The sequence below is a fragment of the Ptychodera flava genome, chromosome 12 (assembly GCF_041260155.1).
Source record: "Ptychodera flava strain L36383 chromosome 12, AS_Pfla_20210202, whole genome shotgun sequence".
Lineage (NCBI taxonomy): Eukaryota > Metazoa > Hemichordata > Enteropneusta > Ptychoderidae > Ptychodera > Ptychodera flava.
The window spans coordinates 24,202,923-24,347,101 of record NC_091939.1 but is presented as its reverse complement, the minus strand read 5'-3'; the positions used below and the strand labels follow the sequence as shown (position 1 = coordinate 24,347,101).

General features: G+C 38.1%; 6 protein-coding genes across 7 annotated transcripts in view; all 6 read left to right on the top strand.

The window, feature by feature from the left end:
• LOC139145467 (neuronal acetylcholine receptor subunit alpha-10-like) overlaps nucleotides 1–20,320 on the top strand; it is a 49,372-nt gene extending 29,052 nt beyond the window's left edge. Inside the window, exons 2-6 of the mRNA XM_070716665.1 lie at nucleotides 12,750–12,910; nucleotides 13,452–13,496; nucleotides 15,745–15,854; nucleotides 16,265–16,797; nucleotides 18,046–20,320. Of these exons, the coding sequence (XP_070572766.1) occupies nucleotides 12,750–12,910; nucleotides 13,452–13,496; nucleotides 15,745–15,854; nucleotides 16,265–16,797; nucleotides 18,046–18,638 (1,442 nt within the window). The 3' untranslated portion in view covers nucleotides 18,639–20,320. The remainder of the gene's footprint in view (nucleotides 1–12,749; nucleotides 12,911–13,451; nucleotides 13,497–15,744; nucleotides 15,855–16,264; nucleotides 16,798–18,045) is intronic.
• Nucleotides 20,321–30,972: 10,652 nt separating this feature from the next.
• On the top strand, nucleotides 30,973–42,605 carry LOC139146113 (neuronal acetylcholine receptor subunit alpha-10-like). The gene is made up of 6 exons (XM_070717547.1): nucleotides 30,973–31,087; nucleotides 32,976–33,118; nucleotides 33,424–33,468; nucleotides 33,855–33,964; nucleotides 39,867–40,399; nucleotides 41,625–42,605. The coding sequence occupies exons 1-6, from the start codon at nucleotides 31,021–31,023 to the stop codon at nucleotides 42,167–42,169; spliced, it is 1,443 nt and encodes a 480-aa protein (XP_070573648.1). The 5' UTR covers nucleotides 30,973–31,020; the 3' UTR covers nucleotides 42,170–42,605.
• A 9,978-nt stretch (nucleotides 42,606–52,583) lies between these two features.
• Nucleotides 52,584–80,456, top strand: LOC139146202 (uncharacterized). Its single transcript, XM_070717610.1, has 11 exons — nucleotides 52,584–52,652; nucleotides 54,058–54,145; nucleotides 55,416–55,608; nucleotides 56,376–56,549; nucleotides 58,431–58,622; nucleotides 59,009–59,226; nucleotides 62,113–62,196; nucleotides 65,927–66,119; nucleotides 67,361–67,537; nucleotides 68,022–68,213; nucleotides 79,458–80,456. Exons 2-11 carry the CDS (start codon nucleotides 54,080–54,082, stop codon nucleotides 79,709–79,711), a joined length of 1,743 nt encoding a protein of 580 aa, XP_070573711.1. The 5' UTR covers nucleotides 52,584–52,652; nucleotides 54,058–54,079; the 3' UTR covers nucleotides 79,712–80,456.
• Nucleotides 80,457–80,852: 396 nt separating this feature from the next.
• Nucleotides 80,853–93,457, top strand: LOC139145465 (ganglioside-induced differentiation-associated protein 1-like). Its single transcript, XM_070716664.1, has 6 exons — nucleotides 80,853–80,946; nucleotides 87,960–88,063; nucleotides 89,507–89,699; nucleotides 90,457–90,636; nucleotides 91,293–91,484; nucleotides 92,694–93,457. The coding sequence occupies exons 2-6, from the start codon at nucleotides 87,995–87,997 to the stop codon at nucleotides 92,933–92,935; spliced, it is 876 nt and encodes a 291-aa protein (XP_070572765.1). The 5' UTR covers nucleotides 80,853–80,946; nucleotides 87,960–87,994; the 3' UTR covers nucleotides 92,936–93,457.
• Nucleotides 93,458–109,389: 15,932 nt separating this feature from the next.
• Nucleotides 109,390–135,284, top strand: LOC139145464 (neuronal acetylcholine receptor subunit alpha-9-like). 2 transcript variants are annotated; one of them, XM_070716662.1, is made up of 8 exons: nucleotides 109,447–109,546; nucleotides 119,083–119,177; nucleotides 119,845–120,045; nucleotides 123,122–123,264; nucleotides 125,164–125,208; nucleotides 126,098–126,207; nucleotides 127,025–127,557; nucleotides 132,424–134,067. In XM_070716662.1, exons 3-8 carry the CDS (start codon nucleotides 119,988–119,990, stop codon nucleotides 132,948–132,950), a joined length of 1,416 nt encoding a protein of 471 aa, XP_070572763.1. In that variant the 5' UTR covers nucleotides 109,447–109,546; nucleotides 119,083–119,177; nucleotides 119,845–119,987; the 3' UTR covers nucleotides 132,951–134,067. The 2 variants fall into 2 exon arrangements, with proteins under 2 accessions (XP_070572764.1, XP_070572763.1); XM_070716663.1 differs by lacking the exon at nucleotides 119,083–119,177 and having other exon boundaries at nucleotides 109,390–109,546; nucleotides 132,424–135,284.
• A 1,357-nt stretch (nucleotides 135,285–136,641) lies between these two features.
• LOC139146112 (sialate:O-sulfotransferase 1-like) overlaps nucleotides 136,642–144,179 on the top strand; it is a 9,165-nt gene continuing 1,627 nt past the window's right edge. Inside the window, exons 1-3 of the mRNA XM_070717546.1 lie at nucleotides 136,642–137,090; nucleotides 141,355–141,549; nucleotides 142,074–142,277. Of these exons, the coding sequence (XP_070573647.1) occupies nucleotides 136,874–137,090; nucleotides 141,355–141,549; nucleotides 142,074–142,277 (616 nt within the window). The 5' untranslated portion in view covers nucleotides 136,642–136,873. The remainder of the gene's footprint in view (nucleotides 137,091–141,354; nucleotides 141,550–142,073; nucleotides 142,278–144,179) is intronic.

Here is a 144,179-nt window from a genome sequence, read left to right as displayed (position 1 = left end):
CTCATACTTCGCTGACGTTTAGGGACATTTCAGGGTGAAGAAACAGTTAAACCACTATTTAGATATAGAACCTCCCAGAGTATATGTACGCAAGCAATATCATTGCATAGGGTGACGATGATCTCGTGAACTCTCGCAAAATATCATTGCCAAAGTGGAAAGACCTGTATTTTCGGAAATTGAATTAGGATATCGCGTGTAATTGCCTTAATTTTTAGCCTATATTGACATGAAAATCGATAAACCGGGATTATGGATCGTCACGGGCATAATTGAATCATTTCACGCTTATTAAGCAATTTCATGCTGCGGTTTTCTCGTCAAATCTTGACTTTGAAGGCTTACGCAAAAGGACGTCGACCTGTAGATTGAACGATGAACAAAAATTATAAATAAAACAAAATGACGTAATTTAGCACGTGTCGTAGTCCTCACAATGTAAGCATATTGAAAAAAATATCTGAACTTCCCCTCAATCGTGCCTGTGTGCATATATAAGACAAATATGGATCACACAAGTCGCTCAAAATAATTTTCATTTGTAAGAGTCATATTTGACTATTCTCTTCTTCCATATTCCCCGGGGTATTCCTAAATAATTGAATATGCGAAGCAGGATACCCAGACCGATCGTCATACTTTGATCACTGCTACATTAATACAGAGAAATATAACACTATGATGCATTTCATAGGGGAAAACTGTGTGCGCTGGAAATAAATTAAAACCGTAAATCGTACTCAAAATAAAAAGAAAAATACTTGACCTTTTGATGGCCCCAAATTGCACGCTCTCCGGTGTTGCTAACTTTTCAAACATGAAAATTCACCTGTGAACACTCACACACACACACACACACACAACTTTCCTTGACATTCGAGGTCCTTGTCTTGTTTAATTATGTTGAATGCGGGTCCATTTTGATTCTATCAGCGCGAGTTTTCGTAAGATATTTACAGTGATAATTAACATGAGCAATTCCTGGCCACCGCCTTTGACCAGTTTGATGCATTCCACGTCATCTGATTTCTCTCGAATTGGTGCCCAGCAATCAGAATAACTTCGGTGTGGCCTAAAAATGGAGGAAGGGATTTTCAGAACACGAATTTTGCTGTGACGTATTTCCTTGCGTACACCATCTTGGTTTCATAAGTTTGTGGCATGCACGGAGTTGTTTGCACCGAAAACAGGCGTACTGTAGGCATCGGAAAATGTCTGCCATATCGACAATTTTCCTTAACCGACATTCTTGCATGATTTGAAGATAAAGTTAACTCTCTTCTCAGTTATAAAACTAGGATCCTTGTACGGTAAACTGGTTGAATCTTGTTTTCCGAACTACCGGGTGTTTTGTTTTGCCATTATATTGCTCTGGAAAAAAGATGCGCATGCACAGCCAGAGCCTCACGTAATATTCAAATTAAAACGACTGCCGTTTCCTAGTTCGCTCTGATGGAAAAATGTATAATCAGTTAGTTTTCTTCGCCCAACAAGATGGTTGCCAAACGATTCAATAAAATCCTTTACATCACAACAAATTGACGGATCTAATTCGAGGTAATTACACATTTTCTTCTGGCAATTGGAAGTAAACGTTTGCAGCCAGAGGCCAAATTAAAAAGCCAGAAAAAATGAGCTCATTTATTCATTAACTCGAAGTGTTGCTTAATGACTTGTTATTTTCGCTGATTACTAAAATGGCATTGTCCAGGCAATCAAGAGATCACAAAAAAAATCGACCATTTTGCTAACGACTTTTCCGACAGTCTGTAATTGCGTGAGTGAGATCTAATCGAAGGAAGTATGGTCAGTCTTGTTTAAAAAGTCATTAAATATGGCAACGGAACACAATGTGTACATGCATTCATTGTGCGCACTCAGTAGTTTTGACTACAGAAAAAACCGGAACACAATGAATTTAGTCCGGTCATTGTACTATTCTGCCTATGCAAATGTGAACAAATTTTATTCAAAATGTCAACAGCGACATTACGTAAGTCTATATTAACCCTTGACATATATTTCAATAGCAAGGCAACCGTCAGATGTGAGTTTAATTTACGCAATTAAAGCATTTGCCTTTCCCTCGCCCGATATACATCGATTGGAATTGCATGGAAATGCAAATTAAATTAGTCTAATATCCACAGTGGGCTTGACGCTGCATTATCGATATTTGTTCAGATATAACATAAAGGCCAACGCCCAGCTCATTAATATTCGTAGATGGCCAGGGTGAGGTCAAGAGAGGAAGTAGTTCTTTAAATAATACTAGTATTCCAGTGCGACTCAGGAATGGTTCTCTAAGCAACGGCATCGGTAGTATTTCTGCGTGTGTGGAGTCCACGACAGGTCATCACATTCAAAGTGATATGGAGTTTCCAATTCTCCGCTTGTGGATAGCTTTCCCCTTCCAACATCGGTGTTTTCCTTACATCAACTCAGTGCCCTTACAATCCTGGATTAATTATCTGTCATTTTAACATATAATAACAGCGTATTTCTAGCATTGAGTATGTGTTTATCGACGAATTATGATTATCGTCTTTGTCGTTTTTTAAAAATACACGGAACATATCGAAAAGTAAGTCAATATTTATAAAAGTATCTGTTTCCGGTATTATGAGTCCAAAAATTTGAGTAGGTATAGGTCGGAGGAAGTTTTTATTTATTTTCCTTGTTGTTTGCTTACATCCATAAAATACGGTAAAATTTAGGAAATTCACTCAAAATTCTTTGAAAATGCGAAAAATATGTTTAGGGTGGACGGGCTTTTCTAGGATAGTTCGGATTGCCGAAAATATATTTTTATTTGGCCTTACAACAGGAGAGATTGTTGAAGTAAGAAAAAAAAAGATTTTCACGTGTTCTTCTCCTATCTTGTGTTCTAAAATTATGTGTCTTTTGTAGATTACCCTTTGAAACTACACAACAATACATTTTTTCTATTGAGCTCTTCGCACATTTATTGACAGTATTTTACTGACAGAAGGGGTCAGATTTAACCGTTTATGGTGCCAGTACAAAGGGAGGTCGGTGAACCATATGGCATTGAGGGAAATATCTGTTCCGTCTCGTTTGAAAGGAAGATGTTTAGGTCGTCCATAAAAGCAGGGAGGTCGATGTTCTTTATGAAACATATGCAACCCTTAATCCGATTAAAAGGTTTGGACAGTGATGTTTCACGAGCAATGAGACTTAGAATCCCACTGTACACTTTCTCAGAAAATTGTCAATTCGGAATGTCGTGGGCATCGGTATTAAGACATGTTTGGTTGCTCTACGTTTCTTGTATGGAATTACCAGTAGTAGTTGTCGCAAGTTCGTAAAATATAAACGCTACCTAAGCGCAATTCAAGTTGTGCGCCCCGCTCTTCAGAATAAGTTTTCCGGCCTAGCGTGACATACTTCAAGGTACTTGAATTCACGATTGCATAGAACTGATCACGTGTTCAAATATTTCCCTAAGATACGCGGCAACAATAGTAAACGTCAACGTCTTTTTCGAGCTGAATGTGATGCATATTTGATTGTATTTTAAGTGTTTGCTTTACAAAGGGTGTATTTGAAGGGAAGAAGTTAGTACAAAGCTATCTGATGTATGTCGTGAAAAAGGTCACTTAAACAAATTGTATCACCAGGATAAAAAGCCAATTCATCAATCGGAGCTTTTCCATCAAACCACCTTTATCATTCCACAAAGTTTTGATTTTATTTGATCACGAATGGCCTTATCTCGACATAACGAGGTCACCGGAGACAGTGTAATGTATGACAATACCACATATGGTAAAGAGTAGTTTTTTTTTTTCAAAATCTGCACATACCCATCGCTTCACACTGTTGAATTTACAAGAACAGACCATTTAGAAGGCTTTTATTACAGTTGACTATTCTGAGTGTAATATATGTTTGTTGATGTGAAGATTTCGACATTTTAAAATGGGCAAATAAATCTGTCATTCAACTGGAACATATTTATACTTTTGAATAACTAGCTTTGTATAATGACAGGAATATAAACGCCGACGCAATAGAACATCGTGATCGCAATCTGAAAAATGTCAAAAAGGAACATGTACATTTTTTAAACTATAATAATTAATTGACAAAGCTTATTGTTTAGCTTGCGAAAACTTGCAAGACTGATGGAAAAGATGTTCAAAAATCTAATAACCAGAGCGAATATGTTTTCGGCGACAGATTATGAAAATGGTGCCGTTGGTTAAACAGAACGGGGCACGTTGGAAGCACAGAAAAATAGAATTTGGCATAATCATGATGGCTGTTAATTTGCATAAACTAGTCTGGATTTGGCTGAATCGAAGTGAATGTGGACCATTGCAAGATAGTAAGCACCTCGAAAGTGAAAAGACTTTACTCAAACTTTCCTGGATGAAACTTTTCCTCATTCTCTTACCAAATCATGAATAAAAATCAGGGATCACTGTGCAATTTTTGGTACGGGAAAAACAATTAACTAACATTTAGCAATAATTCTCATTCAAAACTGGCCACCATTCTTGTGTTAACTATATGGGGAAAAATAATTTTTTTGATTTTCGAAAAACTAAGACTCTAAACGTTTTTCTTACTCCAAAAGCTTTAAAATGAGCCCCCACAAGTGGTATATCAGAGAAAAATTAAATTTGATAGTCCGAATATCTGTCTCATAGGCGCATTGACAAGATGCATCCTTTGTATTATTATAACACTATTCTCATTATATCAAGCCGAAATGACATGTTGATGCAAATTTACATCTGATGTGGGCGGCTAGGAAATAAATGCAGGTAGTGGAGACAGTGGTGCTCTCAAAAAGCATTCAATGATGACCTTTGTCCTTTAGAGATATCACTGAGTAAAAAAAAAGACGAAAACATTGATTTTCTCGAATTGTTGAAAAAAAATGATCATAAACATGAAAGTTGCCACTTTGCTCGTAATTGTATGTAATTGTTGCTCTTCAAACAAATCCGACGGAATCTTTCATCACAAGCTTTTTCCATGGGTGTCATAATGCCAAAAAAAATAATTAGCACGTGACGTCACTGATGATCGTTTGCAAATCCTTGTCAAACTTCACCCCGAATTAAACTCTGGGGTTTAATAAAAATGCTAGATAGGAAGGCGAACGGTGTACTTACTGTCGTAAATCGAGCTAAAGTGGAATTTCTCTTTCGTGACTGAAAACAAATCTTAATGGAGGATATGTACCGTTAAAATCAACTGCTGGAAATTAAGACAGGCAGATAGTGGGCAATTTACGACTGCCTGAACACTTTCAGGGTTAGAGAGTTAATTGGGGCACTTCTTTCATTAGGAAACTTCACCAATATGGTTGTCCATCTATGTTGAGAAAATAGGTTCCTACCATCAACACGCACAACGATATATATATATATATATATATATATTATATATATATATATATATATATATATATATATATATATATATATTTATATATATAACAATCTGAATGTGAGTTCACGATCAGCTGGTATCTCTGCCCGATTGTAGAGTATCAAAGGCTACACTGGAAGCAATATAGCACAACCATCTGCGAGACAATTCATCCGTTTTGGCGGTGGAGTATTCACGAACAACTGAATATTCAAAATGTATTGTATTAGCACGGTATCTAATAAAAAGGAACGAGGTTTTTGAAATCTCCTTCTCATGTGAGAGACCATCCATGACAAAGATTGTCGTGTGCGACTTTACTTTCACGTGCCAAACAAAGTGTCAAGGTGACGCGAAATATCAATACCTTCTATACTGCTAAAGTGTACCATAGGCTTTGCGCGTAACTGCTTACAAAACACATATTATCTAGTCATAAGAGCTTGAGCGCGCATTTATTATCCCCGAGAGGCAGTGCGTTACCAGAAACACATTGTTATTGCCCGAGGCCGTAGGCCAAGAGGTAGCGATGCGTTTCTGGTAACACACGGCTACGAGGGTAATAAACGGGCGCTGTAGCCGGAATAAAGATCAGAGTTTAGGTGTTTTATGACACGCTACACGCCCATGTTGTATTATATTATAGCGTTTAATATGTTTTGATATAAATGCACCGCACCAATCCATGACTGTGACAAGTTTACTTGGCGATTTCTCCACAGCAGTAACAGTAGTACCACTGTCTTCCAAAAAAAATATTCTAACGTACCTAGCAACATCCTTGGTTGCACTTGAATCTTTTTTATCGTTAATGAACGCTAGAGTTCAAGTCCTACGCTGTTGGAATGGAAAATCTTGCTGTTTTAGGGAGAGGCTCTTCTCAATCGCTCATCCCCGGTGCTCAAAACCCGCCACTGTTTCAGAGCTGCAGACGACACTACGGTCACGTGAGCGGGCACTTGTCCAAATTTGGTCAAAAACTTTTCCCGAGGGAAATTGTGTTTCAAAAATACCATCTGACGTCACTTTTGTCGATTGTTTGAGGACTAGGTATATCTATTTCCCCGTCACATGACGTGATGAGCACCTGGCGTGTTATAATGTATTATGTCTGATGAACACACCTGAGCGCATACGCACCAATTCATGATTTTGTATTCCATTTCACTTTTGATGAAAAAAAACCCCCAAGCAACAGCAACATTCATGTGGATCAAACAATTATTCAGCAGTTAAAGTAAACTTTAAAACCTTCAATTTGTGAAAGTACGACAATGCGTGTAATTATAGGTAATTAGGGTAGTGCTCCAACACGACCGTGCGTGCGTAATATAGTGAGTGTGCATTAAAGGCTATTAAAAGGGGATTATCAAGGATATATATATATATATATATATATATATATATATATATATATATATATATATATATATATATATATATATATGACTATATATATATATATATATACATACATACATACATAGATAGATAGATAGATAGATAGATAGATAGATAGATAGATAGATAGATAGATAGATAGATAGTTAGAGAGACACAAGAATGATAACTCGCAACAAACGTGAAAGGTTATGATCTTCAGACATGCTAAATACTGATAAATTTAATTGGGTGGTGTACTTATGTCTTGATTTTGCCTTCGCTTTTATTTGTAGAAAAAAAGCGATTATTGTTTCGAGTCTCAGAGTGAAAGAAAGAAAGAAAGAAAGGAAGGAACAAAGAGACAAAAAACAGATTAGTTGTTCAGGGAAGAATGCGATGTGCAGTGATAATGCGCATGTCAAGGAAAAGGCGAGGAGCAGTTCTCAGCCTCGTGAATGACTAAATTCATCCACCTTTCGATGACAGTGATGTTAACGTGATATTAATTATCTTTTTTAATTAAAGGTATAAAACCTCTATAGATACCTATTTCGTTTCCTTTTCTTTGTAAATTCGTGAAAAGAAATGACACGGTTATTGGCTCGGTATTGTCAAATGCCTTAGTGTGCAACTTTGCATCTGGAATATAATCGCAAAATTGATTTCATTAAAGCGCTTGCAACGACAATAAAAAACATCAGATAAATTGTTTTTCGGCGACTTGAGATAATAAGATGGAAATGTCACCTGATATACATTTGAAAGGCTAATGATCTTATTTGAAAGCAAAGCTGGCGTGTCCATAAATCATTGTATATTAATCATGTTCATTTCACTATCAGTAGTAGCTACTAGAACCTGATGATAGCTTCATGGTTCAGTGTGCATAAACACCATCGCATGCTCATCTTAAAGGGACAAAGTCGCCCATTTTTTCATGAATTTTGTTTGATACAGATACTACTTATATTGTTTGACATGTTGAAAGATACTGAATGAATGGGTGACCATTCATATATTCGACCCCCGATTTAGACACGATACATGAAACCGTGAAGAAAATGAATTAATGGTCATGACCAATAATTCATTTAGCCATGGTTTCATTTAATTTGTCGAAAATTGGGGTCGAATATATGCATGGTCACCCATTCATTCAGTATCTTTAAACATGTCAAACGATATAAGAAGTATCTCGTATCAAACAAACTTCATGAAAAAATGGGCGACTTTGTCCCTTTAAGTATTGCAATGGTACAACGTTGGCACAAGTTATAAGTGTACACTATAATGAGGAGTTTGAAAGGTTCATTCATGTACTGTGACGCTGCGATGAAACTTCAATTTTTCTAAGCGTGAAACTAATTTGGCAAATGTGAATATATTTAAAGCGTATTTAATTTATTTAATTTTCATTCGCTATAAAATTGAAACTTATATTATAGTTTTCTTTGAAATAATGACGGCACTGTGTGGCTAAAAAGTCTCTGACTTGCACATTTAAGGCAAGTATTGATCATGCATAAAAACCCCGAAAGGATGGAGGTTTAGTGTGTGTTTGATTTCCGTTTGTTGAGGTTAGGAAAGGAGGATAAGCACGTTTGTATGTTCAATCAATGGCATCAAGGTCACCTTCACGAGACCACTGTCCTTGAGCACTGCTCTGAATCTTATATGCTCTTTCCCGGGAGTTCTGATCGACTTGTTCCTTCTGCGCTCTGAGGAGGATGAACTTGTGAAATCCAAGACTAACATTTTTAATGCCGATACTTAATCACCAAACAAAGATATTCTCAAATAATCATTGAGAATGAATCTACATGTCTGCTTCTTGTTTGCTAAGCAATACCGAAAGTATGAAATGATATAAAATATGAAAAAATTGATATTTTTATTCATGTATTGCCATGACACGCAGTTCGCGATAGCCTTACCTTCAATTCATTTGTAACAGTATCATAATATATAGGGTCAGGGGAATTGGTAAATTTTAAATTGCTGTAATATGAACTGTATTCGCCTTTTTTTAACTCTGTTTAAAAATACATAAGTTTCTTGTTTTGTTAGGTTATCCTAACGTAGGACGAGATACACACGGAAGAACAGTAGCCATTTCAACCTCGTTCCTATTAAGTATTCGTTGTGAACATATTAATCTTTGCAATGCATATAATTCCAGTAAAAGGTCGCCTTGACATTGTTACATGTATAAGAAACAAAGAAGAAACAAATACTCGTTTGTATATTCTTTGGATTCCTGAAATTTCACACTGACCTTCGTAACAAACGTATTTGTCGCTAACTTACACCATGGAGTTGACAAGAAAGAACAGAAATGAGAGTCTGTTACTGAAGATCCCGACAAAACAAACGGGTGCTTGGACTGACACGTTGTCCTTTGGCAGTAAGACCGATGCTCATTTACGGCTTCGCGATGATTTGCATCGTGTTTTAAAGTTAGATTTTGTATTTATTCTTTAAATTTTCATAATCGTCAGGCAAACCAAAAGAAACAACAAAAAATGACCAAAAAGACCAACACCAACAAATGCAGAAGCATACGGTACATGTGGGAAATTTGTATTGTAAGTAAAGGCGCTGTGACCCCAAATTTTATAATTGATTTGGTAAGATAACGGTGGAAAATGTTATTAAGGAAAGTTCGAGCAAACGTTTAAACCTTTCACTTTCGAGGCGCAAACTACCTTAATGAGCGGAAACTTCGAGATATGGATGAAACATGCTACGGTTCCAAAATTTGATCAGAGTTGCCAGTTTAAAGGGCAATATCTTTAAACTTTTGAGTGGATTTTCATAATTTTTATATTAGAAAAAAGTGCATTTTCTTATTTTTGCTAAACGTGTGAGGATTTTGACATACAGAGCATTACCACGGTAACACCCTGGCACTGAGTAAAATGTGCAATGTTGACAATTGAATTCCAGTTCGCACTAAAATTCAGCTGTTAACGATAACTGACGTTATGGAGAAACAGTTTTTTATAGAACATTGGGTTAGTCGACATTATTGTATGAGTAGATCAAGAGACTGTATTTTGTGGACAGAACAAAAATAACAAAAACTACATTAAAAATTAACGGTTAATGGAGCTTTAATATGATTTTACCAAATAGTACACTATGGTCGAAGCTTTGAGGGAAATTGGCAATCAATACAAAACTTGTGACCCATTTTGATTCAATTCTACGCGGATCACTCTGTGCATGAAAGGCATACATGGAGAGTTTGTTATAGACGATTTATCAAACAGACAATTTGTTTTCGCTTTGACTTTGATTGTGTTTCTTAATGGGATTACTTTTGTCGAGGCAAAAGGGACCAATTGTAAAGAAAAAAAGAAAAACATGCTCATCGATTGTATCACTGTCGGTTTCCATGGAAACTATTATGAATAAATTTCAATACGGTTAAACGCGCACAGGGGAAATGTTGCAATGCGAAACAAAAGAGGTATAGTTGAAAACGTTTGCGGCGAGCTGGTATAATTGGTGACTCTACGACCTCCGCGTTCCGCCGTTCTGTCGCAAAGCAGGTCACGGGAAATTGACAATTTCGATTTTTCCCTCCAAAAGTATTTGATAATAGTATAAATGTTGTAAAATAGTGAATGAAATTTACGAGTGGCATTAGTGTTATTGATAGCACTGTTTGTTTCGCGACCGGGTTTCGCGACTATGGTCGCTTTATGTAATTACCTTGACGGAAGTGTGTTCATTTCAATTGACAACTGTATATGTATAACGACTAATTCAATGTACCAACCATAAAGCAAAAACGTCCGAATGCTATGAAATGAATTATCAATTTCAACACCGAAGCGCCATTGTCCGGCCGTGAGTCAGAGCTATACGGAAAGTGAGCTATCGCTGAACAGATTTGACAGGCCGTAACAACCGTGAAACGAGCGAATGTCGTCGAGATTGCGTTTCCTCCACAGTTTGCTGAACACTTAATCTTCATTGACTGTCCCATATTGCCAGAAGTGATTTGTGTGATCGGTAATAATTCTACATATGGCAGGGTGAGTCAGAAACAGGGATTTTTTTTAAAAAGGGGGCAAAATCAATACCCCCTCAACACGTCATAACCATTAAACAGAGAAAGCTGCGTTGCCTTCCTATTGAAATTGGACACATTCATCATAGCGGCACCATCTGCTTCGCCACCATGCTGGAACGAGGTCATTGAGATCGTTGTAGGCGAGCAGGTAGACAGACTGTTCCGAGCGATGCTTCGCGTTCTATATGGTGTTCAAAACCAGTCTAAAGAAACTGATCGATCGATGACCTGATGACTGCTACAATCTTCCCGCCTAGCAAAATATTTTGACAAAGTTTGTTTTTATTTTCAAGCTCTATCAGTAAAGAGGGAATAAATAAATAAATAAATAAATAAATAAATAAATAAATGAATAAATAAATAAATAAATAAATAAATGAAGTATATTCTTCATTGGCAGTGGGAGTGATGTAAGCGACAACAAAGATATAGACATACATTCTCGTTTGACTCATACTGAATGCGCCTAACACTCATTACGGCCTATTCATTAGCCACCAAATCCTTTATTTATAACAATGGTAGCAACTGTGGGCTATACATTAATAAACAATTCCAGTTCTCTGAAATTATTTCATGAGTAATCGCTGATTTACAACAGAACTGCCAGCACTGACGTCACTGTGAAACATTTGACGGCTTTGTTTGCTTTTTGATGTTGTTAGACATTTAATAGGCACAGTGCTTCTGTGTTCAATATATTGAAACAGGGTCTGCTAAATCAGCGCATTCCCTGTATCTTATAGAAGGGTATAGGGTTTATATCGCCCTGTCGTTATGCAAACCTTATGCCCCCCCCGAATACCTGTTAACATGTCCACATTCGCCATTGATAACAATGGATCTGGGCCAAACCATATTGGTGACATGGTTGAACAGGTTGGCATTAGTAGCCTAACAACGTGCAATCGATGTAAAATTATAGATCTTTTATATCGGTACCGTCGAGAGGCAATTTTCGTTTCTGAAATTATCCAGCCATTCTACACGATTCTTGGTTGTCCAAAGTTCAGTTTAGCTGTAATCACGTGATAGAGGGACCATGCTGTTATGTTTCATCAAGTTTTTCTGATTTGTGTGTGTTTTGTTTGTATATGACAGTTTCCTGTTTAAATCATGTCGAAATGACTGGGTGTATGACAGTAGAACTTATATTTGCATGATTTCCAATTTTATTTTTAGCAGGCTTATCCAGCCATAAAACAGATATGAAACAGATATGTTATCAGTGTCGTTTAATAAGTCGGTGATAATTCATGTTGATTCTGACCGTCACTGCTTGACCGCCATCTTCGCGTGCGGACGAGAAACAGAAATTAGGTAGTGCCATGCGGCCCCGCGATTCGATCACCTTCCCGCCATGCATCTTGGGGCACGATGACAGCGCCGAGAATAATTCTACATTTTCTCGTTGAGGGCGTATCTCACCGCACAGTTGCGAAACGTATTAGAGACTCGACAATGTTGAAAAAAAAACACACCTGAAGGCTGCTTAAACTTTATTTTGAGGAAAAGTATTTTGATATTTAGAAAAAAAGTAGTAACAGACATTGCGGGCGAAATGATACCGACATTTGGTCTTTTTGTGTGCCAGCTGGTCGCCAGTTTGGCGCCATTATATGAGTGAACAGCTTTCTTCATAAGGTCATCTCTTTCAACAGATGGATTTATCAGTGAAAAATTGCCCCGAACAATAGATGAAAACGATGATAAATATCATTTTTAATTACTATATATATACAAAAGTCGCTATAATTTATTGTTTTCTTTTTTTGAGAATTGCATTTCTTTTACCAATTCAGTTTGTTCACTCCTTCTTGCAGGAAGCGGGTTCTTTGAATATACGATAAATCTTTGAACGAACTGATCTTTCTTGCAGCTGACGCTCAGAGCAACCGAACGAAATCTGACCTAACGTCTCAGCTTGTCAAGGACCTGTTCCAGGACCATGAACACCGGAGGTACATTAGACCGCTGCTGAACGATTCGAAAACGGTAACGGTGCTACACAGAATGACGCCCATACAGATTCTGAATATAGTAAGTATTCTTGAAAGATTCGCCGCCTCATTATGAGAGACACATCCTGCAGGAAAGCGCCCTTAAGCGACGAATCTTTCAGTCTGAGAAAATGGGCCGTATAGTAATAATATCGAGTGGCGAAGTTTCTACCCCGTGACAATCTAACAAATACGTTGTCTATCTCGACAAAGAGTTTTGTGTTTCACGACGGAAAGGCTAGAGAAGCCCTCTTTTTCACCGCTATATTCTTTGGTTAAATAAAGTAGACAAATGTTTTTCACTCTTTTAACTTTTCACTGTTTTAGTTTTTAAGGCAAAATTTATTTGATACTGGTTTCAATGGTTTTACAAAAAAGCCGATTACCATAAGATAGTATAAAGATGGACACAATTCGCAACCAGTATCATCAGAACTTACTTTCAAACTGGAACATGTTCTGTGACAGTAGTGCAGTAACGATATTGCAGTTAATGATATGTTAATCGCCTTCGCGATGACGCCATCGATTCAAAATATGTGACAAAACAGAGTAACGTCATGCATTTTTCCATTTCTCAGGACGAACAAGACCAGGCTATCTACATGAAAGTATGGATGAGTCAGGTGAGTGGTAACCGATAAGATGACGTTCACATCCGGGTACCTGTGGCAACATGGCATTTTGATTTCGCTTTAAGGTAGTATGCGCCTCGAAAGTGAAAGACTGAAACTTTTGCCCAAACTTTCTTTAAGGAATCTTTCAACCATTCTCTTTCAAAATCAAGAATAATAATCGGGGGGTCACCGTGCTAATTTTGGTACTAGAAAAACAAATAACCCAAGATTTACCGATATTTGAAATATCTTTTAATATAATTCAATATGGAGTTGTCAGTGTTTTGAGCGCTAATGTGTTCAGTTGAACCATCTCAATTTTCATGTAAGCGAATAACTGGGAGACGAAAGATGGTCAACACTCAGGTATACAGCAAGTCCATCGCGTCATCGCTTGAGACGGGGCTGTATCCTTTGTCTGACCATGGAGCTAGAAACGGACTCTGCCTCGGGAGACGGATCTGTGTGAATCGTTAAGATTTCAAAATGCAGTATTACAACCCTTTTCAGAATTAGAGCGCGAAGCCACTGCAGTGAACTGCAATAAACTGCTCACACTAATTAGTTTCAGCTGTAGCCAGCCGGCAAAGTCGACAATATTGTATGTCCCATGCAGACAGTTTGTCTGGGGAAGTTGAAATAAAAAAGATTTGTACATGGACCAGTGCATGGTAATGTTACATTGTATCTTAATCTTGAACACAGGGTGCCAATCGTAAACTCTCATTTCAAACTCGAGCCTCAGACAGAGCTAGTTTGCCTTTGTACAAGCAGACTTTTGGTCTTTATCAAGTAGCCTTGTTCAACACCAAAGTGGCCACGGCTACAGCTGAAACTAATTAGTGTAAGCAGTTTTATTGCAGTTCACTGCAGTGGCTTCGCGCTCTAATTCTGAAAATGCAGTATTAGTAGCAAGACTTGAATAGAAAGATCTTAAACCCGCCGAAGAGGAACAGAAAATACAATTTAATTTCGCATTTTAAGTGTACTGACATGACGTCAAGTTCACGTTTTATTCTCTAGTTTTTACTCTACCGTCACGTGACAAAATGTACTTATGTTTTGTCCCTTACCAACTGTTTGAGAAAATTGGATTTAAAATGAATCATATTCTAATGAAATTGAACTTCTCAAATATTAGCATGTTTTATCTAATTATGTCGCGCTGAGGGCCAACAAATGCGATCGCAAGCGGCTCACTGATACGAATGCATCACAGGACGATAAAGCTTTGTGACACACATAGTCACCCCTATTAATTATAACCTAAAAGACACCCATAATTTTGTCTGGGATGAAATATATAATATTGTTCGACTGCAGCCGTCAGGACTTTGTGTTAAAGGGATACAGTCGTCGGAACTGCGCTCAAAGGTCGAATCTGAACCATACGACCAACGTAAACACTGTGTCCAAGGTACGAAAACATGTCTGTCATAATCTGCATCGTATAATATGAACGTTGCAGCTATGATGATGAGGTGCATCTAGATATCGTGCACGAAATACATTGTTTGTAAACGATAAACTCGCACAAGCGCAGTTCCGACGATGGTTTCCCTTTCAGGGTCGCTATCCTGGCGCGAACGTTGATGAAGTTGTAGCTCTCACGTGTGAAATTGAGTCGATGGTAATAACACTTCTAATCTTCCTGGACTCGGCCATACAATGATATTGTATCGTAAAATCAAATCTTAATAAGTCTAGACATATTAAAATCGTATTTAATCACCCAAGAAGCCGGCCATTCTGTTTCATGTGAACACATTTTAAAATTCCCCGGAACTGCGCTCAGAGGTCATATGGGACCCATGCGACCAATGTAAACACTGTATCCAAGGTACGATGGTGATTGATGAAAGTTAAAACATATATGTCAAAATCTACTTCAATGTTACAGCTATGATGATGAGGTGCATCTAGATATCGTGTACGAAATACATTGTTTGTAAACAAGAAAGTCGCACATGCGCAGTTAAGACGACGGGTTCTCCTTAATCATGTTTCATCAGGTTTAATCATGTCTGTTTTGATAGGTAAAATTTAACTCCAGCCGCGTTTTTTTCATGTTTAAAAGGTACCCCGCGTATTGACATGTCGAGACAACGGCAAGGGTAACCATCACTTAAAGCTTTAAGTGCACGCGCAGGGCGCCACCAACGCTCATCAGTGAACCCCAGCTGTCACTAGGTTTGCCTTGACTTTGTCGACAGGAAGAACGTTTATTTACAAAATTCTGATTTGACTAAAATTTCAGATCTGGACAGACGAATTCATGCTGTGGGATCCAAGCAATTACGGCGGCATTGATGAAATAAGAGTACCGATATCGAATTTGTGGCAACCAGATATCACCCTTGTCAACGGGTAAGTGAGCGCGCAACCAATTAGGTGTTCTGGTACACAGGGTAATGATCTGAGTCGTCGTATTTCATTGACAGTATAAAGGCAGTGGAGATTGACATTGCCAGTAACATTTATCACATAACACAACTGAATTTGTAGAGAAAAGTACTCGGCAGGCGGTGGCCATATTGGCGCTAGCCACAACTTTCTTTAGGGTCAGCGAACGTTTGACTCAGAGGTCGAAACGTGCAGCTGCAGTTCGATCTCCCTATTAAACGAACTTCACCCCTAAAGATTACTGACAAATTCCAGAAGTCGAAATTTGGAGATGGTTATTACATTAAAAAAATGGAAAGACTACAAAATATAGAAATATTTAAAATAGAGCAATCCTATCATCAAATATCGAAATTCGTTTTCTTTTGCTACAGCGTAACGCCTGGCTTTTTGAGACACTACGACACTGATGCCATCATATCGAGCGACGGTAAGGTGACAGCTCTACAACCGGACGTGTTGCAGGCCACCTGCAAAGTCGACGCCAGGTACTTTCCCTTCGACCAGCAGCGTTGCCACTTCACCTTCGCCTCGTGGTCGTATCCCCTGGACAAGATCGACCTGGTCCTCGACCCGGGCTCCAACACCAAACTGTTCGTCAGCAACGGCGAATGGATCCTACTGGGCATGCCGAAGATCCGAGAGTCGGTCCTGGATCCCTGCTGCCCGGTACCGTTCCCCAAGCTCACCTACACGATGCATCTCCAACGAAGATCAACGTTCTACATATTCAACATCGTGTTCCCGTCCTACCTCGCGAGTGCGCTGGTTGCCGTCGCCTTTTACTTACCGTCAGACTCCGGCGAGAGGGTGACGCTGTGGGTGACTAGTATGCTATCACAGTTTGTCTTCCTCAACGTACTCTCCGAGTTCATGCCACCGAATTCAGAACATCTTCCCTACTTGCGTAAGTAATTCAACGCCGTGAGTGTTCTGAGCTTTTCTTGCAATGACTTCTTGTGTAAGGAAATAGTTCACGATTGAGGGACGTGTACATGTACAGCCTGCAACGCCTAAGGTCTAAAGCATTAAAGGAACAGAGGCAAAGATGAAACTTAAACCTCTTCATCCCCCAATGCCCTGTATTCAGATCCACAATCACCATTCATAACAATAGGTTTGGGTGAATCCATGGTGGTGAAAGGGTTAAATCATATCATTGGCACAATAATTCTGTAAGAAAAGTTTTTAATTCTCTTTGTAAGCTGTCTCGGGTTATACGTTGTGTTTCCTGATCGGTAGTCAAAGGTATACAGTCACCTGTAATCTAAATATGCCCATATATGGTCAAAGGGACGTTCCTTGGTATTCGAAATGCCCGTGTGGGGGCGCTGTTTTTAAAAAGCGGCCACCCGCTTAAAATCTGTGATTGGTTAGATTTTCTCTTTCCATGGTAACTGTGGCAAAATTGGAACAGTTGACAGTATACCTTTAATACTTAAAGTTTCCCAACAAGTGTGCTTTATTGTAGAGCATCTCTGCAACATGTTTGCTAGAAAACTATTATTTCCAGCTTTTGGAAAAGTACAATCAACTGACCATGGTTCATTTACTTAATTCGGTAACCAGCGCAACAATATCTCACGTCAACCAGTCTTCGAGGATCTCTGATGTGCTTTTGCTTGTTTCCCTACAAACGTTTAATTCTTAATTTTTCATCATCCGAATGCATCAAATCACGAACTACAACTCGCGCTCTGTTCTCGAAAGATTATACTTGCATCTCTCTCTCTCTCTCTCTCTCTCTCTCTCTCTCTCTCTCTCTCTCTCTCTCTCTCTCTCTCTCTCTCTCTCTCTCTCTTTCTTTCTCTCTCAACGCGAATAATTATAGATAATGAATATGACCCACACCTACCCAATGGATGTTGTATATACTAGTTAATTCATACATTTCATGGGTAAGGAGACGGGTATAAATTGCAGTTTTTTCTTTCAACTAATTGCAAAGTTCTCTTAAATAAATAAAAACAAATACAAAAGTCTTTAGAAACAGTGTAGTTTGTGCCTGCGATGTAACATAGCTGGAAAAGCTCCCCAAGAATAATTTGTATTGCAAAGTCAAAATACAAAGATTGACAATGTTACCTTTGACTCTTGATCCCATGACGTCAGAAAAAATTTTGATCTAATCAGAGTGTTTTCTTTAATCTTTCAGAGCGTTACTTTTTCTCTTCCATCGGATTGGTTGCAATATCCTCGCTTGTGATTGGACTGACACTAAGCATGCATTTCAAAGGACCGCACTGTCAGAGAGTACCGAGATGGCTCAGAACGCTGGTATTCAAATACATGGCACCACTGGTGTGCCAGAAAGAGCGAGCCAAACGCTACGTCCTACAATTGAAAGAGAAAGAAAGGAGAAAGAGAGAGCGGCGAAACAGCAGGAAAAACTTCGAAACCTATAACCACGGTTACGTTCATGAGGTCAAACCGGGAGAAGTCGACCCTCACCGAACTCCGAACGGCGTCTTCATCGTTGATGGCGGCATTCACATCGCCAAAATGAACTCGCACGATGGCGCCGATGTGGGAAGAAGCTCCAGCGACGACGAAGACGATTGTGATCGAGTGAGCGATATCTCCCTCTACGAGGAGCGAAAGAGAATGAACGAATGGCGAGCAGTCGCCAGGATTATCGATCGAGTGTACTTGATCATATATCTCATATCACTTACTGGGTTACTTGTTGGATACTTGACATTCCTTTACGTGCAAAGTTTGGATGTGCCCGTGTACGAGGAAGAATAATTAGCATTTACTTAGAGACAACCACAGACCCTGTGTGTGTGGAGAGACTTCGATAAAACACATTTTACAGGAGCAAGAGCCGTTTTCATGAAAATTTTATATACTCAGAACAGAAGAAAAATGGCTACTTTTGTTGTCGTCACGTGTGGTGGCAAAGGTCACTCTGCCGAGATTTTTTTCCATGTGCTCTGAACATGGCGGGAAAAATACCCCGAAGAGTTCAGAAGTTTTTTGTCCCGTCGCTATAAGACAAATTTGAACCTACAAAGAATACCGTTTATTTGTACATACTATTTCATCGTAAATATAATATTTTGCCGCACAACCATTCAATGCAGTATTAAGTACTGCGATTCTATGACTTAGAGACTGGTCAGTTTCTTCGGTCGGCGGGAATAAAAGGCTGATAATCGCCATTGGAAAAAAGAACAACGCTGTTACCCCACCGATGCCAACTATAGAAAACAGGGTGACTCCCTACGGTACCAAAGGTCACAAAAAAGTTGAAATTATAAAACAGTCTAGGATCAGATTTTTTACATGCTTTGTATAGGCATTGCAGATTTCACCATAATGAGTATACAAACTTTCAGTTTAAAAGACATCCGCATATCTCTGATATACCTGATTTATTAAAATTAGATGCTCGAAGGGCGCGCCAAAATTTGAGACTGAATAGTGCGATTCATGGCTGGTACGTTGCATTAAACACACTGAACCCCACAGTATGTTGAACATTTACAAAACATGATGACCCCCTATCACCAAACTCGAAAACCTGGTGACCCATCCCCACAAATCCACCGCCCCAAAGCCCCCCAAAACTGACCAGTATCTTAATTACTAACTAAAATAGACGGGTGCCGTACAGTATAATTTGCGTTAGTGGGCAGTGTGCTTGGAGCTTATTTCTGTCGTCATAAGTTACATTTCCCTTCATCCTTCACAATATAAAAGTTAAGTGCACGGCAAACATGTATTATGTGACAATTATCCAACAAGTCTACAACTTAAAGATGATATGGTGCGACTTCCAGGAATTCTTTATGATAATAATAAGAATGTTCGGTCATACACTCAACTAAACTTCATGGTTTTTTTTTGTTTCTTTCATAGATGCAAAGAATCACAATTTTTATCGCATGTACATATCAACTAATGTATATTAATAAATGTCATGTAAATACACCAGTCATCTATCCCCTAAATGATGACAGACCAAGTAGCGGTAGTTTCATACGTGCGTCAGTACCATACAAAAATTGGCAAATACCAAAAATTCGCTGACAAAAGCAAACCATGAATTGTTCCACATCTTTTGCTGTGTTATGTTTTCTCGAAGTCTGATGATCATCGCTGCCAAACAAGTCACGATTAGTTGTCAAAGATCATTCATCTTAACGCCGTTTTTTAATACGGTATGCCCATTCTTTATTTATTTGTCTTTCTGGGTGAATGACACCCCTTCCTGCAAGGAAAGTCTCTACATTAAGTATATCTGAAGTGTACATATAGGAAGCTCAGTACTGAGACTGTTATTTGAAGTGAACTCAACTCATTTCTTGCCTCATTATCTATTTCAATGTCGTAGCGCCCTCAATACCAGACAATGTATTTCGATAAGGTACATTTACGTTTTGTAAGAGTTATAGAGACAAATAAAGTTACACCAGGAATTTTAATGGAAAGGGGTTAAGCGGACTTAATTACGGTCAGGTGACAGCGCCTGCGCTGCTGAGGTGGCGTATAACGGAATTGGAAGGAGACCAAAGAAATAAACATTGAAAAAGTGAAAAAATGCTATAAAACCTTTTTATACCTTTTCAGGGAATAGTTACTTGTAAAGAGAATGCGTACAGTCGTGACTGATTCGTCAAGATTGTATTGTATGCGAGTCATCGGTCGCTCAAACGTAACTGAACACATCTTTAAAATTATGACGTTAAGATCGGCTGGCTCATGACCATCCTTTATTCGTTTTTGGAATACTGAAGATCACAAAAATGTTCACATTTTTCGTATACCTTGTCATGACGTTTAATATATGAGTAATACTAAAAACATAATTTTCAATATGATATTATCTGACACTAGCTATGGTCCAAGTTTCACTCTTTGTCGTTAAAATGTTGCTTCAGGAAGCGTTGCACATAACACGGCGTATTTTGCCCCCAAATCACTTTTTGTGCAAAAATTCATTCAATTTTCATGAATTTGTTAACCCAAAATTGAAATGTTTGTTTGGCTCACATGTTAGCATGACAAACGGTCGTAAGGTGGATGAGAAAGAGCACTAGTGTAAATTGATCCAAATTTATGCAAATCACACGATTTCCTGGCTCTTTTTTCCCCTTTGTCAATGTCGTAAAAAAGTAATCTACTCTGGCTGGGTCAAATTTTGTGAAAATTCACGCATCATACTATATTAGAAAACGACAATTTTCTTTGGCGATAAAATTCCTACATTTTGAATAATTGTATGTTCAGTTTTGTTACTTATAATTTTAATCTCTTTTATTGAGTATAAGTCTACCAACGTCTGTCATATAATACTGAGAAATGATAACGCAAAACAAAATTGTCGTTTTTTTCTACATATACTCTGGGTCAAATGATATGTTAAATTTCATAAAGTTCTAAATTAATTAAAACCCCACTAGCTGTATCTTTTTGCATTATTTTTATGATTTCACTTTCAAGCTAAAACAAGTTTGTGAGAATGTACTAATTTAAGTGTGTGTGCACACTTATTAGCAACACTCAGGGACTATAGGAAGGTTTTTATATCATCTTTGATAAGAAATAATTTCTTTGAAAAAAGGAGTGCAACGCCACCTTCAGGTTCCAAGACAAGAAATCGACCTTTTTAATCTAACAATTCTCTTCACGTAAGCTCAGAACCCCCATAAATTATATATTTTCTGAAAGCCTAGATATAGGGAAACATTTTGGTAACCACAGTATTACCATTGTTTACATAAATATCACGTGACAGGTAATTTGCATAACCTTTCAAAAATCGGTTTTCCCTATGTTTTGTCTCATTACTTAAAAATATCTTACTCAAACTCGCTGGAATGCAAGCTGTCATAACGGTCCTCCAAAATGTGTCTCAGATTTTTTATATCTTGCTTAGGTTTTTTTAAGCACAATTTTAAAGAAATCAACTAGGGTGAAATTCACCGCTCTGCCAGTTTAACTGGCATAAAAATTGTTCAAGAAGGTTTAAAAAAATTCTGAGACATATTTTGGAAGATCCTTAGGACAGCTTGCACTCACACGAATTTCAGCCACATACCTCAAAGCATTGTAACAAAACATAAGGAAAACCCATTTTTTGAAAGGTTATGCAAATTACCTGTCACGTGATAGTTATGTAAACAATGGTGAAACTATGGTACCCTAAATGTTCCCCTATATCTAGGCTTTCCGAATATATATAATTACGGGGGTTCTGAGCTTATTAACTACTAGAGAATAGTTTATTTATTTATTTATTTATTTATTTATTTATTTATTTATTTACACTTTTACTGAGCGGCCGAGTTACTGAAATAGTAATTTTCATCGGGGCTCATACAATTTTCGAAAAAGGAAAAAATACATCTGTCAATACAAGAAAACAAAAGTATATTAAAGCTAGTTTAAAAAGGTCAATTTCTTGTCTTTGAACCTTAAATCCCATAGTGCTATTTTCATGACTTTGCCTGATTGGTTCACAGATGGGATGGATGTGAGTCGATAGTCAGTCCTATGTGATCCAAGAAAGAGTTTACCTGAAGAATGTCGTTAGAAATGTAGACTGTACGATCAACCACTTAGGTGCTTTTGGCGATTTCTCTCACACAAACGCAATCGCCCTTGGGAATAGACTTCAACAGCAGATGACGAAAATGATTTTATTTGCGCCAAACAAAACGTGTCGTTTAAGTGGAAGACTACTGGATATCCAAATGTTTGTGCTCTAAAACAATTTCTATGACATAGGTTGTCTTTCGGAGCTAGACAACATAATTAATTTTCGGAAAACAAAATTTCATATACGTAGCTTTGAATCACACTTTGTTGGTTTGTTGGGACAATAGGATATGTTACCCACATAGTCTTGTGAAAATTTTCACCCCGATTCTGCTTCATCATGGATCTGTATGGAACGTATACGTCTAAAAACAGCATACTGCAGCTAGAAATTCGAAGGATTTTGCTCAGTGCATTTTGTTGAGTCCACGAACTGCTGTTCACGCCGTTTTCATTATTCTACACTGCAAGAAAATAAAGCGAAACGAGAGAAAGGAAATTACATTGAGGTAAATGACATTATACACGCTCGCTTCAATCAAAATACCAAATTGTCTGGGAATTGTTTGTGCTAAAACTGTCGTTCGGGTCAAAGGTTTATTAGGTTATAAGTAATATAGCTCAGATGTGTGATGATGTGATGATTGTTGTATTAGCTTGCGCTGTTGTGTCACAACTAATTTACAGTAGTGACGAGCTCATCAGTTTTGTCTTTTGTAGCTTTTGTTTTTCTGAACCATGTCTGAGAAATGACAGGAATATTTGTTTTGCTCACGGCTTTATAAGGCCCCATTAGCTGCATCTTTTGTGCATTTGAAATCAAATGCAACTTATGCATGATCGCCTACCGAGTGTGACCACTGGACTGTTTTCAAAAATTGTAATGAACGCACAACTTTGATTTTATCAACTAAATTATTTTCGAGTCGCAACTTAAATATGGACGCCGCATATATACGTCTGTTAAGAGCCCTGAATTTTATCGACCAAATCCATCACTAAGGATTGGAATTGTAACATTTGCAAGAGAAATATGGCTAAATAACAGGAACTAAAATATCTCCCTTAAGATGGGATGGTATTTTGGGGGTAGGCAAAATGAAAAATCATACTGCTGCTCGGGCTTTAATACAAACGAAAATTTAGCAGAGCGACTGTAGATTTGTTACTAAATATAGTGCCGCTCATGCGCCACTAACAACGCCCACTAAATTCCCTAACAAATTAGATATTATTTCGATTGTGTTCACAGCTTTAGGTGATGGTTGAATACCTTGTTAACATGTAATTTTTATAATTTTGACTTCATCACGACAGTTATTGGCAATATTCATGATAAACGTTCTTGCACGCAGAACTTTAGGACGGTCTTGTCAAAACATTCAGCCAAGCATTTAGTTTTGTGGATATTAACATTTGGGACGATTGAAACCAACTGCAATAGATTATGAAAGAAATGATAATATGAATATAATTGTTGTTCACACTGTCATAAATTTTTGATATTGTTGTTTTTAAAACAATTGCACCACCTTTCTTAACACACCCACTTATTACTTTTTAGGCGATATATTCCTCCGCTTGCAATTATTGAGCCGTTTTATTTTTATATCCTTCTCAAATTGGATTAACCACCAATTCTACCTTTGATTGATAATGACTCAATAATTATGATTAGTTTGTTTAGTACGGAACACCTCCGTAGTACATTGACTCCTTTTACTTGAAAAATAGATGCAAACATTTGGCGTAACAAGTATCGCAACTGTGAAGGCAGGTAAGGCAATGTTTCAAACGCTTATACTAGTCCACTTGAAGCCGTCTTCGATAAAAATGACACGGCTCTAACGCTGGTAGCGAACAAAATTTTGCCCTCCTGTATACCCACCATCGACAGACGTTTTCGTTCACGACAAGCGTTGGAACTAAAATAGTTGTTGAAAGATGACGTGATAGCAATTACTATAGTCATGCGTAATACATTGACTGACGTTAAAGAGTGACGTGGAAGAAATACAATTTTTGCTGGTTTTTGTTGCTCTATATTCAGCATGATTCATCATGTCGTGAGAAAACCTTGTCTTGCTCGGAGGTACATCCCCTGTGCGACCTGTAGTCCCGTGTATAGCCCGACTCCCGTGAAGAGTACTGCCTCTGGCGGAGGCACCTTTGATCGTTCTGAGACGCAAACAACATGTAAGAAAGCCAAGATAAAGTAACCATATACCGAGACGGCGAAACGTATTTCCAAGATGGCCGCGGTTTGTTTTGACTGAGGTCAGAGCCAAGATGGCCGCCATGACAATGGTGTGTGATGTACTGTCTACATCCCGTTGCAAGTAATATAAGCTGTAACATGCATGGACACTATACTGTCTCTACATTATATGTGCTTGGAAATATTTAATGTTAGTTCTAATAAAATCGATGTCTCACCCATTTGGTTTATGTTACTACGAACAATAATTTCTGGCGTTGAGATATACCTCTGGGTTCTGGGGTTGAGATAAACCAAGTAACCTCCGCTTAAATCTCCAAACTTCTACTGACTAATCATTGAACCCATCTATGGAAAGAATGAAATTTCTGACAATTTTGTAACTAAAGCCATTTAAATTCTTGATGTTGAATTCGGGAGTTCATTGATTTCACTTTAAACGAAATGGACTATTTTGAGATAGGCCTGTGTTCCAGAACGGAGAGTTGTTTTATTATTAAAATTTGTACTGCGATTTGTCGGCGTCTCTATCAGCATCACCATCCTCCTGCTACCCCTGCTCGTGCTTCTCCTCCTCCTCCTCCTCCTCCTCCGCCTCATCATCATCATCTTCAGCTTCATCTTCAGCTTCATGACGTGATATTTCAAAACAGCTCACAATAAAATATACTACTCTCACTATTCAATAGACTAAATTATCCTCATAGTGTTTAATAAATCCTTTACATCTGGCTCGTTGTCAATGTTGTTTTTTACGACCACCAAAGTCTTAACCGAAATATAGAGAATAGAATGGGGAAGAGCTACAGTACCTCTGCAGCTATAGAATTTCGTCAGGGCTTGGATTTTGATGGGACGCGCAGTAGGTAATGGCGTTTTCTCGACCCCTGATGTTGAGTTTTCTGTCTGTCTCTGGCCCATTATCTGAAACTTATGACAATTTTTTTTATCAGTTTTGATATCGTTTCAGTTAACAACTCGTGTTCTCCCTCGGGTACCTTGAAACACCCATATAGTATAATACTTGGAGCAGCTATTACGCATAAGTTATTGTTAAAAATTAATTCAGCAAAAACCCACGACACAGGCTGGTATACACGAGATTTTGGTACAATGCACGACATATAGCGGCTCATGTTTTCTATAAGGAGCGAGTTATACCCAAATCGAATGTATATCCGCCTACCGTTATAGCGTTATTGCTCATATGTTATACAAACTTTGTCTATCTGGAGTCGAAAAGTTGTTTTTCTCCTTTGTCTGAACACCAAAAAACAAGAGAATGTAGATTCTGAATACAAAATTAGCAACAGTTGTCGAAGGTAAATTAAGGTTCGCTTTGGCACTGCTAAATCCGTTTTTACCACTGCTGGGGTGAGCTCTTGTCCAATCAGAACGACGCATTGGCGTGACTGACATTTCATATGATACGTAATTTCAGATTGTAATCAAAATTTGTTTGTTGAGGATACTAAAAAACATAATGGGAAACGTTTTCCTCGTTTTATTTTCAAAAAATGTGTTGTTGTTGAGAGTAAGTGATAATGAGACGTCTTTGTTATATGAAAACACATGACGTTTTTTATAAATGACATGTCAATGCACGCTATGATATTCGTTGACGTGCCTGCACGTTACCCATGCTAAAATGCCAGTGAAATTCCAACCTATGACGCAGTCATACAACGATACTTTATCTTAAAGATGAGGATAAAACCGAATGGTCTTTAACATGACTTATTTCCTAGGTTCGAACAGTGAGAATTCGGTAAAATAATTACTGCTGTTATTTCAATTTTTGATAGGGAAAGCAGTGTATGCAATCAGCACTAGTTATTTAAATGTCATGGAATAAGTTACGGCTGCACCTGCAGTCATTGCTAGATCTGTCATACAATGCATCAAAGCATTGCTCTGGTCATGCCTTAAGCAAAGCATATATCAAATTTAACTGTTGATGATCTACTTGTTTACGCGGTGAATAGTATTCAATCTTTGGATCACATTCCCCAAATGCTTTGTTTTGATAAAAACCCTGAGATGATTCAACAGCCCAACAATAAGTGGTAAGAAAACAAGTTTATGAGACCTCTATACTGAAAATGCAATATTCAAAAATTTGTGAGGAGAGGGATGAAGCGATGTGCGAAGAGGCTGCGCATGTCTATGATACTCACTTTCGTGAGAACCCCAACAGGCCTTTTAAGATGACGCAGTTTCTAATTTTGCGATACTAAAGACAAAAGTAGGCCTAAAGACATGCTGTGAAAATCAATTACCGAAAAAACATAGCACACATATCATTTCTGTCCATTGCAAGCAGAAGGCAACGTGTTAACAGAAAGAGAGGGTTGAATAAAGAGTTAGTGGCATGGTTTACCGGTAATGTGCAGAGACTTTGAGAAAGGATGACCAGGAAAACACTAAGGTGGTTTGAAATCTTCGGAGAATGGTAATTTATCGCCATTGTATTGATTGATGGTGTCCTTCATCACCGGCAGAATCTATCGCAAAGACAGTACGGTTGCCAACGTTTAATTGTTCTCTAAGAAAATCTGCTGACTGTCTGTATTCTCGCGTTATGTTTTGCACTGAATAATCCTGCCGAACACATAATAGGTAATGTCCGATCAAAACATCAAAATGAAATAATTTTAAACGTGTCTGTACATCGCGATATCAAACGAGCAGGCCAACGCCTTCAGAAGTACATGTTTATGACCCAGTATTAACATCGACAATGCTTCACAACTCATCCATTCGATGAAAACTGATATAATGATCTGTTTTAATAGCGTAATACAGTGACGTCATCATACTTGAATATAAGATGATCACTACTTTGTCTTTATTTTCGCGAAAATGTCATTGTAGCATTTGCAATAAATTTATTCTTCATGTAATAAGCGATACTGAAGTTGCGTACCACCTTTGAAGTCGTTACAAAACCCTTTCGTTTTGTACTGATATTTGTTGTCTGTGTAGTCACTGTGTTTCATTTTAAATTTACAGAAATGGTTTCACTGAGTCATCTCTAAAAACCTACACACCATAATCATATTGATTTTGCATAACAATGATCACTTAGATCACGACTGGTGATTGCTTCAGATATTGCCTTAAAGGCCAGGGCCGGGTATAAATAGCTAGCTGCCCCCGTTGGAGTTAGTTCATGCAAAGCGTGGCTTGGGTGGCGTCACACTCGATCGCTCCGTAAAAACCATGCCAAAATGGTCACAGGCGAAGAAATTTAGGCGTCCATGCACCTATACCTAACTATGAATGTCTAGTGATTGAATGTATCGATAAAATTTTATGATTTGAGCATAAATAAGGCTGATTTTGATCGATGAAGGTATTTCTCTTTGTCTTCAACTAGCGTGGCAAGCGGCCATAACAAAGGTCTGCAAGCTGTCACTCAAAAAAGGACGCGATACAGGTGTGAAGCGGTAAACGTTTGCGATGTCAACATGTTAGATACGGCAGCATTGTAATTAGATGGAGCGACCGCAGTGCAGACCCGCAAGCACAGGCGCTCTGTAGCTTGGGAGTCTGCTAATAGATCGATTTTCGGCTCGATCTATCGTTCCCGTGGTCGATATGCCCACGACTGCAACCTAAACACTCATTTAGGTTGCAGTGCGGGCATGTCGTCTACGGGATCGATAGACCGAGCCGAAAAGCGATCTATTTAGCAGACTACCCAGCTCGAGCGCCTGTGCCCGCTAGTATGTCACTCAAGCCATAGCGCGTTCTGGCGTAGACGCCGTACCACGACACGCCGCTATTTCCAATCGTTTCTTCCACAGAACTGTCATGTAAAGTTCAGATTCAAGTTCTTTTAGATTTTGTTGTCGTGAAAAGTATTATTATTATCGTCTTGCCGTTTTAAAAGATTTTTGAGGACCTAAACGACATCGTGTGTTGCTCCATTGCCATGGAATCCGATGTCAAGGAAAAGCGGTGACTTTTTTCAAGTTGAATAAAATTTCCTTTCTGTTTGCATTAGTCAATTCATCGAAATACTTTTGTTCACAATTGAGTAAACTATAGACAGTGGACTGTCTCGATTCTCCCGTCTATGATTCGATATTCACTGACTCATTCTTTCTCTAATTTCATCTTCAATACTCTGTCCTAATTTGACAGATGTAATATCCAAACCTATATTGTCATTTATTTTTGACCAACGTACAAAAACTTGGTCCGTTCGCCAAGCACATATCTGACGAGATGTTTTGCGAAACAGTGAATAAATATATTGGATGAACAGCCGTACTCTATGCATTAGGGGATATTCATGTTGCAGTCTCTCCGAAAAACCGGGGATGTTTAGGCGATAACAAAGGCGATGACTCAGTATATAGTTGAATAAAAAAAAATTCGGACATCATATTTTTATCTAAGCGTACACTTGTCGGTTTGATGTGCGACCGTACGCAGATCGCCCATATTCTCCTAAAACCAGTCAAAACAATTCTGCGACAATGATGGTGTCTCTTCGTGAACGTCCTTGAACCCGTACCCGCGACCATTGTTTTTTATGTGTTCCGTGGTTGATGACGGGTAGAATTCATGTATCAAATTTGAAGACACACGTGATTGAATCCTATGAATGTTAGGCAACTGACGGTGTGTAGGGACGGCAACAGTCCACGGACCATGGGAGTATCAGCAGTACGCAGTACATTGCATGCTTTCTGAGAATGAACAGCGTGTTTCCATAGCTACCATGCGAAATCCGGCTTTGACCAATGTTCCTGTCCTGTCGTAGGATAACTTTCGAGCTGCGTAGCTACTGTTGAGGTTCAGATATCCGAATCTTTCGTGTTCGAAAGGCTTATCGATTTACAGAAAATACTAAACTTTTGTTATTAGTTTACATGTACATAACCCAGCACACGGGGCATAGCTAAATACTTACCAGGTTGGAAAATTTCTGCGAGTCGCTCTCACCAGCGGTCGCGAGGAAAAAATACGTCGATATCATTGATCCGCCATGTTTATTGTTGTTTGTACGACTTAGTTTGAAAGTCATAGACTTTCTCAACGGTGAAATTTATATTGCAATTCAATATTTACCCACGAAGTCACCTGTGCATTTAAATACGTCCATTCGGGAGCAGAAACGTTTACAGACTTTCGATGGTTATAACTAGCTCCATGTACGTCGTGACATGTCTCCAGTTACGAAGTTTATCCGGCAAACTTCGTAACGATCGTGAAGCGTTAAATAAATGTCGGCAAAATAAAACATCAAATGGCTAGACTTGAGAGAGAGAGAGAGAGAGAGAGAGAGAGAGAGAGAGAGAGAGAGAGAGAGAGAGAGAGAGAGAGAGAGAGAGAGAGAGAGAGAGAGAGGTGGTTTCGCGAAACGATCATGGTATATAGTGTGGATGGATGCTGTGTCGGTTTACACATTTGCGCTGCACAGATATCGAAAATGTACAGATACTTTCCCGAAATTTGACTTAGTTTATAACAAGAGTAGAACAAAACCAAAAGTGTTGAAGATACTCTTCAGATGCTTGATTCGCAAGTTTGCTAAAGTTATATTATACTTACAGAAAATAGTCGCTATAGTCTTCTGTTCAAAGAAATATGTTCTTCAACACCACGTTTCTTATGATCGGTGATGTTACATTTTATTATTTCTGTTAATAATCTTTTATAGATTAATGCACCACGGTGTTAATTTCGGATTAATTCAACGATTTCAAACCGTAATTATTTTTTTAGTGAGAGGGCTTTTAGTAGTTCTGTAGACGAAACGATCGGAAATAGCAGAGTATCTCGGCAATGGCACGACGTCTACGCTATCGTTTAGCTGCAGCGATTGTACAGTTGCAGCCCGCGCCCCGGGTAGGCCTAATTCGGAACGTAATAAAGCCGTCAGTTGCAGCGGCGTCGTGCTGTACCTTTGTCATTACTGTTGAAGTACACCTGTTATTGCTACCAGCATCGCGGGCCGCTTCATGAAACGTTTCTCAGTCTGCTCAGTGTACTGGTCTCGCCGTTATATTCAGTTACGTATAATCTGTTGTTTGCATGTCAACACATTGGCCTGTTTACAACCTCCTGTGCACACTAATGGTGACCGTAATTTACAAAGACATAAACATTCGATCCCGCCCGTGAATGTCAAAGGTGAACGGGATTAACTTGATCCCGGGTATCAAGTCCCTGAGATATTGCCTTAAGGGATTCCGAAGAACTCATGAATATTACAATGCTGTTAAATTATCATTCAATAAGTTAATGTACATGTTATCACTTCGAAATTGCCTTCATAGGATTCTAGTCGGGCAGTACCGTTGAGTAAGGCACTGCATAGGTGTAACCAGCTTACAACATTTTAAGTGGACGATGGGTCTGCTGTCTGTGTCGAAGAGTGTAGTGTTGTTGGTAATGGCTCCCGCCCTGCTAACAATAGGTACGTAAGTGACATCTGAACCTTCTGGGCAGGATCAGATTTCCACATGGCAGATTGTTATACGATTTGAGTGTACACTTTAACTATTGTTTTTACAATCATTCCGTCGAGTATTTCCTTTTATTCTTATTTTGCGCTTCTTAAGAAATGTTCAACGCAGGAATAAGTAAAAACATACTGTGGAAACATATGCCAACTTTATGAAAGCAGTAACGTCGTTGGAATTAGGAAAGAAGATACAACTACCAGACCCCACACCAAAAAAACTACCTTGTCGTTTTGTTCAAAGAGAAAGTGCCTCGTATTTAGATGTTAGGCTTTCCCTAGTCAGGCGTGACCGTAAAGGTTTGCATTGATGTTCTCATGCCAATAACGTATCCGACGATAATTGTTTTTGATCGTTTCCGGTCACAAATGAAGGACACAGTCGTTAAAATCAGCTTCGATGTCACATATTTCCAATGCCTTGTAAGATCTTCTATACTTAAATTCTCTTTGTAAGTGTTCTTAATATAGGCATAGGCTGTAACAGTTGCTTTGGCTGAGTTTTTACGCGCTTCAATGATGGCATATCTGATTTGATTTATCTCGAAGCATCTTAAAGCGCCTACTAATTTATCGGCTAGACTCATTTAGCCGAAAAATCGTAATTCCATTTCGCTTTCCATTGAGACTTTGTGATAAATTGAGCTTATCTTCGGAATTGAAAATCGTATACCCTTGTCAGATTATCATTTTATGGAAAAGTAAAGGTTACAAGATATTTGATGTTATATGCAGAAATGATTGCACTTGCGCATGGTGATTCATCACTTGATTTATGGTCGTCTACATAGGCTACAAATTAACAAAATGTAATTCTTTTGAATTACGACACGGTTTCTTCATTGCACCCACGTGGCTTGCATACACATCACCAAAGAGTTGCGTGGAACTCTAGAGAAAGCCTATTAATTATATGAGCATGATGACACCGTGCTCTGTGCAAGTTATCTGTAACAACCAAAAATCACTTGTTTTTATATGTACAGTGTGTAAATTATTTATTTTTTATAAAAAAACGAAGGCTGCCCTTCTATTATAGCGATTAAAGAAGATTTCCGGTATGGTTAATTACAAATTAATGTAACAATCAAGAATAAATAGGAATACCCTATTCTTATCGTTTCGATGTCTTTTTACTCCTTACTTGGCAACACTGCAAAGTACATATATCATTTTGCAACTTTCGTGGACATCTAAATTTCCTTAGATGGATAAAATGGTGGCCGTAATTTTCTAGGCTTTTCCTTTTAATGAAAACCAGCGTGCTTGAATAATAGAATTAGAAGGCTTATATATATATATATATATATATATATATATATATATATATATATATATATATATATATATATATATATATATATATATATATATATATATATATAAGTTTGCACCCGTCTACTGATCTAGTAGTATATTTTCTGTTTATTCTGTTAGTAATTTCGACACAACGTTTCATCCTAAAAGTAGGACTTCATTATGTAATATCGCACAGAATGACGCCATATACAGTGTAAATTTAACATCTTAAGAGAGCGGTTCGCTTGCATGATACATACAGATTATAAAATAAGTAGATGATAAAAAGGTAGATGGTGATTAAGGATATAAAGGATTGATCTATTCACATCATATAGGATTATCAATATCTACTTGACCTTGCCACTTTATTCAGAGCCATGAATCAGAATATAGTACATGTAGCTGAACATGTTATTCCAAGCAAGCGATAAAGAAGTACAGTATTTGAAAGCAAAAACATATAAAGGTGTTTTATACTTTGCCACGTGACGTACTCTTGTCAATTAAGACACGAGCTATCCATGTGTTTTTTTACCCACAGCGAACAGAGTCCACTGTAAGAGCGTATCGGAGCTCGTAAAGCGTCTGACAGCGGACTACCCGGGGCGTCTACGCCCCGTGAGAAACTGCTCGGACGGTGTTGTAATATCCCACAGAATGACGCCAAGACAAATTATCGAAATGGTGAGAAATTTTCATGAATTCAAGAAGGTACTCGCTGTTTATTTTACCGTGGATTAGGAACTAGAGTGTTATCTCTTTCGAGTCTACATGTAAAATGCATAATTATCTGCACAAGCTCGCTATCTTTAATTGTAAAAGGTTGTTTCAGTATTCATAAAAATACAAAGCTTGTCTTATCCTGGAATCTTTGGTCAGCTGTTATACTTATTCTACGTATTAAAGTATTTCGCACATTTAAATTTAAATTTATTATAAATAATTCAGCATTGTGATAGCTTGCACAAATGTCTCTTCTTCATTTTCAGGACGAAAAGAACCAAATTATTGTGTTGAAGGCTTGGCTCAGCGAGGTGAGCATCAAAACCGTAAACACTTTCTCATAAATTGTCATCCAAGGAGAGTGTATTCACGTGACACGATGAGATGATTACTTTTGAAAACACGTTGACATTGCACACTAAAACTAAACAAGATGTAATGATGAAAAGAGAAGTGACACATCGTTAAAATTTCATTCTGCTATCATTTCAGTCGCTCAATACAATCAGGTGAACTCACACTCTTGTAATGAAGTTTAAAAAATAGTAATAAAGGCATCAATTTTCTCCATTTCTGTTTTTAAACAAAAACCCCACTAGGCGTAATTTTCCTTTCAAAACTCTTCCCGGGGACTATAACGTCATTTGTTTCAATCCGTCAAAGTAATTTCTCGCACTAATTTTGTTTATTTCAACAGAAATGGATTGATGAATACATGACGTGGGAGCCGGCGGATTACGGGAACGTAAAAGACATTCGCATTCAGGCCGACAAGATCTGGTTACCAGACGTAGTTCTCGTAAACAGGTCGGTTTCCAATGATGTTCGTATGCAAATAGAGTGCAAGTCGTTAATTGGAAGGAATTTGCTGCTGTGTCTGCTTTTAGACAGGAATTTCGTTCGTTTGTTAAAGTTGTTCTGCTGTACAGTCTAAATATATTATGTGGAGCTTTTCCATCATGCATAGATTACGACATCTTGTTTTTGTTGAATAGGACAAGGCTCTGTCCATGATGGTATCGCCGTACACAAATGCATCGTGAACATACATAGCCTGAATTAAGACAACAAACGCGTTTCGTGTGCATATATATATATATATATATATATATATATATATATATATATATATATATATATATATATATATATATATATATATATATATATTACGAGGCGCCAAATGTAAAAAAATAATTTAACACGATCAAGCTCTTTTTAGAGATAGAAGAGATGGAAAATGTATATTAGAGAGGAATTATGTATATATATATATATATATATATATATATATGTAGAATACATACATACATACACATATACACACATATACACATACATACATACATACATACATACATACATACATACATACATACATACATACATACATACATACATACGTACGTACGTACGCACGTACGTACGTATACGTACATCGGACTTTGATACAGCTCGAAGATTTTACATTAAGCCTCGTTTTCGAGGCTGCTGCTGCTGACTTAGTACAGTATCTGACAGCGCTGAGAACGAGGTTCTATATGTAAGAAACTTACTCAGCTCAGCACAGCTGCAAAAAGTTTATATATATCAGCACCATGTTTTTTGAAATGCCCAATAAGGGGGGGGGGGGTCAGTGTGTTTTTCAAGTTCAACAAGGGCTCATACTTGCATAAAATGCATTGTGCCAGCCACAAATTTCAGCATTGAGTTGCACTTACGGGCGCCCTTCGGGCGCGTTACTTTAATAATAATAAGACATATTTTTAGAGCCCTGTCCTAGTGCAAAACTTTATATATTTGACATATATATATTTGCGATATCTGTATGTTTAAAATTTTTCGGCGCGCCCTTGGGCGCATTTCTTTAAAATATCAAATATATTTTTCAGCATGCCCTTCATATGAAAAGCATGGCAAGTTCTTGATACTTTCTGTTTTCTCTATAAGAAGCAACATGCACTAATATTTCAATCACATTTTCCTTACAATAGTTTGTGGACATCTGCTTATGCATAAAGAGAGTTGGAATACATACAGCTCATTCAAATACTGTACTCAAACTTTAGAATTGACACTTTTAAGTTCCTATCTTACAACTGACATGACACCAATTTCATTAAAACACAGAATGACTGATTGTTGAAAATATACCCCAAAATTATATATAGGCCATCTATATATATATATATTATATATATATATATATATATATATATATATATAATATATATATATATATATATATAATATATATATATATATATATATACTGAATTATTCAATTTATATTCCACCTTTTGTTACCTTTGTTTCACACAGGGGGGTCACCCTGTTTTTGAAAGTTGGAATGTGTGGTCACCCTGTTTTTGAAAGTTGGAATGGGGGGTTCAGCCACTTTTTGACATCGGCAAAAATAATCTACCGCCCCCTAGGCCGAAGACACTGACCAGTCCCTAATACAACGGTTGTGTTTACGAGAATTAGAAATGATCAAACACTCAAAACACAGTAAATCAGCGACGCTCAACCGACAGAGTATATGAGATTCATTGAAGACGGCATGGAGGTCGCAAGAGATCTCTTTCTACCTCCATGCCATGTTCAATGAATCTCATATACTCTATCGGCTGAGTGTCGCTGATTGACTGGTGAATTGGAATATCTGATCATTTCTAATTCTCGTATTAAACACAACCAAGCACCATGCTCTGTGTAGGCCCTACCGCCACTCTCCTTGCTTCGAATGCCCCGAGGAAAGTCCAAGACCAAGAATTGCTGTCTTGTTGCACAAATTTGCCTTCATCCATCATAGTGCATGGGTTTATTGCACCAAAATTTCCGAATTAAATTTTTGTCTTTATTCTCTTAACTCTGTAGACCGCGAAAGTAGGTTGCACAGCCGACTGCAGTGACCTGCAGTGAACGAGCACTGTGTGGTCGACGCCTAGCGCATGTCCTTTCTTCTAGGAACAGCCCAGATCAGTGGTGATCTCTCGTGATAGCAATACCACGGTCATTGTTGTCGCTGGCACAAAATAAACCGGAAAGTTCAAATGCACTTGAATAGCATAAGCGCTAGCACTATGCTAGCTCTTCATGGCAGGGCTGTGTGTTACCGGCGTTATACGGCCTCCCATAGTGGCTCTTGTGGTGGGAGGCCGTATAACGCCGGTACACACAGCCCTGCCATGCAGAGCTAGCTCTAGCCGCGTACGATACCGGGCAGAGTTCAATCACGCTTTCTGAGCACAAGCATCACCAGGTATTACACTCAATCCAAGACGAGTCTGTATGTAAAAGTGTCCCATGGAGTCTGTGTATAAAACTTCCCAGCTAGCTGTATGTAAAATTTTCCCGCCGAGTCTGTGTATAAAACTTCCTAGCTGGCTGTATGTAAAATTTTCCAACCGAGTCTGTGTATAAAACTTCCCAGCTAGCTGTATGTAAAATTTTCCCACCGAGTCTGTGTATAAAACTTCCCAGCTAGCTGTATGTAAAATTTTCCCACCGAGTCTGTGTATAAAACTTCCAAGCTGGCTGTATGTAAAATTTTCCCACCGAGTCTGTGTATAAAACTTCCCAGCTGGCTGTATGTAAAATTTTCCCACCGAGTCTGTGTATAAAACTTCCCAGCTGGCTGTATGTAAAATTTTCCAACCGAGTCTGTGTATAAAACTTCCCAGCTAGCTGTATGTAAAATTTTCCCAACCGAGTCTGTGTATAAAACTTCCCAGCTAGCTGTATGTAAAATTTTCCCACCGAGTTTGTGTATAAAACTTCCCAGCTGGCTGTATGTAAAATTTTCCAACCGAGTCTGTGTATAAGACTTCCCAGCGTGGTGTGTCTTCAGAGCGAGTTTGTATATGTAAAATTTTTTCACCTAGTCTGTGTATAAAAATTTCCAGCGTGCTGTGTCTTCAGAACGAGTTTGTATGTAAAATTTTCCCACCGAATCTGTGTATAAAACTTCTCAGCTATAGCTCTCTTCAGAACGAGTCTGTATGTAAAATTTACCCACCGAGTCTGTGTATAAAACTTCCCAGCTATAGCTGTGCCCTCAGAACGAGGTTGTATGTAAACTTTGCTGTGTGTAGTTGTATTATCAGATCGAGGCTGATATATATAAACTTTTTGCAGCTGTGCTGAGCTGAGTAAGTTTCTTACATATAGAACCTCGTTCTGATACAGCGATACTTCATCAGACCGAGGCTGATATAAGATTTTGCAGCGCTGTCAGATACTGTACTAAGTCAGCAGCAGCCTCGAAAACGAGGCTTAATGTAAAATCTTCGAGCTGTATCAAGTCCGATGTACGTATACGTACGTACGTGCGTACGTACGTACGTATGTATGTATGTATGTATGTATGTATGTATGTATGTATGTATGTATGTATGTATGTATGTATGTATTCTACATGTATATATATACATAATTCCTCTCTATATATACATTTTCCACCTCTTCTATCTCTAAAAAGAGCTTGATTGTGTAAATTAATTTTTTAACATTTCGCGCCTCGTATATATATATATATATATATATATATATATATATATATATATATATAATAACATAAATTACTTCAAGTACAAAGTATTAACATCTGTTACTTAAATTAGATGCATCATGCAATTATCAGACAGAAATGAAAGGATTCGTAGCAACACTCTCATTTATATGTATTGGACGTACCATTCTATTTGTAGGTGGTGTTAAAATTTGGTAAATAATATTTGTTTTGGTAGCAACAAAACAAAACAAATATTATTCATTCTTGGTGTACTCAAAAATATCACGGCCAGCAAGGCGGATAAGATCAGAAAGGAAATCACAAAGATATTTGGTGACATTGGCCTGAAAATCACGATCGAGACAAACCAGAAGATTACAAACTTCTTGGATGTGACATTTAATCTGAACGACGGCAAGTTCTACCCGTATCGTAAACCAAACGACCAAACAATGTATATCCATAAGCAGTCTAATCACCCGCCAACCATTATTAATCACATACCTGACGCAATAAGCAAACGCATCTCAACAATATCTAGTGATAATGGCATTTTTGATAAATATAAAGGGCAATACAATACGGCGCTAAAGGCAAGCGGTTACACCGAGCAAATTGAATTCACCGAGACCAACCAATCAGCGAGGAGAAGCAAGAACAGGAAGCGTCATATCACGTGGTTCAACCCCTCTTTCAGCAAGAACGTGGAAAGTAAAATCGGCAGGAAATTTCTCCAGCTTGTCAATAAATATTTCCCAAAGGGGTCTAAACTTCTCAAGATCTTCAACAGAAATACAATTAAAGTGAGTTATAGCTGTATGAAGAATATGGCAAGTATAATCAAATCGCACAATAAGAGGGTTATCTCCGGAGAACAGCGTAAGGAACAACCAGCTGATTGTAATTGCAGGGTTAAGTCGGCATGCCCCTTGTAGGGTAACTGTCAAGTCAAAGGCGTGGTGTACAAAGCCAAAGTATCAACGGAGGACAACGGAGAGAGGGTTTATATCGGCCTCACTGATAACACCTTCAAGACGCGCTACTAATCACATGAAATCGTTCCGTAACGAGAGATACAAAAACGACACCGAGTTGTCAAAATTTGTATGGAACTTAAGAAATAAGGGCCAAGACTTTGACATTTCATGGTCAATCATTGATAAAGCATTGAGTTACTCTAACATGAACAAGCGATGTAATCTTTGTATATCAGAAAAGCTGCACATTATCAATGCTGACAAATCTACACTGTTAAACAAACGCTCTGAGTTGGTTTCAAAATGTCGCCACCAAAACAAATATTAGGCCCTATTTATCGAATTTTAACACCACCTACAAATAGAATGGTTCGTCCCAATCATATATGTAAGAATGTCGAGCTAGTAATCCTTTCACTCTATCTGAGGATTGCAAGATGCATGAAGCTTAAGTAATAGATTTCATTACTTTGTACTTGAAGTAATCTATTTATTTATAACGCTCTGCTTTAAAAAGAGCACTGTAATTTCCCACGATGACATCTGTATACATCGATATATATATATATATATATATATATATATAATTCCCCGTTTTTTAGTTTCTTTAATAGTTGTTTTTATTTGTGTTCAACAATGGTAATGGCTCGTTTAAGAAAGAACGAGAACGATTTTTATTGAGGGGCTATCAGTAAGATGGCTTGAGCGGACCAGCGGGTAGAACTTCAACCTCTAATTAATTCCTAGGCTTCTATTAAATACGGGAGTATTGAAAGATTGTCTCATTTTTAAAAGAGATATTTTTATGCCCAATGGAATTATAAAATATTATGCCTGGCAAAAGCCATGTCGATTCCTCCCCGGTGATATCTATAAAACAGTCTCGTCATCAGTCAACAGAACGGGGCAGAGATGTAGAACATGCGTTGTGTTCTCTTGTGGTTATGTTGCGATGTACTCTCGTGGCAATTTGCACTTTGGCTCTCAAAGCCACGCCTTGTGCGCGTGGCAAATAGACTCATAATGTACATTTTCAACGATAGGCCTACTTATCAATTTAGTCATTATAGGTTAAATTAATGGTCATTTTTTGCGTTGAAATTCTTTTCTTAGTCCCAAGCAGAAATTTCGTGTGGACATGTTATTGTATCTTTTACCTAGTATAGTTCGCATCAGGCCATTAGCCAAATAAACTTTTCATGTGTTTTGTACACAGTGCTAGCCAAGTCTACCAGCAACAAATCATCCCAGATGTTATCATCACTCATAAAGGTTTAGTCACCCGAATGGCGCCGATGCTGTTTCGTGCGACATGCCCCATCGATCCAGCTTACTTCCCGTTTGACGACCAGATATGCAACATGACCTTCATGTCGTGGAGCTACCACGGTGGTCTCCTGGACCTCGCCATCGATCAGAACACGAACATCGACAGCTTCAAGTCCAACAGTGAATGGGAACTGACGGGACTCCAAGTCGTGAAAGAATGGATGTACCCACCGTGTTGCCCCGAGCATTACCCGCTTATCATATACAAGCTTCACCTGGAGCGCCGCTCGACTTTTTATGTCTTCAACATCGTCTTCCCGTCATTCCTAGCGTGCATTCTGGTGGCTGTAGGCTTCATCTTGCCATCCGACTCCGGGGAGAGGGTGACACTGTGCATAACGAGTGTGCTAGTCGAGTTCGTTTTCCTGGAAACTACATCCGATTACATGCCACCAAATGCCGAAAATCTCCCAATCATTCGTAAGTACACAGCTATCGAATTTTTCAACCTTCTTAGAATTGAGCATGACTTTTGTTTGTGACTGAACGTCTTGAAAAGACCTCATGCATGACGAAATAGAGACTGGACTTTGTTCTCACAAATTTGGCCCTCGTTAGTTGCCTTTCAATCCATTGTGTTCATAATAAGTTAAATAAGTGCTTTGACGCTTAGTAATCGACCAGCACACCTTTTCAAAAGCTTTTTGTGTTTATTTTCTTAAAGACCATGGACCCCCGTTTTTCTCGAGCGTCTATAAAAAGATGCACGAATTAAAACCCCACTACAGCTGTATCTTTTTGCACTTTACGTACAAAAAAAATACCATCAAATCTTTGTAGAAAGTCTTAAGATTATCATCGTCAGATCATAATGCCTTTCTAAATATCAATATTTCAATTCTTGGTGACGGATTTGGTGGATTAAATTCAGGTACTTACACGTATATTTGGGGCTAAGTGCACCATCCCGGAAACTGTTATCCAGTTGGTTGGCTGAATCTTAGCGTTATCATTGAATTATACAGCTGCACATCAACAATAGATTTGCGGCGGCCATAATTGAGTTGCAACTGGAAATCCAAATTGTGAGTTCATCGCCAAAGTTCTGCGGCCACACTTCCATTTGTATTTGTTATATAGGATGCCTTTGGTTTCACACCGTATTAGCTAAAACTGCAAAAAGATACAGGTAATAGGGCTTAACAATGATATATATCGCCAAAGGAGAGAAGAATTCACATACTGTATACACTCCTTAGTGTACTGTACTGAATAGCCGTGAGCATTGTACTTTTTTCAAGAACGCGCCTCGGGGGCAAAAATTTGGACTCTAAAACTTTTCCAATTCTTTTTTGATATACCACTTGTGGGGGTTCGTTTTAAAGCTCTTAGTATAAGAAAACTTTTAACCTACTTAGTTTTTCGAAACTCGAAAATTATATTTTTGTCCATAGAGTTGCACACAGGAATGGTGGCCATTTTGAATTTTAAATATTGGTAAATCTTGAGTTATTTGTTTCCCTAGTACCAAAATTTGCAAATTTTATTCTTTATTTTGAAAGAGAATGTTTGAAAGATTTCTCAAGGAAAGTTTTAGCAAAAGTTTAAGTCTTTCACTTTCGGGACGCATAGCCTACTACCTTAAAACATGGCTTTAGTCCCTTGAAACCGAACTGCAAATCAATTTCCACTCTCTTTATTTCAGAGTTGTACCTGTTAAGCACTATCGGTATCGTGGTTTTCTCAGTCCTGATGACGGCTGTTTCACTGAGGTTTCATTTCAAGGGACCCCTGTGCAAGCCAGTGCCGCCATGGCTGCACCAGATCATCTTCAAGTTCATCGCACCCCTCGTGTGCGTGCAGACGGAGTTCCCCCGTCGCAGACCGGAGGGAACCCAACATCAGCAGACGCAGCCCCTGAGGCGCAAGAATGCCGTCCGGGCGGTCAAGTTCCGGATGGTCGGACCGCGCATTCCGAAGTTCCAGAACAACCCATCCCGTCTGATATGGCTGGTAGGTGACAGTGCCTACGATCAGGACACCGCTGATAAACTGGAAGCAGGCGAGCTCACCGACTCTCAGCAATGGCAAGAGATGGCCAAGATCATCGACAGATTCTATTTTGTCATCTACTTGCTGACCGTCGCAATTTTGATAATCAAATTCGTCGTTACTATCATTGTCGAAGGCGGAAGGGAAAGACACGGATTTTTAAATTCGACTGACAGTTTAGACATACGCAGATCTTAGCGTTTCCGCTGTAATTCGCGAAATTTCAATGTGAGTCCCAAGGCGTCAGTGTGCAGGTTGATAAATGACTTACAGACGGTCTTCGATAACTTAATGATTCGCAGGGAGAACAATTAGCATTAAGGTAGAACGCGCCCCGGGGACAGATATTCGGACTCTCAAACTTTTACAATTGTTTTCTGATATACCACTTGTGGGGGTGTTGGGTTATTTGTTTCTCGAGTACCACAATTTGCACGTTGACCCCCGATTTTTATTCTTGATTTAGTAAGAGAATGGCTGAAAGTTTCATTAGGGAAAGTTTGAGCAAAAGTTTAAGTATGTCACTTTTGAGATGCATACCATCTTAAGCTACGTTGCGCAAGGAAGATATAACATCCATTCAATCGACTGTCACTTTAGGAATTTTGATGAGAGAAGTAAAATAAGCGACTGTTTCCGGATAATTTTGATATATATATATATATATATATATATATATATATATATATATATATATATATATATATATATATATATATATATATATATATATATATATATATATATATACACACAAAATGTATACAATGTGCCCTCCCGGTTATCACCATAATGGCTTTATGGCAACCTCTGAACTTGGGCACAGAGTATATATATATATATATATATATATTATATATATATATATATATATATATATATATATATATATATATATATATATATATATATATATATATATATATATATATATATATATAAAGATGTCATCATAGGAAATTGCAGTGCTTGATGCTAAAGTAGAGCGTTATAATAATAATACAAATGACTTCAAGTATACAAAGTAACAATATAGGTTCCTTACGTTTTATGGATCCTGCAGTCTTAAGACATGCATTCAGAACTGAAATATCCTTACCTCTACACTCTCATTTATATGATTTATGTGGTTGGGTCGTACCATTATATTGCGTTACTAGGTGAGGTGGTATTGAGATATCAAATGTATGGTAAATAATATTTATTTTGTTCGCGACATTTTAAAACTAACTCCGAGGGACCTTATTTATCTAAAATTCTTCTTTGAGCTGTTAGAAAAATTTGCCGCTCCTCATAGTATCTGTTGTTTAGTCCCTAATGACACCTGTACGCCTCAACATTGGTAACATAATGTGCAAGGGTACAAACAAGACTGAGTACATCTTCAATTTTATACTTCATAATCCTCAAGTTTCAACATATATTATTAAAATGTTGTACTCAAAAATACATTTTCATAAAACGTTATCAAGATTTTATAGACACAAAACCCTTTTCTCTAATGTTAGTATGACATTATATTAGCACACTTCAACACCGTCCTGTTTATTGTAGATAAAAATTGTACGAATCATGGGCAGCCAAACAAATGTTTATTATTGTTTAGGTAAACTTTGCGGACGGTTCCCTTCCTTTCTCATTAGTGGCCGGGAAAACTTTTGCCTTTCCGTTCTAGAAGTAACTCAACCAAGTCTAGGTAGTGTGTAGGAGATATGATCCGATTATTTTATGGCAGTTGCCGATTGGGAGTGTAAAACCATGTCGGAAGATGAGTGGAGCTGGAAGAGGGAGTACGCTTGAGAGGGCACTTGTGATTATTTTAGCGAGGAGAGGAGAAAAGGGGAGGTTCCTGGTAGGGATTTGAAAGGAAAAAAGAAGACAAATTGGGGAGATTTCCAGATTGTAGTGCGTAGCGGCAGTTGCGGACAACTTTCACTTTGCTCTCAAAATATATTTTTTTCCGCGACTCGTGACAATAGTGCTGTACATCAACTCGTAAAACACCTCCAATTAACATTTCTCGAATTTTGCTGAGTGGCTGCCCTTGACTCGTATATTGGACATTTTACAGCAAGCACCATAACCTTTGCACGTCACACTTACATTTCATAGATTGTCATTTTTAGATTAACGAAATAGATGTTCTGTTTCTCATAATTACATTTCGCAACAGCGGAATAGGCGCACCTTCCCACAATGATCATCTGATACTGTATATAAGAGTTAAACGTTATAACATTTTGGTAAAAGTACCTTCAACCTGTCCATTTACATATTCAATTTTGTTGGCCAGTGGAAAAGTCGCAATGAAAGCTGAAGTCACGAAAAATAGGTGAAGCGTGAAGCTTAACATTCACGTAGTCATGCATATTTATCCTATTTATAAACACATCTAAACTATTATTTTGAAATGCAGTCATTTCTGCTGTAACTGTTATCGTGCAGAGTAATAGATGAACTAGTTTTGACGTCGTTATAGTATTGTAGTGACATTATTAATTTTACGAAGTGGCATACATTTACGCGAGAGAATATTCATGTTGGGGTTTTGCGAAACGTAAGATAATTGAACTAAAGATGGCTAAAAATTGTGATATATTCAAGTGTTGGTTAAGCGTCTTCCTTTCCTAAGTGTTGAGAATATGAGACTTAGAGGGACAAGAAATATAATATTCCCGATAGTTTTTCATGTTTTTGTCATTCCTTTCCCTGAGGTATTTGGAAGTACAAGTTACACGTTGTCGTTACTATGCGATGAATGCCATATTACTTTTGGTATGTAAATTCTAATCTGGACTAAATTCAGGCGTCATCAGCAACATTGGACATGTATAACTGTATAGACAAGTTCGCCATTACGCGTGTGTACATGATTTTTAGTTTTAAACAGTAATTGTACACCAAAAATACATAGTCTTTCTTTTAAAATTCACGGGAATGAGTCTAGTTCGCTGAAGTACTATGCAAAATGAATACAAATTCTATTTACTGAATAAAGTCTACGTGGATTCGGTTAAAAGTCCGCACAGATGTTGCACTGATCGCTAAACATCGTGCAACTTCGGAATAAAGGAACTCAACGTGGACAACGTAACATCATTTTAGGGCTGGGGATCAAGCAAGGCGTGGCCTAGATTTGTGTTTGTTTCATCGACAGATATTTACACATAAGGCAATTATCATTTGCGAAATGGCATTCTGGTGTCGAAGTTGGCGATCATGTCGCGGGAACGAAAGATTCATGAAACCTTGCCAGGCAATCAATCAAACAATCAACCAATCAATAAATCATTCAATCTATCGGTCAACCAACATACCAACCGATCGATCGATCAATCAATAATATATTCATTAAATTGATTATCTTGTTTTGTCCATATATCTATATGATTCACGGCAGCCAGAATGCCATTTAGATAACATCCAAGTGTTAGTGCATTCTCTGTCACAATCAAGAATAAAATTCAAAGGATATTTTATAAAGTAAGAAATTAGACGAGCAAATTACCTAAAATTCACACATTATTTCAAAATTAAAATTGCAACTTTACCGAGTCTTGACTCCGTGGGGCAACATTGTGAACAGTGAAAACTTCATTTACTCTGGTGTCTTCGGGATGAGTCCACGCAAGGAGCAGACAAGCAAAATGTTCAAATCGTTCGAGTGTCCAAAAATATGTTCCCGATCCGCATTAAACCTGTCGCGAAGCATCTATACAGGATGAATCATAAAATGTCATATGTCCATTAAACCGTATAAATACTCACATTGTCATTAGGATTGCAGCCAAAATGTTAATAAACAAGCTTTAAGAAAATGTGACTTTGAAAGCTACCAAGTTAACGTAAACGTTATGTTGAAATTTACACGTGCGAAAGTTGCAATCGCGAGGAGTAGGTCCTACGGAGGCTAACTTTCGAAGTCCTTCCTCGGTCAAACGTGCCCGCGATCGAGCAGTCGACCCCTCTCCGGGTTACGTATCACCCTATGTGAAATCTTTATTTTCTGCTACCACCTCCCTCTGCTGTGTACCAGGGTTTATAAAATATTTCAATATAAAGAATGTCCACAAAATACAAAAAACCTTTAATTACAAATGAAAAGATAAAATCTTAAGACATTAATGTAGGAATTATCATATGATTGTCTAACATTATAGATATTATTTGATAGTGTGATTTGACATCACCATTTTGTCAATTTCATTCATTTTCACCCACGAAACCTCAGACTAGATCAATTTCGAAATGTTTGTGTGGTTTCGTACTGCCATTTTCAGACCTTGTCGCTTGGTATACGTCTCATCGACATTCTGCATTATTTAATGTTTATTTTTAATTTGTGCCAAACTGTTTACATTATTCTTTCACTGTCATATTTCAGCTGGTATGAATCTTATGCTATCTTGGCTTACAGCCAGCTCCTTTTTTGCGCTAATGATTGTGTAAGAATGTGGGGGTCCTATTTTTGAAACATTGCTTTGTTTAGCGATCCACATCCGTGCACGTACACACGAGACCTCCACAGGTGATACATCTTTGAAAGTCGCACAGAGAAACCCTGGTAACGTTCACTCCGTTATGATAAAAACACTTATGTCTAGACAATTGTGACTGCCATCATGAATAATACAGACATATGCACAAAACACGATAATTAAATTGATTGATTGAATGATTCATTGATTGATTTTATTTGTTTTAACTCATCCTGTTAATATAATACTTCATCTAGTGGTTTCACAATACTAGGCATGCGCAATATATCATTTTTACATAAGTGTCTATCATGAGAACATGTTCAATGTACAGTTTTTCTCCATGCTGTTAATAAACGTATCATTCTTTATTGTCAACACCACACTTGTTTCTTCCTTCATCTGAAAGCAATTATTACCCTTTTCAGTAATAGAGCGCGAAGCCACTGCAGTGAACTGCAATAAAACTGCATGCTCACACTAATTAGTTTCAGCTGTAGCCAGCTGGCATAGTCGACAACTTTGTTGTCCCATGCAGACAGTTTGTCTGGGGAAGTTGAAATAAAAAGATTTGTACATGGTAATGTTACATTGTATCTTAATCTTGAACACAGGGTGCCAATCGTAAACTCTCATTTACAACTCAGCCTCAGACAGAGCTAGTTTTGCCTTCGTACAAGCAGACTTTTTGGTCTTTATCAAGTAGCCTTGTTCAACACCAAAGTGGCCACGGCTACAGCTGAAACTAATTAGTGTAAGCAGTTTTATTGCAGTTCACTGCAGTGCCTTCGCGCTCTATTACTGCAAATGGTTGTATTTGTAGAGGAATATTTTTTGAAATATATACTGTAAGGTATTAACACATGCATCAGTCTCAATCAGGTGAAATCTGTCTCAGGGAAATGCATGATATCCATGCAAGGTGTAATGTGTTTCTACAAGCGGTATCTCTCAAAGAAAATTATTGGAACACCCATGAAGTTTTTAATATCATTCCGCTATGTTTTATCGCTTGTCTACTTACTATTACCAGCAACATACATGATTATATAGCAATATTTCTACCTTTGGGCAGTCACTCATCTTAAGTGAACTCGTACAATATTTGTGATCCTGTCTTTTGCTCCTGTAATGTAATAACCAATAAATGATCCCGTTGTTTCTTTTCTTTTCTGTTTCTTTTCATGAGCATTAGTTTTTTTCTTTCAAATTCTTTGAACTCTGGGCGTTGTTACTGTTTCCGCTCATCAATGGAGAATCTTCAAGCAGTTGTAGAAGAGGGGTGAAATCACAATGGTGGCTGCCAGGCAGGCCCCCTAGCACTACATTAGAATGTCATTCCCCCGGAGCTTCGACTACTTCAAAAAGTTTCTTCTGTGTTGTAAAGATAACGAAAAACAAACAAATAAACAAACGAACAAACACACAAACAAACAAACAAATCTACCACACAACTGGAAATATATATACTGCAAATATAAATATATGTACATCACAAGTGGGACAATTCTTTGACATATAAACACTTTGATAACATTTCGGAATAGCAAATATATAATATGGCCTATAATTCACACATTATATCAAAATTAATGTGGCAACTCTACCGTGTCCTGACTCCATGGGGCAACATTATGAACGGTGAAACTTTATTTGCTCCACAGTGTCTTCGGGATCAGTACACGCAAGGAGCAGACAAGCAAAACATTCAAATTGTTTGAGTGTCCAAAAAACTGTTCCCAATCTGCATTAAATCTATCAAAAAGCATCTATACATGTAGGGTGAACCATAATTTCTCATTTCTATAAAGTCGAAGAAAAAGTCATCCTATAATCAAGATTGCAGACAAAAAATGTTTCTAAACAAGAATATTTGACTTTGAATGCCACCAAATTAACGTGAACACGGTGTTGACTTGACTAGAAAATGTGCGAAAGGTGTACATGAATCGTGAAGACGCTCACTTCCTCGGTCAACTGTGCCCATGATCCCGAAGTCGACCTATCTGAGTTCCGTGTCACCGTATGCGACATTTTTATTTTCCACTACAACCTTGCCCTGTGTGCTAACAGGCTCGATATTATATATCAGGATTTATAATTGCAATATAAAAATGTCCACAAAAGACAAATAGCCTTTAATTATGAGTGAAAAGGTAATATCATAAGATATTAATGTAGGAATAATCATATGATTGTCTAATATTTGATAATGTGATTTGACATCACCGTTATGTCAATTTCATGTATTTTCATCCGCAAAGCTTTAGGCGAGACCAATTTCGAAATACTTGTGTGTTTTTTGTCACCTTCTCCCTGGGTACGTCTCATTGCCATTCGGCATTATTTAATGTTTATTTTTAATTTGTGTCAAACTGTTTATATTATTCTTTCACTCTCATATTTCAGCTGGTATGAATCTTATGCTATCTTGGCTTAGAGCCAGCCCTTTTTTGCGCTAATGATTGTGTAATAATGCGGGTTCCTATTTTTGAAACATTGCTTTGTTTACCGATCGAAGTCCGCGCACGCACACACCGAAGATATATATTTGGAAACGTAACATAAAAGATCCCTAGTAAGGTTCGCTCCGTTTCGATAAAAACATATCTCTGGATGTTATCTAAATGGTATTCTGGCTGCCATGGATAATAAAGACATAAGCTTATGGACAAAACACGATAATTAATTGCATTGAATGATTGATTGATTGATTAATTGATTGATTGATTGGTTTTATTTATTTTAACTCATCCAGTTAATAGAATACTTCACCCAGTGATTCCATCATGCTAGACTTCAAGATGATGGCAAAACTATCATTTGTTCACATTAGAGTCGATCATGATATAATATTGAATCTACAGTTTTTCTCCATGCTGTTAATAAACATCTCATTCCGTATCTTCGTTGATTTGGTCAACAACGCCCTTGTTTCTTCCTACATCTGAAAGTAATTTTTTGTAATAAAATGTTTTGGAACTATACACTGTTAGGAATAAACAAACGCATCAGTCTCAATCAGGTGAAATCTGTTATGGGGAAATGCATGATACCCAAGGTGTAATGTATCTCCCAAAACAAAATTATTGGAACACCCATGAGGAATTTATCTCATCCCCCTATGGTTTATCGCTTATCTACTCACTATTACCAACAACATTCATGATTATATAGCAATATTTCTGCCTTTGGGCAGTTGCCCATCTTAAGTTCCTACTATATGAGCCTGTCTTTTACTCCTTTATTTATTGTAATAACCAATAAATGACCCCACCATTTCTTTTATTTTCTGTTTCTTTTCATGAGCATTGGCTTTTGTCTGATTTGTTTTGTCTTTAAATTCTTTAAACTCTGGTCGTGGTTACTGTTTCAGGTTATCAATGGAGAATCTTCATTCAGTTGTAGAAGAGGGGTTAAGTCACAATGATGGCTACCAGGCCCCCTTTGTTGGTATACTGTATTAGGATGTCATTCCCTCCGAGCTTCGACCACTTCAAAAATGTTTCTTCTGTGCTGGAAAGATCAATCTATTAAAACGACAAACAAATAAACAGACAAATCTGCCACACAACTGGAAATATATATATATATATATATATATATATATATATATATATATATATATATATATATATATATAACGGGTTCCGTTTTGGGGACATTGTCGCAAGGGTGCGTCCTGGCTGCAACACTGATATATATATATATATATATATATATATATATATATATATATATATATATATATATATATATATATATATATATATATATATATATATATATATATATATATATATATATATATATATATATATATATATATATATCAGTGTTGCAGCCAGGACGCACCCTTGCGACAATGTCCCCAAAACGGAACCCGTTGTTCCCCATTCTAGCGCACTGCGGGTCACACAGGGCGCAAACATGACTCGACTGTGTCACAGACATTCTCCTTGTCCGTGACTGTGTTCAATGGGTGTAGTCTGCAAGTAATATGAGTAGCTGACGATGGCCTCTGTTTTGCATATTTACTTTGAGGCTTATATTTACCTACTTTCGAAGCTGTGATTAAAAGTAACTATGACACGTACAGCACTTGATTGTAGTCCGACTGAACTCTGATTGAAGACAGATACGGTTTATACTATTTTTGCCCCAAATTATAAAGCATAGCAACGTGGTCCCGATAGCTTGAATTTTGTTTTGTGAAACTGATTCATAATAAAATAATACAAAATTTGATTGACGACTTAAGCATGTTGTCCCGAAATTGTGCAAAATGTCCCCAAAAGTACTGAGAATCTAGGAACTTGTAGTTGTCACTCTGCAGGCTGTTTCATGCGCTAAGCAATCATCAGGAGTGAAGGTTTGGCGGCAATAGAACTGTTTATACTGTGTTGCAGGTGGGCATGCATATTCAAATAAGCGGTTGTGGCCAATGGCAAGTCAGTTATTACAGAGGAGGAATTTGCTGCGGTGTCTGCATTTTGAGAGGAATTCAGCACGTTTGTTGAGGGTTGATTTGCTATCTGAATAAATTATATGGAGTTTTTCTGTTATGCAAAGGTTGCAGCGTTTGGTTTTATTTGAATAGGGGGGAACTCTGTCGATGATTGACCATTTGATGTCGTAGTTTATGTTGTTGCCTTTGAGCTTCCATATGAATTTTGAGAGCTCTGTGCTATTTCTGTGCTTGGGAGTTTTGAAAGTGTACTTGTGATACGTGTATCTTTGTTTGAAGGTTGAGTCCGTGAGTCCAATGTAGTGTTTCTGATCGTTGCTTGTGGTGACAGTGGCTTTGTATATTACTGAAGAGGTGAGGCAGTTTCCTGAAAGTGGACAGCAGCTTTCAGCCAATTGGTTGCACTATAGTGACCACTGACCAATCAGATACAGCCTTCTGAGCCGCTGCACTTTGTCAGGCAGATTTAGATAAGTTGTAAGTTTCTGAATACAGCAAACAGCTGTGCGAAAGTCACATTGAGGTCTTCTCGCATTAGGTGCGTGTACAGTACTCTTTGAGTCTTAGACTAGGAGATGAAATCAGAAAGTTGTCTAACCTCGGATTTCGCTTCTATCATTATGCAATTTTTAAGAACTCGGCGAGAAAGGATGAGAAAATGTCAAGACAACTTTGTTTCAAAGCAGGGTATCGTAGTTAAAATATCTCCGGGCCTCAAAGAAACGATTGGTGTTAACCTGTCACGTTGAAGATTCAATTCGCGAAAATTACAAAACGCCGACATCCAAGCGCCTGTAATATTATATATGATTTTACAGAAACAATGAGAGAGAGAGAGAGAGAGAGAGAGAGAGAGAGAGAGAGAGAGAGAGAGAGAGAGAGAGAGAGAGAGAGAGAGAGAGAGAGAGAGAGAGAGAGAGAGAGCACCTTAAGTTGAGGACTGACTCTGAGAGCAGGCACGAAGTTTGATTGTGTCCGTAGGTTGGAACGGCTCTTGGTCTCCCTCTAAAGGTTTATGATTTGAATACTAGTATACATTTTAAAGTCTAGCTAGAGTCATCGTGTTTTCTGACAATACACGGGCTATTTAGGGAGCCGTCAGTAATTACAGGGGGTTGGCAGAGGGAAATTAGGTTAGGGTCACTCTTATAAAACTGCCAAAGGGGAGGGTCACTTCTTATAAACCTATCTTTGAGGGTCGGTCACTTTTAAAAGAAGTGATTTTACGACCAAACCTTTGATAGTCCATGTGATATTTCCTAAATAGGAAATCACCGACGAAATACACAGATTCTTTTAAATACATACACATTATCAACAGTTTAACAAGCAAAGAAGATGCAGTGGTATCCTATATTCAACACCTTGAACAATTAAAACTGATGAGAGACAAAAGACACAAACATATGGGACAGGTCCCAAAGTTTATATCAATTATCAAAAGTCCATAAAGGCACAGATACTGTTAGTTGTATATTGGAAAAAAGTTCATAGTTCTCGTACCTAAAATCAAAGAGCAGGCTGCAACTTATACATAAGGAAAAACGTAGAGTCAACGATTAGTTCTCAAGCTCGGTAAAGCGAATACAGATGTAGGTTATATACTGACCCCTCACTGCAGCCCACGTGATTTTCGAAATAAAGCAAGATAGCTTTATAGGTTTTTGGGAAGAACTTCCGGGCCGCGTCAGCCGGTAAGGTTACCGCTTTTCCATGCCGTCAGCTGTGGCGTCAGGTAAGTCTGAGGTATCACCAGTTTCCCCATTATGCACTCTTATAGGTATAAAAAATGTAGGGAGTTAGCAACGCTTTTTATCGTGCTTACCATGCTGTAATATGTTATCTTGACGACAGGTCACCGACAGACAACTGTCTATATGTTAAACTGTGTCCATGCACCAGGACCGACTTTTTTACAGTTCTGTCAGCTCCAACGTTATATTTGTGCGCCGCTTTAGATTGTCTCTCGTTCTACTCCCCAAACGGTTTCTCTATGTACACCCCACGAACTTGTCAACATAGACTGTATGCTGGTATCGTCTAATTATTGTTGACTTGAATTCCAGCCTTAGAATAACTGCATTGATTCAGCACCTGAATCGAACCGTGCTATTTTCGCGAAATAGCACGGTTCGAATACGCGCGAGCTCTCGGCTAGAGAAAAAAATCCGTTTTGTCGTTTCACGCCAGAATTTCAATAATACTGCTTTGATGTTAAAGCAACAAACAACCTCACTCCTTATATGTACTCGCCATCGTCCGTGCATATATGTCGTGAAATGGTCAAAATCTCGTGGTATACAGTCGCTGAGGGTGGTTTACTGCTTAAATATACACAATGCAAGGTTTATGCATAGACCTTAAAAAGACTCCTTTAATTCATAGCAGTGTTTGTTTTATCGACCAAATTAGTGAAAATTCCATCAACGTTTTTGCTATTTTCCCTTCAATGAGTTCACTTGTTTATGTTGATTGACGAGTAAATTCATATCTAGATTTCATGCCATGGTGAAGTTTTTAGGAATTGAGGATATTAGCCCACATGCAGATTATCGCTCTTTGCAGCATGCAAGGTGCATTGCAATGTTACAGTAAATTGCCTGCGTGACAACTCACAGCAGTCTCGTGCTCACTATTTGAGAGAGACCAAGTATAGGTCAAATTGAAGTGCCAATAAATCACGCTATTCATATATACTGTCGTCGTGTTCGACCTTCTGATGCTTGAACAATGGCCATGGGTTTGAATACTATGACTGGGTGAAAGGTCATATAGCTTAAAGGGTCAGTATCTGTAATTTTTGATGACTTTCTCCCACTGAATTTGTTCTGTATGTCCATTGCAAGTTCTTGTTTCTTCTCCCAAAGGCATCATGTTGAAACATCACCTGTTTAGCTTGTCAACACAGCGTATATACGTGTGAAAGACACTCTTTCAAAGTTTGATAACAGCAGTAATGACGCAGGGGCAGACACAAATTTGGGAACGTTTTTTGAGATCAAAGCTGTCACTATACCGTAAGCAAGCAATGGCAACAACGAACCTTTTAGACACAGATGTAGCCGAGGAAATCATCTAAATTTACCACTTAGTATAACCGAAGAACAGTAATTACATGTTATCTTTTGATTTTCTAACAGGCAGCACATCAACTTGGAACTCATGGACATGGATGAGAACAAGCCAATAAATCTATACACAAACCCTATAGGATACTATGGAGTTAGGGTAAGAACTTTTCCCCGCACGTTTTCCCTGCATTGACTTACTGTATAGCTTGATTGTTAATTTCCCCTGGAAGTAAACAAAGTCAATAAATGTTTTCCAGGAAAAAAGTATTCATCAGGTTTGAAAGGTTATCTGTGACATACTACTATCCGAGTCGATATAGTAGCCTACTTTGAGTAAATTCTGGCTTTAAAGAGGCACTCCCACTTGGAAACATTTTTAAAACACATTTTTTAATGCCAACGGTCGATATTTGACATGGCGACTGCGCGCGGATCGCGAGATATCGATAAAAACATATGTCCTCAAAAAAGTTAAAGTTTGAATTCCGGTGGCCCACCTGAATTCAGCTTCCGAACATAGAACGTTCGGCACTGGGGCCATTGTCAACTAAGCTATGGAGTACGAGTCTACGCTGACGCTGCTGTACGCCACAGCAGTACCACTCGCGTCGGTGAGCGGTCATGTTCCATGGGAGAAAGCCGAGTCCTACTGACCCGGCAAAAAAACGAAAAACAAAGTTTGCTGATTCCACCACAATTCGCATAGGTGACTAGCACAGATAGTTGCGGTTGATACATAGTACGCATAGTGGCCGCCGCGTGGTATGCGCGCATACCACACGCGGCGGCGGCCGCTATGTATCGAACCACGCGTAACCGTGTGGCAGACGACAAAATATAGTCATCAGAGGCAACTAATATTTTACACGTAAAAACTGATATCTATGTGGTATTGTTTGAAAATTTAATACAACTGATTGAGAATAATGAAAACGACAAAAACTAAGGAGAAGTTTTAAAAAAGAATTACCAGAGGTAAAGGCATTGATAATGATGAATATGAAGTCATCGCAGTAGGAGGTAAATTAATTGCGTCATTCGAACGTTTTTGGACTCCTTAGAATGTCGTCAATCAGCACAACAACACACTTTTGGGGATTCCGGGTCATAACCAGAAACGATCGTAAAACTTCGGGATGTGAAAAATACGCTCGGGAAATGACATGTTTTTATCGATATCTCGCGATCCGCGCGGAGTCGCCACGCCAAATATCGACCGTTGGCATTACAAAAATGTGTTTTTAAAATGTTACCAAGTGGGAGTGCCCCTTTAAATAAGAAGGTGAATATTTTGCATTCTTATACAGGAGTTATGTTACTAAATATATTTGCCCTGCGTAACTTTGTTTTTGTCTTTATCGAGCTGGGCTCATTTAAGAAAGTTGTGCATTTTTATCGTATTTCAAACTCTACTTTTATCTTTGAAGGTGATCTTAGCACTTGAATTTAAAGAGATCCCGTACGGTGTACAAATTCTGCGGGTGACCCATTGTGAGCACCTGGAGCCGTGGTGTATGAAGTTAAACCCGAGTGGAAAATTACCGTTCTTGCAGCATAGAGCCAAGGTCATATCCGGCTCGAGTCAGATTTTGGAATATCTGGACTCTGTAGTTCTTGACCGTAGGTATCAGACTCGTTTCACGTGACGTACTTATTGTTAAATGCTTTAAAATGGAAAAAATTAAATGTTTGACTTAAGACTGAAACATATTTTTAATATCTTCCCAACATAACTTCAGGTTTGTTTGCTTTGCTTCCGCCAGTCACGTGTGTGGCATCGATTATCGGAAGTGGTCGACCGTTTGTCAGAGAAGAGAAATCAACATCGTGTTGTGTAGACCCATAGACCCTAAAAATGGTAGATCACAGTCCCTCCACACACGTGTGTGGAGGGAGTGTGTGCAGACAAATTAAAATCGTACATACTCACTCTAATGATTACCTTAGACCCAAAGAGGCGAAACTCCTTAGGTGCGTTCCTGAAAGCCAGAAGGCAGGAATCACATATATAACAAAACATGAATATTTCCTCCTTCTTCTTTGTTTCATAATCGTTTAAATCTGTCAAAAAAGTACAAGCGTTTTCTATGACATAGTATCTTTTTATACGTTTGCTTGTAATTCTATTCTTAATCGGACATTTAAATTAAGGAGGACCCTAGTATTCGTCAAGCTCATTCCATTCTGAAATGATTTCTTTCTCATACCTTGAAAACTACACCACTGAGATTAGTATCTGATTGATGCATGTGCATATAACATTGTGAAATTGATCTCTTGACAAAAGAGAGGGTAAGATATGCATTCCTTTGCACTTTTAATGACCGATTGTTATCACGAAGACCTTTTACTTTATCACGCCTCATCGTCCTTTTTATAAAAATCAGATAGAGTACTTCATCCGGACAAGCTTTCACCTGCATGGCAACGATTGCGTCATTTCCAAAATCTTGTTGACAGTTTCTACATTGGTGATCTGGTTGGCGGCTGCTACATGTACCCCTCTTATGTTCCTGAGCCCAGCCTTATGGATCGTGGTGTCTGTAAAATGATCCGTGACTGTAAGAGCACCAGTCTGTCTGTCTCTAGAATGCATGAGCTAAGTCCATTGAAAGAAATTTAAGATAGTATAACGTTGTCCTGACGGATGTAGCATGCTAGTAGGGTACGCTTATTCGTTCTGGAAACTCGGTATCCAAGTACATTGGTTTAAGATGACCCTATACTGTTATTGTCGTTTTCTATTTGTTCATCGGACCTGGTAAATTACGTATTAACCTTGAATAATCCTGATAATTGGACCTGTTATAGAGTCAAATTGCTTAGTAATTTGCTGTTATTAGAATCGAAGGTGATGATGTAGGAATTCAAAGAGTCTGCTTCTAACATCAGACACAAATGTAATCATCGAGGTACCTTTAAAATATGGAAACGAGGTACATCCTTTGTACATCCCTTCCTTATTTCACTCGAAAATACAGTGTAATTAGTTTACTTTTCACTTGCTTTATGTTAAGGTAGTATTGGCCCCGAATATGAAAGCTTTAAACTTTAAATTTGCTTAAACTTTCCTCAATGAAACTTTTAACCAGTCTCTTACCAAATCAAGAACAAAATCAAAATCGTCGTGAAAAGTATGCTGCTAGAGAAGCCAATAACCTAACATTTACCGATATTTGAAATTCAAAATGGCCGCCATTGCTGTGTTAACTCTATGAGGACAATTGAAATTTTCGAATTTCAAAAAAAAATTATACGGTAAAAAATTCCTTATTACACGAGCTTTAAAATGAGCACCCATAATCGGTAGATTAGAAAAGAATTGTAAAAGTTTGAGAGTCCGAATATCTGTCCCCGAGGCGCATTCTACCTGAAGACACAAAGTCAGTAGTGAAGAAAATAGCGCTTTACAAAGATGATAGCTGTAACGTTAATGTTTAAAGATGATTCCGTTATTTTTGTTCAATGAAATGAATGCGTATGTTTCTTCTAACCACTACATGCATATTACAATGTACTATAGCTATCTGTCGCATTTTAATTGGTCGAGCTTAACCATGTGACTGACCACAAATACACAGTAATGATTTGTTTACATGCCCGTGAATATGAATAATGATGGTAACATCGTAACTTTACAGTTTTAAAACGTGTAAATTGTGATTTGTACAATGTCACAATCAATCACACTACAAAATGAAGCATTTGTGGGCTAAGTTTAGACACTCCCCCCCCCCCCCAAAAAAATTCCCGATTTGCAAAGTTTTAAAAGAGAGTGACATGGCGTCGCGTATTGCACAAGTTCTGGGGCCCCGTTGTTTTTCGTGTGGAAATTTTTTGTAAATTTTGACGGTTTTCTTGATGATATAACGGAAAGTTAGTAACAGACTCCACACTGACCATCAACGTTTATGCTCATGGGCGCGGGCGAGAGAAAATTCAAAATTAACGGGCTCGGCAAGCCTCGCCTATTAATTTTTGGCTTTCCTCTCGCTTGCCCAGAAATAAACGTGAATGGCCAGGGCATCGCCCATAATTTCTATATTATATTTAATGTTGTTGTTGGCATATAAGGTGTCTTAGCGACCAACATTAATTTGTCAGCAATAAATTTTGACATCCATACCAATCGAATGTTGTGACTGATTGAAAAACAAGTCCATTGGACGTGTTTTCGGGGGTGGGAGTTAGAACTTTAAGGGAACCATATTCTATACAGACAGTGTCAGTATCAATATTTAGGCGAAGGGAGTTTTAAAGCCATTTTTAGACGAATAATGCTACAGTAATTCTGAAAGCATTTGTTGCTTATCTCATTTTAGACGAAAATGTTAGATAATAACTCAATACACACATAAACTATCGTGATTTGAAGCCATCTCGAGTCTTGCGTTGGTTAGCAAAACATAATTCTCTCTTACACTCAATTCTTTTGTTTCCAGCCTATGACACTATGGCCGCTCGCACCAAAGAACTGGCGGGAAAACACCCTGAAATGAAACAGATTTACGAAACGAGACTTGTGAAGCCAGTGTTGTGTAAGCCGACAGAAGAGGAATTTCAAAGCATTCTAAGTCGACTTCAAAGCATTTGTGACCTCGCTGAAAATGAATTACGGGGATCAGAGGAGTGCGGTTAGTACTCATTGAGGGGAGATGAGGTTTTCGTTATTTGAGGCACTGTAGAAGTTGACGATATGGCAAATTCACAGATCTAAGCCACACAATATTGACTTAATTATTGAAGGTGAATGCAGGAAGAACGATATGAATGCCATATTGATAACTCAGCAAGAGTCTACTTACGACGTTTCTCAAACGGTTCAAAGGTCAAGGAAGATAACATTCCACCATGTGCTTCATTTCCAACGATCCCAATTCAAGGCATCTGCATACAAAACAAAAAGCTCGTGAAAGTAACACATTTTCTCTTGACGACAACAAAATGAAAACCTCAGTATTTATTGACGTTTTCCCTCTCAGTATTTATTGATGTTTTTCCTCTTTTCTTTTTACCCAAGGTCAAATCTACTTGTTCGGTAACGAGTTTTCGGCGGGTGACATCTACCTCTTAGTATTCCTGAAGAAGTTGACCTTTCTCGGATTGCGTTCGCACTGGCAAAGTGGCCACCACCCTCTTCTTGTGCGTTACTTCGAGAAAATGCTGGACATTCCTTCTTGTACAAAGGCACTTGGTGATTATGAAGATCGCTTGGTTAAGCTGAAAAGCCAGCTTACTTAGGCTAAAAAAGTGACTTTCAAACTCCGATGAATGCAATGAATTGACTGAAGCACTAGTCGGCATTGGAGGTAACAAATGCACCACCAAACTCTTAAATCAACCGGACAATATCACTTCGAACTTGTAGCTGATGTACTTTCAGGGCACAGTGAAGTTATCGAATATGATTTCAAAATACTAGAAAATACAGACTTGTAAAGTGTGAATTAAAGTATTTATATGGGTACACATACACACATAAAATATGTGTACGACGTGAACTTGAAGGAATGAGTCTTTCACAAGTTTTGTTTTGCTTGTCAGTTGAAGATTCTTGTTCTACTCCCCCAGCATGTTAAAACACCTAGTATTTAGCTTGTCAACGCATCGTCTACATGTAGAATGAACTGTAATTGTTTACATTTGAATTGTAGTCCGGACCAGAATTCACTTGTCAACAATAACAATGCGGTCACTGTTTACACATATACAGGCTGAGCTCTGATAAGCTGAATAATATGTATCACAACGTGCTTTTGGGAGTAGAACAAGATGTGACTATAGTGGAAAAAAACTGCCGAAAATATTATTAACCAGTACAGCTACAGGCCCATTAAATGTTTGACCTTTGTGAATTTTTCAACGTTGTAGACGACCTGTCATTAATGCTTTGTCCCTTCGAGTTAATGCCCTGATATCACGCGAGATCTCGTAGTCTGTCGCAGTAAGGTACGTTGTCTAAATTCTATATAATCTATGTATGAATTATCACACCTGACGATAGGTGATCATCTCGAATTTCATGTGTCAGTATCTATAAAGCTTGCCACATGAATATAATATGATAATAAGTAGAAATTACGAGATAAATTATGCATATTTGCAGATTACATTGTTTTCTTGGTGTGACCTTAGACTGTCTCTACTGTCTATAGAGTGACATTACTTTTTTCAAGGATCGGGAAATATCCTGAAGCATGGCTGATGACACACACGTGAAGATTTATAGAAGACCAACGAACTTAGTGTCTGCAAACTCTGACTGTAAAGTGTTTTACTCCTGATTGTTCTTTTTTCGACACGGCCATGTTTAGGGTGGACCGTGACGAATAGGTCTTCAGGAGCTGTTGAAATATTCAACCATTCAGAGATGACGAAGTCTGCAGGGTCTTACGAATCGCACATCCATCGCTAAAACGTTCCATGCATGTACCCCACACTCCATTCGAGATCGGTGCAGCATATTTCCTATGCAAACGTTTTAGAATTACGAGCGAGGTGAATTAATTATTGCCTCTGATGAAGATGCTTTTGACGCGATGTTTATGAACACGTAAATTTTTAATTATATTCTAACGCAGAGTGGCCATATCGAGAGTCCAGGGTATGATGATGAAAGGTCAGCATGCCGGGTGTTGGGTGAGAATGACAAAGTCCTTTGACGCCATTTTATCGTCAAACGGGTAAGAAGCTGTAGTTTTCTGGCTTACCTATCATCATAGCAAAGGTCATGTCACAGTCTTATGTGCTTTCGTATGTCTTTTGATTTTTCCCGATAGCCCTAGCGGTGTAACATGCCAGAAAGTACAAAAATGATCCTATTCTGTGTCACCCTTTTATAAACAACATACAAGCTGAAAATGGTAGTACAGTGTCACGGTCACGGTCATGATCTGAAGAAGTTTGTTTTTAGTTTTGTCACCGGAAAACTGAAAATAGGTCGATTTGCAGAAATAGCAAAACTGACATGCACCCTGACCTGCCATCCAGATATCCTTTGAACCACTGTAAATCATGATTACATGTACATTGAGAAAAACGTTTGCGGTGGGGAATTATGTCTTTAGTTAACATTAATATTAAATGTTTCGTCAAAGTTAGACTACTATGACCCTTGCTATGACCTCGACGTAGGCTGATTGACAATATGACGTCATGATGTGTAAATTGTAACACAGACGCGCCTCGAAATCATTCTACAGCTGATTTCCTTAATCGTATTTGCCTTTAACCCACTCTTCAGTTTAAACTACGTACTGTAACCTGGATATTCAATATTGTAGACATCGTCAACGTGATTGTATTATCGCACATACCCGTGGCCTAGACTGAAAGATCCGTCGCTCGAGGGCGCTCTCTTTGCTGTCCCCTCTCAGGAGGGGAGCGTAAAGAGGGTCCTCGATTGACGGATCTTCCAGTGCACCCGTGGATATGAAAATTGTAGACATCGTCAACGTGATTGCGTTAAGGAAGGACGAAAACGCAAGGAATACAAACTAAAGCATCTCTGGGAAGTTCACATTAGTTTCAGGTAAGCTGTACGAACTATCCAATCCGCATCTTTCCATAGGGTTCTACCACTGGTACTAGATAATAAGCTTTGCTAGCTGACCTCAGCACTTGAAGTGAAGTAATTCAAAAGGTATGCTTTTTTGTGCATGCATGAGAGAGGCTTTCAATTTTGCAAAGTGTAACAAGTGAAAGTACTCTGTACAGGTATCTTCCAGCATAACGTCACTGTCTTTCAGACCACGCATTCACATTGAAGCATGAATGATCGCTATTGACAACTTTGATGAATGATTAAGATTCTTTAAATGATAATGCTGATGTCCCTCTTTCTGTTTGTGTCTGAGGTTGTCTGTCTGTCTGTCTGTCTGTCTGTCTGTCTGTCTTTCCTCGGGTAGTGCTTGACTCTATAATTGTAAACCATACCAATAAAATTAACAATATGTCGCAATTGCAAGGGAAAATACAAAGTTGGAATATTTTTAACTTAGAAGCCAGAGCCTTATGGAAAAGTACCAAGCTTCGATGAGCTAATCTTCAATACTCATGATTATTCTTACCTCAGGTACCTTCATTAGTCTACTTTTCGCCTCTATTTGAAATAGGTAGACCTAGTACCCGCAGAAATCCATGGAATCCGAGGCGACTAATCAACCCGTGAAACTCTACACAAACCCAGTTGGATATTATGGCGTGAGGGTAAGAGGTTATAGTCCGTGTACAATAAACCTTAAAAAACCGCACAGAATTAAAATTCTCAGAACATGACCAAAAAGCATGGAAGGGAGTCCTGGTCACGGTTCTATGCAAAACCAACATGGGCGATTGTATTTGTTCCTCCGAAAGCTATTATCGATACAGATATATAACTTTTTAATTGTTTGTTAAAAGATAACGAAAATATATGTAATGGCCGAGTTTCAAATACGGCTGTGTCGACTTGAACATAGCGTAACGCCTGTCGCATTGCTTCTCCGTATAGCTCCGTCTGAACACTGTTCCTTTACTAAACGTCAGACCCTTCGACTTTCACAGAAAATGTCGCCATTACTAGGTCGATTGGGACCTCTCATCCCACTTATAACCAATGCTTTATGAGTGCCTGCTGCCAGCGAGTGTAAATTCAATTTCCAATCAGATACTTATTTGGGGTGAGTGGAAGACAGATGTAGTTAATGTGAAACATGATTATCGTCAGACGAGTCAGTACTCACCGTTAATACCGCCATTTTGTAATACCATATGAAGTTAATGTGGCGTTGCATCATAACACGGCGTATTTTGCTAAAATCATCAAAATCACTATTTTTGCAAAGGTATCTTAATTTTCGTAAGTTTGTTACCCCAAGATATTGGTTTGGTTCGCCTTTTAGTATGACAAGTTCTCGTTACTTGGGTGAGAAAGAAAGTCTATAAATGTAAATTTATGCGAATCGTATCCGGGTTCCTTTTTCTCCTGTTTTCTACATTTGAAAAAAATAACTCCACTTTGGCTCGATCAAATTTTGTGAACTGTTCAAAAATATCTTTTTTTCTGAATACTATGGAAATCCGGTCACGACATGCGACCTGCGACTTCAAAACTGCGATCTGCGTCCTGCGTGTTTGTCAAATTGCAACCTGCGACTTTGGGGTGCTCTAGCCTAGCTCCCACCTGCGAGTTTGAAACTGCGACCTGCGAGATCACGACCTGATCCATTATTTTATGTATTTGGTGTTTATTGAGAGTATGAAAAGCAGTCACAAGTAATATCAGTGATAGGTGGTGTCATTAGGAAAGAGATGACTTCGAAGACACAGCTGTGTTGGCCTACGTGTTGTTCGGTTGCTTTCAAAGTCCGGTATCAAAGTATAGGATAAAGCCTTCGTACTCGGGCTCTTCTGGTATATAAAGTCCAACCCTACGATAAAATGTCTCGGCCTGCGGCCTCGACATTTTATCATTGGGTTGGACTTTATATACCAGAAGAGCCCGAGTACGAAGGCTTTATCCGACTTAAAAACTATCGCCCCTAACTGATATATTTTCCTTTTCAATGTGTTTACGTCAATCGTCCCCTTTGTCAATGTAACATGTTTAGGATATGAATTAAAACTTTTATTTGTGAAATAGCCTTCCAGTGTAATGGAACATCCTATAAATGCCCTAGGGCACATTATATAAATGCCCTAGGGCACAGCAGATTTTGTGTTGCGGCTGGTTTCCGCTGTGTTACCAAATTTGAATATTAAAACGTACCAGATGTCTCTGTCATTCGTTTCTGGAATTTGGTGACCAAGGCTTTACGAGTAGGGAAAACACCCTGAATTGAGCACTCTGATTGGTCAATCAACAGTAGATAGTTTTTAAGGGACAATGCTCAACTGATCACCGATTTTCATGAATAAAATTTGTTTTGATAGGCCTACTTCAACAAACAAGTTGTTATACATGTTGTTTCCTAAAGTGGTGGCTATTTCACAGATCGAAATGACCATGTTTAGGCCTAAAGAAGTATTCTTTGGTTGTTGTACTTCGATTCGGTGACCATGCACCCCACCCAGCCCTAGACATTATCACGGTCCCTCGGGGGACCGTGACATTATTTATCTCGCAGTTTGTAAGTCGCAGATCGACTGTGGGCCTGCCTGCGAGATGTGACTGTGACTATGACTTACCTGCGACTCAATATGAAGGAAAATGAGGGCAACTCCACATATCCGCTCTGCCAAGTTTGTTTAATATTACGATATCATGGTGAATAAAAGGATCATTGCATTTATTTTGTGCGGAATACATCCCTAGTTTCCATAGTCATGTGATCTGGGTCCCCGGTAAACCGGTTTGTTGATTGAGTGATTCGTCTTAACGGTGTTTCGGAACCAAAAATGGGGTTCCTTCATCAGTCGCTCTCTTGTTTTGTATCCCCTCCGCTTGGTTGTGTGATGAAGTCATCTTCGTCCTCGAAGAGGAGAAGCCAGATTCGTTATAACCATACTAGCATCTCTATTTGATGTACAATCGCTACTATCAAATTAACATGTGGGAAAACAAAACAATTCGAGCGACTGATGAAGGAACCGCACTCTGGTTCCGAAACACTCTAACACATAACCGGTTCTTTTCCCGGGGACCCAGATCACATGACCAGGGTCAAAGCACTATCGATTCACCGGTGTCTCGCTATGTTTCTCCATATCATTAAACCACATTGATCGATTCAATATACCGCATCACTATCAAAGGTAGAAAACGATGTGTAAAGTTGCTCTCATTTTCTTATATACGCATGTCGCAGTTGTGAAGTCGCAGGTCGCTGTTGTGAAGTCGCAGGTTACACCTAAGTCTAAATGCCGAAATCGCAGGTCGCGTGTTTCGAACTCGCAGGACGCAGGTCGCATGTCGCATGTCGTGACCGGATTTCCATAGTATATTTTTGAATACTGTATTAGAAAACAACAATTTTGTTCAGCATTAACGTTCTTACATTTTGAATGAGAGTCATTTCAACTGTCAGCGTTCGTAAAAGTGCAACGCCCTATGACTAAACTTTAGATTCTCTGCTTTTCGAAAATGTATAGTATGGGGAGCTTTTCATGTCATCTTTAATAAGAAATACTGATTTGAAAAAAGTGTGTTTGTTTATTACAACGCTATATATACGACAGGTGCAGCATTTGTAGAAGCCCCATGCAGTGATCAGATGCCATTCATACTTGAATTCATTAAGTATGAATGGCAAATCACTGCGTCGGTAGAAGCAGACGACAGTGTTCTGAGTGCCCTTCGGCTCGAACAAATTTTGACTTTCATCACAAGACCGAATGTCCACCGACGTCAGGAAATGCTAAATGTTTTTCACTTAGACCATAGACGTAAAAACACAGGCACTTCCATGCTTGGACTATTGACTTGTAAAACAGAAGAAATACCCGTCCGTTGGTTAACACATACGCATCGGACAAATGAAATGTCGAAAGTGATGGTAGCATGATGAAAGATTACTAAAACTTACGCATGCGCTATGGCATGCAGAATACCTCGCCTCCCAGTGTACCTTTTACGGAAGTATTCGCCTCGAAATCGAAAGACTTAAAATTTTGCTAAAAAACTTTCCTAAATGAAACTTTCAACCATTGTCTTACCAAATCCACAATAAAAATCGGGAGTCACCGTGCTAAGTCTGGAACTAGCGAAAGAAATTGCCCAACATAGTTTAAGTTCAAAACGGCCGCCATCCCTGTGTTATAAGGGAAAATTAAATTTCGGATTTTCGAAAAACTAAGGCGGTAAAAGTTATCCTTTCTTCAAGAGCTTTAAAATGAGCTCCAACAAGTGGTAGATAAGAAAAAAAATTGTAGAAATTTGAGATTTCAAATATCTGTCCCCGAGGCGCATTCTACCTTAATGCTAGTTTCCGGATCGTTGTTTATATCTATGTCTTTACAGGTGATGTTAGCCCTAGAGTATCAGCTAATCCCATATGACGTGTATACCATAACGATATTGGATTTCGAACATCTTGAACCTTGGTTCATGAAGTTAAACCCGGGCGGAAAGGTACCCGTCTTAGTGCATGGAAAGACAATCCTTTCGGGTTCTCAGATGATCTTGGAATATCTCGACTCTATAGTTCATGACCGTAAGTTGAGTGTTGATGACTGTAAGTGCTCAGCTATGGACTTGACAAAGTCCCGGGGGAGGGAGTGTGCATTGCGAACCAGGGATCGAAGTTCAAGCACAATTATGGGAAAGTCACGTTTACCTCGATCGATGAAACAAGTTTCATGCATCCTGCAATCTTCAGACAGAAGTAAAAGGATTCTTAGCTCTACACTCTCATTTATATGGTTTGGAGTTACCATTCTATTTCTAGGGGTGTTGAAATTTCATAAATAGTCAGGGTTTTCTCTCGACAGCGCAATCACGCAAATTGCGCATTTAGAGCCATTGTTTGCTCTGAAAAAAGTTACTGACTGCGCGGAAATCGCGCACAAAACACAGCAAGAAAAGACGTCCCATATATTATGGTGTCCCAAGCCCACAGTGTAACGACCAGTGAATTTGCTATTGTTTCTCATAATACTCCCTCAGAAATGACAAAATATCGCCTTTCATTCAGCTTTGGTGACGTGCATGACATGTGCGCAGCGTTAAGAACAGCCAACGACATAGTTGCGCTTCAGTCTCCATGGATACTAGTGCAATTTGAGGTTTATGTTTTTATAGTGATAAAGTTTGAATTATGCAAAATTCTAGCTTTAGCATTGTGACTGCCCCTAAAATGTCAAGTCTGCTCCCTAATTTTGATGAATGGGGCACAAAGTGCCCTTTTTTCAATGAACATGCAGAGAAACACTGAAAAGTATATGTTTTGATGGGGCATGTTGAAAGCAACTCAGAGCGTTTGTTTACCAGCGTAGATATATATATATATATATATATATATATATATATATATATATATATATATATATATATATATATATATATATATATATATATATATATATATATATATATATATATATATATATATAAACACGTTCATATGTACTTGGAAAATTTGCGATATTGACACCCGGACAAAAAACTCGCTAACAGCTCAAAAGGAAAACTTATTAGCTATTAACACTCGTCACTGACACAGTTCAGTATTACATTATAAAAATGTTTAATATTATGTATTTTCTTATCGTGATTGATACATAAATATAACTCTAGGTGGCCCCAGTGCAAAAATAAGCACAGGCACCATAAACGTCTCCGTGTGACACCAGCAAGAAAAACATTTAGTGTATTTTAGCATGTAAACTCAGGATGGAAATTTCGAATAACTTTCTTGTTCAACGATTGATGCTTTTTACATTCGATTCATGTCAGCTAAAAGAAAGCTGCTTCCAGTGAGAGAGTCGTCTAAATGGGAACGACTTGGAGATTTTCAACGGCGCGTTGATGATTTGCCTATGGTCAGTGTGATTGGTGGTTGCTATAAATATCCGACCCGTGTTCCTGAACGCGGTCTCATGGACACCTATGTGTGCAAACACGTCCACGAAGGTAAGCGGACATCTGTAACTTGTCTGCACAGGCTAGCTGGTCTGGCCGTAGCTTGCCAAAGCAAGGGAAAACAAAGTTAGCCGCGTAATCTGTATAGTATTATTTGTGACTTCACAGAGCCGTATCTATGTGACCTGACAAACAATAACAAATTCGTGTAAATGTACACAGACTACAGATACACAAAAGGTTGCATAGGTCATTATAAAGACGGCCGAAAAAACGGTTTTACTGGGCAAGCTACTTTTCTCACCGTTATTGTCGATCAGACAGGTTAAAGAAGAAGTGATTGTAGAGTGACGTCACGTCTGTTAATAGGACTTGGGTGATACCACAGAAAATAAAACAACTAGACTATTTCAACTTGGAGGACACCTCATGCCCCAACTTTATGATGCGACTAATCATCGACCGTCCTACAATTCAAACAATATGTGTCTGGTCGGTTAAATAAGCAACACCAACTCATGTCTCTCTGTTATAGGTTACCTTGGTGCGCCATCTTGCGCTAAAGAACTGGCAAGAACACATCCCGAAATGAAAGAGATCTATAATGCCAAATTAACAAATATCTCTGATTGTGATCCCACTGAAGAAGAATTTGAAAACCTTCTCCGTGATATGAAGGGTTTGTTCGACTTTGTTGAGAGCCAACTGAAGTCTTCAAAAGAAGATGGTGAGTTACATCCATTTACCGTACGCACGAATTCGCCGTACTTACGCGCTGTGTATAACTTTTTCAATCATGAGCACATGTAGAAAATGAAAATGTTTCATAGATGTTGCACCACTTCGAATTCTTTTGCTTCTGGAATAGTCAGGAATCCCAGCCCAGCAGAATTAAACCCCTATTGTTATTGCTTGAGATATACTTCTTCTTCGAGCCTCCTCTTCTTCCGCCAACCATTTTAGCTAAAATTTTGCTCGTAACCTTAGTAATGTAAGTACATCTAGGTTTTTGAAAATGCATGTCGATTAGTCACGTCTTATTTGCAAAACAAACAGACCATGGCAGCTCATAGTATTGACCTTTCATTATAAAATACTAGCTCTTGAAAGTTTGCAAAAGCCATCTCCCAAGACGCCAGACATACGTCATTGTCGTTCATCTCATTAATTATTCAAATAGCTACTTGTAGCTGAGAAGCTGGGGCTGCGGAGTTTGGGTGTGGAGGGAAAAAGGTCAATATGGGACCAAATTTATTCCAAATGATGTTGCTAACCTATGACTGATATTTGTAATCAACATAAGACCCCACCCTACCCCAAACTTTTCAAAAATGTTTCCGTAAAACCAATGGGTAATACAGTATCTATGCAATTGTAGGCCTTGGAACACCACCGATTTTTATGCTTTTGCTAAATGCTTCTTTGTAAAAGGCTAGAAATTTGGTTTTTGTAAGACGTTGAAGCTAAAGGGGACCACATTGAATTCTCCAAAATTTGCTTTAAAATTGGATCATTTTTCACCTCCTTTATGCACTGCATAAGCACTGCACTGCAGTGGTTAGAGGTTTGCTTTTTAATAGGTATTGGCACATATGGAACCAAATTTTTGTGCACAATTTTGGATGACCTTGGTTGACCTTTGACTCTTTCATATGTCAACAAATAAGTGTAAAGGTTTGTCGTATATTGACAAATACAGTAAAGAACTAATTGGTTTCGAAATATTGGGCTGACCTTGGATGACCTTTGACCTCTTCACATGTCTGAGCAACAAATAGGGCTTGGAGTTTGCTTTTGTTGCATATTGAACAGTATGTTACAAAATTTTTGTCCAGAATTTGAGATAACCTTTGATCTACTCTCGTGCAGCTCAGCAATTACAGGGACTAAATGTATTGCATTCAGTTCATTTTGATGAGTATGGCACCAACATTTTTTGCCAAATGTTTCTCATGACCTTTTTATGACCCTTGAACTACATTCAAGGATTTAAGCGATTACAAGACCTAGAACATAGTTTTAATGGGATAGTCCATAACCTGAACCAAAAGTTATGTCAAAAATTTGGCATGACCTTGGATGACCTTTGTATCTCGCAAACTATATATATATATATATATATATATATATATATATATATATATATATATATATATATATATATATATATATATATATATATATATATATATATATATATATATATACATATACATATATAATTCTCGACCATGTCAACTCTATGACACTCTGTTCTTAACTTCAAACTATACTGAATTCTGAATTACTATGACTTTTCCTTCTTTTCTGCGTAATCCATTTTTATCATCACTTCATCACAGAGACAGACAGAGACAGAAAGACAAACAAACAGACAGACAGACAGATAGACAGACAGACAGATAGACAGATAGAGTGATATACACGATTTTAATACGTTGAAAACTTGTACACGGCTCGAAAATTTTTTAAAAATTCACTTGCCATAGGGCAAGTGAATCTTCAATTTCACTTGTCCGGAAGAAAATTCACTTGCCCTGAATTTCAGATGATTTAAGGAGTAAATGTGTATGGTTTTATTCATGTCATTTAAAGAAACAGTAGCTGTAACTTACTTATAAATTTGTCTCCTTATTCTGTGTATCAAAATAATATCTAATATAACGTATACATGCACAGTGTTTTGGCCAGCTTTTGCTAGCATGGGGACACAGTGACCCATAGTAGGTCTTAATGGGGACAAATTAAATTTTTGGGGGACATGTAATGTATTCCAATAAGACAACACCGGTACATTGTCATTGTGTGTCATCATGACCTGGTACCTTGTGTTAAATAGGCAAGTCAGGTAGGTGCACTAAGGGTAAGAATACTGGCCACTAGTGTTGTGTCAAATTGTGCCCATGTGAAACTTTCAGTATCATTTAGTTTACTGTTACCATGTGGTATGTGCATAAACTGCAGGGTTCCCCTCAGTCACCAAAATGATTAGCCAACTCATTAACCAAATCAAAAATCTTGTAGCCACTTTGAGCAACTTTTAAACAGTTTATGATCTCAAGTGTAGCAACAGCTTTCTCGGCATTCAGGAGTTCCTAATTTTACAAATCAAGATATTGTTCATGATAGTTTTTACATTAAAGAAATATTTGTTTAGTTTTTATTACATTAATTATCTGTGTTTTTTATGACATTGAAGGGATTGAAATACTTTTTCATTTCTAGTGGTAAACTTTTGCCACAAGAAATAATTAGGTGGCAATTCTAAAAATCAGGTAGCAATGTGAAGTGTACGTTACCACAGATACAAAATATTTCTGCAGCATTCAGTCAGTATTCACAGTATGACAACTTATCATACATATACACTACAAGCTCCTTATGTGGTTTTGTTAGCCACACAAATACAAATTTTCCATGCAGAAGAAAGCATTCGGTAGCATAGTGACAGTGTAGATACAAGTATTATGGTGTTGTGTCATAGTTGTGATCAAGCAGGCTCAATAGCATCTTCAGCATGAGTATTTTTCTTGAGACAAAAAGGGTCAGGTCAAAATCCTTTAAAACAAGACACAATATTTGATATTGCTCAATTCATTTCCCAATGTTTTAAAGAGTAATAATAGTTTTAATGATAATGATAACATTGTAGCCCAGGAACATTTTCATTTGATAGTTTGATATCATCAAGAAATGTCTGGTGATGTTCACTATTACATCATTAAACTGGAGGAATCTGCAGAAATATTAATGTGATATTTGAAATGGATATGCTTACTGCAACTACTGTTGACAATTTCCCTTTGCCATAACTGTTAATAAAATTTAATTGAAAACTGACAGTCAAGCTAAATGCCATTAAATTGGAAAGCACCAAGAAATTACCTTTTATCATAAGATTGTACCTATTGGACCTTCCTAGGTGGTTCTTTTGAACCATAATTGTGTACTTAAGGGTCTTCATTTATGACATCACATAAGATGACCCAGATTTGACCTTTCAGAAAACCTCAAGTTTTTCTCCTTTTCCCTTGTATTATGACTCTGTTTGTGAAAGTTTCCTTTGAAATAATGGTTTTTACTATCAAACTGAGTAATTGCAGGCCAAATTTTGATTCAAGCAAAGTAGGTAAAACTTGGACTAAAATAACGACCGGTACGCGGGACACAGATCACGGAGGCAAAGCCAAGGGTCAGTGTATTCATGGTCGCCCATGATGTATTGTAGCACGGTTCATGAGAGACTGAGAGGGACCGTTATAGTCTAGTCGGAAGGTAGGGTTCCCATGCACCCCATGGATGTATTTTTTTAACCTTCATTTTTGTAATCCTTAGGGTCTATATTTAATGAATTTTGATGTTCCCAAAATCAAGTCGTGTCCCATGGGGTTCATTTGGCGCCATCTTTGCCGCCATCTTGGCCGCCATCTTGGATTTCAACAATGGGGTAGGGGTCACGTATCTACCGCTCGACGGAAACAGAAACAATAAAATACTATAAACGTTACATTTTTAGAAAGCCAAGATCATGGCCTTTTCATTGATATATAACTTATAGGGATTAATTAATATTCGAACGTCGATTAGACTTTATATCGGCCATTGGCCGTAAATCGTAAAATTTGCTAAATTTCACACCCAATAATTAAGTTCCCGTTCCTCCAAACAATTTTTCATAAGGTATTTATATATTTTTTGAAAGAACTCAGTGCAATAAACAAGAAAAACAACATTAAAAGTATGTGTCTTGAGATTTAGTGGGTACATGAGCTTGTTTTCTTATTACGCGGTATGCCACATATCCGTGTGTAACATAAGGGGTAGGGGTAATGTTTCCCTTTCTGTTTCGAATCATGAATGATGAAACCATAAAAATGTTACATTTTTTGAAAGTGCTGCATCAGACCTTTCTAAAAATATATAGATTTATGGGGAAAATTTGCATAATTAAAAGTTACAAAGCTTAAACCTTTCGGTTTGTGTCGATTTCAAGTAATTTTTTAAGAACGAAATTACAACATATGGGGTAGGGGTAATGTTTCCCTTTCTGCCTCGAATCATGAATTACGAAACCATATAAATGTTACACTGTTTTAAAGCTCTGAAATGGCCTTTCCAAACATGTATAGTTTTATTGGCAAAAGTCCATATTTTAAACTTACAAAGCTTATGCCTTTCAGCTTGTGTCAATTTCAGTGATTTTTAAGAACGAAATTACAACATATGGGTAGGGGTAATGTTTCCCTTTCTGCCTCGAACCATGAATTATGAAACCATATAAATGTTACACTGTTTGAAAGCTCTGAAATTGGCCTTTCCAAACATGTATAGTTTTATTGGGAAAAGTCCATATTTTAAAGTTACAAAGCTTAAACCTTTCGGTTTGTGTCAATTTTTAGTCATTTAAGAACGAAATTACAACATATGGGGTAGGGGTAATGTTTCCCTTTCTGCCTCGAATTATGAATTATGAAACCATATAAATGTTATACTGTTTGAAAGCTCTGAAATTGGCCTTTCCAAACATGTATAGTTTATTGGGAAAAGTCCATAGTTTGAAGTTACAAAGCTTATGCCTTTCAGTGTGTGTCAATTTTAAGTGATTTTTTAAACAAAATTATAATATAAGGGGTAGGGGTAATGTTTCCCGTTCTGCCTTGAACCATGAATTATTAAACCATATAAATGTTATACCGTTTGAAAGCTCTGAAATTGGCCTTTCCAACATGTATAGTTTTATAGGGGAAAGTTGCATATTTTAAAGTTACAAAGCTTAAGCCGTGCAGTTTGTGTCAATTTAAGTGATTTTTTGAACAATATGCACAAAACAGTTAGTCCGTTGGCCAGGTATCGAAATCATCCCTCTAAGGCATTTTACCCACTATGATTTTCTGTTAGCTAGTATTCTCGGCTGTCATAATCTGCTTATTTTCCATTTAACTGATGGTGTGTGAGAATGTAACGACTTGTTTGTGAAGGGCTGTCACGCCCTCGTAGTAAAATAGGAATGGGTTAGGGGTAACATATTTACCGCTAGTCGGAAACAAAAACAAAAAGTACCATAAACAATACATTCTTAGAAAGCCCAGATAATCCCCTTACCATTGGAATACAACTAAATGGGGATAAATCGATATTCAAAAATCGATTAGATTTTATATCGGACATGAAATGTAAATTGTAAAATTTGCTTCATTTCAAACCCAATAATTAAGTTCATGTTCCTCCAAACAATTTTTACAAGGTATTTATATATCATTTGAAAGAACTTAATGCAATAGAGAAGTAAAAAACATTAAAAGAGTGTATCTCCTTGAGACTTATGGGGTGCGTCGATTGTTTACCTAATATATGGTATGCCCTACACCCCTCTATAATATACATTTAAGGGATAGGGGTATGGGTAATGTTTCCTCTCCTACCAAACGCAGCGAATAAGGAAGCCACATAAATATCATATCTCTGAAATACTAACGCAGTTGTTTTTCCAACAAGATATGGCTTGATGGGGTAAACTCAAAATTATGCAGTGACAATGCTTAAACTCAAAAGTTTGTGTTACTTTACTGACATTTACTTGTTAAAAGGAACATAGAAAAATACTCTATAGGCATTGAATAGCACTAAAAAGCTAAAATGGTGGTTAATAAAAGACGTTTTACTCATTTCAATAACTCAAATTAGGGAATGAACGTTAAAAGCTATAATATGTCAAAATTTATATATTCCAAACCCACAAACACTAAATTGGATGTCATAGTCGTCATGCAAAGTTGATATGACAGCAGCAACAATCAATCCCTTTTCTTTAATTGTATCGCGAGAGATATATAAGCAATAAAGCACCACTTTGAAAGGATACCACACGGTTTCGACCGTAAACAACATATACGCACGAACTTCAGTCGTGTGTATAAGGAGTGAAATGGTCAAAACCGAGCTCGAGTGGTGTACCCAACTTATAGGGGTTGTTTATTGCTATATTATATCAGTATATTGAAACTTGTGATGAAAATACAAACAAAGTGAAAGAAACCCACTTTGGAGATAGGAATGGCCAACTTTACAGTATATCGTAAATACATGCACAGTCACGTGACCGTCTGGGCAAATCAGAGCTCACTATTAATAGTGTTACTTTTAATACCACACGGGAACACGAGAGAATCTTTTATCGCTGAAAACTAATCACCATTAATCCACAATATAGCTTCTCCATAATAAGATAAGATGGATCGACAACACTTTACCTTCCTTACCAGAAAACAAGAGATCACAACCAATTTTTCGAAATTATTTTACAACGCAGAACACTATATACTCCCAAGGGGGATTACATTTTCGACTAGGTACTAAAATTCAATAGCAAAATAATTCTCGAACTAAAACCCGAAAAGCCAAATGTCACAGAACGCATTCAAATTACGCAACTAAATAGTAAACAGAAGGCGAACAAACACTCTCTACACCAAGCAATAAGAAGGTGAGACAAACCTCAGAAAATGACTAAAAAGGCTTATATTCCATTGACACCTCAATGTTTAAAATGCCTTGTGAGTGAATCTATCATTAGTTTCTTATCATGGATGACATTTAACCAATGTTAGACCCTGACGTCTTTGAAGCAAAGACCCAACAAACGGACGTTTTAGGGTCAATGCTTGAAGATACCATTCCCACCAGCATGATCGAATCAGAGAGACTAGATTGATCTAACTTTCGAGCTAGATCAGCCACCAGCAGCTGAGAAAAAATAAGTCAACATAATCATCAGAGTCAAGCGAGCTAGACAACGGCTTCACACATTATACTCCACAGAGAGGACATTCTTACACAATTCACAAAAAGCGTTCAAAAGCTTCGTTAAAGGCATTGTTCGCGATCCCAGGGACGGGCATGGCTGGTTGCGTGGCAAATGCAAAATGTTAGTCATGCTGAATCAAGGTGTAATCAAGTAATAGCTTATTTATAGATTGGGAAAATCCTAATCCTGATAGTAATGATGGAATATAAACTTTGTGAAAAGTTGAGAAAATTTGCCACTTCTATGATTTGTATGTTTTACATTCCATGTTGTACTAGCCTGTACTATACATGAACAGTCATACATTCGGCAAGTATTCTGTGCTGTTCTTTTATAATAGGTCCCCGCAATCCGAGATAAGTCTTTCTGTAGTGTCAACCATTCTCTTCGATTACTGTAATCTACTCCAATAAATTCCCATTTAACTCATTTGTATGATTACAGGGAAGCTAAGCCTATCTCTTACAATCTAAGATTTGAGATATTTGACAACAATATATATGCAATTTTCATATTTTTCATAGGCCTAAATAACACACAGAAGAAAGTCATACTCAATGTTTTGTCCAATTGAAAGTCAAATTTTCACCGAAACAAGTAGAGGTGGCCATCTGTAAGCCAAACGAGAATTAATATTAGCAAAGATGGATATTAATTAGCCTTTCCCATTTCCGATCCCAGTTACTCATACAACGGGGTATAAGCGAAAGCCAAGAGTATCGAATGTGTTGAAACCTAAGTGGCCCCTATTCAGTACCACGTAGCCTACAGGTACACCTTAAAGAATACTTACCAGGCCAAAATACCGAGTGTTGAATTCCTTCAAAAGTGGCAACACCTGGAAAGACACTGCGGCAACCAATTTATCACCCTGATCTCTAACTATTTACCTCTACACCCAATAAAGCACCGGGACTCAAGACAGTTGTACATTACAAACTTAAGAGAGCGATCGAAGACACTCGCTACACAGAACGCAGGATGGAAGGCTGCAAAGACGATTCTTCAAATAGGCAAAAAAGAGGCTAAAAACAACACAAACATTCACAGCAACGACGATAGGTCGGGTTTTCTTCCTATACTACGGTACAAAACCAAACCAAAGGGTCTTTCAAAGGCCACTGCACTTCCCTTAAGCCCGGCTCGAAATGGACTGGGATCATGATTAGTGCCAAGTATGGTTGGGCGTTTTGGGGCATGGCTCTGCATTAATATCTGTTGGTAACGGTTGCGATCGTTCGCATTATCTGCGGATCTGTTTGCTCTCAGATCACGCTCAGGCTCGGACTAATAAAGATACGTACAGCCTTCGTTTCAAGGTTCGTTTCAGTCATGCCATGGCAAATACTCGAAATAAAAAAGAAAGGAAAACTATCAACTTAATCAAACAAGAGTTTGCTTGAATGAACTTACCGAAGTTTCAGGCCATATCAACGTTTGTTATGTGAATGATTCAGCTGCTGACCGCCATGTACATACGGAATATTGGCGCCATCTAAAGTCGAATAATTATCAAAAAGTAAAAAGCTTATATCTGGGCTTTCTAAGAATGTATTGTTTTATGGTACTTTTTTGGTTTTGTTTCCGACTAGCGGTTAATATGTTACCCATAACCCACTCCTATTTTACTACGGAGGGCGTGACAGCCCTTCACAAACAAGTCGTTACACTCTCACACACCATCAGTTAAATGGAAAATAAGCAGATTATGACAGCCGAGAATACTAGCTAACAGAAATCATAGTGGGTAAAATGCCTTAGAGGGGATGATTTCGATACCTGGCCAACGGACTAACTGTTGTGTGCATATTGTTCAAAAAAATCACTTAAAATTGACACAAACTGAACGGCTTAAGCTTTGTAACTTTCAAATATGCAACATTCCCCAATAAAACTATACATGTTTGGAAAGGCCAATTTCAGAGCTTTCAAACAGTATAACATTTATATGGTTTAATAATTCATGGTTCAAGGCAGAACGGGAAACATTACCCCTACCCCTTATATTATAATTTTGTTTAAAAATCACTTAAAATTGACACAAACTGAAAGGCATAAGCTTTGTAACTTTAAAATATGGACTTTTCCCAATAAGACTATACATGTTTGGAAAGGCCCATTTCAGAGCTTTCAAACAGTATAACATTTATATGGTTTCATAATTCATGATTCGAGGCAGAAAGGGAAACATTACCCCTACCCCATATGTCGTAATTTCGTTCTTAAAAAATCACTTAAAATTGACACAAACTGAAAGGCATAAGCTTTGTAACTTCAAAATATGGACTTTTCCCAATAAAACTATACATGTTTGGAAAGGCCAATTTCAGAGCTTTAAAACAGTATAACATTTATATGGTTTCGTAATTCATGGCTCGAGGCAGAAAGAGAAACATTACCCCTACCCCATATGTTGTAATTTCGTTCTTAAAAATCACTTAAAATCGACACAAACCGAAAGGTTTAAGCTTTGTAACTTTTAATTATGCAAATTTTCCCCATAAATCTATATATTTTTAGAAAGGTCTGATGCAGCACTTTCAAAAAATGTAACATTTTTATGGTTTCATCATTCATGATTCGAAACAGAAAGGGAAACCCTACCCCTACCCCTTATGTTACACACGGATATGTGGCATACCGCGTAATAAGAAAACAAGCTCATACACCCACTAAATCTCAAGACACATACTTTTAATGTTGTTTTTCTTGTTTATTGCACTGAGTTCTTTCAAAAAATATATAAATACCTTATGAAAAATTGTTTGGAGGAACGGGAACTTAATTATTGGGTGTGAAATTTAGCAAATTTTACGATTTACGGCTAATGACCGATATAAAGTCTAATTGAAGTTCGAATATTAATTAATCCCTATTAAGTTATATATCAATGAAAAGGCCATGATCTTGGCTTTCTCAAAATATAACGTTTATAGTATTTATTGTTTCTGTTTCCGTCGAGCGGTAGATACGTGACCCCTACCCCATCGTTGAAATCCAAGATGGCGGCCAAGATGGCGGCAAAGATGGCGCCAAATGAACCCCATGGGACACGATTTGATTTTGGGAACATCAAAATTCATTAAATATAGACCCTAAAGATTACAAAAATGTAGGTTAAAAAAATACATCCATGGGGTGCATGGGAACCCTACCTTCCGACCCGACTAATATTGCAGTATTGAACAGCAACAATGTTTGCTTCACGTACCAGGGAATTTGTAACTTTGTAGAAAGGAGAGTAAAGTGTTTCACCATATAACAAGTGAGTATCACCATATAACAAATACACTCACAGAACTAGAGAGAGTGGCAGCGCGTACGTACAGTGGCCTCATTGAAATTCACTTGTCCGTCGGGCTGGGAGAATGTTGTTTTCACTTGCCCGGACTCAAAATTCACTTGTCACGGGCGTCGGGCGGCGAGAATTTTCGAGCCCTGTTGTACACTGGCACCATATAGAAAAACGCCAAGTGTATTAGGAACTAAATTGCGAGAGATTACAATGAAACAATGCGTACGGGATTTTCTTTTTGTGCAAAAGGCGTAAACGTTCCTTGTGTAAAAATTACAAGCCTGAGGGAAAAACCGCCGAATTTACAGGATCAATCACTGCAGCTTTGACTCTATGATCGACGTTTAAAGGATTCTACACTTCATTGGTGATCAAGATATCTCCCTAGGTTTCCTTCTCGTGTAACATTAACTTCTGCTCAAATATTACACTCTATTGCTTCGTTGATACGGAAGATCAATGGATATATATAGTAAACTATTCTCTAGCATTCACTAAACCCATGATGTGATTGTTTTTTGTCGTTTTCAATTTTTTTCTCTTTTTCAAAGTAGTCAAAGGTTAGATCTGCTGCGTAGACCAAGAAAATCAATAATTAGACTATGATTAGACTATTATGTAGGCTTTACTAACCAGACAGTAATAGATATTTTTGTTTCTAACACGATTGGAAGTAATTTGGGATAATTGGATCTGTATATTTTTCAAATTTCTCAAAAGGCTTAGGTGCTCTATGGTTGAATGTTACTCCTAAAAACCAATGTGTGACTTAAGAAGAAAAGCTGATGAGGTTACATTTGCAGATTATTTCGACATTACTTCGCCATCCAATTATCCCAAATTAGTTCAAATCGCGTTTTCTTTTACCACAGGTGAAAAGTACATTATCGGTAATGAATTTACAGCTGCTGATATCTACCTGTTGACACTTTTAAAGATGCTGACCTTCCTTGGCTTCCGCCCGTTCTGGCAAAGTGGCAGCCACCCTCTGCTGGTGCGCTACTTCGAAGAAATGCGGGACATTGCTGCTTGTCGAAAGGTGTTAGATGACTACGAGAATCGCTTGGTGAACCTGAGAGGTCATTTGGAGGAGAAAACGTCTGCACAAGCAGGCAAACTAAATTAAGGTAGAACGCACCTCGGGACAGACATTTGGACTCTCAAACTTTTGCAATTCTCTTCTGATATACCACATGTGGGGGTTCATTTTAAAGCTCTTGGTGAAAGAACTTTTCACCGGCTTAGTTTTCCGAAATTCGAATTTTTTTATTTTTCTCCATAGAGTTAACACAGGGATGGCGGCCATTTTGAATTTCTAATATCGGTAAATCTTGGGTAATTTGTTTCTCTAGTACAAAATTTGCACGGTGACCCCCTATTTTTATTCTTGATTTTGAAAGAGAATGATTGAAAGATTCCTTGAGGAAAGTTAGAGCAAAAGTTTAAGTCTTTTACTTTCGAGGTGCATACTACCTTAAGACAAACGCGTAAAGGCATTCCCAAAACAGGACAAAAAAGTCAAATGGGTACTTTAAAGATAAATTGAGTTTTGAATCGTTGTTACAACGTTAGGGCAATGTTCAGATTTAGCATCGAACTGAGTCCAAAGGTGAAATATCATCAGTTAACTTCTGTTATACACTGGAAATGTTGATGACGTTGTTCTTTGTATATCTTTGAAAGAGGATAAACTACACAAATCAAAATATCGAGCTTAAAGCAAGAAGACATGTTGATCTACAGTGAGAATACTATTGTTGAAAATAAAAATGTATTATTCATATATTCCAACCAATGCTCTAAGTGAAATAATAAGATGACGTCAATAAATAATAGTCTTGTTGCTTTCTTACACCTTTTTATGGACAAAACTGACTTTTTGACGTTGCAGACTATCCATATGAATCGAAACACGCAGGGCCCATTTTGGAATGGCTGTGTTAGGTTACAGTAACTGTGTGGCTTCAGCAAGGAAATACTGACAATTGCCATTTTCGTAAGAATTGTAGAAGAATTTATGAATCAACAGGAGTTACTCTCTTTTCATCAAACATCGTTCATTCTAAAACGGTTTTAATCACATTTGATGTTTTTGAACATAGACACTCGCGCTCCTGGGAATGTGACTTATCTCAAAGATAGCTGAAAGAATTTATGATCGTGCAATCTTGCCCATGTGTCATGGCGGACACAATAGAAATTTACTATCTCGATTATCTTGCTCGTGTCAACTTTGCTCTGAAGCTGAAAAGGTCAGTCAGAAATGTCAGAAAGCAAATTGAAACTTTGATATTAAAGGTAAAGGTTTTTAAACAGTCGATATATATGCCATATCGTCTACTGAAGCGTTCCTGACGGCAGGTAAGCCAAACAACTGAACAATTTTGTATGCTTCCGCATCCTGCCAGAAAACTTAATGACAAAGTCAGTGTGCACATGTGTGTTCTTTTAAATGATACCATCAGAATTTCGTTGAATGTAACAGTTACTATTTTATTCGACGATAATGGATATTGCCATATGGTTGTGTTTGACACGTACACTGTTGTGGGATGTCAGAGCAGCAGAACGAAAATGTACGCAGGGATATTTCGAAGTCGACCTAGATTACAAAGTGGGTCCCAAGTTGATAACACTGTTGACAGGCTACTGAAAGAGGCCTTAGGGACTGGTCAGTTTCTTCGGCCTGGTGGTGGGGGGGGGGGGGTGGATTATTTTGTTTTTATTATATATTTATTTTGCCGACGTCAAAAAGTGGCTGACCCCCCCTATCCCAAATTTTGAAAACAGGGTGACCCCCCCTATCCCAAATTTCGAAAACAGAGTGACCCCCCGCACGCGACAACTGTAAAAAAAGGGGGACATATAATATATATATATATATATATATATATATATATTATATTTTACATACATTTATATTTTAACAGTCATTCTGTGTTTTAATGAAATTGTTGACATGTCAGTTGTAAGATACGAATTTCAAAGTGTCAATTTTGAAGTTTTAATACAGTACATTTTGAATGAGTTGTGAATGTATTTCTCATTTTCTATGCTTACCAGATGTCCTGAACAGAAATGGATGTCAATCATTAATATCAATTTTAAAGCAGTAAATCAAAAACTTTGATGGGTGTTAAGACTTGCAAGCCATCCAATTAAATCTCCTGAGGGCCATAGAGAGGCATTTTAGCCAAATCTGATGTGTGCAGTGTCTGAGATGACCTTTTCTTGTAACATTGAAACCATACAAGCACAGCTAATAGTGGCAAAACTGCCTTTTTAACTGTTATTTTGGTCATAAAAAGCATCATTCTACAGAAAACCTGAGACACAAAGGAAAACAGTTGCATCAATGACAACGAAAGATGTCTTGTCATTTTTCTATCTCTAAAATAAGTCACTTTATCAAATATATATTGTGAAATATTTGTGCATGTTGCTTTCTCATACTGAATTCTAATACAGAGAACAGAAAAGTATCAGGAATTTGTCATGCTTTTCATATGAAATGCAGATTTCATAACGGTACACTTTCACTTAGCAAACATCAAGATATCTCTGGCATATATCTCTGAGTTATTAAAGTATGGCGCCCGAAGGGCGCAGAGAAAAATATGTCATGAAACATCCTGATACCTATGATATTTGTATATTAAAGTCGTGCACAGGAAGGGCGTGCTGAAAACTGTCTGATATATTAAAGTAATGTGCTCGAAGAGCAATATTGAACATACAGATATCTCTGATATATGTATGCCTGATATGTTAAAGTTTGGCATGCTTAAAATATGTCTGATTATTAAAGTTATGCGCCCGAAGGGCGCGCCGAAAAATGCAACTGAATGATGAAATTTGTGGCTGACGCAATGCATTTTAGGCAAAAATGATGAGCCTGTGTCGAAATTCAAAAACACACTGAACCCCCCCCCCCCCTATTGGGCATTTCAAAAACATGGAGACCACCCTATCACCAAAGTCAAAAACAGGGTGACCCCCATGAATCCACCGGCCCCTCCTGGCCATAGAAACTGACCAATCCCTTATACATGTTATAAGTCCAAAACACACACACACACACACACACAATCTCTCTCTCTCTCTCTCTCTCTCTCTCTCTCTCTCTCTCTCTCTCTCTCTCTCTCTCTCTCTTTGGACAAAATGCATGATATACGTTCAGTATATGTACGTATTGACGTATATGGAACACAATATTAATTGTATACGTAACATATATCTTTGTATAAGGAAAATTCCAATACTATTATTATTATTACACTTTATTTAAAGAGGGTAATCTGATTACAGTAAAGTAATTGTAATTTCCATCAGAGCCCTCATGAAAAGAAGACAAAATACACAAACAAATCATCGAATAAACAAAAACGTATGGAATAGACGAATAGAAGATGTCGAAGACAAAGGAAAAATAGGCTAGTCTAAGTCAGAGCCTTCATTACAATATTTCATGAAAAGATAACAATGCAGTTTTGATTTAAACCTCGACAAGGCTTCACAGTCACGGATAGTTGGGGGAATGGAATTCCAGATTTTAGTAGCTCGATATACAAATGATCTTTGACCCATGCTTCTCCTAAACATTGGTGGGTAAAGGTTACCATTACTAGAACTACGAGTATTTAAACGATCCATTTCTGAGAGAGGTTGGAATAGATCACTAATATAGCTTGGTGCGAGACCATTTAAAGCTTTGAAGTCATAACAGCTGTAAAGTATTCAATACGTAAATCTATGGGCAACCAGTGCAAACTAACAAAAACTGTTCGAGAAGGAAAAGTCGTGTCAACTCCAAGAATTACCTTACCAGCCCTTTTCTGGAGTTTTTACAATCTTTGGAGATTGGTCTTAGATGTACTAGCCCAACAATACAACAATAGTCAATTACAGAAAAGAACAAAGCGTTATAAACTAGCAAAAGAACACTCCTTTGAGAATAGAGGCGTAGTCGTCTTATAACACCAATTCTTGCAGACAAAGTCTTGCACAAATTATCTATGTGGTCATCCCAGCATAAAATGTTGTCTAATTGAACACCAAGTAGTTTGTGAACAGCAACACTGTCAATGAGAGTATCATTGATCTGAATGTGAAATGAAATATCAGAGTGGCTAAGTGATAAATTTTGGGGCGAGACGCAACAATCATATATTTTGTTTTAGTGGTGTTAATTGCCATGCTATTGTTATGAACCCAGTTTGAGATTGGCACGAGATCTCCATTCAGTCTCCCCTCGACTTGTTCAATGTCAATTCCAGAAACACACAAAGTTTGGTCATCGGCAAGCATATCTAAGCTTCCCATGTTGAGGCAAAGGGAAGATCATTAATGAAGATCAAAACAGAAGTGGACCCAAAATGGACCCTGAGGTACACCACACGTAATCGACAAAATATCGGAGTGTACACCTAAATAGCTAACAAATTGGCTTCTTCCTGTAAGGTATGATTGAAACCACTTTAGTGACAAATCAGAAAGCCTGTAAACAGAAAGTTTTCTCAGCAAAATGTTATGATCAACAAGATCAAAAGCTTTACATAAATCTAAAAACAATACACCACTATACAATCCTTGATCCATATTCTGTAAAAGCTGGTCAGTTAACTTGACTAAAGCAGTGTGACAAGAGTGATATTGTCTAAAACCAGATTGCGAGCTGACAAAAAGATCGTTTGAATGCATAAAATTGTACAGACTAATATAAACATGTTTTTCTAGTATTTTAGAGAGAACAGGCAGAAGTGAGATAGGCCTATAGTTGTTTACATCACTCTTAGAGCCTCCCTTATGAATCGGAACTACTTTAGCACATTTGAAACAGTCGGGAAAAGTACCACTGGTAATTGACAAATTAAACATTTCTGTAACAGAATCTGCAATACAAGAACACCAATTTTCAAGAATTTGGAGAGACATTGTCGTAACCAGCTGATTTACATTCACTTAGTATAGAAAGCTGCTCTGTAACAAACTTAACAGAAATCGGAGGAATCTTAAAATTGGCCATGGTAGCACCAACTTTTGAACTAACCCAGTTATCAATAAGACCCATGTCAGGTGAGCATTGAGACTGGAATGATACTTATTAACAATACCTGTAAAATACGCATTACGAACAGTGATAAGTTGCTCGAAATTCAGAGATTCCATTCCTTTATGAACATCGTGTTTCTTCCCCATGGGAGTAAGAAGATTTATGTTAAAATCCCCTAAGACAATGATTTCTTTGTTTTCAAAATACGCTGATTCTATCACAGAAATTCCAATACGTTGATATGCGTAGCGTATATCTATGCAGATCATGAGTATATATGTAATGCAGATCTTTGCACACTAAGTGTACACTGTAGTTTTGCATTTTATTAGTATAAGTACGTGTATACAAAATGTATTTGACACATGTACAGAATCAGTATATATGTATATATTGTTGCATATCAAGCATTTTGTCCAGTCTCTCTCTCTCTCTCTCTCTCTCTCTCTCTCTCTCTCTCTCTCTCTCTCTCTCTCTCTCTCTCTCTCTCTCTCTCTCTCTCTCTCTCTCTCTCTCCAATTTCAATGTCTGAGACATTATCAGTATGATTACAGCGGTTGTCATGTGCACAGACGATGGTGTAGAGGAAAAAACAACAAACAGTGTTTTCAATATCTCTGCAATAAATTACTGAACGCGATGGGAGGGGCATCTTGAACAGGTAGCACCCGGCGGTATTGCGAAGACGCCTTTGCTGCGAATCATGAACTTTAATATAATCAAAACACTGTGACTATCACGAGTTGCAAAATAAATAGACAAAAGTTGCGTGTTGATGACAGTCAGACAATAATGCGACGCTAGCTTTTGATAGATTTCAATTTGTAAAATGCCATTTATTTGTTCTCCTAGAATAATGTCGCAGTTAATATTGCCAAACACGGCCTGTATCATGAGTGAAATGTCCGATTTTGTTGTTGACAATTTTCGCCACGATTTTACCCCATCCTTACCTTTTAGCATGGCATATAGGTAATGGGCATTTTAACACACTGAGGTTATAATAAGAAGATGACTTTGTTTTATCGAACAAAAATAAATATTTTTCATTTTTACCATTCATTTAATCGAATTTTGACCGTACTGATTCGGCAAGAAGTAAATGAGCGAAACTTAAAACAGACAAGGGGAGTATTATTAGAGGGACAGGGGTTGTCAGTTTGTGATATTTATTCCGTTTTTTTATATTTATTTTGGAAGGAAACTTCACGACTTTAAAACTCGCCAACTCACCTTGTATAAAGTGCTGGGTTACTTTTTAACTTTAGATTTCAGTTCAGACCCAAAGTCAGTTATCAATAACAAAGCCAGTCTGTATACGTGTACAGGATGAACCGACAAGCCATACCCATCATGCTTTGGGAGCAGAGCAAAAAAAAAAAAAAGCTGTCGTCGACATTCGAAAGAGTTACAACTACTGTCCCTTCACTACTAGAAGGATTGATGCAGTTATGTGGCATCATGCGTGGTAAGACACTGAGTACCCGTAACCCGAAAACCTGCGTCATCATGCACTGATAACGATTTTATCACGTTTCGCGATACGACGCAAAGTAGAACGCCCACTATATTATCAAGGGCTATATGTCCTTTTAATTGTAGACATAAGCCGACGTTGATAAATCGGCGTTTGTTCATGTTTAATCAATATTGTTTGAACATAAGCTACGCAAATGTTTAAATTATTGGTGTGATAACATTCGAAATCCTTGGCCCCCAGGGTTCAAAAGAGGTCTTCGTCTCAATCGGCGAAGGTCACATTTCGTCGAGTATGCGCAAAAACATCTGAAGGTTACCTACCATGATCATATGTACTGTGCGTGGCGGTGCTATGCTAAGAATTAAAATTACCACTGGAGAGACACGTCGACTATGCGCTTGTTTCTGTAGTTTGCCATGTTTAGCTTTTAGGCTCTGATGGATTTCTTGCAAGGATCATTCCCTTTGTACCGGGAGTTCAGATGTGGAGAAACGATGTTATCCATCTTATATGTTGCTGTGCTTTCCATTGCCAGTCCGCCCCTCAACAAGAAAGTCCCCCTCATCACAGACAACTAGAGAAACAGACTAGCAACGCGGCATGCCTTTTGTTCCATGGTCGTCTCGGTAGACTATGGCCTTTTCATATTAGAATGAGCTTCAAAGTTGTTACCCTTTTTGGAGACTTTGTTTGTGGTTGATAATTGCACGAGATTATGCGAAAAATACGACGAGATGGCATCGTGCTGCCAGTCGCGTAGCAACCATAGTTACTTTGTGAGCTCTCAAGGCAGAAACACTGCTTCATGCCAATCAAACATAACCCGCCAGCAGTTTCATAAACATGTCCTTCCTTGACGAACATGTAAAAGGCGGTATGACTGACCGTAAACCAGTCAGTATCGATGAAAGACTTTCAAATTTGATTCAAACACACTCATTATATATTCATAAAAATATTAGAGGAATTTTTAAAATGGTTAAACTCACTTTCCTGAAGCTCAAAACACTCCCGTTTTTGCCAGCACGTCAATTCTGCTCAGCACACGACAACAACAACACAAACTTTGCCGAACATACTTTCGCTTGACAATTGGCGAAAATCCGAAAATTACCGAATGATGCATGGTCGGCACTCTTCGGAAAAGAGAGGCGAGAGCTACCTGAGGCGAGGCGAACATGGATGGGTTACGTAACTGCTTCACGCCTTGAACAATATCCGTTGCCAGTCTGTTTCTCTTTGTCTGTGCCCTCATCTATAAACTAAAGGTCTTTCATTGCGATGACGTCACTAAATGTGTAACTAAATGTATAACATTTGAAGACACCATTCCATCCAGCTCAGCAAATGTCTTCAAAAGTAAAATTGACTGAATCAGTTACTGGGCATCCAATCTCAAAATACGTTGACATGGTAAAGTCACTTGATCATGACATAGCGACACGGCTATTCAAATAATATTCAACTCAACTTTTGTTCAACTGTTCATTAAAAGAGACACAGGTGTTTGTATATAAGTAGATTGTCAGTATATCCGTATTTAAGTACCCATTACCAGTTTTCAATTTCACATGTATGTATGTATGTATGTATGTATGTATGTATGTATGTATGTATGTATGTATGTATGTATGTATGTATGTATGTATGTATGTATGTATGTAATTCGATCATGTTTTAATTTGTGTTCGATTTCAAACCCTTGTCCTTTATATTTCGACTTCAGACTGAAAGTTATATAATTTACAGAAAATGGTCTTTCTGATTCATGAGTAAATGCCACTCATATGAAACAAACTTAAGATTGACTTCAAGTCTTTCTTTGTTGTGGTTCATGTACAGGCGTACCTAGGTAGAGGATTAATTAGGAACAAATCATGGAAAGTGAAGCGGAAAATCAAGGCGTTACACTGTACATAAACCCTATTGGGTACTATGCAGTAAGGGTAAGTACAGTAGGTTATTTGTCTATTCCATATCACTTTCCCAAAAAGATCGATCCAGCATCCAGAATCCACAGTCACTGTTCAAAAATCAGACTGAGTCACATCAACGAGAAGTCAACTTAAAAGCAGCACAGCGCAAACAACAATCATTTCAAAGACACAAAATACACAAGAAAAATGTCAAATTCCGTGAACACAGATGACTGTACTCCCATCAAAACATCAACCGAGAAGTGATGCCAGGTGTTCCCTGGTCTATATTTAGCACCCGCCATACATCAATCTTTATGTGAGGTGCAAAATGTTCAACCTTAATAATGCATCACTGATATCATCGGCTATCATCTGCCTCTGGGATACACTCTGGTGATACCTGCCAATCAGCACCAGTAAAATGTGGAGACAATGCGTTGTTTTAAGTAACCTTGATTCAGAAGTTTAAATTTGAGGTACCTGGGAAAGCCACATCTCTTAAAATATTCTGTATGTGAGTTGCAGGCTTCTTCATAGCAAATGATTTGGGAAATGTACACAACGTCAGCAGGTGAAATTGGAAAACTACTCTCAAGGCGTGGGAAATTGATGATAGTAAAATTGAAATCCTTTCATCATGCAGATTGGTAGAAAAGTGACTATCCCTGTCAATTTACAAAACATGTCTAGGTAGGAGGCAGACTCTTCTGATTGTTGTGGTTCCCTGTTTTTACAAGCCAAGAGGATAATGTTTCAATTAGATATAAAAAAAAATATAGCATTGCTCATAGTTTGGAAAGTCAAGTTCATACACATGAGGTGATAAGATTTGTTGCGCCAACTTTTGTTTTGCTTGAGTCAGTCTTGATGACGTAATGACAGAACTGAATAAAGCGATTTCTTACAATAAATTAAAGGATATTTTTATCTATACCTTCCGTCATGCTAGAAATCTTGCGTCAGGACAACTGCACTGTAGCCAAGCCCTTGCGCTGTAGTGCTATGGTCAATGCTAGTACAACTATATTGTGAAGAAGTAATTTCAGTAATGTATTGTTAGTGCGATAACCTTTTTGTGAGGAAATTAATCGCTACCGGTGGCCATATTGCACCGTATCGCAAACGCGATCTGTCTTTGATATGTCCCTGTTAAACATATTATCCTTATAGCAACTTTGAATGAAATAGGTTCGGCGAATGTCTGGGTAAATATGATTGCCTAACACAGATCCAGGGAGGTCAGTCAACAAGCCTGCCTTGCTGCCTCCGCCGCAACGTACGAGCACAATCAGGATAAGAAGACGGCAAACATCAAGTTTGTTTCCGATCAACAAAAGTTATGTATATGACATTGACAAAGACCTCATCTGAGATATATGACCAGTAAAAGTCTAACAAGTCAGACTCTCACAACAGTTTATAAATCTGTTTCGGTCATTTGATGAGCATCTTGGTCCTTTTCCTTTCCAGGCGATGCTTGCCTTGGAGTTCAAGAACATTCCGTTCAATTTATGCTTCATCAAGACGACGAATATGGAACATCTGCAGCCCTGGTTTGTCAAACTCAATCCGCATGCAAAAATACCGGTGATGGTGCACAGAAAAAGGGCCATTTCGGATTCCCGTCAGATTTTAGAATATATTGATTCAGAATTACAGGGTTGTAAGTAAGGAAACTGGATTTATAAACTTTATTCAGTCTTGTGCTCAACTGTTTTGCTTACTTTGATTTAACCTCAGAAGTAATCATAGTCTAAATATTTCATACACTAAATATTTCTAACCATGATTTAAAATGTATCCCTCTCCCATTTTTTGTAGAGACTGCCTTAAAGCCAGTTGTCATCCCCAGTGTAGTTTCATACTCTTTAACACACGTGTAAAAATTATGCACATGTATTGGACTGCATCAAGGTGAATAATTTTGATGAGCCATGAAACGTTCATATAGGCACCATACTGACTTTCTGTGTGCCAAATTTTATGTAGTGCATAAAGGTGCTTCCATGATTTGACTAATTTTATGCAAATTTATAATTGTGGGATTGCATAAAGAATGATAATTTAGCCATTTTGTCCTCTGAGTTGTCTAAACAGTAAATACAAAGAAACGGCACATCTTGAGAACACTTTATACGGATAGAACTCAGCGCTTTCCTTAGGGTACCTTTATATATACAAAACATACCTCTAAGATATCGCTGAATTACACTACAGCTTAGCATTAGCCCCGTAATTCTTCAATCTGACAGAATAGAATATAGATATCTAGTGAAAAGTTCTATACAGCAACAATACAAAAAAACAGACCCTGGCTATCAACACCCGGTGACAGTATTTTGTGACGGTCGATCGCCTGCAAACCCCGTAATTATGTATTATTTGGCATATATCACGTCCTTGTTTAATCTACGTTATAGCGGGAAAACTCTACCCGGAAAAGGGGTCGGCCGAATGGAAGCGAGTACAAGATTTCCAAGACCTGATCGATAGCTTCTATATGGGGGATCTGGTCGGCGGTTGCTACAAGTACCCTGCCTACGTCCCCGAACCTGACCCCGGCCCAATGGACCATGATGCCTGCACACGCGTCTATAAATGTAGGCACTTTCCCTACGAGTACTCCACTGTGTAATTGATAATTTTAAGCCGAAAAGGTCAGCCAAAAAAGTGAGAATATTTAGATTTCATTCACTAAGAGAGTTTGCAAACAATGATAGGAAATAGTTCTGAAACAAATGTTCAACTTTAACCCCTATAATTATCTACATTGAAAATCTAAGACCCATTCGAATCAAATGGTTAAGTTGGCAATCAAGGACAGAAATCAAAAATCTAAGCAATGGCATATTGTACTGTCCTCTGTATTTAAAATTTTGCAAAATTTCAAGATATAACCATTTGTTGTTTCCTAATGCGCGGAACAAATATCGGAAAGAGTGAAGACAAGCCTTTTACATCAATCACTGGTAAACTAGGGAGTCAATAGTGAGAAATATAGTCTACATAGCTATAAGGTCCCTAGGAAAACCCTTATGAGACCATATCCAAAGGCTTTTAGCAACCAATCTTTACTATTGCCACAAATACAAACAAAGGATTAATTTTTAGAAAATTAATCACTCCCAACAAACACATTTCTTTAGGAGGGATTCTAGTTGCATTCATCCTAATACCCCCATAGTCGGTCGTCATTATCGAATTAAACACTCCAATCATTAGGGAAACGCTTCATATTATCTCCCTTTCTTTTCAGATCATAATGAATCGATTCGATACGCAAAAGAAATGGCGGCAAAGCACCCTGAATTAAAGGAAATATACGAGACGAAGTCATCGAAAACGCCTCTCTGTAATCCCACCGAGGATGACTTTCAAGACCTTCTTCGCCATCTCCAAGGCATCTTTGATTTCGCTGAGAGCGAATTGAAGTCATCACAAGACAGGGGTGAGTTTATATAAAGATGTGTTTTGAAAATGGACGATATGATTTGACCGGATGCATGTAAACACATGAAGGCGGGGCACGAATCAGCACGGCAACCATACTCAGTGACATAGGTTGCATTCACAAATACACGGGAGGGGAGGCTAGAGGAATCGCGATTGAAATCTTAATTCGTTTTAGATTCTCCTCTATAGTCTCAAAACATTCAAATCCCACCCCTCTATATGATAAAATATTGTCCCCAATATTATATATCGCCAAATATTTATTAAGCAAACAGTATTAAACACATTTCTGATATATTTTTTCAGCATTTCTGCTCTTCGTATCAACTGCCTTTTTTTTTGTTTTACACCTTATCATATTGAAAGACTCCCTTCAACATAGCTGTGGAAACCACGGCGGGGTTGACCTTTGACCCGCATAGCGACGCACGCTACTCCGCTAACATATAGCGTTTCCACAGCTACGTTCAACACAGCCAGCATTTATGTTATGTTACACATACATCGGTGAAGGTTGCATTTTAGTCTAGCTATAAATGTTCATATTTCAGTACAGCCATAAATTGTGTATATTTCAGTACAGCCATAAATTTTGTATATTTTATTACAGCCATAAATATGTGTATTTCAGTACAGCCATGAATTTAAAAGTCAATATTATAATAACACTCTTGCATTTATTATTCATATGTAGGTCCATGTTTATAAGCTTAAATTAAATAAACGTCATGGAAATTATATAAAATCATTCCGGAATTTATTTAATTATCATCAACATTAGAGCCAATGGATGAAATAAAAATGTTATATTCATTCATTTTTTAATTTAATTACCTACCAAACTAAGGAATCTGAAAATATGAAACAATAAAGAACCAAAATATTTTATGATCCCACCCCTATGGGCCCACCCAGTGCAAACCATTCAAATCCCCCATCTGCTACCGTCACCCTAACTGTCCCCCTTTGAATTCCTCTAGCCGCCCCAAACGTATTTGTAAATGCAGCCTTAGCAGTTGTTGAATCTTCTCAAAGCAATCTGAAGGATTTTTCTCTGATATTTGAGGACCTTTTTCTTTCAAATCTTCCTGCTCATACTACACACATGCTTTGAAAAGTACGTCAAACGTTTTGCTTGTATTCTAACAAGAATCAGTTAAATAAAAAGGCTTGTCTCTTTGTTTATTTTGTTTTGAATTTTAAGGTCGACTTTACATCGTTGGTGACAAGTTTTCAGCCGGTGACATCTATCTGCTCGTCTTTCTCAAGTTCTTGGGTTTCTTGGGATTCAGTTCCTACTGGCGAAGCGGCAACCACCCTTTCCTCGAACGCTACTTCGAAGAAATGCAGAAATTGCCGTCTTGTAGTAAAATACTGAACGACTATGAGGCTCGGACGACCGTTCAAAAGAAATCCGTTGTCTCAGCTGAGCAACACAAGATGTAGCAACAAACGGTATAGAAGGGTGATGTTCCAAACAATAGCGATAATGAATTAATTTCAGAATATTGATACACTTTGAAATGTACAAAAACCTGTCTGTATCTGGTTCCCCATTCTGTTGATCTGGTACATATATTAAGATTTCTTTGTTTCTAATTTGGTTTTGTTTCATTTTTTATTCCAACCAAGATAGTTTATTTGGTCAAGGGTTGAAGTGTCAAGTCGTATCACCGTAACATGTACTATTTCAAGGAGGAAAGTCGCCAACGTATTGAGATATACACCTCACACCGACAAGATTGTACTATCGATTAGTGTTCTAGCCACGTGCTAAACACTGATATTTAACATAATATGAACCGTATGTCAACAAAGGTATGAGCCGAGGTCAGGCCATTCAACGTACTTATTGTGCTCGATGGAATTGCACGTATTGTGCACATGTAATGCCTTTTTAGACTACAAATCTAGTGTGGACGAGAATTCAGTATTAAGTATTAAAAAATTCAGTATTAAGTATTAAAATTGAGCATTTCACGCGTACTCTATATAGTGGAAAATAGCATATGACCATTTCGAAACAATCAATTTTCGGAGAAGAACGGGAATATGAAATCCACTTACAACACAAAAGCGCCAAGAAAGACATTGTCATTACAGAAAGGAAAGAAGCCGGATCCGACGACGATGACAACATCATAAGACAGGGCACATGCAACTCGAACGGTACATCGTAGCGGCTAAGTTGCGCCCTCACTGTTAGATGACGATTTTTTATGTTCTTTTGATTATGGCATCCATTGGATGACCTTCCACGGTCTCGCTGTCAGAAGTCGAGAATACCCCTGAACATACGGTCAATGTTCAGGATTATTCACACAACTATGAGAAGATTTGAGTCTACGGTGATTTTGACAGATAGCGTCTTGGATTCCTCACGTGACCCATGATAACCTTACGCCTCTTGACATGACATAGTTACATTGTCAGTTTATGTAGGCCTGTACTGTACCGATCTGTTCTGATTTTCTGGACACTCACTCACCGACTGAATTATGAACGCGTACTTTAACTAGATTTGTACACGTCAAAAAAAGCAGTTATAGATTAAAATAGACTGTGATTAATTGTTTGTAGGTCAGTTTAAAAAAGATTTCATTCATTAATATATCTTACTCACATAGCCGATGGGAACACAACCTCAGTAACTTTATTAAGTATATGTGGCCCTTGCAACGCCGGAGTGCTTTTAGATTGATAGTATTTAGAAGTAAATGTCAGCAGTAGACTAAAATTGGAAATTGAATGAAATTAAATTTGACCGAGTGGCGCGCCGTATCAAACGAACACCAGGTACAAAACTGCAGATATGAACTGAAAATGCTCCCGTGTTTTAGTATATATTGCAACTGTCTGTAAATTGAAATTTTTGCAACATGTTTGCAACTTCATTGAAATTGATATGATCAACATCATACACAATATTCACCACGGATTAATTCCAAAGGTCATAAAGTATACAGACATGTAATTAGCTGAAATGAAAATGCTAAATTTCTTTCGACTGCTGTTATTATATCACCTCTTTATATAGCATGTGTAATTGCCTTTGGTCAAGTCCTTCAAGCTTTATATACCAGACAGTGAAAGCACATTAGATAAGCAAATTATGAATTAGCTGACATGAAAATGCTATATATCTTTCACTCATATGCATGCAATTGTCTCATTAATATATGCCTTACACAGTCAGTTTCATATACTTTTGTAGAATTCTTCCAGTCATATGTCCCTAATTTGGAAAGTTAGTTAAATATGCAAATTAGTGGCTAGCTGGTATAAAAATGCCAACTCAAACAACTTTCAGTAATATTTTACAAAGTATCTTCCATGTTCATAGCATGCTTGTCAATGTTCATCAAGTCAAGATATATCAATAATTATGAAAGTTCATTAAATATGCAAATGAATGATCAATTTATCAAAAAATGCTAACATAACTTTCATTAATGTTAAATCATAGTATATCCAATGTACATAGCAAGGTACGTAAACTTTGATCAAGTTACTTCAGATATATCCCTATTTCTCAAATATGCAAATTAGCAATATATAAGTTGTTATGAATGGCTTTAAACTATGTTATATCATTCTATCTTCAGTTTACATAGTAAGTTTTGTCAACTTCGATCAGGCCAATTAAGATTTATATCCCTAATTAGGATAATTCGTTAAATATGTAAATTAGCAATTAACTTACATGTCGTCCCATAGTATTTTTCACCACTGATACACACCCTAGTGTTATCAACGTTTGTAGTAGCAATTCTCATCAAATTATGTGTCGTGCAGCCGTTGTCAATGTATATTTGTTGTTTCTACAATCATTAATTATGCTAATAAGCATAAAATATGCAAGCCGCACCCTCCAAAACTGTTCAGTTTTTGCCATTTGCAAACTTAATCTATATGTACCAGATTTTATTCTGAACCGATAATACGTCCTTGAGATATTCACAATTCACCTATTGATGAGGGCGCTCTTTTTCATTTCGTTTCAAACGAAGAACTTCATAACACCTATACAATACCCTGACGTACATGATTAATTTGTCTGATGGTAATCTTCCGATAAACCTTCCTTTAAATTTTGACTTTTCTTGAAATGTTTCGAAACAATTCAGTTTATTCTGCAGCAGATAACAAGTACATATATAGGCATCTAATCACACGCGTAATACAAAGTATGTTTGAGGTACATGTATAATCACACCCGCGTGATTATATTTTAAAATTGATCACATCGATATCATATTTTGCCAATAGGCATTATCAGATGACCTGAGAATTCTTCGATTATTGTATATCGTTGACTATATTTCTGGCTTTAATTCGTCAATTCGCATTAATATACAACATAGAATGAAACCAGTGTTATTTTTTTCAACCAAAGTTAACTGTATGTAAAAATGGCTCCAAAATGAGAGAGTTTGAGGTGGGTTGCTCTACAATAATATTGTACTATTGAAACTTACATATATTTCGAATGAGATTCAGAAAAAAATTGCGACCATCTGGCATTACGCATTATTTGATCTCATTATCTTCGACTTTTCCTAAATACGGCAGAGTAAACCTGTGTTTGCGTCTTTCCTAAAACATTGCACGTACCATAAGACACCGCTTGATTTATGACCGGCCTCGAACTGATTGGAACTCTCCATGTAGGCGAATGATGTGCTGCTTTCGGACTGACAAAATCTAGCGTGCGAGTTGTGGAACTCCCGATATTCGATAAGAGCTTGAACAAGTCACAAACAGTCTCAGCGACAATCTACATCCAAACTGCTGGAATATGAGTGAATATCATATCGTCAACAAAATATGCTGCACTAAAGCATAAACCCTGGGGAAAGCTGGACGTTCACTCGTGTATACGGCCCACCGTGACGACACAGTATACTATGCAGAACAACAATCTATCGGTCTTCCGTATGTATCTACACTACAATTCGCTTATTCGAACAACATGCCTAGTAAGTACGTTTTTCAATGCGCGTGATGGACATTTTAAGATGGGAAAAATAAAATTTATGTCGCAAGCACGTGATAATTCTTGTTATCATGACATAGTTTGCGCACGAATTAAAATTTATTAGTTTTTCTTTGAATTGCTCTACAAAATATCCGAAACTGGCTGTGATATACTTGTTAACATGTTCCAGGGTTTACGGACGTAAACATGATATTTTTCACGGCGATAAACTGTAGACTGCAACAGGAAACATGCCGTAGTCAAAAGTCAGGCTAGAGGTTTAATCAACCTGATTAATATTCCAATATTTGCGAGGTAATTATGCCGTAATGGCAGAAGTATTGATAAAGGAGAGAGACACACAGTAAAATTGCGACAGGGACCCACATCACAGGAGGCCTGGGTACATGCGCGACATATGTCACGAGCCGCTAGGTTGGTGCTATAGAACGAAGTTTGCCCAAATCGAGTGTATGACCTCCATCGGAGACGAGGGTACCTGCTATTTCATTATGTTAACATGTGCCTCTGCCGTATTTGAAGGAGGTTTTTACAGTGGATTGAGCACCCAAAGGAGACAGCAGATTTTGAAATTGAGCAAGCGCCGTTGAACAAAAATTCAGAGCACGAAACCGAGTATTTACATGTATACGCTAACGGATACGTCGCACAGACCGTAATGGTGCTCGCGAAATCACGCAGACGACGAACAGTAACATCACTAAAATGGCGAGGGCATATCAACTTGAAATGTTCCAATAAAGAAGCTCTAAATCAAAATATCAAAAATTGTACGATGTTTTTAGATGATATCCTTGTTTTTGATATCACTTATAAGTTTTTGGACCCCGAGTTTTCAGTGCTATCTACAAGCCCTCCTCGTTGGCATTAACACTTCTACACCAGTTCATAAATATTATAATAATTCAATATATGTGTTTTAACTAAACATGCACTATTCTTGACTCATATCCCACTGAATGTCGGCGTGAGCTCTCATCCATTCAAAACGTAACGACGCGTTGGCTTGCCTGACTCACTGATTTAATGTTGAACACCTTTAGCCAGTCCTGAGGGCTAGTAGTACGGCGCGCCAAATGTTTCAAAATATCTATCGTCATAGAGTAAAATAAACTGTCAAATTTTTCTTTCTAAATAAAGTATTAAACGTGTATGAATAATAAGAAAAAATTTCTTTCGTCCATATCATTGTATTTTAATAATGTACTTTTTCGCAAAAATAACATTCATTTGAAAATATGTGTCATTAAATATTTGAATGTGTCTGTACAGATAAAGATGACGTGCAACCGTCGTTCTCGATTGAAATAAAAGTTCGATGGAATTACGGAAGAAAATAAAGGAGACAAGTATTATTGCAAAAAAGGGGAGAATGTTATGCAATACTTAATTGTAAAATACCCTTTAAACCGTGATGAGAAGATAAACTGTTTGCAAAAATTTGAAAATACCACAATCCCATACTTATTGACGTACATACACGTGTATTTGATATAAAGGTGCAATGAATGCTGATTAGGCCTATAAGGGAAAAAAGCAAAAAAAAAAAAAAAAATCAAGCACACACACAAAAAATATTGAAATGCTTAAAAACAAAGCCAAAAATAGTACTTTCACTACTACAAAAAAACAAAGCGAACCACCATCAGGTCTGACTAAAAAAAGAAAGAAAATCACAACTGAAAAGTCGACCGAGATCGCGCTGGCGTTGAGGCTGAAAAGAAACCAAAACGAGGTCAGCTTGAAAAAAAAAACCCAAAACGAGGTTACAAAAAAAAAAACCAAAAAAACACGAAAACGAGGTTACCAAAAAAAAAAAAAAAAAAAAAAAAAACCAGTAGAAAAAAAAGAGGCCCGTTCGAGAAAAGAAAACAGAGTGGGACACCCCGCAGAAAAAGCCCAACATGTAAATTAATAATTCTCATCTGATTGTTAGAGTTTAGTGCCAGAGGGTTTTGGATCATCACACTCGGATGTTGGACAAGATATTTTGGGAATTTCAGCGAGAACTCTCAGCTTCTAGTCTTCAATATCATCTCATGGACGTCCAAGTTACCGATACGTCCCATTCTATATTAAACAGTTACAAGTGGACAAAACATTCGTGGTGGTTCGTCGGCTGCCAGCGGTCCCCTCGCTCATGGCGTGCCTCAATGTACCCCCTGGAGGTGGTAAGCCAGCGGCCGGCGGTCCCGTCGCTAGTACAGTACACGCCGCGCCGGCGACCAGCGATCACCTCACTGTACAGTGTAGCGCCGCCTCTCCCAAACCATAGACAGTCTGTGCCAAAACCATGGAGTCCTACCCCAACAAAACGATGGCTAGCCGCTAGCCCACGGTTACGTGTGTGATTCGATACATAGCGGCCGCCGTGTGGGTATGCATAGTAAAATTGCATACCACGCGGCGGCCGCTATGTATCGAACCACACGTAACCGTGGGTTTAGCCTCTAAACGGAGTGTGGCAAAGGAAAAAATACTCAGGCTAAAACACTCCGTTTAGATTCGAGGCAACGTTTTCAGTAGTACATGTAGAACGCGAACGCGCCCAACTTGACAAACACTGATCAAGCAGCCGCTATTTCTCTATATACTGATTAATGTAGCTTTGGGTGGCAAGGCTGTGAGTTACCGGTGTTACACGGCCAGACCGTATAACGCCGGTAACTCACCGCCCAGGCACCCAGAGCTACAGTATAGGCTACTGCATAAATATCGTAGCTCCATATATTGGACTGTGTGGAAATAAAGCTTTCTGCAATGGGGATCTACATGTCGTGTATGTGCCGGTCTAGCCCTGCGAGTATAATGAGAGTGTCTGGCGTTGCGAAGGCCGGACACTCTCGCCATACTCGTTAGGCTTGTGCCGGTCCTGAGGGATCGCGGTTGCATCATAGTGCGATGCGTGTTTAGGCCTATAGTTGCGTCGCTCGTCTTGTCGATCACGGAAAACGATGGACGTTCTCTCAACACGCGGCAGATTTCTTCAAAACTATTCATTTTTAATGATTTGGGTGATCTTTGAGGATAGACGAGTAATTATCAAACAACCAGGTGGTTTATTACCATGGTATTTGAATTCATTCCATCGTAGAAATCCACGTTACATGTGGTTTGATACATAGCGGCCGCCGCGTTGTATGCATACCACGCGGTGGCCGCCGGCCGCTATGTATCGAACCACACGTAACCTTGTAGAAATCATATAGCGTGACAGAGCGGCTCGGTGCAAGGCCTGCATGTGAGCCCCCTGCCGTACTACACCTAAGGCATCCATATGTTCGCAGTGTTGCTATGAAGGGACATGGGTTGTACGTCTCGCTCGTGATCTGAACTGTGGACTCTCTCAAATTGGCTCAGTTAACTTGACTCTCTGGAACTATTCACTGTTAACCTGGACGTTCTTTAGGTGATATTGCACTTCACTTCATCAAGTACGGTTTCAAGTAGCTCTGCTTGGCAGGGCCCAGCCAAACAGAGCTAGGATTCAAGATGTCAAAGTTATCACTGAAATGCTCAATTAATATTTCGTCAAACATTTGAGTATGTGGTGATCGGATTCCCGGCTGTTGGGTTCATCGATCGCAGGAAACGTGAACCATGAGTTTTTGAATAATTAATTGTAATTTCGCGCGTTTGGGTTTTTTTTTTGTGTGGCGAGTGCTCGTTTTTTTTTTTGTTTTTTTTTTTTTCTTTTTTTTTTTTTTTTTTTTTGCTGTAGCGAGTGCTCATTTGTTTTTTCTTTCCACAGGCCCACGCGTTTTTTTGTATTTGCTGCGTCCATGGCATTTTTTATTTTTTTATTTTTATTTTATTTATTTTATTTATTTTTTTAGTAGGTGATGTCCACTTTTGTCTAGCCATCACTGCCGAATTTTTTCTGTGATTTTCTCTCTTTACTGTTAAAGCGGCTGGTGGTTCATATTATATTTTTTGATTATCTACAATACGTTTTTTATGAGACGTACTGCTTTTTAATTTTCTTAAGTACATAAATAATTTTATGTATGCATGGCTTTTTTGTCTGATTCTTTTATAATTATGATTTTCTGTATGTGGTTCACATTTTTATTTTTTGTAATATTTTTTCCGAGTGGTAGTAGTGGTTTTTAGTGATTTTCCTGTGATTTTTGTGTACGTACCACTGTAAACATCTTATACTTTTTTTGTAAAATCAGCACTAATTGCACCTTTTACGCGAACTATTATACGTGTATGTATGTCGATAGGTATGGATGTATGACTTTTTCAAATCGTTGCAAATTGTTTATTTCCTAATTACACTTTAACGAATATTCTCAAGTTAAAATGAAGTATTAAATGACATTTCTGTCTTTTGGTTTTTAATTATACTTTTCTTACTTATTTCTTTCCGTAATGACACCTAATTTTTATTTCAATCGAGAAAGACAGTTTATTTTTGCACTGAATCGATAAATATTTTTGAAACATTTGGCGCGCCGTAGGGCTGAGGGCTATGAGCCCGTTTATTACCCAATGTAATAAAATGCGTTCAACGAAATACATTGCCTTTATCCGAAGAACAAGTGCGTCACCAGAAATGAGTTTCTGGTAACGCATGGCTACGATAGATGATAAAGAAGGGCCCTACATGTATACTGGGGTCTCCAAATAAAAATCAGGTAATAGGTATTTTATGACAACACGCTCACACTGTTCCGTCATTGATTTTATACGCTTTAATATACGCACTGCAACATACTTTTTGTGAGAAGTTGAATGCAAAATATATCGCTTAGTTTGTCGGAAGCTGACCCACATGTAGCTTTTTCACCCCTATAGAGGGCTTTGCGCTATGTTTGAATTTCCGCTGCTTGGTGATAACATTATACTGAGGAACTGTGCTAACTGCCCCGTCGTCAGTTCAGTTTCCATATTAAATAGCAACTTAAAGTACATCCATAAAGAAAATGAAAATATATTTTTGAAAACAGGGCAAGTGAATTAAGATAAACCTCATTATCAGACTGAGGTCCATAGAGACAACCAATGTGTTCAAACTCGACTCACTCGTCGATGTGCAAAATATTGATAACGGTGAGAATTAATCAGTCTAGAAGAAAAGTAACATTTACTGGTTATAGACGTTTGACGACGTGGAGCACGTTCTTTGAAACAAATATAACTGATGAAAATCACCCTGGCTGCCCGGTTATAGCTATAATTAGTGATCGAGGTCCTACTTTCTGTTAGGCTTACCTGTACTGATTTTCAATGTCTACATCATCAAGCGTCAAACTTGTATTTTTGTACTCAGCAATGCCGTTGCATTTTGGATGTGCATTGCGCCTTACATTAAGGGATTTCAGGCGGATACATTCCAATCTGCATACAGCTAGAGCAGCATCTGTTATTTGTCGCCGCGTAAACCAATCAGAATAAAGAAAGCGGTAATCGCATTGTCACGTGAGTACTCTTACAAACTTGATTCAAACCACAGTGTGATCACAATTAGCATAATTAACATATTATCTCTGTCATTGCCATAGGGTTGCTTAGTATTTTTGTAATTGATTACAATTCAAAAGTTATATAAAGGTTATTTTATTAAAAAAAAATACATGTAAGATAAAGAGAATTCTTAGGATAGTGGGATGAAAGAAACACTTCTTCGTCCGTGATCCAAAATTTACTGAATAAATTACATAGATTGAAGTAAATTTCAAGTGCCGTGTCAATATCATAAAGTTTGTTTCTTAAAGTTTGTTTTTTTTTGTTTACCTTGACGAGTGAAGTGAAAAATTCGGTGTTCCTGGAATCAGACTCAGATAACGGTGACTTAAAAGCATGCTGGTCCTTCAGGGCTAGAATGTGATCGTAGGATTGGGTTTCCATGGATTAGGATTGGGGATAAGCGGCTTTAAAGGAAATAAATCTACCTGCTGGTAGACCTAAGCTGTCATAATGATGCAACCGGACGGTTTAGAGACAGACGGCGTGTTAAGAATATGAACTCAATAATCCTTTCAAACTGTACTATTAGGCGCTCAAAATAAAATTCTTTATTGCTAATAAAAATATTATTTTCCCAAAGAAACCAAATAAAAATTGAGCTTATGTTAACACACTTGTGTTTTTGTCTGTGTTTCTTTTTTCCCTGGCTGGGTGGTAGAATTTTCAAAAATCCAAGACCAGCAAACATAATATTTTCTTTAAATGGCCATACACTCACTTCATATTTACCAGGCATTCGTTATGCCCTCCGATGTAAGCGATGCTCGTCATTGGATCCTAGCAAAACTCGAACGATTAATGAGTTCTACCTAATGAAAATAAAGTATTGAAGCAAACACACCACTTTAAATCATAATCAATTATATACGTTATAATTTTCGTGTCTGCTTGTCAATAACAAAAAAATACCGACATGAAATATAAAGACGTCCTTTTTTACAGGAATGGACATGTTCCGTTTAAGCCTTAAAATAGTAGAGCTAAAGCTTCATTCGCCGAAACTTTCCACGTGTTTTCCTGGATATTTATTCTATTCGTCAAAGTTTGTCTTTGTACTCTGAAAAAAATATGTCAAAATGCACTGCGTTCACGCGCGGTATCCGATATTTTTGTTGACAATTTCACTTCGGTTAAGAATGGAGTTCAAACTTAAATAGCATGTCATATTGTTCTCTATGAACCTTGTTTGTAAGATTAATGCATTATTTGAACATGCTCTTTAAAGAAGAAGAAGAAACCAACCTTATCTTTTATTCCAAAAATACTGGAAATGTTATAAAAGAAAATTTACATCTATTGTGACAGTCTCTCTAATGATTACCTTGCAATGCATCCAAAGGTAGAGGGCCTACGCAATATGACATATGTAGTGCATCACTGGGTCTGTCGTTCTTAAAGCGATTTTTTTCCTCCAATCTTCTTCGTAACTGAAGGACTTACCGACGCCATTGGAGAAGAGTTCCTGCTGAGAGTTCCAGGTGTATTTACGAATGAAAGATTTGAAATACTTCCATTTTGACATTTTTATTCTATTGAGTCACATGTGATGTTTATGCGTTGTTGTTGTCGTTGTTGTTTTTATTGTTGCCGTTGTTGTTGTTGTCGTCGTCATCGTGGTATTTTGCTGGTGGTGCTGGTTGTAGTAATGATGATGATGATGATGATGATGATGATGATGATGATGATGATGATGATGGTGATGATGGTGATGATGATGAAGAGGAGGAGGAGAAGGAGGAGCAGGAGGACTGATGGAACGATGATAGTGGTGCTAATTGTATGCGGGGTAATTTTTATCGACGACTACACAAAACTCTAAAATGGCTTGAACGTGATAATGATGATAGAGATTAAATAGAAAATTACTGTAATTTGTTCTTGAGAATTTGTTTTTGAGAATCAAACTTATCTTGACGTCTGTTTTGAAAACACTGTTGGTGGTGTTCGTATAGTTCATCGTCGAGGTAAGGCTAGCGTAAAATTGTCACTTTCTTTGTGATGTCATCGTTCTGCATTTAATACAGCTGATATGACGTCATTCAAATCGTGTTGGGGAAATAGGCTTTATAGGTTGTTGTTGTTGCTGTTGTTGCTGTTGTTGTTGTTGTTGTTGTTGTTGTTGTTAATGATGATGATGATAATCATCATCGTCATCATCATCATCAGCATCATCATCATGATCATGGTGGTAGGAATGTAGCATCACCAGACAATATCAGCGAACAACAAAAACAGCAACAAACAACAACAACAACAACAACAAAAACAAAAACAACAACAATATCATCATCATCGTCGTATTCGTCGTATAGACAACACTTGCTGAAGGAAAGCTACCCACAGACTATTGTACGATATAACCTCAGTTATTATATCGCGTATACTAGTGGGCCTTTCAGTGTATGGCTCCATAGTTTCACTGTCATACGAAAGCATTGGCGACAGTTGGACGAATGAAAAAGGTGAGTAAAACACGTTTCTTGAGTCGGTAATGATTTTTTACCGCAATTACGCGACGTACCGTCCCTCTTCATTCATGTCACAGAAACTATCTCATTCTAATCCGTTCAGGGGATTAAAGTAATGGGTTTCAGTAAGCCAAAACACACCAACGGAGATACCTTGTTGTATATTTGTCGTGTTAACAGGCTTTACGTGCATGCAAACACCATATGTAGGAGATCTGGTGTAATTTGACCATGAGCGTTAGAGTGGACGGCCTATCAGCAAGCAAATCTTCTGACATATTGAACCACGTGCGAGATCGTCAATGTCTTCATATGTCACGCTAAGGTAAGCTCTGCGAGTTTTTCCACTCAGTGAACGAGGGTTTTGACTTGCGCAGCCCTTTATAAATTGCATTCAGTGTTGAAAATTTTCGATGACGAACAAAATCGTGTATGGTCAACTCTTTATCACTGCAAACTGAAAAGAAAACCGCTACACATGTGATTGTGATCAGACAGGAGGCTTGTTGGAGTGTCGCTTAAGTTAAGGAAGATTAGACTTGACATTGATATTTTGTCTGTAACAGACTTTATGCCTGTAACGTTTGGCACACTGTTACTATACACACATATACGTTACTTCACTTGGTCAAAGGACGCAGTACTTTATCAGAATCATAGCAATATCTATCGAACAAGAAAGAGTGACACTTTGCAAGCTTGAAACAACCTAAACATCATCAGGATTTCACCTCAACAATTAAACTCCGGCCTCGGTCACGTTTGAACTGTGCCAGATATTACTGAGTCAAATCATGCGAGCCGAATACATGTATGCGATGTTGGCATTGTCATATGTCATGTATACAGGTAAATTATTCATATTAAGGTCATAACGAACAAAGTCGTACAAGAAATTAAAAACACAAGTCCCCATGGGTTGACCGGCTATATACAACATGTGATAGGCGCCTAAAAAAAACTACTTGTGGACCACTTATGTACATCAGCAATAGAGTATATCAGACTTTGATGTTTTCCACTCGGACAAGCTCACTTCTCCTTAGCGATTTGCACATCTGTCGAGAATGGATCTCCCAAAGTGTCAAAACCATAGCACGGTCCACTGAAGTCAAGTCACTCAACGGTAATTATCCAAAGTTCGGGACATTGCCTGGCTGCCACGTCATTTTATGACCCAAGTGTGAAATACGTCTGAACATGGACGTCTATTTAATGTTTTACGTCCATTCTGTAGACTACATAACACATCAGTGTTTAACACACCTCATTGTAAGTCTCTGTCGTGATTCCTCAATTTATAGCCATGTGTTAACTGAATGCATCGTCTTGTTCCTGATACGTGCAAAAAAATCCGTCACTAGTTAGTAGTTTTGGAACTGCTAACCTACCGGGTGACAGTTCCAACACCAGTTACCCAGACAAGTTTGAGAGCGCCGTGTATTTCTGCACATGCGCACTTTCCAGGAAATGTTAACCGAACTGGAGATGGTGGGTGGTGTCGTCTGCAACCGAGTCAAGTGATAGTGGAGCACTTTTCAAACTTTTCAGAGGGGACTTTTATGAGATATGTGAACGACAACATCAAAAAATTCATGTCGGTCGTTACTTCGAAGACTGTCCCTTCGGGACAGTTCTATGAAAGTAATTCGACATTCAATTATTTAAGACAAAATAGTTCATGAATACACCTGAGCATGTCAAATAAAATGTCTGGCACGAGTTTTCAGATTCCGATTCGTAAAAGTGACTAAATCGAGTCAGTTTCCCGTTGCACACAAAAGACAAGTGAATCAAAGGAGCAAAGGTCGTTCCCATGGGAACTCCAACCGTCAATTCAAGCGTCATGCTAGGAACCGTGATAAATGTATTCTAAATTTATTAAAAGGCTAAGCTTTGTGTTTTTTCTCAATAGATATACTTGCGTACCTAGACATTTACGCCCTTACTGAGTTATCCTGAATTGAGTTCAAGGTCTAAGTCTGAGACTTTGAGTCTTGATGCTGAGTTGCATCATGTCTTACCATGCATGATTTAGAGGACGTAATTCGTCACAACTGTGAAAGGCGAAATGTTCCTGCCTGCAGGCGACTACTTTCACACGCGGTGGTTCGTTGTCAAACCCCTATATTATGGCAAGTTTGGACCTCTGCAAAATCAATGTTGCTGTGCTTACTTTTTCACGAAAACATTGGACAACCGGTTTTCCTTTCCCACTATGGTTCAGCTTGTGTCCGTTACAAGAGAAATTACCTTTTTATGGCTACGTATTAGCAACTGTACTGTCAGTCCGAGTCTGCCGGATCATCAGTACAGCATTGTCATTATCGAAAGCCAGTGACGGTGTAATCAGTTTTTTTTCTAATTCTGCTTGAAGGTGAACTTTTCCAATTGCTAAACATATTCCATGTCGACATATGAATAGCAATTGTATCTCATCTACCCAGATAACAATATTTTCCCGGAAAAAAAAATAAAAAAAAAATCTCCGTAAAGCAAAGCAATTACCAGATTTTACCATCGAGTTAGGGGACCACCTATATACTAATTCTTAACTACCCTCTGAATTACCGAAATCGACATCCAGTGACTGCTATAAGCCTTATTATATTATATCTTTGTCAATACCAGTGAATTTTGTGATGTCCTACCCTCAGATTATTGCTGATAATGTATCCGATTATCCAGAATTATTGTTTCTACATCTGCAAATTCACTGGTATTGCCAAAACTATAAAATAATAGCAATAATGTATCTCCTCCGGGCACATAATGGACTCAAGCAAACGTTGAACTCCATTCTGTGCTCGGCTCCGCCTCGTACATTATGTTGTGCAAGTTTGCTTTCAACCATTATGGGCCGGGAGGGGGTACATTGCATAAATGGAGTACTTTATAATGACTCACGACCTGCTACGTTCACAAATTATTATACGTTAACTATTCATCTACCAAAACGGTTCAAAAACTAACGGACTGTAAGCGCTGAAACCGTACGCGGCAGACGACGACATGAGGTCAAAATGCTACAGTGACGTAAGCGGATCAGTGACAAGGACAGTGAAAATGGAAGGTGTTTCGAACTTCCACGATATTGAGCTCAAAACCTCGAAAAAATTAAGTGCGAATCGTCTCCACAATGTCATGTTTAGATATACCTTATCTGTCATAATGGCGGACACGCTAAAAATGCCTACCCTTCATTATCATCATGACTCCGTCTCGCAGGAGTTAATTTTATGGCAGGAATTTGACGGGTACATATTTATAATCTGTAATCGAGAAAAAAATAACAAACCCTTTGGATTTTCTAAATATATACAGCGATGGAAAACAAGACGCTTCTCTGAGGGGTATGAATTCATAATTCTTGTGGGTGATGCTATACGAATCAAAAACCTTGGTACCCGTGTGAATTATGCAAATATGGGGCTACGGCCCAAATTGGTAGCTCCACATCGTCAATTTCCTTGAAGTAAAGATAACAAGTTTTCACATGACGTATGTGGCTGTATGTGAGGTGGGTACATTAAACTCCTAAAATAAGGCCTATTTGTTGATTTGCCGCTCGCCTATATGCATAGAGGCCTGTTCGAGTGGCAAAACCTTTAAAGATGTCAAGCGGACTCGGAGGATAGGGGAAATATGAAATGTGATTCACAGATAGGGACAGAGGAGGAGAAGTTTACTGTTTAGTCTTTCCTTCCCAATTATTAATTGGGAATGCAGCAATCTTCCTGGGAATTTTTTCTATGTAATATAAGACGTTGAAATCTGCTACTAATCTGGTGAAATTGTCATGGAATTTAATACTTATCGCCAGTTTTCATTTCAGGTAACATCTTTTCAAAAATCACCGATCGTTTTCCTTACCATATGCCTGCTACATATGACGACATTGACAATATCATAAGCATAGTGTTCTTTATAGTTGCCTTGATCAAATCATTCCCCTACATAACCAAATAACTTATTTCACTAAAAGAGACGTTATGTTCATCAAATTGTACCGATACTTTAAAGGTCTATTAGCTCTGACTTGTAATATATTTTCCATAAATTTTATCTGTTTTAAATTTTGAAAATATATCCATCGTTCTGTCACATTCATAGTATTCAATTTTTCGCACAAGCTGTATTATGCACGTACAATACCAAATGTTACAGTCGACGGATGAATTCGGGGTCGAATTCTTCGATATATCTGGCCGTTCATCTTGTATCGCTACACACTATGCACTGTTTTTACAAACGCTAATATTTAAAAAAAAACTGTAGGAATCAGTATAAGAACCTATTTTTGTTTCTACATAAAAAAAAACGGTATTGGCGAAAATGCATCATGTTACTGGTTGTCGCGATCTAAGGTTATCAGATTGACACATAAATGTTTCTCGCCCACTTTTAAATGCGTTGGAGACAATAATTGACGTAGCGTAGATAAAGCGGAGGCTATTTTATAATTTGTTCCGCATGGGCTACCTTCCCCCACTTGAATTCAACCGAGAGTTTGGCCGAGGAGACGGATTTTGACGATGATAGGCCGAGGCTGGATGCGTATCGCCGAGAATTGCCTGTTATATGTCACCACAGATATTTTGATGGATAGTCTAATGGAGCGTCGTATAGTCATGCTACCACCGTCAAAAAGACAACACACACTCTTGATAAAAGGCGATCGTGATAACACTACATTTGTTTGGCATTGGTGACATGTACACGAGACAGAAGTTTTAACATGAATGTGCGGGGACGCGATTCCACCACCGCGAACATCTATTGTATCATCCGTCTTGCATATCATATATTATGTGTTTGCACTTTAGGACAATCACTCTGTACAAAAAAATTCAAAATAACTGTGCATATATTTGTGCATATATGCGCATCACGTCCTTAGACTGAGCTCATTAACATGTGCATGTTATTTATATACGCTGTGCACGTTTTTTATGACCAGCACTAGTCCTCTTTCTCAGCGGAAAATACATCGGATAATTACACCGAGAGTACACCTGTGTGTTTGCAGACCGATTCACTCTGACTCGTCTGTAACGCCAATGTAGAAAACAGCTCAAACAGAAGCCGACATTTCTCGATCAGTTACACAAAAAGGTAAGCTGGTATAACTTAAATCGATGTCTGCATTTCCTTCAAACTGCTGTGACGTCTTCTCGATGAACATTCACATTTTTGGACAAAATGTATGATGAAATTTATAGGGCATATTTATATATATATAAGTGTGTGCACGCTTCGCATAAGTTGGACGTCTCTATCAGAACAGGCAACCGGCCATATTGATTGCTTGAGCGGAAAACGGCAACATGTAACTGTAGAAAGAATTTTTTTTGAACCGGCTGATAGGAGCAAAGACAAGTAGGCGTGAGGCAGGCACGAGGACAGACATGCAGACAAAAGGGTCGAAACGGACATAATGTGTCGTAACCAAGCCTATGCAATCCTTTCGGCCGCCTAAAACGGACTGAATAATGTATTTGTATTATCATGAACTTGCACTGACCCAATATCTGAATTTGCTTAACATTTGCATAAATCGTATACCAATCGAGTAAAGTCTTTCGAAAAGCTGTCGTTACTGCCCAAATCTATCTGATCACACACGAGGCCGTAAGTATCTTCGCTCCACTAGTGGCTTTCCTATTACGTTATCGCATCACGCGTTCTTCGTTTATAAATTTGTTGATGTCACTCAACTATAATGCAGAACACGCGGCCATAATCTAACCTAGGGAATTGGCCTTGGAAAGTTCAAGTGCAGGCCCAAACAGTTAGAAACTGCTCGGACTACAAACGTTACTTTATCTTACACATGAAATTGTATTCAATAATATTTTCACTGACTCGACATTTTATGTCCTGTGTCCGTTTATCAAGCCAGTCTATTACAGGAAAAGCAACCAGTTTATTGCCATTTATAGTAATAATCCCTAGTGCGGTAAATAGAACCTGGTATTAAGTGATCTAAGTAATAGTCCTGTAAGTGTCTAAGGTCATCCGATCATGCCACAGAGGACGCAATATTGACAACAATACGTATTTCGTCATAGAATAGTCTACAGGCTCTGCTGCTGCTGATTTTCGATGTACAGCCACACTCAGCGAATGCTGTGAATCCGACAGAGAGTGAACATTGCAGAAAGAGTGCACAGTGGAAAACCTCAAAACAACGAATTCATCGCACAGTAACGTTTGACTATCTGCAACAGTAAATAAAACATTTATCGAATGAAAGCTGTCATGGTCGACTGGATTATCACGTTAGTGATATGCGATGTTTTTACACTGACAAAAGATTCTCCATGACGTAAAAACGTTATTTTTTCTTTACTGAACTTACATCAATGGATGCTGCTCAAATTTAATTTTCAAAGTTCTCGATATTTTTCCTTGTTTGGTGGACAGTTAAGGTCAACATCTTACGCAGGTACTATCGTTTAGAATTTCTTACACCCAGAGAGAGAGAGAGAGAGAGAGAGAGAGAGAGAGAGAGAGAGAGAGAGAGAGAGAGAGAGAGAGAGAGAGAGAGAGAGAGAGAGAGAGAGAGAGAGAGAGGCAGACAGACAGAGACAGACAGACAGACAGACAGACAGACAGACAGACAGACAGACAGAGAGGGCATCGATGCAGCATTTGCGCGTCGGCTTGACCTGCTTGATTCAAACTTTCCTTTCTCACTCAAGACATCCCGAGTCACTCGAGAAAAGTCCATTTTCTGAAGAAAAATGACGTACGAAATATCTTGACGCCGACTCAAATATCCCGGGGGAGGGGAACACAAACGTCTCATGATGATGAGTACACGTAGGCGGAACAAAAGTAAACCTTATTAATTTTTCACAATGATATCGCAAGTTCATCCATCATAACCTTTCAGCTCGATCATTGACATTTGTGCATGGTCTCTTTTGTTTATGCTAGCGCTATGCGAACTCCCATTTATATACATACATATATATATATATATATATATATATATATATATATATATATATATATATATATATATATATATATATATATATATATATATATATACACACAAAATGTATACAATGTGCCCTCCCGGTTAGCACCATAATGGCTTTATGGCAACCTCTGAACTTGGGCACAGAGCGTACGGTTATATTATATATATTATATATATATATATATATATATATATATATATATATATATATATATATATATATATATATATATATATATATATATATATAAAATAAATTTTTCAATTGACTCAAAAGTTTCCTGAAATCTCTTATGTTGGAGGGCACGTGTTTATGTTAATTGAGAACGATGACGAAAATAAAATACATGTATGTTTAAAAATATGGGAGAACAAGACTGACGTGGCAATCACAAGGACACAGATATTCGGACCCTCAAACTTTGAGAATACTCTTTTGATCTTGCACATGTGGGGGCTCGTTTTGAATCTCTCTGAATAAAGGAAGTTTTCACAAGCTCACTTTTGTGAAGAGCCAGAATCTAATTTTCCCTCGCAGAGTTAACACAGGATTTGCGGCCATTTTGCGTTTCAGGAGTCGCTCAGATAAAATATTGGGTAGTTTATTTCTGTATGATGACGCCTGATTTTTATTCTCAATTTCGAAGGGAATGGTTGAAAATTTCCTCAGGGAAAGTTACAGCAAAACAAGTATTTCTATTTCGATGCACGTGCTGCCTTGATGGGAATTCAACAAAATTTTCAGTAGAATATGTGAAATTATTGGAGTGCTGTTCATAAAATACCAATAATTATGCCTGGATACACTATACAGTAGAGATATTATCAGGGACGCTCGACGCTACGTAGGCCTGAGAATTACGTCGACGACATGCTTTATCGCTACGAAACATGTGATAGGAATATGATGTTACTAGGCGCATCTAGTTCACGTCCGTTCATTCACCGTAGACTAAATTATTTATACGTACCGTCACTTGAGGGGTATGAAGTTACAGTCTACTGTCAGGAGGTATAGACAGACAAACCTGCACAGAATGTGACGTGAATTGAATTTTTACATGTATCGCTATCCTTGCAGGAAAAAGAGAAAGATAATCGAACCTTCAAGCTTCTCTTTGGTCTTACAAGTTTTTAGTATTGCAAATATGAAAATTACCGAATCAATTATATTAGATTGAGGTTAACTTTCCGGTCGCTAAATAACGCGAACGCGCTGCGTTTCGATCGTTGAAAATCGACGTAGACAAATTTCGACTCGCGGCTCTCTCTCCTACGGAACATCTTTGAGACAAAAGGAGAGATTTGGACGTGATAAACGACTGAGGGATTTCTGAAGATATTGTCACCATGCAAGAAGAAGATTCACATCAGAGTGAACTTAAAGTTGGGGACACTTTCTGTATTTTTATTAGAATTCTGCGTGCTGTATATAATTCATGAAAGTAGGCAATATTGCCCGGGGAAACACAAAATAATTAAGTCTTCTTTGATTTCATGTCTTGGCTATTCGTTCGTTCATTTTCTCGGTGTGTGGTTTTTAATACGTGTAAACCCTTGAATCACGATGACACTGGAATTAGTTCCCCTTCGACGCACTTCCCTCTCTGCTTCGAGAGGCAATTTGTTTAGTGGAAAGCTTAGTAGCATGTGGGATAATTGGTATCGCAAATGTACGTCATGCTTTGTCAAGCATATTTATGGAATCTTGCTTTTTCAATGGACAGTGGACATTCAATTCTTTTGAGCAAATAATGTCGCTGGTCTGAGAGTGGGCGTACAAAACGTGGAAAATGTGCATGTAGATTTTGGGTTCTTCAAACACAAGTTACCTCCTGGTGTGATTAGTTTTTCAGCATCGTATGTCAAGATCTGTACCTTTTCATATCCTGGTTGAGGGAGCAAGGGGCCGTCGATCATGAAAGCTGACCATTAGAAACGTAATCCCTTAGTTTTGTAGTCAACCCCCCCCCCGAACCCCCCCCCCCTCCCAAACTCCATGGCTAAAGGTAAACTGTGTTGTGTATTATGTGTGGAGAATACCAACCTGTGTTTCACGCCTTGTGCAAAATCTACACATAAACACAAACTACACATTTACTATGTTTCAACGTTCCAAGTAGTCTGTATTCTTCTATCGGAGTTCACTTTTTTTAAGTTGTTGTAATTTTTGCCACTTTGTTTCTCGGTATACGTAGAGCTATTCTGCGTCGGAGCTGTATAATCACATATTTAGTTGATTTCCACACGTTTAAAAACCGCACTCGAGTACGTGTCCCGTGTTTCTATTGTCATTATTTCTCTTTTTATTATCTTTTCTCTTCTGTTACCTTTCATGGCCTGATTTCATTATAATTTTGCTTTATTTTTCAAATTGTTACATCAGAATCCCGATTGCGATTTTGACACACGCAAAACGAGTTTGGGTCTTGCCTCTGACCTGAATTAAGGAATTACGTTTCTTGTGTGTCAGCTCGACGGCCCCCTAACGCCATCAGCGTAGACATCTTTTAGATACTACTTCTCTTCATGCAATGGCTGAGTTCTATAACTCCTTGACGGTCGATCTAATGCACATCCGCCTCGGGTCTCTGTCATTGGTCGCTCGGTAGAGGTCAGCGGGGAGTTCGGGATAGGTACATAATAGCAGCATTTTAGCAATTCGAAAACCGGCGTGCGCCGGACCCCAACCTCGTATACGCGGTGAAGTAAACTGTACAGACACCAGAGATAGAATGTGTGTTCCCTTCACTTTGTAATTCGTGGAATGTTAGTTCATATACTTTATTGCTCACTCCGATTTTTTTGACCACGATCACAAATAATTTAATTTATCATTTTAGGACGTCACGGCTACAGGTTTTACATCCGAACTTCAATTTTCTGAGTACCCCTGTCTTTCGTATTAGGCGTTATTGAATAAAACTTTCAGGTAAAAATTTAAGGCCCCAAAAAGATCGTTTCTGGTCACCGCGCGAGTCATTTCAGAACCTGCGCGTCATGGTTTGTTTTTTGTTTTGTTTTGTTTTGTTTTGTTTTGTTTTTTTTGGGGGGAGGGGGTTACATACTCATTAGTACAGCTATCATCGATATCCCTGTTTGCACGTCCAAAAATGCTAAAACGAAAACGGAAGTTTTTTATTATGCATCCAGTGATAAAAGACAATAACTGTTGCATCAATAGTGCCAAAACAGCATTGTTAGGAATAAAAAGAAAGGAAAAAAAAGAAAACCGCGTCGCTGTGTCACTTTTGCTGAATGTCAAGAACCAGAAACAAATTATTTTTGGCCTAAGCGGATGACAGTTTCCATTGACTCCTATTTGTTGGTTTGATGAGCGAGGATGGCATGAAAACCTCTAGCTACAAAGTAGCGACGCAAATGTATGTGCCACTTGACGCCTAGTAATGACTAACAAGGCAATTGACAATCTTAAAATGCACAACTGTTGCAGTGAACGGCTAGGGCCATGATATTATACTTGTGAATACGAATAGTTCCCGTTATAGAATTAAAGGGTTATAGATATATTGATGGTCTCGGGGAAGCGGGACCCGCCTTCTTGTTATGACATTTGCCTTCGGGCGATTACTCAGTGTTTCTTATTACGTCATTTTCACGTGACCACAGTCTCTCCTCTATACTTTGAGTAATGAAAACACTCTTGGAACAGCCAATCAACGGCAACATTTTAAGTGTTCGGCCTTTTTTAATTTCTTGGGCGTATTATGCTATTGTCACCTCTCCAGGGTCCCAATGTTGTGTTACGACATTTCAAATACGTAATTTGTAATTATATTGATAGTGATTCTTTCTGACGTGCGATAAACGTTCCGTCGAGGGATATATTATGAAGCGACACGATAAATCTTGTCACAACATACAGGTTATCAGTATCACATAGAATGTTTGTCAATGTTGCATCGCGTGTATAATTTTTAAGATGATTTTTTTTTCAAAAATGTGTCGAGCGACACGGAGAAGATTGCTTTGTGACCTTGCTGCTTTAATTACAGGCTCACTGCGGCTGGAAACATACATCATGTAGCGATGATGCCTCCGGCCTTGGGACTTTTTTCCTCTATCATTCCGGCAAGGTTCTAAAGTTCTTAATCTTACGTCGACTCAGATTGCTCTAAAATTTTATGGGGTTTTTGCGGGAAATTTACTTACTTCCATGACCAAATCGTTGATTCGCCGCGATTACCTGATAAACTAAGACAAGATTCACATTTATACATCTTTCCTATAGATCACACAACACGGGTCAGACTTGGGTTTCTTCGCCGGAGTGTTTGGCACAGATGTTGACACTGCTACAGATAAAGCGATACCTCTGCCTCGCTCATTTTCTCACACGACGCCCATCAAATGATATCAGTGTTTGGTAATACGCCTGCGAGTGCTCAGCTTGCTTGGGTTATTGACAAAGTCAATGTTCCACCTTGATTTTGAGGTCATGTGCTGCATATTCTGTTCTGATGAGCTTGTTTAATTGAATCATTTATAATTTCCCTTCGACTCTGCTTGCATGCTGTTCGGAGAGTGCGCTGACTTTCAACACTGAACAAAGCTGGGTGCTCTAAAAAAATGCAACTCCAAAAAGGACGTAAATACTGTGTACGGGAGATACAACAAATCAAGCCGTCAAATTCATTCCCTTGGATATCTAAAGAGGCTTCGCATTCAAACTGTCAATATCAAAACATCTAACATGTAAGCGCAATTCAATGTTCATTAATGTCAAGTTTTGAAGGGAACTTTGAAATCTGAAATTGTCTTTGGCAAAGCAGTGTTGACTATCTGCTCAGTATAATTGTCCGTAGAGACACTGAGTTAAAGAAGGTCGCGTTTGAGGGCTAAATCAGTCTTTTCACTGTCCAGAACTCACTGTAGTTTTGTCACAGTACCCACATAGGTATAATGCAAAAACTACGGAGAGGTTCCGAATATGTTTCTGTCTTCTAAACCAAATCCAGTGGGGCCAGGACACAACGTTGTCCCGATAGGCAAACTACGACGGGTTCAATATATTCAAGTAGCGCGGTACACGTGAAAAACGAGCATGTATTTGTTATGACAAAATTGAAGCTGGGTAGGCGTCAAGCATTGAACATTGATCCAAGAAGAATGCGGAAACAAGATGACCATCTCTATCGGAACATTTCATTGAACATGATCGGAATACCTTTAGTTAGGTGTAATTGCAAAATGAATTAGAAGGAGCCAAATCTATACACTTTCATTAATTCTGCTCTGTTTTCAAGCCTTTTAAGATTTAACGGAAATTGTTGTTACAACTTCGTCACAATTTTTATGCATAAAAGCTTACCGCCTCACGCAATTATCCTAACATAGTCCCAGTGACGTCGTAAACAGCATACACAGTCGTCCTACTGTCCGTGATAAAAAGATTTAAGAAGAAGGATATGGAAAACAATTGATAGGATAAATGGGTTGATGAAAATGCGCTGTGTATAACGGGGGGAGGGAGGGTGTTTTGTAGGGAGACTGTCCTTCGGAAGTCTGATAGATACGAAGCGAGGTAGAGCGGAAATATATACAAGAAAGATTATGAGTGATGAAAACCAGACTTCGAGGCGTTAAATCGGAAATGGCCAGGATATAGACAAGGCTTGCGTTTAATTAAGAAACTTAAAAATTGCGTTGAACTTTGCTCTTAGGCAGTAGGTTCCTATAGAAAGCAAAAGAATTAGACTTTTGCAAATACCTTTTTTTCAAGGAAACTTTCAACCATACTCTTATCAAATCGAGAACAAAAATCAGGGCCCACTGTGCAAAGTTTGGTATTAGATAAACAACATTTACCGATATTTTTTAAATTTAAAATGGCGGCCATTCCTGTGTCACAGTAACTCTATAGGGGAAAATAATAAAATTTTTCAATTTTCTAAAAACTTAGACGGTGAAAATCGTAAACTTTGGACTGGTTGTAGATTTACTTGTTATTTGCTTCTTTTTGCTTTTGTAAATTTGTGGGGGCGCGTTGCATTGCATGACTCTCGTATCTTCATAATTTGACGTATCACTAAAATAACTCCCCCGTACTGAACGTTGTTGAATGAATGAAGAAAAAATGACGGGGCATATGGATATCCTTACCATATAGTCAGAATACATGCAAATGTCTCATTTGAATATTATATACGGAAAATCGCGCAGTAGTGATTCTGCAGTAACGCTGCTAAAATTCATAGCCCGCCAAAAACATTACCTTCCCTGTAATAAAACAGCTTTCACCAGACACCTGACGTCACGATCGAGATCAATTACTTTCTTAATGCCATCACAAACAATTACGGATAATTGAAGAAAGCCTGGATCGAAATGGCAAACAATAAGTAATGAAGTAAACGCATGATTAAACTTTATCGAAATTTCTGTGACCACTGAAAACCCGCCATTAAATATAATACGGACGAAGTCGTAAACGTGTATACATATAAATTTGATTGATTAAGTCGGAACGAGAGTGTGTATACCACTTATGAAGTTAGCACATGAACCTGGTATTGTTCATTAAATAATCCCAGGCACGAGGAAAATTCTACAAAGAGAAAGAGACGGAAACCTTCATAAATATCAACCAAATTTGATTAAATCAAAATAAAGTGTTAATACTATATTTATGAGGTTCTTGAGTTGACATATTACATTTGATTGAAATCTAAGCCATTTGGACAATGCTTCGATAAAACATAGTTGGACGGCACTGTAACCTTTCGTGATAGTTACCAATAAAACGTTTATATACAAAATAAATCCTTCATCAATACAGACGTGACTGATAATGCCGCAATATTTTGTGATAATTCATTGTTATCATAATTGACTGAAATTTAAACCACTGGGACAATTCTTCAAGTGTGGTTGTTCAAAAACAAAGCCTTGGGCGCTCGTTTATATAACTTAAGACTATTAACGTAGCTAAAATATATTGTTGATGTCGTATTTGTTTTATACAAAGATGTGCGTAAAATACTCTACAATGTAGGCAGTTTAAAACACGAGTATTCGTGCCAAGCGGCCAGTATGTTTTGTCTGGCCTGATACAAAAAAAAGAGGCAAAAGGGTCAATAGTATAACATTGTAAAAATAATCTTTTAACACGTCGATCGGGATCTATTCTTACCCAGTACGAAATTTATTTATTACTCATCCAACAGGCGAACCCAATTACAGGATGAGGTACCCATAACCCACTCCCAATGGAGCACTGAGGAGTAAAGTGCCTTACTCAAGGGCACAACACCGTGCTGGAGTCTCGAACTCACCACCCTCTGACAATGAGTCCTTTACTCTGGACCTACCGGGTCTCAAACTCACCATCGTCCGATTGTTGGTCCGGTACCCTAACCAATGCCCCACGTTGCCTCATCCTACCACATCCTACAAGGGAAACACCTGGCATTTTGCTACTTTAATTCAGTTATTACCTCCCGAGCAAAGACCCGACACAATCTACCGATTATAGTGTTTTCCATCATGTGTAAAACCCGGTCCCTGTATAAAGTTTTCATACCTTTTTTTTCATATTTCTCTTTCACGATATCAACATCATCGCAAATGCGTGTAATTGGTCGTCTACTTGGAACATATCTTTGTGAGGCGCACTTTTTCTGTTGATATTTAAACTCAGCCATGGACATTAATTCAACTATACAATGCCGGAAAGCACCACCAAATAGACGTGAATGCTGAATCGTAGAGCCAAATACTGTGTATATCAACACGGTAAGGGGAGTAGACATATATATATATATATATATATATATATATATATATATATATATATATATATATATATATATATATATACTGTATATTGCATAACGTCTGCCTGACAGACAGGTTGGTATTCCCCATTCACAATAAACAACACGCTTTTCCTGTAACAAATATCCCATTAAGGACTTTCAGTTTGTTTGGGACGAGAGTTGAAACAAAAAATGGGTGATACTATAACATTCCTAATGAATCAGCTTCTATGATGGGTGACCCTTATACAGTTCAATGCAGAAACACGTTTTGGAGAAATACACAAATAATACTCGTATTTCGACATAATCATCTCTGCAAACTGTAAAATCATTAAAAAATTATGAGAGTAATCTTTCTACTAATACGTGACTGGATATTCATCCCGCGGGATTAGCGAGAAAGATTAGGGGGTCGATGGATCAGGTGTCAGCGATTTAAAGTAATTTCATCGTCAATTTGTCTTCGTTTTCATCTATGAGGAATCGTGAAGTGCCAATTGATGCGAAGGGGAACCGCAGAAAAGCCGCTTGCTTCCGTTTCAACAATCATTTGTGCTGCCGTTTCTTCTTTTAAAGCTTCGAAACATTTTCCGTTTCTGACGTCGACCACAACAGCGGGTTTTCTGTTTCTTTTCCGACAGGGAACAGGACGCTGTCGAGGTAAATAGCACCATCAAGTCACGTGACTCAGCCGAGGCCACTGTCACCTCGGCGAATATTTCTGGCCGAGCAGACGACAGCGGACGAAGCGTTGGCACACAGGTTGAGTGGAAATTTCATCAAGATGCCCGAAGTGCATAGAAGTGTCGTCGGCATTGCCGTACTCTTCATCGGGCTGCAGAGTGAGTATAAGACATTGCTACCCCTCTTGGGTGTTCATGTGTCTCTCAGTGTGAAATGCAATTGTTGCAGCAGCTGAATATATGTATATCCCAAGACATTTATACAAGCGATGCTTCAGTGTTCAAATGTAACGTACACTTGACCGATGACTCCCTTTCACATCAAATCACTGTGTAGGAGATTTTTTCGCGAGCTGTGCATTGAAGGCAGAGTCGTAAAAACAATGGATTTCTGATGTGTTGAAAACTTAGCCTGCCCAATTCCTTCTTCGGACGATTCATAAGTTTCATCAGCGGTAAGAGCTCACGTCTCTCGTGGATTCGTCTGTTATGCGCGCCATGGGGCAGGCTATCTGGTCAATGGCAGTGTGCCCACGGGCTTTTCGATACATTTTCTGTGCCTTGTCGGTCAGATGTGTTGTAGATGTTAGAGTCCCCAATAACGCTGTCATTTATGACATGATATCAAACAATAATTATAGTTATCCGTGCCGACGGATTCGAAAGTTTCATTTTTTTTCCGGTTCTCTTGCATCCCACTTTTGAAATTGATATTCATAGTTGAAGTCAAAATCATTCATGTTGTACCACCTATACGCGTTTGCTAGCGGTCTGGATTCCTAGCCGGAACCTAAACTGTCACCGTCATGTCTCGCTCCTTCATAACATGACGTTTTGAGATCTCGAAAGCCGAAATAGAGTGATTTGAAGTTACAACATTAACCAACAAGTCTAATTTACGGGCGTGTCGCTGCTGTTTTATTTTCTGTCCCAAACGATGAAGTGTGAAATTAAATGAGGATATTATAAAAAAGGGTACACAAAACAAAAACTGTAATGCATGTGGGTTCTCAGCCTCGCTGCTGTTTTTACCCCCGAGCATATTTTCAGTAACTGACAACAGCTGCGTGGTATTTTCGGTCCTTGCATTACATGAATCCTAGCCAACAATTTCAATCGATAAAATCAGTCCATGTACGCCACAAATTATGTATTCGCGCGCAAATAATCCCGCGGTTTTTTCGGCTGCTTATTACGAGAGTTTGTTCACCTTTGAAGCCGTGTAAATCCGTCTACTCCAGAGCATCTTTGCTTCGATGTGGTCATTATTTGTCATGCAAGCCTGTTTGGCACATGATGACAACAATAATTTTCTCTATACACGTGAGCTAAAAATAAAACACGGGAACACAGTTTTCTATATAATTATGTTGCAGTTTTCTATATCGGGTGATCTTTGTTCTGTTAATTATCTGTCAATCAGTTCAAAAACAATCGCAAGAGATGAGAGTTGCGAAAGTGGACATCATCATCTTTGATTAACATCAATGAACCTCTGCGAATCTGTTTTCTATGATTGAAAAAGTATTTAATATTTAATGGCTGTGTTGTGTGCTGCCAATGATTAATGTAACTTCATGAGTAGCATGTCACAGACAAGGCTCTCCGAGGACCGCGTTTTAAATGACGACATCGGCAACTTACGTCAGGCTCAGCTGGGAGTTTTGTTGGACGATGCGTCCTGACAGCAAAGTAGACTAAAACGTTCGTATATCTTATTTGGCTATGACGTTGTCACGTAATTCCCACCATTTTTCTGATTTAAGCTTAGTTTATATACCCTTTTCGTTCCTTTTTTGCTTAACAAAGCTAAAGAGAGCTCGCGAGAAACCTGATATGTCGCATCATGTGAATTGTTTTCGACCCCATTTGCGTTTCCATCACCTGTCCATCCTTTTGTCTATCACTCTGTGTCTGTCATTTTGTTTGTTTTTGATTCCGTCGCCGTCACCTTTCCCGCCTCTTTGTGCACATCTGTGTGTCAGAATCTCTGTCTGTTTGTCCGTTTTTCACCTGTCGCATTCTCTCTATCTCTTTCCGCCTGCCTGTCTGCCGGTCAGTCTATCTGTCTGCCTGTGTCTGCCCCTTTCTCGTCTTTTAATCATCAAACGGTTGAAAAGTTGGAACGTTAGAGAAGCTGGGGTCGTCATATAAAATACTTTACTACGTTCACACTACAGTTTAGGTCGCCTCTGAGTCGGCCCTAGTTTTATAAAAAAGACAAAGTGAAAATGCTTTGTTGGCCCTGGGACGGTTTTTGGCTGGCCTTATATATGTCGGGTCTGAGGGATGAGTTCCGAGTCGACACACATTTGAGATTAGACCAAAACGTTGTGGTTTGAGTTTGCCCTGGGACCCAGTTGACGCCCTGATGGCTGGCTTAGAGCGAGGTTGATAAGTGACTGGGAGTCTAGTACAGGTTTTACAGGTTGTCGCACAATCAATCAATGATTATCGCTAAGGTGATATGCGCCTCGAAAGTCAAAGGCTTAAACATTTGCTAAAACTTTCCTCAATGAATCTTCCAATCATTTTCTTTCAAAATCAAGAATAAAAATTGGGGTCATCGTGTAAATTTTGGTGCTAGGATAAAAAAAATAATCCGAAAGTTACAGATTATTTGAAATTCAAAATGGCCGCCATCCCTGTTTTATCTCTATGGAGAAAAATAAAATTTTCGATTTTAGGAAAACTAAGATGGTGAAAAGTTATCATTCACCGAGAGCTTTAAACGTACCCCGCGCGCAAGTGGTAGATCAGAATATAATTGATAAAATTTAAAAGCCAGAATATTTGTTCACGAAGCGCGTTCTACCTTAAATTAGAATGAAATCTTCACATTTGGATTTTAAAATATTGAAGTACAAAAAATCAATATGATTTGTGATGTATAATTTTTCGTTCCAATGTATAGTTGTGCCTTAACCTCAAAATTGAAAGTCTTATGATTTTTTTAAATGTTGTGTTTAAAAGTTGGACTTGGATGCAAAAGTTCAGTTTGCATCGGGCTAGAAACACTCAGTGGGGCTTGGGTACTCGAGTAATGAAGCACGAATCAGGGATATCTATGGATGGTATCTATCGATAACGTTGAATATTTCGCTATAGACTTAATATAAAATAATTTTTAGTTTGGCATTCTACTTTTGGCTTCGTCCAATTAATGAAGAAGAAGTGTTGTGAGCCTTTAAAACGTTATTACATAGAATTTGTTTTGTTTTGGTTTTTCTTACAGATGTTGCAATTGCTTCTAACCACTCAGCGGCGCTAGTGATACACCTGCTGGGTAAATATCCGCGATTTATCAGACCTGTCAAAAACGATTCATCGATCACAGTCATACAACACAGAATGACTCCAGTACAGATGATAGAAATGGTAGGTAATTACTACAAAAATAACAGCATCAGGCCCCTCGCTTCCGAGACGACCAGTACTTTTTAAAGTTACTTAAAATTGCTACAGGTACCCATGACTCTCAGCTACGGGTCCAGACTAGCGGGAGTAGTTTAAAAACACTCCTGAACACAGCTAGCGGTACTTTCGTTTTGCCATAGCATTTCTTGTATTGCTCTTTCCTTCAATATTTCTCGCTCAAAACAAACCAGCTTTAAAGGGGGTGTCTTCGAAACTCCGCACAAGGGTCGCATGGGACCCATACGACTTTTGTAATAAGTGTATCCAAGATGCGTTGGCAATAAAGATACAACATCTTCGCCATGATTTACATTTAATGTTGCAAGTATGGTAAATTAATGCATCTAGATATCGTGCATGAACTTTATAGACAAGAAAGTCGCACAGGCGCAGTTCCGACGACCCTTCCCTTTAACGGAGCAGTGATTCAGAAGTAATAAAAGTGTAACCATACAATCTTGTTGAGCTGAATGTACACGTCATCTGATGTCTTAGATGTTATCCCTACGTGTGAGAGCTTTAATAAATATGGTGTTGGAGTGGATAAATGTTCTTTTATGGCGCCTGTAAGCTTCGACCCGGCAAAGTAGTATGCGTCCCGAAAGTGAAAAACTGAAACTTTGCTCAAACTTTCCTCAAGGAATATTTCAACCATTTTCTTTCAAAATCAAGAATACAAATCGGGAACCAGGGAAACAAATTATTAAAGATTTACCTATATTTGAAATTCAAAATGGCCGCCATTCCTGTGTTAACTCTATAAAGAAAAAATAAAATTTTCGACTTTTAAAAAACTAAGCCGGTGAAAAGTTTTCTTACGCCAAGAGCTTTAAAATGAACCCCAACAAGTGGTAGATCAGAAAAACCTTGAAAAAGTTTGAGAGTCCAAATATCTGTCCCCGAGGCGCGTTCTACCTTAAAGGTATACTGTCACCTGTTCCAATTTTTGCCACAGTTACCATGGAAAGAGAAAATCTAACCAATCACAGATTTTAAGCGGGTGGCCGCTTTTTAAAAACAGCGCCCTCACATGGGCATTTTGAATACCAAGGAACGCCCCCTTGACCACATATGGGCATATTTAGATTACAGGTGACTGTATACCTTTAAGTAAACTAAAATGTTCCAGCCGTCTAAAAGGCAAAACTGTGCTAATTTCTGCTTTATAATTATTATGCATGTGGTAGGTTACAGTGAGCTGTTCACTCTCCATCTGCATGATGCAAATGCGATGCAGTGATTGGCTCGGTTGCTTTTTCTTCAAGTTGCTTCGTATTCGTTTTCCCTACGCCAATCCTCGCCGCCAGAGACACGAAAGGGAATCAGTATACAACAAGGACCTGCGCGCCTATCTTCACATAGGATTAATCAGATTGGTTCATACCTATCTTCACTAAGTTGCAAACATCAAAATTGCATGCATTATCATGAACACCAACAATACTTTTGTTCAGTTGTTTTAACGTATATACATGTTTTTTATTAGATAGATAGTAAACGAATGAAAGATAAGTCTTTCAGGAACTATCAGAAATCTCATATACTTTAATACATAGATAAAAAGATTCATACATACATACATACATACATACATACATACATACATAGATACATACATACATACATACATACATACATACATAGATACATACATACATACATACATACATACATACATACATACATACATACATACTGGACAAATAGATAAAAAAGTTATTCGCTCAACTTCAAGCAGTTCTCCAGTTACATTGGCTGTTGTACTATAGAAATGAATGACATAGGAATGAATTTAGCCATTAGTAGTCGGGTGCCGTTTTAAATTCATAAATTAATGCACAATTATTTGTTTATTTCCAGGACGAAAGAAATCAAATCATTTCCCTAAAATGCTGGTTAAGTCAGGTTAGTTGAATATCTTTCAGTTTGTGTGTTTGTTGTTTGTTTGTTGTTTGTTTGTGAGAGAGAGAGAGAGAGAGAGAGAGAGAGAGAGAGGAGAGGGAGAGAGAGAGAGAGAGAGAGAGAGAGAGAGCCAACAAATTTGATAGTGTTTTGGCATGAAAATTGTTATAAGAAGTGCATTTTGTACAAAAATATCCCACTGTCCATGAACGACCTTGTCTCTGTAAGAGCATGTTTCGTTCACAATTAATGATTAACAGACATGAACATAGTATATTTTTGATACATGTAAGTGTGTCTATATCCAATACTCTCGTACCTACATATATATATCCACACCTTCTAAGTAATGTTCACATCATGCTTGAAACTCTGATTGGAAGCTTAGCTACCGTACGCCATAATACACGCTTACCTTATATTTGATTGTATTTCGGTGAGACAATTGGAGTTAAAATAGTACGCACCTCGAAATTAAAAGTCTTAAACTTTTGCTCAAACTTCCCCAAGGAAACGTTTAACCATTCCAGTATATCAAGAATGATTACAGTAGTCACCATGCAAAATTTGGTACTAGGGAAACAAATTACCTGATATCTACTTACACTTGAAGTTCACAATCATGGCCTTCATTCTTCTGTTGACTCTATGGGGAAAATTTCATCGTCGACTTGCACAAAAACAAGCCGACCAAAACTTTTATTTACTCAATGACCTTCAAAATGGGCAGCTTCAAGTGGTGGACCACAAATTTATTTTACATGCAAAGGTTTAGAGGCAGAATAACAGACAGAGAGTACCTGAGGCGCTTTGTACCTTTTGAGGACTGAGTGAGAACCAAAAAATATATAACGCACATCACGTGATTGGCAACACATTTCTCAATTCACAGATCTGGGACGATAATTATCTGGTCTGGAACCCCGAACTGTATAACAATACAACCGAAATAAGAATACCGATCGACAACATTTGGCAGCCTGACGTCACATTGGTTCAGAGGTACGTCTTACAGAGTTCACAAAATCGCAAGTTTTACATTGAGAAAAAAATATGATTTGCTTCGGCAATATGGTAAATTGTAGCTCTGTACCTGATTAAAAGCTCTCTCGGCGATTGGATGAAATTGCAGTGACTTATAACTTCTTATTTGGCCACAATATCTGTGCAACACGGTACACCTATAGGTCTTCTCAGTGAGTTTACTGATCATAATCGCATTCGTTGGTAGTCGAAGTTTCTATGATTGAATACTATCCTAGTTCGAATAAAATATCTACCAGTGAACGTAAGCTGGCCATTGCCGAAGACTTTGTTTTGCAAAAATTGTAAAACCTGATTATCAGAATGCAGAAATTTTTCTTATATCGGTTGAACTTTCCCCCAACTTTTGATTGAGTGTTTGTCATTCACACGCTCCTTGAATTTCGAAGATGAAAAGACCATGCATTTCCAAATGAGAGTTCAATCCCTACATTTGGTTTGATTTGATAGTTGTCTAACTAGGATAAAGTCAATTCGTTTCTCATCAGAAAATAGCTCGTGATAATAACTTATACGGGTGATGTACATGCATCGTGTCTGGTCTATAGTTTAGCTCACAAGTGTTTTTAGTGTGTCAGCTCTATATATAGGTATTAAATTGTGCAACAAGGTCAATCCGAATCCACTTTCATTCCTGAACATATTTCACAAAAAGAAATTATGGGCCGCTTGCACCTTTCATAGATTCGGTAGTTCATTACTTGATTCAGGTCGCAGGTCGCTAAAACACTGATGTCTTTGTTACTGAACATGTCATTTCCACTGTCATTCTCAGCGTTAGTCGCATTGTGCAGAGGCACTTTGACACGGACGTCATCATTTCCAACACTGGCCAAGTGACGGCGCTGCAGCCGTTCGTGTTCGAAGCCACCTGCACAATCGACTCCACCTACTTCCCCTTCGACGAGCAGAAATGCGAGCTGACCTTCAACGCGTTCGTGAACCCTTCCAATCTGATCGACATCGAGCCCGACCCGGCCAGCAACATGGAAAACTTCGTCAGCAACGGCGAGTGGAAGCTGGTCGCCATGGTGGTCCAGAAGCGCTTCGGGTACGATGTCGTCTGCCGGTCCAATTTCTCCGAGGTCTCCTACGTGATCCACCTGAAGCGTCGCTCTCTCTTCTACATCTTGAACATCATGTTTCCGTTTTTCTTGACATGCGCACTGGTGGCCGTCTCCTTCTATCTGCCATCGGAGTCCGGAGAAAGAATCACCCTGTGTGTGACCAGTATCCTGGCGCAGTTTGTCTTCCTTGAGATAATCACGCAACATATGCCACCGAATTCCCAGAGTGTTGCCTATGTTCGTAAGTATGCGACTCTATAATTGGGGGTGGGGGGGTGGGGGGGGGTGGGGGGGGGTTTGAATGCCCCCGCCATGTTCAGTGAAGTTCACCATAATTTTAGTAGCTTTTGGCAGTGGTTTAGCTAGATTTAGGCTACAGTTGATTTGAAAATGAAAATGTAAAGTAACATTCATACTGTCATTTCATCCGAAAATCAACAAGTTGTGCATCGAACGAATGACGGCCATTTTATTTAACTTAATTTTTACCCCTTCACCTGAACGTGCCAGCTGATACCTCCAGCTTTAATCATGCTGTGTACACCTGAAAAAAAATCATATTGCGCCATTGATTATGTGTTTGTTAATTACTTCTTTTTGTAGTCAGAGCGTGGGTGTTTGGAGCATAATTGATAGTTGTAATTTTCCACATTTCTCAAGTTATTTCGATCAATCTGCGAGAAAGTCCACTGTCACGGATTTTTTTAAAATTTTGTTACATCAGATTATTCGTACTCGAGTCCTCTCGTTATTGAATAAAATGAAACACGCAGGCGTTTTACGTAAAACGAAGTCATTATTAAAGGGCAAGTAGCCGTACCCATCGATGATTTTTCCGGTTTCTTTTTGGTTTTTAATGTCAACTACAGTACTGTTTCTTGTTCTAGTCCCTGAAGCATATCGAGATTCACAATATTCAGCTTATCAACTAAGCCTAGTATGTTTGGAATTTGCACTGTTATGGTTGACATTTCGGTGAATTCTACTTCGAACACAAATTCAAATGTAAGCAATAAAAGTTCGTTCTGTATGTATAGTGACCCTGTGTGGGTAAGTTTAATACTGTCCAGTAGATGGTTGAACATGCATTCGGGCATAAAAAACAAGAGTTTGCAATAGACATACAGAACAAAACATTTTGAAAAAAATCACCAAAATCTACTGACAAATGACTAATGCAACATTTCCAGATGGGCTGAGAGGGTGAAGGGTCACATGCAGGCTTTCTTCTGGTAGTTCCAAACAAGTCATTAAAAAGACAGAAGCGCAATATGCAAATTACAAAACCGAACCGACCGTCTAATTGCACTCACGAGTCTTTTATTGTGATAATGATATGCTTAAATTTATCGTACAGGAGGTTTTCATATCTCGTTTCTAACGTACGCTATAGCTGTTCTTGATGCTTGTAAAGCGCGCCAATACCTCTAATTTTTTATTTGCCTTCCGTCTGTTTTGTTGAATACTGGTCCTTGTATCGTCATATAGAAATACTTAAGTGTTAACCCTTTCAGGTCTTAGTTTCCCTTAACATATATAACCTGAATTACCCCTATGTATATTGGTTTAGGCATAGACAGTAGAGAAACTACTGTCTATGGTTCAGGCCTCCAAGAGTTAAACTTGAGACGATGTCTAACCACAGCCAACTTGACATGTGTGTGACGGTCAACGTTATTTTATTGACTATTGACAAAATTTCACTCTGGACTTGAATCAACTTGACTGTCAACAATGACATCGTCCATTTTATACAATAAGTTGAGAACTGCAATAGGGATGCTTGCTGAATTCTATCACATTTTAGGTACAAGAACAAGAAATGCATTCATGAATTATAAACACAGGTTAAGCGCCGCGCACGGCCAGGCAGCAAAACTGTGTGTTGAGACACGGCTCCCTGTAAGCATATCTAAATTAAACAAGTTTCACTTGCGAAATATCTATTTTCAAATTTGATTATTAAATTACAAGAGTTACATAAGCGAACTGTTGACTTATATGGTTAAGTAACTGAAAAATAACATTTTCCCGCAAAATTCATTTCAAACACTAAACATATCTTTTTGTCATTCTTTCTGTATATTTCGAAGTAGTTCCCATTACCTTTGTGTAATGACACCGTATCTTAACCAAAATGATTTGAATATCTTATCAATATTCAAAAAAGCACGTGAAATATTTTTAAAATGCTGAATTATTGTGGTTTTTGAATAAAAATACCATCAATAATCAATATTTTTGTTTCAGGTAACGCTGTTTCAAATCAATTGACCATTTTAGTTTGATTAAACTGGTGTTTAGGGGATGGAATATTTCATTATCTAACTTATGATTTTGGCGGGAAAAGATTGTCTGCTAGTCACGTGACTTCTCCGGATCTGTACTAATTTTGTTCATTCATTCTGACAAATGTACTCTGTCAAAACCTCAATTTATTTCTATTCAAACTTCCTCAAAGTTGATCCCCAGCTACTCTTAAATGTTAAAAGTCTCGGACCCATTCCATAACATCATACATGGAGTGTATTATTGCAACTTCGACGTCACATGATGACGCCTGTCGTTAGATGTGATTTAGCATCAGCAATGTTTTAATCTGTCGCTTTATTACATTGAGTTTACATTTATTTTTATTAAGCAGACATTACCATTTTGCCTTCACCCGTTACAGATATCCCAGTAGCCATTTCCGTTCGAGCAAATCAACTCTCCCATGTCGTCGGCAGCTGTTTGCCCTTACAAATATAATGTTACACCCCCCTGGGAATATTAAACACTTCTTGCCATCTGTTTAGTAATAACTTCTGATCCACACTACGGGAATGTGAACCAAATTACGATGATAATAATCGATGTAGACATTTTAAAAGTATAAAAATTTTATTTCTGTAAATAACACCTGAAAAGAGATATTTCCCTCTGATGGTCGCAGGTGGGCACCTACTAGGTACAGGAGAATTCAGTGCCAGGCCTTACCTCCAGGAGAATACAATCTGTTACAAGTCACTATTTGCTTTGTCGTCTACTTAAATGTGGAATTTAAATCCGGCACGGGCTTATAATTCTTTATCTAAAAATGGCAAACCATTTTAAAAGAGATATAAAGCGATATCATCAAAATATGGAAGGCGTGATGTAGCGTAGGTAATGGTCTGCTAATGGTCCTTGACCCGCTTAAAGGTATACAGTCACCTGTTATCTAAATATGCCCATATATGGTAAGAGGGGCGTTCCTTGGTATTCAAAATGCCCATGTGAGGGCGCTGTTTGTAAAAAGCGGCCACCCGCTTAAAATCTGTGATTGGTTAGATTTTCTCTTTCCATGGTAACTGTGGCAAAATTGGAATAGGTGACAGTATACCTTTAAGGTAGTACACGCCTCGAAAGTCAATGACTTAAGGTGAAGTACAACGAATTACGTCAAAATTAAGTTGTGGTGTCATTTTCTTGAAACTTTGCACAAATATTCTTGGAAGTTGTGCAAGTGCAAAAATGAAAAATGGGGGTCACCACGCTCGTTTCCATGGAAACAGACGTTAAAATGGCGTTGTTAGAAATAAATAAAAATGATATAATTCACTTAAACTAAAGAAAGCAATTATAAAACGCTTAGCAAATGAGTTAATTTTAATAAATACCAAGACTTAAGATCCATATCTATCGAATGTATAGTTTCCATAAGTATCGATTGCAAAATGACGATATCAAAATTATATCACTACATAATTTTCAAACTTTCTTCCTGTCGCTTTGAATGGTGTCATTTTGACCAAACTTGGCGAATAAACTCCTGACATAATACCATTTAGTTTACACTTTTAATAAAAGGGTGTCACCACGCTACTTTTTACAATATCTCCAGGTGAATGGGTAATTTGCGCCATATAAATGGGAGAGAAATGTTAATTTTTCGCTCATATTGAATAAAAACCAGCTTCCTAGGGGGTCAAAATATGACAAGGTTATAGGTCACATGTATTTCTAAGACACTGGGTCAAAAAATTAGGTAAAAGCGCAATTTCAACAATGACAGGTGATGTTAAATACATGCGCTACAAAATAACCCATTTGCGGCAGGCTGGAGTTAAGGATGTACGAGCGGTACGCGCGCGTGGAATTTGTCACTTCCCATAGGATTACATAGAAATTTGCTGGAAAATCAATTCCTACTATTGTCATTTTCATGAAAATTTGCACAAAGCTCAGTCTAGAGAAATAAATAATAGTGATCAAATAAAATGATATGGTCACCGCGCTAACTTTTGAGATAAACAGCATTGAATTATTTCGTCCATAGAAAATGCACTGGTGAAAAAATGCTGACTCAGCATTTTCTATCATAAATGGCAAAATTCATGGTCATGTATCTCAAAAACGAGCGCGGTGACCCCTATATTTTATCACACATTTTGATAATACTTACAAAGGAGAATCCAAAAATCGACAATTTAGAGAAATGACATTACTTTTAATTTTACCAATCGTACATCCTTAAATCTGCGCAGAAACGTTCTAAAGCGTGTGCGCGTCCGAATTCGTCGCCCTTTACCTTAAACTATTGCTCAAACTCTCCTCAAGGAATATTATAATCTCTTTCAAACTCAAGAATAAAAATCGGGGGTCGCCGTGCAAATCTTAGTACTAGAGAAACAAATAACCCAAGATTTACCGATATTTGCCAGTGGAATTCAAAATGGCCGCCATCCCTGTGTTAACTCTATGAAGAAAAATAAAATTTTCAAATTTCGAAAAACTAAGCCGGTGAAAAGTTTTCTTACAACAAGAGCGTTAAAATGAACCCCCAAAAGTGCCATATCAGAAGAGAATTGTGAAAGTTTGAGAGTCCGAATATCTATCCCCGAGGCGCGTCAGGTTTCTCGAGGGTCTATGGGTGCATCTAGATATCGTGCACGATATACATTGTTTGTAAACAATAAACTCGCGCACGCGCAGTTCCGATCACTGTTTCTCTTTAAATATGGCATCTGTGCAACTAAAACCCTGACGCTGCAAACTCTGAGAGATGAGGGAGGTCTATAAACCGGAATTGCTGGCTAAAAAAATTATCAGTCTGAAGTCTTTTTTCCTTTTAATTATTTTGCAGAAAAGTATTTCTTTGCTTCGATTGGTGGCGTTGCTGTTTCGGCCCTCGTTACAGCTTTCACGTTAAATATCCATTTTCAACCACACAATTGTGACCCAGTGCCCGACTGGTTACGGGTCGTCATCTTCCGTTACTGCGCCCCGATAGTCTGCTTGTACTCGTCGCCCAGAAGACAAGAACTTTGCCCTCCACTCTCTCGGAGGAACGAGCGACGGAGGGCAGATCGCCGCGAGAGGTTGGACGGTCTGTGCAAGAGGTGCCAAAGTTCCACCACCAGAAAGACCGTGGTCCAGATAGCCGCCGAGAATGCGTTGGATTTCGCGTGCGTCGACAATGTCGAACAGGAAACTTATAGCGCCGCCACAGACGAGAAGTCTGATTTGCAGATACTGTCGGAATGGCGCGGTGTGGCCAAGATTCTGGACAGGCTGTATTTACTCATTTACTTGGTGACCATCATCAGCATGATTGTTGGGTTTATGATAACTCTCCAGAGGAACGGACCGAACCAAATGCACGACATGTAAGGAAAACAAGACATTTTAATTCAACATGTTTGTTCACAGAACAGACTCCTTGACATGCGCAGTAATGCCAAGACACCATTAAGAACAGGACTGTAGATCGTATGACTTAAGTCTTGAACATGTTAAGACATTGTCGGTGAAGTGTGTGACATATCTTGTTATCATTCTTAATGAAACCTGTAATGTATAGTTGGTATGGATGAAGCAATGCCTTTTCAATGGAAAAAATGCAAACAAAACTAGAAGGTACCACTCTTTCATTTTCGCTCTATCATTGGAGTCGTAACTGTATCTCCCATGATGACGTGATCTATAGTTATCTACCGCCTGACAGATAAAGGCCTGAAAACAGCCGATAGCGTACCGCCACGTACACTTCCGTCGGTGGGAATTAAGTTGATACTTAAAGTTGAATGAATCCTCACCTGAACAAAAAATGCAAACGCTCATGAAATTGATGGATTTCTATACATCCACTTGTTGAAATTTTGCCACAGTTATACCATGGAAAGAGAAAATCTAACCAATCACAGATTTTATGCGGGTGGCCGCTTTTTAAAAACAGCGCCCCCACATGGGTATTTTAAATACCAAGGAACGCCCCTTTGACCATATATGGGCATATTTAGATTACAGGTGACTGCATGCCTTTAATAGTCAGAGTTAACATAATTATGACTAGAGCAAGATCGGAGACGTACAATAAATACGTTTCTTTTTCATTTGTTATGTCGACGTCTGAAAAAGTTAATTTTGTTGCTGATGATTAACTTTCTTCTCGGCTTCAGTCAGAATTATATCAGTGAATGTACTAACCTGAAATTGAAATCTTAACTTTCTTTCCCACGCATGCGCTGTCTTTACACTGCATGAAAACCCAATAATTCAGATAAATTCACATTAATGAGTTGCCTGTATTATAGAATAATACACATGAATTCACATGAATCCACATGAATACAGGCTTGCTGAATACAAAAAATGGATTCTTGACTGTATTCATCTGTATATGCACTTTTCAGCTAAAATACAGGCAATAATCCATGTTAATACAGTAAGTATTATTGGGTTTTCATGCAGTGTCTTTATATACAAAGTATTAATAAATGTTTTTATATAAAAAACTGCTCTTCTGTCGCTTCATCAGATTGGTATAGAATTGAATATCTCTCGATGTGATCGTGTTCCAGTTGTCTACAATATCTTACGAGATCGCCCAGTAGACTTTCGGTTGGAATTGATTTTTTTACTCAGTCTCCATCGTAATTTATGTGAAAAGCAGGAAATAATTACGATAATAACGATTTTATTGATGTTTTAGGTTGAACACACCACAGATATTCGAACAATCAATTTTACAATAATTTTGTTTTACCATTTGTGGGGACTAGTTTCGAATCTCGCGGAGTAACTTACGTTTTCACAGGCTAATTTCTTGTAAATATCGAAAATTGAAAATTTAGCTCTGAGTTAAGATGGCGGCGAATTTTAATCTTTAGTGGTGGAAAATATTAGGTAATTTGTTTTTCTAGCGCCAAATTTTGCATGGGAACCCCTATTTTTATCCTTGATTTTGAAAGGGAATGGTTTAAATCTTCCTTACGGAAAGCTTGAGCAAAAGTTGAAGTTTGTCAATTTCGAAGCACGCACTACCTTAAAGGTATACTGTCACCTGTTCCAATTTTGCCACAGTTACCATGGAAAGAGAAAATCCAACCAATCACAGATTTTAAGTGGGTGGCCGCTTTTTAAAAACAGCGCCCTCACATGGACGTTTTGAACATCAAGGAACGCCCCTTTGACCATATATGGGCTTATTTAGATTACAGGTATATACATTTAATGATGCCATTTACTTCAGCGGAAAGACATTCAACTTAGGAAACAACACTGAATAAAAGGGATTCCATGCCAAATGCCCTTGTATTGCTATTCGGAGTTAGCTTTGAGATAAACTCCTGTAAAATATCTGCGTAAAAAGGTTGCTTTTACCATCGAGTCGCCTTCGGCCGATCGTTGTTATCTTGTGTCAAAAACGAATGGAAAATACTCGACATTTAAACGAAGCTGTTTGTATATCTGTCGATAATTAGTCACATTATCATGGCAAGGACGTAGGGAATGCACGCTTTTGTGAAAGTACTAAACGTTTGCCCACTGTTTTCTGAAGAAATTCCTTCACAATCAAGAATAAAAAAATGAGGCACCGCTTTAATTGGACACTTCTAATTACTTCTAATCTATCGATATTTGAAAACAAACTTACCGCCATTTGCAGTGTTCGCCATATGTTTCAACAGATAGAAAAACATAAATTAATTAAAGACGGTAATTCCGAAAATCTGTGTCAGAGGCGATTTGATTGCCGGTCAGCGAAATAAACACAAAAATGGAAAAAAATGGAAAACGAAATTAAAATCTCCTCATGTTGGGATCAGCAAGTGGAAGAGTTGTTTGATATATAATAGGTACTAGTCTGAATACCCAGTTATTCATTCACAAGATATCAGAAGCTTGTCTGTGGTCAACCGCTAGAGGGGGCTATATTGATATGTGAATTATGTATGTATGTATGTATGTATGTATGTATGTATGTATGTATGTATGTATGTATGTATGTATGTATGCATGCACGTATGTATGTATGTACGTATGTATGTATGTATGTATGTATGTATGTATGTATGTATGTGTGTGTGTGTGTGTGTATATATGTATGTATGTATCAATGGATGGATGGGTGGATAGATGGCTGTATGTATGTTTGCAAGTATGGAAGTATATATCAACTTGAATAAATATGTGCGGATACGTATCTCTGTCTGTGTGTACAGATAGACAGAGAGATAGATAGATAGATAGATAGATAGATAGATAGATAGATAGATAGATAGATAGATAGATAGATAGATAGATAGATAGATAGATGGATGGATGGATAGATGTATGGATGGATAGACAGTTGACGCCCTCATACACATATGTTGGGAGGTAAAACAGGCACGTCACGAATGATGTTTTAAGCATTCAATGAACAATTGGCTGAGTCAGAGAAGATGTGATACGCCACGTTGTTTAAGAATATTCTGGACATGAATGAATTTCAACCAAAGGATTCTTAAATTTGTCAAATGGTTGAATATCGAGTCACTGATGATCTACGCATTACTTACCGCACGGTGAAGCTCGTATAGGCCTACAGTAACTATACGATGCTTGCTGTGGCATTTTTGTGAAAACGGCTGCACTTTGCAATATTTGAAAGCTAACAGTATCATTGATAGCCCAGGTTTGTCTGAGCATTACCGTACGTCCCATAACGTACAATCAGGTCAAGGCCCCAGTGCGCAACGACAAAATAAAAGTAGATGCTCGCTATATAATGTATGCTAATATAGCGCACGAATACACGAATAACTCGCAGTAAATTGAAAATCGATGCCATACGGTACCTGTCAATGTATTATTGAATATAATCCCTTTTATTTGATATTCTCAGCATCTTTTATGTTAATGCTGTGTAGCTCCTCACGTAATCGCCCCTGCCCCCCCCCCTTGAATACCATCTTCGAGAATGCCATCTTGTCCACTGTTATCTCTGACAAACAACGTACAGTTCTGTCGCCCAATGTGATCAGACAACCACAGGCATATGGTCGTATTGCCATCACATCATTGACCAGACAAGCTTAAAATTAAATTTACATACATGAGATGCCAGCTCTCTAAGAACCAGCTCTGATCATCAATATTTTAAACAGATTTAAAGCTATATGTATTTAGAGTACTGCGTAAATTTTAATTGTTCGCCATAGGCATCTATGACACGTCCCAACGGAGGAGACACAAAGCGACTCTGAAACCGGTTACGTTACAACCCATCTCGTGGTAGCTATCGCTCGGGGAAACGCTAATGCCCACAAATGCCCGCTGTTCGGTGCTGCAGACGACGTGTTCAGGCGGCGCTGACTGCCGCGGTCTTCATGTGCGCCTTATTCCTGATGGTGAATTTAATCGACGATGCCGTGCAAATGGATGAGGAGTACGAAACCATCGATTTTACCAGACCAAGGGGGATAATTATAAAGGTTACGCCGCCGGCTTTACCAAACCCATTCCCCGAGATCATCCATGAAAACGGTGAGTGGTCGCCACAAAGAATACGGTGTTACATACGGTACTGAAACGGTATTTGAATAGATTCAGTGCTCAAATGGCCGACGCAACTCGGAAAAATACAATGGGTCATATTGTAATGGCTCGGGAATTCCTAAGGTCGTAGACATCACAATGGAAGCTGCCTTGTTTCTCTTTGCGTTGATTTTGCCAAACTCATGGGGATCAGCGCGCCATGCTGCCGAGAGATGCAGCTAAACAGTATCCGAAAATCGCATCAGTTTATATAACTGTTTTTTTTTTCAGAAAAGTAAAAAACCCCATTAATTTTCTTTTCTCGCCGATTTTGCTGAAATCGATGCAGCGCAATGGCAACATTGAGGGTGGTTCAAAACCGTACATTTCAATAGCGTAAATATAAACGGTTGATTCTATTTGGTCGACAGCTATACGTCTAGTAATCGTGTCGCAAATCGGTTCCCATGTTGACTGCAATGTGGTTGCGGAACGTCGTTCTAGCGGCGTCAGCTGCTTTCATTCATTCAATCAACACACCACATGGCACTCTTCCAAAGCAATTGACCATTTTCATCGTCAACACAGTCTGCGAAAAAAAAACTAATGACTTCACACAGCAATCACACGGAAACACCGTTGGATAAAACTTGGTAAAGCGATGAATGTACATAGGAATTGCAATACATCATGTCCTGTAGTGGCGGTGAGTGTTTGAAAACAGGATTAGTAAGTTTAAAGCTGGCCGTCTACTAAGTAAATTTGAAGCCACAATAAATGAGCGATGAAGTCAGTGATTTATTAGCTTGAAGTTCTATTGTTAAAAGCGAGGCAAAGGTAGAGTACACCAATGGTCGCAAAGGCCAGAGTCCAAGGGCGGGTGGGTGGTTTTGGTGGTTGAACGCCAGGATTGCCAGCGGATTGTGCTGAACGGCCTGCTCATGACAACAGTCCCGCGATCAGAATCTAGTCGACAGCTGTGACATAATGTGTTCACAAAACATTTTAAAATACATCTAAAATGATCTACATATTTTATGTCTATAAACAATCGAAGCGTTCAACAACCATATAGCTGAAAAGCGAACATGAGTCCATAACGGGGCGCGCTGCATTCATCTTTATGTTATCATGTTTTGCAGCATCTAGCTCTTTCGCATTCGACGCTATTCCGATAGTTTGCGTTTCCGCCAGTCAGGTGATAGGTTAGCTGATAGCCGAACTCTCAGAATTTGAATATGTAGGGCAACGTTTATAAAATACAGCATTGAATCAGTGCACAGGACTCCATTGATACATGTACGCTGTTAAAGGCAAAGCAATAGCGCCCTCTCGAATTCATAACGAGGCCATGAAGTCCTCTTTCTGGCTTTTGTCATCATATTGCGCCACGGACTGATTAAGTTTAAGTGCTTTATTTTGACAAGGTATTACACAAATTTAAGGGGGCGTTCCATTTGGCGGCAAAGTAAAATTGCCGAATTGCAGTGGCCGTCACATTCCTTCTTTCGTCGCACAGACTGCACTCATCCGGCCTTCAATCATTACGACATGCCGGTGCATGCGCACTTACAAAATTTGGAATATTATTTTACAATTGAAACATTCTGAAACATTCTCCTCCCTCAGCTTTGGAAAACACATGAGAAAATCAGGAGATGGCCAAATATGGTGGGAGGTTTTTTGCGCTACATGGGAGATTATTCGCGAGCGGCGACATATGTGACGGCACCAGTAACTGAGAATTAGTCCCCATCGATAAATAAAAGGACTTCCGACCTTCCATGTACTGTGATCGCCTCTGTAAACACAATGCATCAGTGATTGAGGGCAATAAATAGGTATCAGCCACCGATGTGACACGTAAAAATTGAAACGTGAGAACAAACGACAGTAACAATATAAAAAGATTTCTGACCAATCAAGTTAGCGTGCAATTGATGTAATAAAATCAATTATAGGATTTGGATAGCAAGAAAACGTGCCTAACTACTTATATAGTGTCAAATAATAGTGTGCAATATTAGTCATTACTTCTGTCGGATAAAGCTGCTATTTTTGAATATGTTTTTCATCAAATAAAATTTGGAAAGCCTGTTTCTAATTGCAGATATTCTGGCTAGGAACGAGTTGTCGAGTGAATATGCCATCAGTAGATAACACAATTGAAAGGAATCAGTGACGAAATGTGTTTTGTCGTCTGTATAAAATAAAAATATTTGCTAATTATAGTTACTCTAGATCTTCCAAACCTTATATCTCTCATATTTGGCATTCATTGTGACATTGGCGTAAAGGATACTCCCCGCAAACGGCAACTCGTTGCTATATCATGATAGAGGAAGATTACAATCGAAGTTCATCGAACATCGACATTATTCAAGTTTATCGTTGCCTGTATACGAGGGTATTTCGCTTCGTAAAAACGAATCCGCCGAAAGAGCGACGTGGCGTATTTGATAATACCAAGTGTGGGGAAAGATAGAGGTTTGTATGCCAGTCGTAGGCGGATGTATTTCATAATTACTGTTTTACCTTATCCTATGAAGTAGCTGGGCGCCTAAGTAATGTTCTCACAGCTATTTTCTGCAGTTGGTATTCTTTTACCATATTCTTGCCACTGCAAATTTTACTTCAGTAGAATTATTATCGTTATTGTTCTTTTTTTTTGTATATCGAAACAATAGTTACCTGCAATGGTAACAGCTCGCAGCCCACTGAAACCTACTGTTGATCTCATCCGCACAGACAGCCTCTACACTCCTCTGAAATAATCCCAATTTACTGGAGCTTGGTGTTTGGAAAGTGACTTAAAATCGCTGAAGGTGTACTTGAACACGATTGGAAATATTTTGGGTTATAGGATTTTGAAAAGTTTGTCAAAAATTATTGAAAAATAAGGCACGAGACCATAATTTGTTGCTACAGACTAAGGTAAATTTCTTAATTTTGTTCAATCTACTTGGCAACAAGGTTAAGTTAACTGCTTTTTACTAAATCTAGTCAAATTTGCTTTTTTTTGCAAATGTAAATACAATGAAATAAACAAAAAATTTGCAAACTGTACTTATCATATAATTCTGCAGAACTTGATGTTTTGAATCTTACAAATTTTGATCCTTTACGTGTTTTTGATATATCACGGTTGTCAAATTGCGATTTTTCGAACAGTTATAACCGCTACTTTGTTTGACTGCTGATAGTACATTGTAAACTCTCCTATTTTGCTAAACTGTCATTTTCATTGTGTGGTAGATGTTCAGAAAACTAAGGTATTTCATACTTTTGATGTTAGTACCTCAATAAGGCAAAGTAAAATAGTTAAAATTGTATTTTTTTATTCTATCTACTTAAAAAATACAAGGAGTTCAGGTAGCTGGTGAAATATTTGTATTAAAAAGATATTTTGAAATTGAAAAGTTGAAAATGTCTAAAAATTGTTCATGACAACACTACCTTATATTTTCAAGGCCACCTTGAACATGACCCTCTATTTTTCAAGGCCACCTTGGACATGACCCTCTATTTTTCAAGGCCACCTTGGACATGACCCTCTATTTTTCAGGGCCACCTTGGACATGACCCTCTATTTTTCAAGGCCACCTTGAACATGACCCTCTATTTTTCAAGGCCACCTTGGACATGACCCTCTATTTTTCAGGGCCACCTTGGACATGACCCTCTATTTTTTCAAACTACCAAAACTAAGGGAATGGACAAAACAATAATGACAATTTCAAAGAAAACAATAGGATCTGTCATTTTGAAATGGTAGAAATCTATTTATTGTGCAAATTTATCAAAAGTGTCGGGTACCCTATAGCTGAAAGTTACAATATTACAGATTACCCTTAAAAACATGTGAATTGCATAAACAGAAAGTAGATGAGCTTAAATTTACTGAATAAACCAATTATCAGTGTCGGCACAAAAATAAAAAACACTCTTTCCAGCAGGCCTTTGATACTATTACATTTTTTTGCACTCACACTCAGAGGTCGTTTGGGTATCAGATCAGGAAGAGTACCACCATAACACATAAACCACTATTGATTTACACTGTCTGAGAGCATTGCATGTCCATGCCTTGTAAACGGCGAATTGCAATGATTTGTGTTGCAGTTGAATTATTGCAAATCCGTACACGTCAAATAATTTCATTCAAAATCCCGCTAAGCTGAACAATATATGCAAACAGATATTTATAACAAACATATTTTTACTATTTATTTATTTATTTATTTACTTACTTGTTTGTCTGTTAATTGAATAGACCCGTCTGGACTGGACAACAAACAGAGGCGTTACGTCAATTGTGACGTATATTTTGCAGACTCCTCTAGTCGTCCACTGGTGGCGCTCGCCAGTTTTCCTGGTTCCGGCAATACGTGGTTGAGGTATCTCTTGGAGAGATATATCGGTATATACACGGGCAGTTTTTACACAGACGGTGATCTCGCGAATGCAGGTGAGTGTCGCTTTGTCTCCCCTTTCCGACTGAGGTGGGATGTGCCTCGGGGAACAGCGTTTCGGAATCTCAGTATTTTACGATGATACTTTACTGGTCTGCATGGCGCTTAACTTTTTCATACAATGATTGAGAAAGTTTGATCAAAAATTTAAAACTTTCACTTTCGAGACGCGTACTACCTTAATATTTGTCAGGTTTCGGATAATCATAAGGGTAAGATTTGTCGCAGAGGGTCAAAGTTCATCCTGGGGAGGGCATGGAAATCTTCGATGGCTACTCGGTGTTACAGTTCAATATTTTGCGCGACTATTACAGTGATCTGGTTTTCACTTGTAAAAACTTTGGCAGCATTCACGTGGCACAGTAGAATGCTCATACACATGACTTAAACTAGACGTAACTTTTTTATACCATGATCAAGTGTATCTTCTTCCTTGTCCAATCGAATCTCTCCAAATAAAAGGAAAAAGTGCGTTGCTTCACTCACAATGTCCCATTGTGTTATTTGTTTCAACTCTAAGGTTTCAGGGGAGAGTCCAGATATTGGAAGCGTCGGGACATGCTGGTCGTCAAAGTTCACGAGACCGGGGACGATGCGATTTCCGAGTTTGACGGGGCCGTGCTCTTGTTGAGGAACCCCTTTGACGCGATTGTTTCAGAGCGTCACAGGCAGAGCGGCGGTGGCCACATCAAGATCGCGGGCAAGGAAGCCTTCCAAGGAACCGGTAGGCTCCGCTGGCAAAACACGGTCACATATACCTTTAACTCATTGCTCTTACAAAGGCTCAAGATAAATGTTAAATATGATCATAAAAAGTATATAATCAGTCTCGTGAAGTAAAATCACGATATAACAATATTTATTTACTTTTAATTTATTTACACTTTATTTTAAGAGAGTGGTCTGATTTTTGAAGGTGATTGTAATTCACATCGTAGCCCTAAGACAAGGACATCATATAATGAAGAAAATCATCTCTCCTGAGCAAAATACATATGACACAAATAGGGACAGATGGAAAAAATCAACCAGAGAAAGAAAATTCAGTCTTACATTAGTATACAAAAAACCCCAAGCACTCGAGTTTTGAATAATGACACATTTCCAACATTTCTTATATAAGGGGAATATCGTTCAGCCAAAGTACAGTAGCTCTGAAAATGAAAGTTCTTTGTCCGAGATGTTTTAAAAGAAGGTGTATATAAATTATTGTTACGAGATGCGTGTGTGTGCAACATGGCGGAACTGGTCTAAATGACCAGGTGCAAGACCTTTTAGGATTTTTAAAGTCATTACGACAACACAATAATCGATACGAAAGTCGATGGGTAGCCAATTTAGACGTAAAAAGAAAAGTCTGGAAGACACAGATAAATCAACACCTAGAATGACCCTAGCAGCTCTTTTTTGAAGCTTATAAATTCTTGGAAGATTGGTCTTTGTGGTGATGCCCTTACAGTACAACAATAATCAAATACCGTGACAGACACAAAAGTGGCGTTATAAACCATAAGAAGAACGTTAAGTAAAGTCAAAGTGCGCAGCTTTCGCAAGACGCCAATTCTAGCTGAGAATTTAAAAGAGTCAATATGCGTGTCCTAACTTGTGTACTGTCAATCTCAACACCAAGAATATTACAAATGTCAGAATTATTAATTCGCACATAGACGTTAGGATTCTCCAAACAAATCGTTGGACGTGAAGCGACAATCGTGCATTTGGTTTTAGTTGTGTTGATAAACATTGCATTATTTATAACCAAAGAAGAAATGGACATGACCTCATTTTGAATTTTCTTATCAACATTTTCCGTATAAACCTCAGAAACACGTAATGTTTGATCATCAGCAAACATATCTAAGTTACCAAATTAGACATAAGGGAAAGTCACTGATGAAAACAAGAAATAATAGAGGGCCTACGATCGACCCCTGTAGAACAACACATATTGGTAAAATCTGTGAATTCGCCCCAAGGTAACCTAAACACGATATTTTGGATAATTGGATTTTCATATTTTTCAAAGTTCTCAAAAGTGTTAGGTACTCTTTAGCTGATTGTTGCAATATTACAAATTACTCATAAAAAAGTAGTGTGTGACTTAAAAAGGAAAGCAGATGGACTTGCATTTGCAAATCAAATATATAGACATTACTTCATCATCCAATTATCCCAAATTAGTTCCAATCGATGTTCTTGTAAATTGACATCTGTTTGCTAGATAAAAACGGAACCAAGTCAGTGATGAATTATTGCAAATCCATACACGTCAAATAATTTCGTTCAAAATCCCGCTAAGCTGAACAATATATGCAAACAGATATTTATAACAAACAAATTTTTACTATTTATATAAACAGACAATATAAACAGACAGCTTTCTTACAAGAATATCATGATCAACATAACAAGATCAAAAGCTATCCACAAATCTAAAAACATTAAAACACTGTAAAGACCTTGATCAACGTCTTGTAAAGTTGATCCAGTTATATCACATGAATGGAGTTTCCTAAAACCTAACTGAGAACAAATCAAAAGATTGAAGATAATTGTAAAAAAGAGACTATTGTAAACGGGCCTTTCAAATGTTTATACCATTAATAATATCATTATAAAAGCATAT

What these genes read in the sequence shown, in the direction of transcription:
- LOC139146113 (XM_070717547.1), top strand. Translation starts at nt 31,021, where the DNA reads ATGGGTCTGCTGTCTGTGTCGAAGAGTGTAGTGTTGTTGGTAATGGCT. An exon ending in CAAGACAAATTATCGAAATG is followed by an intron (nt 33,119 to 33,423) that starts GTGAGAAATTTT and finishes CTTCATTTTCAG; the next exon opens with GACGAAAAGAACCAAATTAT. An exon ending in CGAAAATCTCCCAATCATTC is followed by an intron (nt 40,400 to 41,624) that starts GTAAGTACACAG and finishes TCTTTATTTCAG; the next exon opens with AGTTGTACCTGTTAAGCACT.
- LOC139146202 (XM_070717610.1), top strand. Translation starts at nt 54,080, where the DNA reads ATGGACATGGATGAGAACAAGCCAATAAATCTATACACAAACCCTATA. An exon ending in TAGGATACTATGGAGTTAGG is followed by an intron (nt 54,146 to 55,415) that starts GTAAGAACTTTT and finishes TTATCTTTGAAG; the next exon opens with GTGATCTTAGCACTTGAATT. An exon ending in TTGGATATTATGGCGTGAGG is followed by an intron (nt 62,197 to 65,926) that starts GTAAGAGGTTAT and finishes ATGTCTTTACAG; the next exon opens with GTGATGTTAGCCCTAGAGTA.
- LOC139145465 (XM_070716664.1), top strand. Translation starts at nt 87,995, where the DNA reads ATGGAAAGTGAAGCGGAAAATCAAGGCGTTACACTGTACATAAACCCT. An exon ending in TTGGGTACTATGCAGTAAGG is followed by an intron (nt 88,064 to 89,506) that starts GTAAGTACAGTA and finishes TTTCCTTTCCAG; the next exon opens with GCGATGCTTGCCTTGGAGTT. An exon ending in TGATTCAGAATTACAGGGTT is followed by an intron (nt 89,700 to 90,456) that starts GTAAGTAAGGAA and finishes TCTACGTTATAG; the next exon opens with CGGGAAAACTCTACCCGGAA.
- LOC139145464 (XM_070716663.1), top strand. Translation starts at nt 119,988, where the DNA reads ATGCCCGAAGTGCATAGAAGTGTCGTCGGCATTGCCGTACTCTTCATC. An exon ending in TAAAATGCTGGTTAAGTCAG is followed by an intron (nt 125,209 to 126,097) that starts GTTAGTTGAATA and finishes CTCAATTCACAG; the next exon opens with ATCTGGGACGATAATTATCT. An exon ending in GACGTCACATTGGTTCAGAG is followed by an intron (nt 126,208 to 127,024) that starts GTACGTCTTACA and finishes TGTCATTCTCAG; the next exon opens with CGTTAGTCGCATTGTGCAGA.